At 37.1% G+C, this 125,781-nt stretch overlaps 2 protein-coding genes and 4 pseudogenes across 2 annotated transcripts; all 6 read left to right on the top strand.

Annotated features, from left to right (window-relative positions):
- The first annotated feature begins 742 nt into the window (after nt 1-742).
- LOC114275443 (glycosyltransferase BC10-like) lies at nt 743-2,782 on the top strand. Its single transcript, XM_028217488.2, has 2 exons — nt 743-1,183; nt 1,932-2,782. The coding sequence occupies exons 1-2, from the start codon at nt 743-745 to the stop codon at nt 2,586-2,588; spliced, it is 1,098 nt and encodes a 365-aa protein (XP_028073289.2). The 3' UTR covers nt 2,589-2,782.
- Nucleotides 2,783-10,499: 7,717 nt separating this feature from the next.
- On the top strand, nt 10,500-13,545 carry LOC114308180 (glycosyltransferase BC10-like; annotated as a pseudogene).
- A 4,658-nt stretch (nt 13,546-18,203) lies between these two features.
- Nucleotides 18,204-60,835, top strand: LOC114275445 (glycosyltransferase BC10-like; annotated as a pseudogene).
- A 2,215-nt stretch (nt 60,836-63,050) lies between these two features.
- Nucleotides 63,051-64,152, top strand: LOC145801750 (uncharacterized; annotated as a pseudogene).
- A 6,921-nt stretch (nt 64,153-71,073) lies between these two features.
- LOC114275446 (glycosyltransferase BC10-like) lies at nt 71,074-75,885 on the top strand (annotated as a pseudogene).
- Nucleotides 75,886-110,766: 34,881 nt separating this feature from the next.
- On the top strand, nt 110,767-117,447 carry LOC114275428 (glycosyltransferase BC10). The gene is made up of 2 exons (XM_028217467.2): nt 110,767-111,954; nt 116,370-117,447. The coding sequence occupies exons 1-2, from the start codon at nt 111,376-111,378 to the stop codon at nt 117,012-117,014; spliced, it is 1,224 nt and encodes a 407-aa protein (XP_028073268.2). The 5' UTR covers nt 110,767-111,375; the 3' UTR covers nt 117,015-117,447.
- Nucleotides 117,448-125,781: the final 8,334 nt, after the last annotated feature.

The following is a 125,781-nucleotide window of genomic DNA, read 5'->3' as shown; positions in this document are numbered from 1 at the left end:
GGTACGGATCGGTTCCAAATCGGAACCGCAAAGTGTAGTCTGAAACACGGTTCCTCAAATTTTCAATTTAGAACTGAATCACATATTTAAAAAATTAGTCTATTCCTACCAGATTGGATTGGACTGGACTGAATCGGTTTGCGAATTTACGAGTTCCTTACTCAGCCGTAGTCTATAACTATATATATGTGATTAAAAATATTTTGAAACACAAAATTGTGATTTTCTTTACACTAATGTAATAGACTCAATTTTTATTTACAATTTACTCAAAAAAATTAATGTGTGATTTATTTTGTACGTAAACTCTACAAAACTATCATTAAATCTCAATCACACTTTACAAAGAATTTTTAACCCTTCCTATGAAACTCCTCTCTCTGAAAAGTTGTGATCACTCTCATGTTGTAATCACACTTCTGATCCTTGAGCTCCCATGTTCTCTCGCTTTCTTCATGCTTAAGATCACTAGTCACAACGTTTTCAGACCTTCCCATTCACACCCAAATCGTCCTCTTCGTTTGTATCAACTACTAAGCAAGTCCTCATCATGATATCATATCACATTGCTTCATAAACACAGCCACAAAATTGACCATTCTATAATAGAGAGACAGAGTGAGAGAGAGATATGAAGCAATATAATTTCATTGCGTCAATAAAAGAACTCCCAACCCACATCAAAAGAGAGATCAGAGAAAGCAATTTCCGAATCGCAGCCACCATAATCCTCTGCATATCCATGTCAATCTTCATCTTCATCCTCAGTGTGTTCGTTAACCATCGTGTTCGAAAATTCTTAGTCTCTGACGAGCTCTACTTCCCTCCTATCACCCCTACACTCTCTCATTCTTCTTCATGCAACTGCTCTTCATCATCTTCAACAAAGAATGGTGGGTTGAGAGAGTGGATAGCTCCTTCAGAGATGTGGCATTCCATGACCGATAAAGAGCTGTTGTGGCGGGCTTCAATGGTGCCAAGCATTGCAGAGTTTCCTTACAAACGCAATCCGAAAGTGGCATTCATGTTCTTGACGAGGGGGAGATTGCCATTGGCCCCATTTTGGGAGATGTTTTTTAAAGATCATGAAGGGTTCTTCTCTATATATCTCCATACTTCGCCTGAGTTCACTGAGGAGGCACCGGAGTCTTCAGTCTTTTACAAGCGAAGAATACCCAGTAAGGTAAGATTAAGGAGTTGGCCTGGTGGCTGAGGCGACTATGCGTGATGTCTAGCTTCAAGATATATAGTTACGAGAAAAATAAAAAAATTAATAAAGATTGCAAAGGTTAGAATTAAGTGCAAATAACAGAACAATGATGTCTAGAAGAAATATAAATAATTAAAATCATAAATTTTTTGATGAATTTATAATAAATTTTAAAAATTATAATTTCCCGTAGAATTAACGGTAAAATAGAAATTAGCATTGTAGCCCCAAAATCTATATAGTTTTACTTTTGCCTCTCTAAAATTTAAATAATTTTATCTTAGGCTGTCTCTGGAAAACTTATGAGTCTGTTACTAAATACCCTCGACTACTATCCGAAACTCCCTGTTCATATTTGTTTGAATCAGACTAACTAATTTGATATATATTTTAAAAGTTACTCGCACATAATTGACATAAAAAAGAGTAATATTAGACATCATGAAAGAAATATTATGAAAAGTTTCATAAAAATTCTTCATCTTTAGATTACATACACTATAAAACACTGCACACTAATCAAAGGAAGGAAAATTTTCATGAAAATTTTCATGATATTTCTTTTATAATACCTAACATTATTCAAAAAGATGCTATGAAAACCATAAAATTGTAGGCTCCACAACATTCTCTCTATTTTGTGCATATTTTTTGTGTTTTAATTCTGTATAAGTAGGAAAAACTCATTTATATTTTGTGTGTTTTGGGCTTGTGTTTGCAGCCAGTGCAATGGGGAAGGGCAACCATGATCGATGCAGAGCGACGCTTACTAGCCAATGCCCTTCTTGACTTTTCCAATGAGAGATTTATATTACTTTCACAAACCTGCATTCCCTTGTTCAACTTCACCACCACCTACACCTACCTCTTCAACTCCAACCACAGCTATTTGAGCTCCTTTGATGATCCACGACGCATGGGTCGAGGCAGATACAACAAGAGAATGTGGCCAGCCATTTCACTCTCCGATTGGCGCAAAGGTTCACAATGGTTTGAAGTTCATCGAAAGCTTGCAATCCAAGTAATCTCTGATGTAACATACTACCCAATATTCAAAGATCATTGCAAACCACCGTGTTACATGGACGAGCACTACTTGCCAACTCTAGTCACCAAGGTCTGCCCTGGACTCACCTCGAATAGAACCATCACTTGGGTTGATTGGTCGGGAGGTGGCTCGCACCCTACAAGGTTTGTAAGAAAGGATGTGACAGAAGGCTTCTTGAATCAAGTTAGATATGGGTTTAATTGTAGTTATAATGGTGGTGATATGAGCTCCATTTGTTTTCTTTTTGCGAGGAAATTTCATCCAAATACCCTACAATCTTTGTTACAAATGGCCCCAAGGCTACTTGGATTTAATTCTTCTAGTGCATGAGACTCCTACTAAAATACAATCTGGAGAAAGCAAGATGTAATGCCTGTATTTATTTACTAATTAGCCAAAGAGGTTTTGGAAGGCCAAGAGATTCACAAAGTGTGGAGGACAATATAAGGTATAGAAACAGGGGCAAAACGGACAATTGACATTGTGTCCATGAGGGAACATTTTCCTATAAAAATTTACATGGCACTGGGAAGATTGATAATAGGTACAACTAAAAACATACCTTTTACCAAAGCAGGAAGCCATGAATTGGGTTGTAATGCAAATACTGCCTCTTATTATCTAGGCAAATTATATGATTTTTCTTTCATTTTGTTCCTTATGGTATTTTAGTTTTTATAATTTTAATTAGTTTATTTTGACTCTTAATTTAAAATTTGTATTAATTTGGTTTAATTAATAACGCTAATAAAGATTGTTGAAAAAAAAAAAGTTATTGAATTGATTGAGGTTAACTCATTAAGTTAAATAAATTTATAATTTTATCTATAAAAGCATAACGTATGCTGCTTATGGGCTCATGCTCTATATGAAAAGAAAAAAAAAAAAACAATCATAATCAATTGAATCAAATTGATACAAAATCATTAATTTATAGTCAAAATTGAATAAGTTAAAATTACAAAAACCAAAATGATACAAGAATTAAAAACTAAGAATTGCGAGTATCATTTACCTATTAATCTATGGGAAATTTATTAGGAAATCTTTATCAAGTACTTTTATCCTAATTAGTTTATAACATATTCTTGTATTTTAATAAGTGGTATACATTTGATCCAAAAAATTTTAATTCTCATATTTAAGATATTTTATAGATAATTTTACCCTTAAAAATATTTTTTGAACTCTTAACAACTTGGTGATGTGAACATTACTATTTTACAGTGTGAATATTTATATTATCGTGTGAATGTTCACATCACAAAATATTTATATTGTTGACGTGAATATTATTATTAAATATATTTTGATAATTATGTTATTCATTTATAAAAAATAATTTAAATTAAATGAAATATAAATAGATGAACATGAGTTTATGAATACATGCCCCTTATCTATATATCCATTCACCTATAAAATAAAACCTACACCACTTACATATAAAATAAGGTTTATATTAAACAAACCTATGAATCCCACCATTTTTTCCCCGCCCTTCTACATGAAAATATTCTATAGGAGTGTGTACTTAGCCGTATAGCCTGCCTCACTATTTTTTTGATTCATTAAAAGAAAAAAAAAAAATAGTGAGGAAAGCTATGATTTTTTCGGGAAAGCTATTATAAAAATTGTAATTTTATTATAAAATTTTATAACATTAATTATAAAATATGTAATTTTATCATAAATTAATATAATAAAATATCTAAAATTTTGCTGTTGATGTCGCAAAAGTTTGTAATTTAATTACAATATTTTTTGTTATGTACGTATTTTGTGATTGATGTTATGAAATTTTGTGATTGATGTTTTGTAGTAGAGTGGATATGGTATGCATTTTTAAAAATATTTTTCATTGTTTAGATAGGGTCTTGCTTCCTTCTAATTCAAGATTGAGATTAGATGGTGATTTTCGGATCCATGAGACTTACAATGAGTTTTGTTTTAATAATTTTCATTATTTATTTTATAACTTTTTTTTTATATATATCATTTAGATGGTGATTTCCGGATCCATGAGACTTACAATGAGTTTTGTTTTAATAATTTTCATTATTTATTTTATAACTTTTTTTTATATATATCATTCACATACAAAAATAGATCAGTCCGATAATCATAATTTATTTAATCTATTACATTTGCTCAACAAAAAAAAGGGTCAATTTTTAAATTACTCTTGTGAATTTTTAATCGGTATCTTTTGCCCTTGGTATGGGCTATACTATTACCACTATGGGCCTGGATCAGTTTGATGGGTCAAGGTCAACCCAGGACAGGCCAACAGTAATTGACGGGGTCTGGGTTAGTAGGAGCCAGCAGTACCCTTCCAAATTTCAGTAACAGAATTGTTTCCACCACATTGGACATCAATACAGCCATCAACATTTGACCAAATATTTATATTTATATTTATATTCTGTAACTAAAATGAAATAATTAGGTTAAAATTTTATTGGGATAATTAATATAAAGAAAATTTTAAATTGAAACTACGGACATAAATAAATATATGGAGAATAAAATTCAGACATAGATGAGGAGATTCGACCTTGTGATTTAATGAGGTGAACAATTTTAACCAACAAACTAGCCTAGTTGATTAGGCATAGATATTTTGATGATTGACATTTTTATTTTTTTTGATAATAACTTTTTAACTCTTGATCTGGCACGACATTTTTGTGTCAAAATATAAATTAAAGAGTTAATTACTTAAAAGTTTTATTTACAAATGTTATGGTAATTTAGGTCTTATTTAAGATTTTTTGAACTAATAAATCTTATTTAATAAAATTGAGAATATTATCAATTTTTTTTTAATTTTTAAAACTAAAAACATTATCAATTTTGCATAGTAATGTTCCAGATAATTGTTTCACTAACTGAGAAAAAAAATGATATTAAACATTTTTGCCTTTCTACTTATTGGTTTGATTCAACAATCCAATAAAACCGAGAATATTATCAGTTTTTTTTCCAGTTTTAAAACTGAGAACATTATCAATTTTTTCATTTTTTTTTAGTTTTGCACATCAATGTTCTACTGTCATGCTCCTTTTATAGACACAAAATTTTTAGTTTTGCACAAAAAAATAATTCAATTTTTTCAAAAAAACATTAATTTCTTTAAAAAAAAATTTTAATTTGAAAGTTGATATTTTAAAGTATTAAAAATCAAAATAAATGTCAAATTATTATGTTCCTTTATAGATAATTATAAATGATGAACAATCATTATTTGAAGGACTATTCCAACTATTAAAAATTTAATGAAATTTGAAAGTTCAAAAGATCTTAGTTAGGATTTAATGGAGTATAAGTTTATAAATTAAAATTTGTGTGTAAATACCCCTAAATTAATTTACTTTTTATATATTTTTAACTGAAAGATCTGGAGATCAATTATTGCCAAAGGTATATTAAGGCCTTTAGATATTCTATAGTAGGGCTGAGCAACGGATATGCCGATCCGCCAAAACCGACCGAACCGAACCGATCTGTCGCATTTTGGACGGATGCGTGATGACGAGCGGACAGTTGCGGATTGATTTTCTCCAATCCGCCAATTTGGCGGACGGATGGCGGATTTGAGATTTCTTTGGCCGCAACCGAACCGCCAAACTGCCAAATCGCAAGCACCTCTAATAATTTATAAGACTTTGTATTTTCAATTTGTTTAAATATTATGTTTGTGTTTTCAATTGAAAAAGAGTTTAAATATTCTGTTGAAAAAAAGTTTTCAACTTGAATATATTTTATGAATTGAAAAAAATAAACGTATTATTTATCTATATTTTTTGGTTTTTAAATCTAGCTCTAAAAATAATAAATAGAAAATATGATATATGCTGGTTAGTTTTTGTTTTCAAAAACATATGTAGATATAACAATACAGAGACATACAATCTCTACTACTGCTCTGTTTATGGTTTTGGTGGTTTGAATTGTTATTATATTTTAAAAATCACAGATTGTAATACTTTATGTGGATGAATTATGCTCTGTGATTGTAATATGCGGATGAGGCATGCAGTGATCGTGATATTCTAAAGTTTCAAACTTTCTTTCTTTGGATAAGGTATACAGTGATTGTAATACTTTTTTAAGTCATTGACTGTAATACTTTATTTTTTTTTTCTTTTTTTTTTTGAGGAAGTGCACAAGTTGAATTATGTTGAAAATTTATAAAATTTAAACCGCCAAACCGATTCGCATCCATCTGCCAAACCGCCAATCCGCTCAATCCACATCCACCGGATTGGCGGACGGATGCAGATTAATTTTTTTCAATCCGTCAATCTGGCGGACGGATGGCGGATTGAAGGTTCCGTGGCCGCAACCGATCCGCGCCCACCCCTATTCTATAGTATTTATTGTTAGACTTTCTTATATAATTTTCTTTCATATTTATAAACAATATCAAGAAAGTTGCATATATCAAGATATAGATTATATTTCATAGACTTATGTTTGGTGTCTTGACAAGTGATAAATAATTTGGAAAATTATAAAAGGCACTAAGAAACAGAGGTTAATAATCAAACTTGTATACAGAAAGGTGAGATTTGATAACTGAAATCTTTTTCTATGTTTTTTATTAAAATTCCAGCAGGAACATATTAACTATAGCAAGTGACATTACATTGCAATTGCCTCCATGATGTTTACAAATAGAAACCAGGGCAACTTACATTGGTTACCATGACATTTAGAAAATAATAATAATAATAATAATAATAATTTCCATAAGTTTACATATTATATTAATTATTTTTTAATAAGATTAAGATGATTGAAATTGAAGCGGATAGATAAAGACACGAGAATAAATAAGATAAAATATATATATTTTGGTATAAAAATATGATAATATTATTATTTTTATTTATATGACTAATAAATTATTAATTGTTAGCCCCAAGGTTATTTATATTTAAATTTAAATTTAAATTCTTATTGATTTTGAATATTGACAAATATTTTGAACTCATTTTGTTATTCAAAGTTTTCAAAATAATATTATACAAATTGTGCTTCAATGGTTCTAAAAGATATACGCTTCTAAAGCTGCAAATGAACCAAGCTGTTCATGAACAAACTCGAGCTCGGCTCGTTAAGGCTCGTTCGAACTCGGTTCACTTACTAAATAAACGAGCTCGAGTTTAAATTTTAAGCTCGTATAATAAACGAGCCGAGCCCGAGCTTAATAATGCTCGAATCGATTAGGCTCGCGAGCTTAAATAAATAAATATATATATTTTAATTATATTATATATAATATAATATATATTATACATGTTATAAAACTTTGAACTTTTTATTTTTTGTTTACATAATACCTCATGTTTTATATGTTCACACATATATATATATATATATATATGTATATTATATTGCATTGCATGTTCCTAGGCTTGACTTGGGCTGCCAATGCTGTTGCCAGCAGCTTCATTTTATAAGTAGTAAACCTTTAGCATGCTCCTTCCTTTGAGCGATGTGGGACTTTTGGTGCAAAGGATAAAACGACGCCGTTTGATAGTAATGTTTCAAACAACTTGGAGTCCGACATCGTTTACCTCATGCATTTCAAAGACAGACAGATCTCTATTTAAGTGGAGTGGCTGCTAGCTTTTGGTGGTTTCACTTGGCTAACGAGCCATAACGAGCCGAGCTCGAGTTATGTAAATTTTAGGCGAGCCGAGCTCGAGCTCACATATTTAGGCTCGTTTCGAACTCGAGCCGAGCTCGAACACTTTCATAATAGGACGAACCGAGCTCGAACATAGTGAAACTCGGCTCGGCTCGATTACAGCTCTACACAGTGTTGTTTTTCAATGATTTTTGCCCTCTCAAAACATGAAACTAGCACATGCATGCAAAACACTATTTATGCTTAAAACATGTCCAATGGTTGACACTAAAATAGCAATGGCCGACACCAGAGTGAAGCTCAAAATGCTTAAGTGTTCCAGCTGCAAGGGTCGACACCAAGACAGAAAGGGTTGACACTAAATTTTAGAATGCAATGTAGTAGCAAGAGTCGACACCAAGAACAACAAAGGTCGACACTATATTTCAGAATGAAGCAATATAATTTCATTGCATCAATAAAAGAACTCCCAAGCCACATCAAAAAAGAGATCAGAGAAAGTAATTTCCGAATCGCAACCACCATAATCCTCTACATATCCACGTCAATCTTCATCTTCATCCTCAGTGTGCTCATTAACCATCATGTTCGAAAATTCTTAGTCTCTAACGAGCTCTACTTTTCTCCTATCACCACTACACTCTCTCATGCAACTGCTCTTCATCATCTTGAACAAAGAATGGTAGGTTAAGAGAGCGGATAGCTCCTTCATAGATGTGGCTGTGAGAATATATATTGTATATATGGTATATTAGGAATTAGGCAATTTTAGGCAATTCCCTTTTCTTTGTATTTCCTTTTTCTGTCATAGATTAGGGCTATATAACTGATGCACTCTTTGTAAATATACGCAATTGAATATACAGAAAAGCTTTCAGGAATCTTACATGGTATCAGAGCCTTCTCTAAGCCAAAACCTTAGAAATTGACTATGCCATCTTTTTCATCAGAATCTCACTGAGTCGTAATCATAGGTGTTCTTCTTCATCACAATCATCTCTCAGAAATCAGCCCTCTGGTTTTATCCCTCTGAGTCGCAGGTCGTAGAGTACCAAAATCGAGAGTGGTCTTCACGAAGTTCTCTCTCTGTGTGGTCGTGTTCACCAAGTTCGAAGCTTTTTGATCGAAGTTCTCTGATTGACCAATTCTCATATACGACTTCAACTTTTGGGCTGGAATCACAAGCCATCTTGAGGTTCTCTTGGCATCTCTCTCTCTCTCTTCTGTGGTTTGGTTCTCTCAGATTTAGTTCTCCATCAGACTGCTTCCTTTGGCTTCAGGAACACTGGTTATTATATTTTAAGCTTAGACCCAAACTATTTGGGTCTATTACATTGTGATTTTGGATTTATTTTGTTTTGTCCCATCAGATTTTTGTGTATTACCCTTCGACCCCTAGTTTGGTTATTTTAGGATTTATTACACTTGAACCCCTCAACTTTCAGATTATTATGATGTATCTGGCTTCAAATGAGTGTGTTTTTTGTCATCAGAAGGGCCATTGGAAGTATCACTGTCCCAAAAAGGGACGTCTGCCTGCCACGTCTTCTCAGCAATCTCAAACCCAGTCCCGAGCTCCTCCTCTGAGTACTTTTCGTCCCTCTGTCAGTACCATTGCATCTGCTCCAATTCCTGATCCTGACTTTGCTTCCTTGAGGGCTCAGATTAGTCAACTTCAGTATATGCTATCTACCTCCCAACCCTTCCCGTCTGCTTTAGTTGTTTCCTCTCTTCATTCAGGTTTTCTTGGTTCTTCTTTTGGTATCTCTTCGTCTGGTTGGCTTTTTGACTCTAGTGTCTCTCATCATATGACTCCTCATCTCTCTTTACTTTAGAATTATACTCCTCATCCCTTTCCTATTACTATTAATGCTGTTAATAGGTCTGGTATGTCAGTTATATCTGTTGGGTCTGTCTTACCGTCTGCTATGTCTGCAGTCTCTATTCCATCTGTCTTGTATGTTCCTCAGTTATCTATCAGTTTATTATCTATTAGTCAACTTAATGCCTCTAATTTTGATGTTATCTTTTCTTCTTCTATCTGTTCTGTGCAGGATCGGATGTCCAAGCAGCAGATTGGGACTGGCCGTAGAGTTTAAGACCTCTATGTGGTGGAGAGCCTATAATTGCCTACGACTACCTCTCCAACTGCCTAATTCCTAATATACCATATATAAAAAATATATACAATATATAGACAACATCTGTAGCCTGGCTTTATCTCACTTCCTTTTGTCTTCTCGGCTTTGCAACTTGTGGACTTCTTCACCAAGACTTACACTACCGCTCGGTTTCAGTTTCTTCTTAGCAAACTCTCAGTGTTTTCTGCTAAAACACTTTGAGTAGAAAACACTTTGAGTTTGAGCGGGGGTCTGAGAATATATATTGCATATATATTGTATATATGGTATATTAGGAATTAGGCAATTCCCTTTTCTTTGTATTTCCTTTTTCTGTCATAGATTAGGGCTATATAACTGATGCACTCTTTGTAAATATACACAATTAAATATATAGAAAAGCTTTCAGGAATCTTACAGTGGCATTCTATGACCGATGAAGAGCTGTTGTAGTGGGCTTCAATGGTGCCAAGCATTGCAAAGTTTCCTTACAACCGTACTCCAAAAGTGGCATTCATGTTCTTGACGAGGGGGAGATTGCCATTGGCACCACTTTGGGAGATGTTTTTCAAAGATCATGAAGGGTTCTTCTCTATATACCTCCATACTTCGCCTGAGTTCACTGAGGAGGCACCGGAGTCTTCAGTCTTTTACAAGCAAAGAATACCAGTAAGGTAAGATCAAGGAGTTGGCCTGGTAGCTGAGGCGACTATACGAGAAAAATAAAAAATTAAAAAAGAATGCCAAGGTTAGAATTAAGGGTAAATAACAGGTCAGTGGTGCCTAGAAGAAATAATTACAGACAAGTAATAAATATTATAAATATGAATAATTAAAATCATAAATTTTTTGATGAATTTATAATAAATTTTAAAAATTATAATTTCCCATAGAATTAACGGTAAAACAAAAATTGGCATTGTAGCCCCAAAATCTATATAGTTTTAATTTTGCCTCTCTAAAATTTAAATAATTTAATCTTGCCTCTCTAAAATTTAAATAATTTAATCTTAGGTTCTCGTTGGAAAACTTCTAAGTCCGTTACTAAATACTCTCAACTACTATCCCAAACTCCCAGTTCATATTTGTTTGAATCTGCAACATCTTGTATTTTGAGGTATTAATATTTAGTGAGTGGTATTGGTGGTTTATTATAATTATTTAGTGGTGAGATTTTTAGATAAGAATTTAATTTTAAATTATTTATTTGTATTTATCTCATCTCTTTTATATCTATCATATTGTTATTTATTCTCATTTAATAATAAATCAATTTTTCTTACTATTCCCCATCACGTTAAAAAAAAAAAAAAAAAAAACTACAATAACAACAAACTGTGGGCAACACCCACAGTATCCCAAATCCACCATTCTATCATTTCATCTTTTCATTTATTTTAATGTTTTAATCTTCTTTCTCTCTTTTATGTCTTCTATAAACGAACTGAGTGAAGAGAGCTCCTCAATTCCCTTCTTCTTCTTCATTCATTCTCTGCATCTACTCTCCCCTTCTCATAGATTGTGTAGAGTAGAAATATTAAGTTTAGATATGAGAGTGTTTAGAGAGAAAATGAGTATTTTATAAATAAATAAAAAAATTGTTAGTTGTAGATTTTATTAAATCATACATACTTTATGCCTTAAAAGTTTAATCAGAATTACTTTTAGAGATCCATGGAGCAATTTTAGATTTATGGTGACAGAGTTAATTATTTTGAGGTAAATTCGGGTTGTATACAATATGCTCTATTTAAATCTCGTTGTAAAGAGTTCTCTATTTTTAATTATCCTCAATTTGTAATTCACTTGATTATTGTGGTTATTAATAGATTTTGTAAAATCATTTGTTGTCGAATCGTTGATATTTTGATCATTCGGTAAAATTGTCTATAAATATTTATGTGTTAAAATGGTGATACTCCGTACATGGATCGAGTGAATTTTGTTAATTTGTTTACACCAATATGCCCGGATAAGCGAGGAGCTTGGGTGAGGTGGGTGAATAAATGAATTTGTTTACTGGTCATGTACTGAGTAGGATCGGGTATTTGGTCCTAGATAAATTATGGTTGATTTGTTGTGCAATTTGGTAAATTGCTTGATTATCGTATCGTTGATTTAATATCATAAATTGTTGGATTCCTGGTAATTTATTTTGTATCTGAGCCTTGTATTCTTGCCGTATTGTATACTTCCCAAATTAATTTATTTTTCAAGTGCGGAGCAGATTTTAGCGGAGATTGAAATTGAGATTAGAAAGATTTATTAATATAGAGATATGGGACCCACCACTGTAATTATTAAATTTGGAGATAGTTGTAATATTGTTTATTTCGGAGATAAATGTACTATAGAATATTTTGGAGAATACGGTACAATTTGGAGACAATTTTGTAGTTATTATTTTTGGGAGAAAAACTTGTATATTTTTTTTGGCTATTTTAGTATATTTAACAACCTGGAAGTGGGGCGTTATAGAATCAAACTAACTAATTTGATATATGTTTTAAAAGTTACTCGCATGTAATCGACATAATTATATATAGAATAAAAAAGAGTAACGTTAGACATCATGAAAGAAATATCATAAAAAGTTTCATAAAAACTATCCATCTTTGAATTACACACACAATAAAACACTGCACACTACTCAAAGGAAGGAAAATTTTTATGCAACATTTCATTATATTTCTTTCATAATAACTAGCATTATTCAAAAAAACGCTATGAAAATCATAAAATTGAAGGTTCCACAACATTCTCTATTTTGTGCACATTTTTTTGTGTTTTAATTCCTTATAAGTAGCAAAAACTCATTTATATTTTGTATGTTTTGGGCTTGTGTTTGCAGCCAGTGCAATGGGAAAGGGCAACCATGATCGATGCAGAGCGAAGCTTACTAGCCAATGCCCTCATTGATTTTGCCAATGAGAGATTTATATTGCTCTCAGAAACCTGCATTCCCTTGTTCAACTTCACCACCACCTACACCTACCTCCTCAACTCCAACCACAACTTTTTGCGCTCCTTTGATGATCCACGACGCATGGGTCGAGGCAGATACAATAAGAGAATATGGCCAGCCATTTCACTCTCTGATTGGCGCAAAGGTTCACAATGGTTTGAAGGTCATTGAAAGCTTGCAATCCAAGTAATATCTAATGTAAAATACTAACCAGTATTCAAAGATCATTGCAAACCACCTTGTTACATGGACGAGCACTACTTGCCAACTCTAGTCACCATGGTTTGCCCTGAACTCACATCGAATAGAACCAATACTTGGGCTGATTGGTCTGGAGGTGGCTCGCACCCTACAAGGTTTGTAAGAAAGGATGTGACAGCAGGCTTCTTGAATCGGGTTAGACATGGGTTTAATTGTAATTATAATGGTAGTGATATGAGCTCCATTTGTTTTCTTTTTGCGAGGAAATTTCATCCAAACACCCTACAATCTTTGTTACAGATGGCCCCGACACTACTTGGATTTAATTCTTCTAGTGTATGAAACTCCTACTAGAATAGAATCTCGAGAGAGTAAGACCTAATGCCTGTATTTATTTACTAATTAGCCAAGGGAGTTTTGGAAGGCCAAGAGATTCACAAAGTGTAGAGGACGATATAAGGTATAGGAAATAGGGGCAAAACGGACAATTGACATTCTGTCCATGAGGGAACATTTTCCTATACAAATTTACATGGCACTGGGAAGACAGATAATAGGTACAATTGAAAACATACCTTTTACCAAAGCTGGAAGTCAAGGATTGGGTTGTAATGCAAATACTGCATCTTATTATCAAGGCAAATTATATGATTTTTCTTTTATTTTATTCCTTATGTTATTTTGATTTTTATAATTTTAATTAGTTTATTTTGATTTTTAATTTAAAATTTGTATTAATTTGGTTTAATTGATAACGCTGATTAAGATTGTTGAAGAAAAATAGTTATTGAATTGATCGAGATTAACTCATTAACTTAAATAAATTTATAATTTTATCTATAAAAGCATAACATATGCTGCTTATGTGCTCAGACTCTATATTAAAAAAAAAACTAACAATTATAATCAATTGGATCAAATTGACATAAAATCATTAATTTATAGTCAAAATTGAATAAGTTAAAATTACAAAAACTAAAATGATACAAGAATTAAAAAATAAGGAATGCGAGTATCATTTACTTATTAATCTATGAGAAATTTATTAGGAAATCCTTATCAAGTACTTTTATCCTAATTAGTCTATAATATATTCTTGTATTTTAATAAGTAGTATACATTTGATCCACAAAATTTTAATTCTCATAATTAACGTATTTTATAGATAATTTTACCCTTATAAATATTTTTTGAACTGCTAACAACTTGGTGATGTAAACATTAATATTTTACAGTGTGAATATTTATATTACGGTGTGAATGTTCACATCACTAAGCATTCACTGTCAATATAAATATTATTATTAGACGTATTTTGATAATTATATCATTCATTATAAAAAATAATTTAAATTAAATAAAATATAAATCGATGAACATGAGTTTATGAATAAATGCCCATTATCTATATGTAGCAACCCTCACCTTACTCTTGTCATACTTGCATGATCTTGTCTTGTTATGTTGTTTTGTGAGTTTTTCCTTGCCTTGTTTTGATAAAGTGCTGCTTGCATGATTTTGTTCCTTGCTCGGCGTGTAGCCGAGGTCATCTTGAGCTTAGTTCACCTCTGAACCTTTGTACTTAGAGCAGTTTTGGAATCACTTGATCGACCCCCATCTTCACCTCGGGCATGGTTGCCGGGATGTTTTGCACTTAGTGATCCTTGTCCTTGGGCAGGTATGGCCTAGACCGAGGTGTGGCACACCCCGGCCAAGGTGTGGCATAGCTTAGTCAAAAGTCGTCCTCCCTAGCCGATGTCTTTGTTACCCTGTTGCCGAAGCTTTGACTTTGGCCGATGTCATTACTTGCCGATGTGTCTTGCCTTAGCTTGATGCATACGCTTTGTCATAGACTTGTCTTATCAATCAATCACCTTTTGAGTTGAACCAACCCGATAGCGCCACGTGTCCGAGTTGATTGTTAAGACAGCCGGCAGACCTAGAAACAAATCATTTTGTCTCAAATCTTTGCCTTTAGAGAGAGAAGCTCTAGAGAAAGGAGGAGAAGTTCTCGAGTGAGAATAGATCTTCCAAGCTTGATCTTCGAGGTTTGAACCGTTGGATTCGAGTTTTGAGGTTAGAATCTTGATCTACTTTGGTTGTTGTTATTGATCATCTAGCTGCATTGCATGATCGAATTTGTTTTGCATGTCATGCATTGATTTGAAGTTGGTTTTGGAAGAGAAAAAGAGTATTCATGTGTTCTTGAAGAAAAGTCTCGTTTTGATCCGAAAGTTTGGAACCAGAACCATGTTTTTGTGTTTGCTCTTGCATGACCTTCTTGTACGGGTACCCAGGTCCATGTTTTGAACTCATGGCATGAAATCTCAGATTTTTGTAACAAGTTGTGACCTTTGTATTCATCTTCTTCATGATCATGTTTGTCATATTCTTCATGTTCTTCAAAGGGAAACCCAGGTTTTCCCGACTTTGCTTTTGAATGAGGCCATCGGGACCACACCTCGGCAAGGAGGTGTAGGACCTCGGCAAAGACCTGGTTGGTACCCAGTGTGTTTTCATGAGGCGGGAGCAGTGTTACACTCCTAGCATGTTTTGCTTTGTCATTGACTTGGATCTGGTGAGAATGCCGGGACTATCTGCATGCATATAAAGCTTGTTTTGAGAATGTGATTGCCATGTGATTGTAGGTCCTTGATCTTTGCTTTGAGCCTACACCCGAGGAGATCTATGTGAGTGGTATTTTTAATAAAGCTATGTTATGCTGTTTTGATAAATCTTGCTTTGCTTTGTTTTGACGAAAGTATTTGTTAAGCATGAATGAATAGCTCTGTTTTGATGTATCAAGTATAAGCTTGTTTTGATGTCATCCTTGAAAAGTCCCTTGTGCTGGAGGACTCTAAACTTTCGCAGCACTAAGTATAAAAGGATACGGTCCTTTCTTGGAAAGACTATCATGTTAAAGCGGGCTACGGACCTAAGTAACACAAGACCATTGCGTTAAAAGGAGCTACGGGCTTAAGTAACACAAGTCCCTTGTGCTGGAGGACTATAATCTTTCGTAGTACCTTTGACAAATCGATTACGGATCGTGTAGTCTTTGTTTTGCCACTGACGGTTTACCGCGTGGACTTGTTTGTTTGGAAAGCTTGATTTGTGTTTTGCCGATGCCAGTAAGCATCCCTTGAGACTTGTAAGACTTGATAGATGAATACGGTTCATCCCTTGTTTTGATAAAGTTTTGATGTGATTTGCCGATGTCAGTAAACATCCCTTGAGACTTGTAAGACTTGATAGATGAATACGGTTCATCCCTTGTCTTGATAAAGCTTTGATGTGTTTTGCCGATGTCAGTAAGCATCCCTTGAGACTTGTAAGACTTGATAGGTGAATACGGTTCGTCTCTTGTTTTGATAAGGTTTTGACGTGTTTTGTTCTGTAAGGATCTCGGCTAATATTCGTACGATCTTGGCATGTTTCGTTTGGAAAAGACTTCGACTATATTCATGCAAAACCTTTATTACTAGTACCATTCACTGAGTATCCAAGCTCACTCTCTCTATATATATGTAGGTGATGAGCAGGACGTCGGCGACACCTAGAATGTGTTTTCGAAAGCTTGTTTTGGATCCATGGTTTTTGTCGGCTTTGTTTTGTGTTCACGTCGGCGACGTCGTTTCTTTTATGTCGGCGAATCTTGAAAATCATGCTTCTTGGCTTGTATTCACTGTATTTTGTATATGTCGGCTCGAGAAGCCTTTTGATCAAGATGTAATACGTATTTTACTTTGTTGTATTCAAGTTATAAAGATGTATGCCATCACATTGGATCTATGCACTGCTCTTATGGACCACTCGTATGTTGATTTATTACTTCCGCATTTGTGAGCCCCGTTTATTATACTCTGATTGTGTTAAACTTTTTGAAAGTTGGCCTTCGGTAATCTCGGATTACTGGCCATCACGGCACCAAACTACTAGGGGCGGTTTGGGGTCGTGACAGAATGGTATCAGAGCACAAGTTCCTCAGTATACGTTATTCACACACTTTGAGTCCTAAAAGAGCATAGGATATCCCTTAGAAAGATGTTAGGATTGCATCATGGTGCTTGCTATTTGAATGAGGTGTGCATTGTCTTGATATACCTATTTGTTACTTGCCTACGCGGTTATTTGCTTATTTGTTTTAAAGTCACACTTTGCATACTCATAGCATCATGAGGAGAGGTAGACCTCCAATTGGCCGGGATCAGCCCGAAGACAGATTGGACAGACTGGAAAGATTAGTTGAAGGTTTGGCCCGCGAGTTGAGGCAGACGAGACAACAGTACGCTAGTGCTACATCGACTCAGGCCGAGCAGACCAACGGCCGAAATATAGTTCCGCCTCCACCTCCTCCAGTGCCACAAGTCCCTCCACAGCCAGCCTTATATGGGGATGGCACGATAGCTTTGATCAGGGAGTTCAAGAAAATAAAACCACCAAGATTCTCTGGGGGTATAGAGCCAATGAAGGCTGAGGCGTGGGTTCTAGAAATGGAAAAGTTGTTCGAGATTTTTCCTAGCACCGACGCTCAGAAAGTGACGTTGACAGCATTCACGTTAGATGATGACGCCCGCAGATGGTGGATGATGGTTCGAGAAAGCAATCCAGATCTGACCTGGACCTGATTCTTAGAGTTTTTCTACAACAAACACTTTCCCCTAAGTGTTCGAAACCGCAAAGCTACTGAATTTCAGACTTTGACGCAAGGCAACCGAACAGTGGCGGAATACGACCGCGCTTTTACTGAATTGGCGAGGTTTGCACCTCACATGGCCAACGATGAATACATGAAGGCCAGGAAGTTCGAGAGTGGGCTTCGCGGACCGATTCAAGACCGGGTTAACTTGCACAATATGCCGACTTACGCCGAAGTGTTGGACAAAGCCATTCAGGCCGAAGCTAATCTAAATCGATACCAGAGCTCGGGGGAGAACCAGCGAAAGAGACAGAACTATGACAACCGCCGAGCACAACCGGGCACCAAGAAGAAGACGAACATGGGCAATGCTGGTAACCAAAGGCAGGAAGGTAATGCTAAACCGACGTGTTCGGATTGTGGGAAGCAACATTTCGGGATCTGTCGTCGGACGTCTGGAGCTTGTTATGAATGTGGCGAAATTGGTCATTATGTGAGAGATTGCCCTAGGACAAAGGCTGATAACAACAAGAAAGGTGAGAATACCTCGGGTTCCGTCCAGAAGGGTAATGTTGGAAAAGGACAGATGAGACAGGGCAGAGTATTTGCGCTAGTACCAGGGGACACTTAGAATGCTGAGGCAGTGGTGTCAGGTATACTTCTAATTTGCTCCCAAGATGCCTATGTGTTGATTGATTCGGGTTCTACGCATTCGTTTATATCTACTAAGTTTGCCGAGAAAATTAATAGAGAACTAGAGCCCTTTGATTATGTATTATCTGTGTCCACTCCATCTGGGAGATCTATGATTGTTGTATCCATTTATAGAGCATGTGTTGTTGTGATTGAGAATGTTGAACTGTTAGTAGATTTAATGCCTCTGGACATGACTCATTTCGATGTTATACTAGGAATGGATTGGTTAGTCGCAAATCATGCATCTATTAATTGTGTTTTGAAAAGTGTCACATTGAGACCCCCAAACCTAGTCGAGGTTATTTTTTAGGGTAAAGGGATAGTGCCCCCACCTTACTTGATTTCGTCCATTAAAGCCTATAAGTTAATTCAAAAAGGGTGTCGAGGCTACTTGTGTAGTATACTGGGTGATCAGAATGGAAATGTTAATTTAGCCGACATCCCAATTGTTAATGAATTCCCCGACGTCTTCCCGAACGAATTGCCTGGCCACTTAGCCGATAGAGAGATAGAGTTTACTGTTGATATCATGCCGGGAACCCAGCCGATCTCCAAAACACCCTACAGGATGGCCCCAGCTGAACTTAGGGAATTGAAATTGCAATTACAAGAACTGTTAGATAAGGGATTTATTAGGCCAAGCACTTCACCATGGGGAGCACCTGTTTTATTTGTTAAGAAAAAGGATGGCACACTCCGTCTATGTATCGATTATAGAGAATTTAATAAGGTCACCATTAAGAACAAGTACCCATTACCTAGGATTGACGATTTGCTTGACCAATTACAAGGAGCACAAGTCCTTTCTAAGATTGACCTCAGGTCTGGTTACCACCAGCTTAAAGTTAAAGCTGAAGATGTTGAGAGGACTGCTTTCGGACACGATATGGCCACTACGAGTTTTTAGTAATGCCTTTTGGAGTGATCAATGCCCCTGCTGCATTTATGGATTTAATGAACAGAGTCTTCAAGCCATACTTAGATGAGTTTGTAGTTGTCTTCATTGATGATATATTGATCTATTCCAAGAGTAAAGCTGAACATGAAAATCATTTGAGACTTGCCTTACAGATTTTGAGAGACCGGAAATTGTATGCTAAGTTTAGCAAGTGTGAATTTTGGCTTCCTACTATCTTATTCTTGGGTCATGTGATTAATGAAGAGGGTATCTCGATTGATCCTAGCAAAATTGAAGCCGTAGTAAATTGGCCAAGGCCGACTAATGTGTCCGAGATTCGTAGTTTTCTGGGTTTGGCAGGTTATTACAGGAAGTTTGTGAAGGATTTCTCAAGGATTGCAATTCCATTGACGCAGTTGACTAAGAAGGGAACACTGTATGAATGGACAAAAGATCGGGAGTCAGCTTTCCAGGAACTGAAGACGAGGTTAGTTACAGCACCAGTACTCGTACTTCCATCAGGTAATGAAGAGTTTCATATCTATAGTGATGCATCGCGTAAGGGTTTGGGTTGTGTATTGATGCAAAAGGGTAAAGTTATAGCATATGCATCTCGTCAGTTAAAGCCACATGAGAAGAACTATCCTACCCATGATTTGGAGCTAGCAGCCGTCGTATTTGCTTTAAAGATTTGGCGTCACTACTTGTATGGAGTTTCTTGTCAGGTTTTTACAGATCATAAGAGTTTAAAGTACCTATTCACTCAGAAGGAATTGAATTTGAGACAGAGAAGGTGGCTTGAGTTGTTGAAAGACTATGATATGCAAATTCAATATCACCCAGGTAAAGCTAACAGCGTGGCCGACGCCTTGAGCAGGAAGTCAGATGGAAATTTGGCGTGCTTGACTATGATAGCAGTGGAGCCGACTATTGTTGATGAAGTAAAGACAAGACAGATGGAGGATAAATTCTTCAAGAAAGTAGCCGAGGAGATTGTCACAAAGCCGAGATCAGGATACACCATCGAAAATCAAGTGCTTAAGTTCGAAGGAAGGTTATGTGTGGCCAACATCCCAGAGTTAAAAAGGAAGATTTTGCAAGAAGCCCACAACTCCAAATTTGCCGTTCATCCAGGAAGCACCAAGATGTATCAAGATGTGAAGCGGACCTTCTGGTGGCCAAATATGAAAAGAGAGATAGCTGAGTTCGTATTCCAGTGTCTGTGTTGTCAGCAAGTGAAGGCAGAACACCAGAGACCGGCAGGACTTCTACAACCATTGCCAATTCCTGAGTGGAAATGGGAACACATCTCCATGGATTTTGTGGTGGGTTTGCCGAGGACGCAAAGAGGCATGGATTCAATTTGGGTTATCGTTGACAGGTTAACTAAGTCAGCACACTTCTTGCCAGTTAAAACTACGTTCGATGCTGACCGACTTGCCGAACTGTACATGAATGAGATTATTAGACTTCACGGTGTGCCGGTGTCCATTGTATCAGACCGAGATTCGAAATTCGTTTCTAGATTTTGGCAGAGCCTGCAAGGAGCCTTGGGAACTGAGTTGAAGTTTAGCATAGCTTTTCACCCCCAGACTGATGGGCAAACGGAAAGAACCATTCAGACACTTGAGGATATGCTCAGAATGTGTGTATTGGATTTCAAGAGAAGTTGGGAATCGCATCTGCCATTAGTAGAATTCGCATACAACAACAGTTATCAAGCCAGCATCAGAATGGCGCCGTATGAAGCTTTGTATGGAAGGGAGTGCAGGTCGCCGATATGTTGGACCGAGATGGGAGATACAACTATAATTGGCCCCGAATTAGTTCAAGGTACATCCGAAAAGATTAAGCTCATTCAGCAGAGGATTAAAACCGCGCAGAGTCGACAGAAGAGTTATGCCGACCAGAGGAGAAGGGAGCTAGAATTCGAGGTTGGGGATCATGTATTTTTGAGGATCTCGCCGATGACAAGAGTTTCAAGATTTGGAAAGAAAGGTAAGTTAGCACCCCGATATATTGGACCGTTTGAAATTCTTGAGAGAATTAACCCCGTTGCCTACAGACTTGCTCTGCCGCCATATTTAAGCCAAGTCCACAATGTGTTTCATGTTTCGATGTTGAGGAAGTACATCCGAGATCCACTACATATAATTGATCATTCTGGGATTACGATTAATGAGGATTTGGGCTACGAGGAGAAGCCAATGAGGATTGTTGATAGACAAGTGAGGCAGTTGAGAAACAAATCGATACCAATGGTAAAGGTCGAATGGAAGGAGCATTATGGCACATAAGCCACGTGGGAAAAGGAAGAGGATGTGAGAATCCGTTATCCGGAGTTGTTTATAGAGCAAGGTAATTTAAGTTTGGAGACCAAACTTCTTTAAGGGGGGTAGACTGTAGCAACCCTCACTTACTCTTGTCATACTTGCATACATTTATGCATGATCTTGTCTTGTTATGTTGTTTTGTGAGTTTTGCCTTGCCTTGTTTTGATTAAGTGCTGCTTGCATGATTTTAGTTCACCTCTGAACCTTTGTACTTAGAGCAGTTTTGGAACCACTTGATCGACCCCCATCTTCACCTCGGGCATGGTTGCCGGGATGTTTTGCACTTAGTGATCCTTGTCCTTGGGCAGGTATGGCCTAGACCGAGGTGTGGCACACCCCGGCCAAGGTGTGGCACAACTTAGTCAAAAGTCGTCCTCCCTAGCCGATGTCTTTGTTACCCTGCTGCCGAAGCTTTGACTTTGGCCGATGTCATTACTTGCCGATGTGTCTTGCCTTAGCTTGATGCATACGCTTTGTCATAGACTTGTCTTATCAATCAATCACCTTTTGAGTTGAACCAACCCGGTAGCGCCACGTGTTCGAGCTGATTGTTAAGACAGCCGGCAGACCTAGAAACAAATCATTTTGTCTCAAATCTTTGCCTTTAGAGAGAGAAGCTCTAGAGAAAGGAGGAGAAGGTCTTGAATGAGAATAGATCTTCCAAGCTTGATCTTCGAGGTTTGAACCGTTGGATTCGAGTTTTGAGGTTAGAATCTTGATCTACTTTGGTTGTTGTTATTGATCATCTAGCTACATTGCATGATCGAATTTGTTTTGCATGTCATGCATCGATTTGAAGTTGGTTTTGGAAGAGAAAAAGAGTATTCATGTGTTCTTGAAGAAAAGTCTCGTTTTGATCCGAAAGTTTGGAACCAGAACCATGTTTTTGTGTTTGCTCTTGCATGACCTTCTTGTACGGGTACCCAGGTCCATGTTTTGAACTCATGGCATGAAATCTCAGATTTTTGTAACAAGTTGTGACCTTTGTATTCATCTTCTTCATGATCATGTTTGTCATATTCTTCATGTTCTTCAAAGGGAAACCCAGGTTTTCCCGACTTTGCTTTTGAATGAGGCCATCGGGACCACACCTCGGCAAGGAGGTGTAGGACCTCGGCAAAGACCTGGTTGGTACCCAGTGTGTTTTCATGAGGCGGGAGTAGTGTTAAACTCCCAGCATGTTTTGCTTTGTCATTGACTTGGATCTGGTGAGAATGCCGGGATTATCTGCATGCATATAAAGCTTGTTTTGAGAATGTGATTGCCATGTGATTGTAGGTCCTTGATCTTTGCTTTGAGCCTACACCCGAGGAGATCTATGTGAGTGGTATTTTTAATAAAGCTATGTTATGCTGTTTTGATAAATCTTGCTTTGCTTTGTTTTGACGAAAGTATTTGTTAAGCATGAATGAATAACTCTGTTTTGATGTATCAAGTATAGGCTTGTTTTGATGTCATCCTTGAAAAGTCCCTTGTGCTGGAGGACTCTAAACTTTCGCAGCACTAAGTATAAAAGGATACGGTCCTTTCTTGGAAAGACTATCATGTTAAAGCGGGCTACGGGCCTAAGTAACACAAGACCATCGTGTTAAAAGGAGCTACGGGCTTAAGTAACACAAGTCCCTTGTGCTGGAGGACTATAATCTTTCGTAGTACCTTTGACAAATCGATTACGGATGGTGCAGTCTTTGTTTTGCCACTGACGGTTTACCGCATGGACTTGTTTGTTCGGAAAGCTTGATTTGTGTTTTGCCGATGCCAGTAAGCATCCATTGAGACTTGTAAGACTTGATAGATGAATACGGTTCATCCCTTGTTTTGATAAAGTTTTGATGTGTTTTGCCGATGTCAGTAAGCATCCCTTGAGACTTGTAGGACTTGATAGATGAATACGGTTCATCCCTTGTCTTGATAAAGCTTTGATGTGTTTTGCCGATGTCAGTAAGCATCCCTTGAGACTTGTAAGACTTGATAGGTGAATACGGTTCGTCTCTTGTTTTGATAAGGTTTTGACGTGTTTTGTTCTGTAAGGATCTCGGCTAATATTCGTACGATCTTGGCATGTTTCGTTTGGAAAAGACTTCAACTATATTCATGCAAAACCTTTATTACTAGTACCATTCACTGAGTATCCAAGCTCACCCTCTCTATATATATGTAGGTGATGAGCAGGACGTCGGCGACGCCTAGAATGTGTTTTCGAAAGCTTGTTTTGGATCCATGGTTTTTGTCGGCTTTGTTTTGTGTTCACGTCGGCGACGTCGTTTCTTTTATGTCGGCGAATCTTGAAAATCATGCTTCTTGGCTTGTATTCACTATATTTTGTATATGTCGGCTCGAGAAGCCTTTTGATCAAGATGTAATACGTATTTTACTTTGTTGTATTCAAGTTGTAAAGATGTATGCCATTACATTGGATTTATGCACTGCTCTTATGGACCACTCGTATGTTGATTTATTGCTTCTGCATTTGTGAGCCCCGTTTATTATAGGAGACATGCAGTTGCCAGCCGGACTTCGAGGTAGCCGATGGAGGGTTGACATGGGCCACGAGGTCGTATCGACCCACGTAGTCGTCGTGTATGGAGACCAGCTTGACCGGATGATAGAGGGCGAGGTATAAAATTTAAATACCTAAATTTTAATTGTCATATGGAGTGTATATGTTCATGAGCGATTTTTAATAGACTTGTCGTTATTGTAGTTTATCTGGTAGCCTTATGCTGGGGTCCTCAGTATGCTCCCAGACTGTTGCCGACTAGGTGAGGAGATATGGATGGCGAGAGTGCCACTTATTTGTTTTGACGTGGTTGAGTGGCATCTCTCTGATCGTGTCCTCCGACAGTTTGGTCAGGCCCAGTCTGTGCCGGATCGGTGCGACACCAAGCGGCGGTTGCATGCGACTGATAGACGTGGCCGAGCCGGCACTGACTGGAGTCTTTTCATATGCGATATATACAGCTGTGGGATGCCCGTCGCGACAGTATTGTACAGGCTGACTAGAGCGATGAGGTTCTCCCCTCTTTTGACCCTTACATGTTGTGGTATCGGCGACATATATACATACTAGTTGGTAATCCAAGCCACCTGTCTGAGTCCGGATATTAGGGACTTGGGCCTTCTCTCGAGACATTGGTGAGTATCATAGTATGTGTCAGATAATTGTTAAGATCATAATTGATTTACTTTCAGTCAACTATAGCCTAATATGTTTGAATTTTTGTTCAAGTGGTTCGAGCTGGGAGGTCATATCACTTGGCTGAGGACGCTCTTTTCAGACGTGATGGACAGCATGCGATGCAGGCCCTTGCAGAGATCTGAGAGTTATTACACGAGGGGATCCAGCTGCCCATCGGGTAGATCGTCTACATTTTGGCCACACGGTGTACACAGTGCAACAGTTGCTCTAGACACATTAGTCCCGTCCATGTCAGTGCCTTCCACTTCAGCGCCAGCCACAGTAGGTCCTTGAACTTCAGTCACCCCACCGCATGGTACCCCATACATTTCTCCAGATTCCCCACACGTATATCCTACCCAGCATGCTGACCCTGATTGGACACCGCCCCGATACATGCATGACGTCGTTACCTCACCCACCCAGTTACCACCTGCTTTTTTGGGGACTAGTTCGACCGCGACCATGAGTACACATGATGCAGTTCTCACTAACATCTCCCACGATGAGGATGAGGCCCATATTGAGCCCCCCTAGAACGCGAGGGAGAGGCCGCGGTTATGGTCGTGGCGGACGTCGCGGCCGAGGTCAGGGTGCAGGTAGAGGCAGAGGTCGAGGTCCAGCTGCAGATCGTGATACAGTTGCACCAGATGAAGGAGTTTCACAACTCACAGCAGTATCCGATCTTCAGCCAGAGACAGGATTAGGGGCAACACATGCAGGAGAAGGGGGGTCACACTCACAGGCTCCATAGGCAGTCAGTGGCGGGCCACATACAGGGGAGGGAGTGCCAGATATTCAGAGAGTCTACCGCAGGAGACCGATGAGGGAGGTCCACGGTCGGGGTTGTGGGACTAGGGCAGGTTAGGGCATTAGCGGGTGTGATATGGAGTGTATAGTTTTTTTTATTTGTACTAATTGTTATAGTTTTTGTAAATCAAACTTGTACAGATGATGTAAATGTGTCATACTTATTTATTCGAAAATATAATTTCACAATTTTTTATTCTTACTTATTTTGATGAATCATACAAATCTGTTTCACATCTCTATCTGTCTCTCATTCTCCGTAGTCTCTGCATTATTTATAGTAATTTACGTTTTTTTCTCAAATTTATAAATTGAGACAACCATTTATAAACCAAAAAAATTATCAAACAAGTTTTCATGATAGTTTTTAAAATTTGGTAAAAATGTCTTCAAATTAACAAATAATTAAATAAGTTACCAACGTAAAAAATGACTTATTAAAAGATTTTTAGGCTGTGTATAGTTTGATTTTTAGAATTTTTTTCAAAAAATAAAAAATTAATTTGGTTAAGTAATAAAAAATAAAAAATCATTATAATTTAAGGGTAAAAAATAATTATTATTTTAACTTTTGGGTAGGTTATATATATACGTATGGTTGTTTCAATTTAATTTGTAAAAAATTATTTCTAACCACTCGAAAAAAAAAATTATATAGTTAATTATTATTTGCTATTATAAATTATTATTATATATATTTAATATTGATCCCAAATTTATAAAATAAAATTTATATGTATTAAAAAAATGTGAGTGTGGTGGGTGTGTGTATGCGTGTGTGTGCGTGAGAGAGAGAGAGAGAGAGAGAGAGAGAGAGAGAGAGAGAGAGTGTGAGTGTCAGTGTGAGAATGAAAATGAAGAGTGAGTGCAATAGTGAAAACGTGTTTTCAAAACACGTTTTTATGATTTCATTAAAAGCGCGGTTCCTAATCACATTTTCTGGAAAAAAAATTTTTATAAATTTTTTTTTAGGGTTTAGGATTTATTTTTTTTATAAAATTGAAGTTAAAACAAATTTTAAGAATCAAACTATAACCCTAAAATAAAAATAAATAAATTTTAAGAATTAAACCCTAAACCCTAAAATAAAAAAAATAAATTTTATCCCTAAATACTAAGGTAGTGTTTGGTAACGTTTACGTTTTTGGTTTATGTTTACAAAAATTTTATAAATCGGTTTTTGTTTATTTTTAGAAAAACATAAATTACAAACGCGTTTGGTTTGAACAAAATGTTTAAAAATTTTTAAAAACATAAAATAAAAAATATGTTTGTTCAGTCCTAAAATATTTATATTTATTTTTATTATTTATAGCAATGGGATCACACATATTATAATTGAAAAAAAAATAATGGAAAAACCATTACCATTGAAAAAAATTTAATTGAAATAAAAGATTAATTGAAAAAAAATTTATTTGAAAATATTGCTCTTAATTTCATATAATTGATTATTATTTGCTGTTATAAATTTTGTTATATATATATATATATATATATTTAATATTGGTCTTAATTTAATAAAATAAAATTTATATATATTAAAAATTATATTGGTTTGGTGTGTGTGTGTGGGGTTTGGTGTATGTGTGTGGGATGAGTGTTTGTGTGTCAGAGAGAGAGAGATATATAGAGAGATAGAAGAGAAGAGTGAGTGTGTAGAGTGAGTGGTATTGAAAGCGTTTTTCAAAATAACAATAACGGAGAGAAAGCAAAGGTATTTGTTATTTGTAGAATTACAAGAACTTTTCAAAAACAATTGAAATATCTCCCTTTATTGATAAGTCGTGGATAAGCATTAAAAATCCATTACAAGATAAATGGTTGGGTCATTCATCCAAACAATTTCATTCATTATATTATCATCATCATCTGACATATCAATATCAGATTCATACATAACATCCATGCTCCAGGCGAAGTACTGGTGTGCATCATCCATTAACTCATCTTCGGCATGCTCATTTGCGGTCTTCATTAGTGAGGACCTTTGCAAACGTTGGGTCATGCGATTAACTTCGTCGCGGATACGATGCAATGCCCTTTGCAACAACTGTGGAGTGTCAGTTGGCATAAGCATGGCTAATCGGCGAGGAAATTTAATATTAACTTCACGACATAACTCAACGAGAACGTTTACTCGAGTTATGCGAAATTCCCATTCAGCTCTCATGGTATTGACGGTGGCATCTAAGTAACGCAAATTTGGATTTAATGGGTGTTGAAATTCATCTCCATCTGTAACCCAATAGCGACCCATTGCTGAATATAGATCAACCACCGTATATCTCATGATGATATTGCTTGAAATAGCTATAAAACTTTTGTTGTGGTATGATGCGATATTTATACCATATATACACATGGTAACTGTATGTATGAAATTATAGTAAACAACTATGCATCAGAGTTTTCACGTCAACTTTTATGATCTGAACAACTATGCATCAACTTGATAGGAGTTGTCACTTCGACTTTTATTTACTACTCAGTGCATATCTGAAGGTTTTAAGCAAAGTTCAAATCCGCTTGGAAATTTAATTTAATTTTTCCGCTTACAAATATAATTCAATTTATTTTGCCTTGACAACATATTTAATTTCATTTTTTACCTTACATATTTCATTTAATTTAATTGAAGAAATTTGACCAATTTAATACTTTGTTAATTATGTGTTGATTTAAGTCGGTGTTGTTCTTGTCTGCATACTAGGCTAGGTTTTATCTGTAACATTTTCAAGTTACGAAATGACGAAAAACTCATTCATTCTAACTCTACTACAAATTAATCTTCAATACATTCTAACTGTATAATATTTTATCTTCAACGTTTATGAATCTATTTGGGGCTGCATAGGGTGGCTTTTTAAACAAAAAGGGTTTAATTGTTTTGTTATTTTGTTCTGACACCTCCTCAAAAATTTTATGAATTGCATAATTCACATGGGCACAGTAGGTATGGTACGATAATAAATTGTAGCTCGGCGCAGTGATACGTCCAACATTTCTCAGTGATGCTCGCCAGTGACTTGAATAGACGTAATAATTTGTATGCTTTGTTTTTTTCCTCAGATGCTATGTCACTTTGTGCAGCGATGCAGTGATGCATGTGATGCATGTGACTTTGTGCAGTGATACAGTGATGCATGTGACTTTGTGCAGTGATGCAGTGATGCATGTCACTTTATGCAGTGATGCAGTGATGCATGTGACTTTTTGACTTTGGCATGCTTGTATACTTTGTGAATTTTTTGCATGCATATATGTGATGCATGTGACTTTGTGCAGCGTAACTTAGATGCTCTGTTTTTTCCTCACATTTCTGAATTCATGTAAGTCACATTAATACGACCACATGGCAATAATGTTGATAAACAATTATGTAAAGGACTAAAGGAGTTAAGTGTAATTTACCGAATATAAAAAGAAGCAGAAAATGCAAAGAGGAGAAAAGGGAATGACTGTGAAGTTCATTAAGTGAAAATAAGATAAAATATAGGCTGCAGTGCCAATCTTGTTACTTTTTATCAGGTGACCATTTTATTATTTTGCTGAAAAAATCAACGATAGTTTTGTAGGTCGAAGTGAGTTGGACAGTTGTGTATTTACTTGCACTCTGTTTCATAGTTGTTTATGAACAATATTACTTTAAAACAAAGAAAATTAAAGCCATTGTTTCATTTTATGATTTCATTTATAAATTTTTGAAAACCCTAATTTGTACTGAAATCGTTATTATGTTGTGACTACTTACTGTATTAAAAAATGTAAGCACGAAAAAATAGTTTCATGTGGCGATGTGACAACTCACTGCATTACTGATTAATTTGACAACTCACTGCTCGAATATGAAGGGATTGCATTGTGAAAAGGACGGCCTACAACTATGGTTTTATCTGACAACTACGTCTGTGACCACATTAATTCAGGTACACAAAGTCACGGGTACTCAGGATTGCATGAAAGGAACAAGATCAAATAATATCACGGGTATCACTTCTTCCATAGTGCCCTAACTCAATTATCGTCACCAGATCATCTGTAATTAAACCCCAGTATGATGTCTATAAATAGCGCTACCCCCAGTATGATATTTGTTCAAGTCAAAACAATAGTAATATATCTACAATTACTATTATTATTAATTTTTTTATTTTATGAACAATGTCTTCAAGAGGTGCAGGAAGTTCACGCCGACAAAGAAATCCGAAAGTGTGGCTGCTACCTCCATTTACTTATGACTACAAGAGCGAAAAGTACTCGAGTTCGAAGAATTATTATGCTGGTATCCGAGCAGAATAAGCGTTCAGGGTAATGGAGCAAGAAGGATTGTTTAATGATCTACGTAACTTTAGGGCACCGGTACCTGTAGCAGCGCCCGCGAAGGCCCTCGCTATAGTTCGGACTCGATTTGTGTCACGGTTCTAAATCTGAACCAAAGAGTCCAAATCTGGAAAATCGTTTTGAGAAACAGATTTTTGAAAAAGTAGTGCCAAACATGGACTGCTTTGCCAGATACAGAGTCGCCACCTAAATATTTTAAAATGGGAGAATTTAGGAAACCCTGACTCGGTGCCGAAGGCCACATGTCCGTCATCACCGGAGTTGTCTCGGCTCGGGAGCTTGGGTACGATCGGGGAAGGTCAGCTATGAGCACCCCCTTTCGCCCGGTCCGAAGACCGGCCTCTACTAACCGTGATATCCGTTTTTGAAAACTTTATGTGTTCTTAAACCAATTGTTAGCCTAGAATTACTATGTTATGCGCGCAGCAAACAAGTATAGACCAAATCGCCCAAATTGGAACAAAACATTTCATGTTTGTTTTGAAAATGGTTTGCTACTCGCAAGTAGGCTAAAATGCAGATTTTGCCACCCTCAAGTGGGCTTTTAGAAAAGATGATTTTGCCACTATCTAGTGGGCTTAAAACTCACAGTTTTAATACATTATTCCAATTTAGATAATTCAACCTCCATCCACAGGCATTCAAGCAGTTATATCACATAAGCAGCTAGCCTCATGGTAATCATGCTATCATGGCAACATTCACACGCATGCGATATGCTAAAGCATAAAAGCTTACCTAGTACTCCGTGCCAAAATAGTAAACTAGTTAGCAAAATGTGCGTGTCCTAGTTCATGTTAAATTGCCTAATGCAACACATACAAGATGCAATTTAGATAGGCTCGGTTAACCTAAGCATGTCATATGTAATGCGATCAATTATCACATATTCGATTTGTAAATTGAAGTACAAATGCAGTTAGCGTGATGTACCGAGCCCAATACATGTAGTACAAATGCATGAATGCACGCATGCATAGCATAAGGTATGCTGAATTTAAACATGCCCTAATCTACCATCGTAAGTAGGTAAATAAAAGGGAAGAAAGAAATGGGGATTGGAAGACATACACACACTCACCCACACTTATTACATCATTGCCCTTACCCGGAGGGTCCAAATAAATATTACAGTCCCAAATAAAAAACAAATAAAATTATTACAGAATTCTTAATTAATTAAAAGGAAGGATGCAAAAGAAAGAAGAGGGTGGCCACAGCCTCTGCCTCGGGATGCGCAGATGATGCATGCTCGGAACTCGGCTCGCCCGAAAAACCCGTACCGTACCCCTGCCACTTCTGTTTGTACTGCCTTATCTCTCTGAAAATTTCCCAAGTCCTGGAGCAGGTTCCTCACACACTGCAGAGCACCACCGGCCAGACAGAATTCCTACCGGCACTCCAGAATTTTCGTCGGCTGTTGAATTGATAATCGGCACTTAAAATGTTGCCGGCCGGCACTGAATTCTGCCGGTCGGCAGAAACTTCCTGCAGAGACAGTTTTGACAGCAAACAGAGAATAGACAGTGCATGGCATGGGGTTTTCAGGTACATGTAAGCATGGTTATACTTCCTATCATGTTTTGAACTCAAGGAAGCCTGTCCTTCGATCTTCGAACCATCAATGGTGCATGGTGGCTCAAAGAATCAAATTTGCCATTTGATATAAAGATGAATGCAACAAACAAAATGAAAACCGAAGCCTTATCAAGTTGGAGTCAAAGGCCCCGGTGACCGGGAATCGAGGCACATTACATCACTTGAAGTATGAATGTTCCTTAATTCCCACACTTGGTTTGACACCCCAAACCAAGTAAATGCAATGTATGTTATGGAAACATGGCTCAAAATGCAACATGATACCAAGATGTAAAGCACAACAAGCATTATGCAACCAACATGACAAATGTGTAATGCCAAGCATACAAGGTGCAAATATGATGCAAATATGGACCAATTTGGGAATGGGATTAACATGCTACGAGGCTTAACGAAGTAACCATGCAACAAATATGAAACAAGCATGCAATGGGGCCTAGAACCATAAAGGGGCAGACCTTAAACCATCCCAAAACAGCGGCCAAAAGATGTCTAAAAGGTGGACCAATACTCATGCTAACAAGCAAACTAATGGTCCCAAGGTTAAGGCACAAAAAGGAGACAACTCACCCCCACCAACATGACCTCTCATGGCATGATTAAAACAAGTAAAAACAGAATTTTACAGACCAAGATAGGACTCCAAACTCTCCTAAAATGGCAGCTAAGGTGACTCCCAAGAGGCATATGCACCAAGGCTCAAATGTAAGCATAAAGGGGCACACCCTCAAGACATAAAAGGGATCATAAATGCGAGCATGCAAACACGATTTAGGGACTGAAATAGCATGGCAAACAACTTCGACTCATTAAAGTGGACCAACTAAGGCGTGCTTGTGACTCATATACTTGAGGGCTCACAAGCCGAAATGCATAGCAACCATGTCAAACATGTCAAACATGACCAAATGGATAACCAACAGACTTTAAGCATGGAAAAATAGTGCTAATATCTTCATGGAACTAAGCCAACACATGCAAAAATCATGGTCTAAACACAAGGGACATTTCTAGGCCAAATGGAGCAATACAAAGCAAGTGCTACAAGCATACAAGGAGGCACAAATCCGGCCAAAAACAGAGATCCTACATGACCTAAAAACACCCAAAAAGTTCTGAAATGAAGCAAAAGCCAAGCAAGCATGCATGCCACCCTTTTGGGCCACGACTCAAGGAAACAAGACAATAAAGGGAGAGGGGTGTCCCTCCCCTATGCAAGACTTCAAACCGACCTCTTCAACCCTAAAAATACACTGATTTTCAGTGGTGAAGAGATCAAAATACAAAGATGACCAAAGCTTAACCAAAGAGGCAACAAAAGTGGCCAAACAAGGCCTAATAGAGTGAGTTTGCACTCAAAACACCAAACAACCTTAATGAAAGTTCTAAAGCATGAAAATATAAGCCTTTTTTATGTTATACACAAGAGCTAAAACAACAAGCAAGATAGGTAGAAAACTATTGCAAGTTTGGGGAATATAAAGCAAGATGCTTACCCTTGAAGAACCCTTGAAGAACAAATGGTCTAGCCCTCTTCTTTTGATCAAAACCAGTCCAAAAACTCAAGAATCAACCCCCCAAGTTCCTCAATCTCGGAGTAAGGTGTAATAGTGTGTGTAATGGTGCAAAAGTAAGGTAAAAACCACCTTTAGGCCAAGGAAACACACACAAAGGAGGGGAGAGAGGGAGATATAGGGATAGAGTGTATCTATATCTCAAAGCTCTGGTTTTTGGTTCCAAAATTCTAACCTAGAATAAAGAGGAAGACCCTCCCTCTTATAAGACTCCCTCTTGCAAAGCTTATACAACAAGCTTGCTTAGAGGGAGATCCCTCCATACACGTGTATGGAGGGAGGCAGAGTTGGTGCCAGCTATCACAGTTGGCACAAAATATCTCCATAAAGTGGATGAACAGTGGTCGGCTGCCCAAAAAAGTTGTTTCGACAAAAAAAAGTGCCGACCGGCAACAAACTATGCCGACCGGCAATAAAATGTGCCGACCGGCAACAAAATGTGCCGATGGAAGCAAAAGACCAGCCGGTGGCCTCTAGGCACTGCCGGTGGTGTGTGGGGATGCCTTACAAGGCCTTCCTTGCCCTTCCAAGGCAAAACATAAGTGTTCGGTGTGAAAGCAGACACTAAACGGTCAAGTTCGGAGATCCTGAGGCAGGACGCGCGAGCTGAAACCTCCGGGAACTCTAAACGAACACATACATGAATAATCACCGAGTGTTCCAAGCGGTGACGTCCAAGTCTCAAGGACGGTCAAAAATGGGGTGTCTACAGTTGCCCCTCTTTGACAGAACTCGAAAGTTATAACAATGACGGGAGTGAATGTCAAAGCCCAGAGACGACCCATTTTTGACAAAGCCGAAGACTTAGACAAACATGCAAGACAAACAAGATATGCGCCCGAGGGCAGGGGCAAAATGCAAGACAATGCAGAGAGCCGGACATAACTTATGATCATGCAAAGAAAGCTGTAACGAAGCATACATGCGACAGTTTTAAGCTAGCACACATCAAACTACACTATAATGCAGAAAGGATGTAAGAGAATTATGCCATTCTTAATACGTCTCACTCGGGAGATACAATACCTGTGCGGCTCGTCTGGTTGCACCAACCTCAAATGAACCGTACATACAATATCGTGCCTGTAAAGAAAACAAACTTAACAGGTACAAAATTGTTAACAACATGCATAGATAGCGTACTTGAAATGCGTGACAGCGCAAAGCAAGTGGGGAGCATAACAATGTTGTGAAAATACAAACATGTAGGTGGAGCATGCGGTCTATGCAGGCAACGAATTGACCATAAGCATGCGGTCTACGCAAGTAATGAGATTAACGAGAATGCGGTCTACGCAATCAACACATGCGGTCTACGCAGGTGATGAAATTAAAATAATCATGCGGTCTACGCAATCAAAACATGCGGTCTACGCAGGTAATGAAATTGAGGTGCGGTCTACGCAATCAAAGCATGCGGTCTACGCAGGTAATTTAATCAATATGCGGTCTACGCAATTAAAACATGCGGTCTACGCAGGTAATGAAATTAATCGATATACGGTCTACGCAATCAAAACATGCGGTCTACGCAGGTAATAAAAGATGCGGTCTACGCAATCAAAGCATGCGGTCTACGCAGGTAATAAAAGATGCGGTCTACGCAATCAAAGCATGCGGTCTACGCAGGTAATAAAAGATGCGGTCTACGCAATCAAAGCATGCGGTCTACGCAGGTAATAAAAGATACGGTCTACGCAATCAAAGCATGCGGTCTACGCAGGTAATAAAGGTATTGTTACGCAACATGATTGAAACAATTTGAGGAATTCACAAGGCACAAAAAGGATACAGGGCGGGACATTCTTCGCACGCATCGAGCATTGTTCGCAGAAGTTGTGGCCTGAGGTCAACTCGAAGGTTCACATTTCAAAAGCGCGCGTCCTCACATGGTTTAAAGTAACGAAGGTGCGCAAACGCGTCGTTGACCCGAACAAAGGTACGGAAGGTGCGTTGACCGCAAGGGGAGTTTTACTGGCATCAATTCTGATACTTTGCTTCCTTGTCACTCTATGCTTTACTTTCCTTTTACTAGTAATTTAAGCACATTGCACTGCCTCGGGCAGGTTTTATTCTTTTTCAAAGTTACACTTTTTGCAAAACACGTGATGGGAATGAAACAATCCATTTTGTTCAAAACATGTTGCATTTGTAAACTTCTTATGCATCGCATCGCAAGGTATCACACCACAATGTGAACGAAATTGAACTCATTTTGGAAATTTGCATCGTAATAATCAGGTAGTGAACCGACTTACAACTCGATAAGCAAAACAAAGACATAATACAACCAAACAAGCGTGAGTACAACTCGATAAACAAATCAAAAGCTCAAAGAGGGTGAAAATACAACTCGATAAGCAAATGCACAACAAGTTGTCAATCGGACCGGCGTGCCCCCGCAAGGATCGATCACCGGGGAGGGGTTGGAGGTGGTGAAATTCCCCGATGCCTAGCATAAACAGCTTAGGAAACCAGAAGGAAGCTCATCGGCTTGGGGGAGAGACCATCGGCTACAAAGAATGGCTACCGGCCATAAAATTGCCTTGTCGGCAAACTATTATGGCCGGTCGGCAAACAGTTTGGCCGGCCGGCACTAAATGAGGGGATCAGCAGAATGTTGACACCTGTCCCCCACTCAACCTTATCTCCTACAAAAGATCCCAACTTCGTAGTTTTTCTCATTTTCACACTGATTTGCTCCAATGGAAGAGTTTCTTGCTCAAAACCTCACAGCTTGGATTGCTAGCTTGGATGGCTCGGAAAAAGTGAATTTCCGGGGTTTTGGCATAAATGCACTATTCACTCTGGGTCGCACCCCCTTGCACTTCCCGTTTCTTCATGCCGCGGCAAGGTTTTGAAATCCGGTGACACATGTCTTTAGCTTCGCCGGGCAAGAGATATGTCCTACCTTTGAAGACTTCCGAGCTTTAATGGAGTCCGAGCGCGACGAGGAGCTCCTGCCCCAACTTAATTTTGGTCATGCCCATTCCTTAGGGCGCATGTGTGGACTCAGCATGCGTGACGCTCGGTCCCTGATTTGTGACGGGATGCTGGACATTCCGAGTTTGCCCAATCGATTTTCTGATGCTAGTGATCGCAACAACCATCACTGGCAAGGCTTCCGGCAGCACGCCCTCTGTTTGTGCATGCTATCCCATTTTCTATTTGTCTTAGGCTCTGGAGGGGCTAGTGTCCGGCTGATTGAGGTTGCCCAAGGCTTGAGGGAGGGCAAGAGCTGTATTGCCATGACTCTGGCCGAGACGTTAATGGGCTTAGACGCCTTTTATCGCCATGAGATGACCAGATTAGCAGGAAGTCCACTACTACTACAGGTAATGTTTCCCATCCAATCTCGCATTCATGTATTGCTCACATCACTCGGCCCTCAAGCTCGGTCTTTTCTCACAAAACCCCATTCTCACTCTTCTCTCCTCGTACATCTTTCTATTCTTTACTCTCTCACTTTTCAATCCCTCCCCAGGTATGGCTGATGGACAAGCTACAAGTTGTGGACTCTTGCCCAGCATATTAAGCTCGCGGCTACTTCTTCCGGCACCGTCTAGTCAATGCCTTAGATGAGGGATGGTGGTTCGCTTGGATGTGCCGTTTGTCCGCAGACCGTATTGCTTGGCGGTGCCCTTGGCTGGACCTTCCGGCAATGAGTTACAACATGCCCCGGCAGATTGGGATTCAATTGGTTGGTCTCACTCACTGCGTATTCTACTTCCCATTTCGGATTCGACGCCAATTTGGCCATGATCAGACCTGCCCGCCAGAGGGGATAGAGTATCCTGCTGCATTCCCGGCCCGAGGCGTACAGCTTGCTTAGCAGGCCACCGCATGGAGGATGAGAGAACTCCTAGCCCCCGCTCTTACTTTCAGTTGCACTTTGTCTGACGAGTGCGTGGATTGGCTTAACGAAGAAGCACAGATTGGGCCCAGCTTGGCATCAGAGGCTTCGACCAGCTCTGGGAGGGGGCGCAGGAACACCTGACTTGACTATGCCCCAGATTTATTGCTTTATTAGTACTTTCAAGTTTTCTTTATGAATGTAATAAAAAAGCAACTTCAATTGTATGCAAGAGCAGGAGAACTCTATTTTGAAATCAATGAAATTGAAAGTTGTGGCACTGAAAATTTTCCGTCTTGGTCCAAAGATGGTCAAAGTTGTAAAAAGATTATTTGAACAAAGTCAGCTTTTATTAAAACTTCTCAAAAACATTTTTGATGTGGATCAGAACTGGACACGCCTGCGATTTGTCACTGAGACGCACAACCCTAGATCCCTGCAACTGGAAAGTTGCCCCTAGTCTGAAGAGCGCCGCAGCACTGCACAGTAACAGAAAGTTGCCCCTAGTCTGAGTAGCACTGTATTGGGGATTCCAACGAATGCTGATAGACAGAGATGACCGAGATGATCAAATGGACAAAGTTGATCGGGGAAGTGTTATGGCTGAACTTCAGGATGAAGCTGCCTACATATCCCAAGGATGGGAATCAAGCCTTACGTAGTTCCGGCTTAGGTTCGCTCGAGTATTTTCACTCTCCTTTTGCGCTCTAACTTTTGCCAAGGCTGCCCTTTGCGGGTTTTCAGCCTTGCGAGCTCAGTTTTTATATTTTCTAATTTTTTGTGCTCTGACTTTTGCCTAGGTCGCCCTTTCGGGTTTTCGGCCTAGCGAGCCTCTCAAGGGTAGTATTTCTTCAACTTGTCCATGTTGATCGGTTGGGAGAATTCCAAGCCATCTAGGTCCATTAGAACCACAGCTCCACTTGACCAGATAGCTTTGATGATGTAGGGACCAGTCCAATTGGGTTTGAACTTGCCCCTCGGGTCGTGGATGGGAGCTCGGTTGTCTTTGAGCACCAAATCCCCTTCCTTTAGATTTCTGGACTTAACCTTCTTGTTAAAAGCCCGCGCAATTCTGCGTTGATAACTCTGGACGTGGTACAGTGCTTTCAGCCTTCTCTCGTCAAAGAGCATGAGTTCCTCAAACCTGCCCTGTTGCCAATCTGCCTCAGCTATCTGACACTCAGCCAATACCCGTAAAGACGGAACTTCAATTTCAATAGGTAGAACAACCTCCATTCCATAAACTAACGAATACGGAGTTGCCCCGATAGAAGTTCTAATTGAAGTCCTGTAGCCCCACAGAGCAAACGGCAACTTATCTGGCCAATCTCGATAGGTCTCCACCATTTTCCGCAGTATATGCTTGATGTTCTTGTTGGCGGCCTCAACTGCACCGTTGGTTTGCGGCCGGTACGTAGATGACTTATGAAAAGCCACGTTATACTTTTCCAACAAGTCGACCACTTCTTTCTTAAAGTGGGACCCATTATCCGAAATGATCTCGTTTGGCACCCCGTAGCGACAAATGATGTTGTTTCTGATGAACTTGGCGACGTGCGACGCCTTCAACACCGCGTATGATTGGGCCTCGACCCACTTTGTGAAATAATCTATCGCTACCAGGATATACTCATGTCCGTTCGACCCCTTCGGGGTAACAGCTCCGATCACGTCAATTCCCCAAACGGAAAATGGCCACGGGGACGTCATGTTGTATAGCTTGGACGGTGGGATGTTCATACGGTTTGCATGGATCTGGCATTTGTGGCATCGCCGAACAAAGCCGATACAATCTTCCTCCATGGTTGACCAGTAGTAGCCCTGTCTGAGGATCTTTCTGGCCAGCATTACTCCATTCATGTGTGCACCGCACTCCCCTCCATGGATGGCCTCCATTAGGCGCTTCGACTCTTCAGCTTCTACACAGAGCTTATGCATTCCCAGATGACCCCTTTTGTACAGCTTACCCCCGCAGATGATGAACTGAATAGCCATTCTTCTAATGGCCCTCTTATCCTTGGCGCTTGCCCCTGGTGGATACGTCTCCTTTTCTAAGAAGTTCCAAATGTCGTAATACCAGGGGTTGTCGTCTTGAGCCTTATCTATGGCGGAAATCGACTCGTATGCCAGTGCAAACTTCTGATCAATGATGACTGGACGCATCCGGACTCCGGACGGGATGTCTATCATGGAAGATAGAGTTGCTAATGAATCGGTGAACCTGTTGTTCTCTCTCACTAGGTGGGTGAAATTTAGCTTCTCAAACCGAGGAATTAACAAATCCAAGGTTTGGTGGTAAATTATCATCCTTTCCTCTTTGACTTTCCAGTCTCTTTTTGCTTGAGACACAACAAGGTTCGAGTCCCCAATGACGTCCAACCGTCTTGCCCCTAGTTCTAGGGCTGCTTCCAGACCAGCAATACATGCCTCATACTCTGCCTCATTGTTCGAGACTTTGAACTGGAGCTTGAATGCTAAAGGGATACGGGAATCGTCGGGTGCTATCAGCAACACCCCTATCCCATACCCATACTGGTTTGACGCTCCGTCAAAGTACATCGTCCAAGTTTCATCCTCGATGTACAGAATGGCTTCATCTGGGAATAGGTACTCAACCGCTTCATCCCCCTCAACCGGGTGGTCGGCAAGGAACTCCACTACCGCTCTTCCTTTCACTGACTTGCGTGTTACATACTTCAAGTCAAATTCAGAAAGCAATAGCAGCCAACGGGCTAGCCTACCCGTAAGTGCTGGCTTCTCAAAAAGATATTTGATGGGGTCCAATCGTGAAACCAACATTACAGAGTGAGCTAACAGGTAGTGCCGCAGCTTCCTGGTAGCCCATACCAAGGCCAAACAAGCCTTCTCCAGTGGTGTGTAGCGGGTCTCGTAATCCAGCATCTTCTTGCTCAGATAGTAGATGGCCCTTTCTACTCTGTCCTCTGACTCTTGCGCGAGCATGCAGCCCATGGTGGTCTCAGTTACCGAAAGATACAATATCAACGGTCTCCCCGGTTCTGGCGGTGACAACACGGGCGGGTTCTGTAGATACTCTTTGATCTGTTCAAAAGTTGCTTGACATCGGCCGTCCCATTGGAATTTCTTTCCTTTCTTCAGGAGACCAAAAAGTGGTTCACAAGTCGAGGTTAATTTAGAGATAAACCGTCTTATGAATTGCACTTTACCTAGAAAGCCTCGCACCTCCTTTTCAGTCCTCGGTGGTGGCATTTCTAAGATGGCCTTGATTTTGGAAGGGTCGACCTCGATGCCCCTTTGTGTAATCAGAAACCCTAGCATCTTCCCTGCTGTAACACCAAAAGTACACTTCTGGGGATTCAGCCGCAGCCGAAACTCTCTGATCCTTTGGAAGAATTTTTGTAAGGCGGTGTAGTGGCCTTCTCTTTCTTTGGACTTGACAATCATGTCGTCCACATACACCTCGACCTCTTTATGAATCATATCATGCAATATCGTGGTTGCTGCCCGTTGATAAGTAGCTCCAGCGTTTTTCAGCCCAAATGGCATCACTCTATAACAATATGTACCCCACGGGGTAGTGAATGCAGTCTTCTCCCGGTCTTCGGGTGCCATTACTATCTGATTATAGCCTGAGAAGCCATCCATAAACGAAAGCAAGGCGTGTCCTGTCGTGAAATCTACCAATTCATCAATGTGCGACAAGGGAAAGTCGTCCTTCGGACTGGCCCTGTTCAAATCTCTGAAGTCTACACAGACCCGAATTCTGCCGTCCTTCTTCGGCACCGGAACAATGTTGGCCAACCAAGTCGGGTACTCAGACACCAGCAGGAAGCCTGCATCAATTTACTTGGTGACCTCTTCCTTGATCTTAAGGGCCCAATAAGGGCGGATCCTTCTGAGCTTCTGTTTGACAGGTCGGGCCTCGGGATCAAGAGGGATCCGGTGCTGTACAATCTCAGGATCGATTCCAGGCATGTCTTCGTAGGACCACGCGAAAACATCTTTGAAATCTTTTAACAAAGCGACTAAGCGCTCGCGTTCCTCAGAAGACAACGTGGACCCGATCTGGACCAGCCGCGGGTCCTTCTCAGTACCAACATTCACAGTAGTGATTTCATCCATTAAAGGTTTAACAAATCTGTCCTGCTCTTGATCAATTAACCGTTGCAAAACCGGAGGAATTTCTTCCTCGTCGTTTTCATCAAAATTTTGAAAATCCTGATTTAAGCAATAAATCAAAGGCATAGAAAAATACTCAGAAACCACATCCACGTCGTTCTCATTAAACACTTCCGAGCTATCGGATTCCTCTGTTACAACAGACTCAAAAGAAAATGAAAACGACGACCTAGACAGGACCGTGGCATCCGGGTTATCACCCCCAGGAATACCGGACTCAGACTCAGTTGAGCTGGAACCTGATTCCGACGCACAAGATTCGGTGGAATCAGATTCCGGCTCACTACCTGACCCGGTGCTGCTAGATTAAAAGCCTTCTTCATATTGCCAGATGAGAGAAGGTGCGATGGACGCATCCAAAATAGCTGATGGTAGGCCCGCAGCCGCTTCATTCCCAATCACACATACCGAGGAGCTATCCCCCAAGCACTTCTGTTCGATCGGAGGATCTGAAAGCAGACACGCCAGCGCTGCCCCCATTTCATTTTCAGTGTCCTCAGACTGCACTTCCTTACTTTGCTCAGCCTCAGCCGATAGATCTGCCTGCCCTTCGGCGATGTCATCCTTAGATAACTGCAAATCAAAGAAGATCTCAAACCCCGGCACGCGCTTCTTCTCCGCGTTGAGCCACGGCTCTGGGAAGCCACAGAACGGAAAGTCCTCCCCCTCCCGGACGAAGCGTCCGTTTAGGGTTCCCCGAATGGGCTGGTGCATCAAGTCAAAGGGCTTCCCCATCTGTTTCGCCCTGGCCCTGCCGGCCATTTCCTTTCCTTTCCTTATCCAATCCTCTTTGGTGGGTAGGTAGCCCAAACCAAAGGTATGGGGGTTATGTGGCACTTCGGCCGATGCTGCGACACCTTTCCTGCCGCTCTTGCCCAATCCCATCCCGGGGATGTGCTGGAGTTTGTTCATGAGATAGACTGCTTGGGCACTGACATATACCCCTTCATTAGTTGTCATGATGTTCTGTACGACCCGAGCCTCAGCCAAGGTAAAACCTGATATGAACACATCTTCCATACCGTGCTCGATTTCTAGAACAGGCGTAGATACCTCCGGCGGTGGATGAATTGATGAGTTTCCAAAAACAATGGCTACTCCCTTCCCATAGGGGTATTTCACCACTTGATGTAGGGTAGAGGAGACCGCCTTTACCTGATGCAGCCACGGCCGCCCCAAAAGTAGGTTGAACGTTGCAGGAACCTCCAAGACGTGGAAGTCTATCTCGTGCTGTCCCGGCCCAACCTTTGTTTGAATGTTAACTGTCCCCATCACTTCCCGGCTTGTGTTGTCATACGCCCGAATTACCTGGGCCGTTGGTACGAAATCCGCGACTTTCAAACCAATCGCATAAGCTGTCCTTGCCGGGCAGACGTTGATGGCGGACCCCGTGTCGACAAGCACCACAGGTATCCATTTATCCCTGCACTCCACAGAGATGTAGAGTGGCTTGTTATGGTTCACACCCTCGGGTGGTAGTTCTTTATCAGAAAAACTCAATGCTGGGGAACTTCCTCCCGAAAAGACTAAGCCCACCAGCTGTTCGGGCGTGGTGTCTATGGAAAGCTTGGCTTTGTCCATGGCTGTAAGGACGGCTTGTCTATGCACTCGAGAAGCCATAAGCAGTCCCCAGATGGAGATGTCTGCTTGTATCTTTTTCAATTGCCTCAATACGGCCTCATCTTCAAGTTGCCTTTCCTTTTGCTTCTCTGCCTCCTTATCTTTTCCCGACGCTTCCGGTTGATCTAGGTGTGGAGGTTTGAAGTACCGTCCACTCCTGGTCATGTGATCGACTTCGCCGATATACCAGGTATCATCTGGTTGGTTATCTTCCCAATCTTCGTCCGTGTGGGCAAGACATAGATCGTCGTCTTCCCACCACATACCATCTGCAGCCGACAGACATCTGTCTGGTTCTGGCATAACTGTTCCGATACTTGCAGTACCTTTTATCCCTATGCTTGAAGCATTTTCCATTTCTGTACTTGTGGCAGTCTCAACCCCCACATGGCCTTTTGCCTTCTTGATCCTCTCAGAATCTTCGAATCTTCCCTGTTCTGACTGTGTCAACGCAGTAGATTGCTCAATGATCCCTGTACTCAAAATGCTCCATTCTCGAGCGAAACTCTCGACACCGGCGCTCTCCGGCGATGTATTCTGTTCTTCGACCTTCCCGGCTGTTATTGACGCTTCTACCCCTGCCGGGCCTTGTTCTGACTGAAACTCCCCTACCACATCTGGTTGATCGTCCAACCATCCCGTGGCCTCAGCTGATTCCTCATAATCGAACCAGTTGACGGTTGGGTCTTATGGATCTTGATTACCGTAAAACTGGAACTTGGCAAGATCCTCTTTCACAGCTGTCAAATCATCCATTCCCTGTCCTGGACCGTCCCCTTGGATTACACACAGCTCTCCCTCGGCTGGGAATTCGACATTTGGTCTATTCTGGCCCATTGGTGAAATGTAGTCACTCAGACTATAGGCGTTCCCAACATCACTCCCAGATTCCGCAGACTCTGGTTTGACAACCTCTTTCCTGTTCTTGATGGTCACCACCACTGGCTTGGGTTGGGTTATAGAGACGTCCATCATGCACAAATCGGTGCAATCAGGGAGGAAAACTTTCGGCTTAGGCAGGTAGGAGGGTGTGATATAGATACTAGGATCGTAGGATGCGACCCCAGTGTGGATGAAATTGATTCTTTTGGGTGGTGGAACTTGGTTATGTGTGGGGAGAGGATTTGTAGTAACATTGGGTTTCTCAGGGGGTAAAATCACCCCATTATCAATGAGATCTTGAATCTCATGACGCAATCGAAAGCACAGGTCGGTGTCGTGACCGTGCTGCTGGTGGAACGCACAATACTTGGCTGGATTGTGGGTGGCGGGCAATCTTTCAGGTAAGGGCCGCGGCTCTAGGGGCTTCAGATGCCCTTTTCTGATCAAAACCCCCAAAGCTTTGGATAGGGGCATATAAAGTGGAGCGAAAGTTCTGGTATTTCTGGGAGGGTATTTGGTTGTTTGAGGGTTGCTTCCAGATGCACCGGAGAATGGTGTGGCTGCTGTAGCTCTTAGGGAAGGGTTGGTGGTGACCATACTCACTTCGGAGGTCCTGGTAGTTGTAGCGCCACTCGGGCCTGTAGTAGTATTTCGATTGAAAGCCCTGCGGGGTTGCTCTCGGTCATTATCAATCAAGCCTTGTTTTAAGGCATCCTCGATCTGCACCCCCATTTCGTGCAAATCAGCAAAGGTAGGGAAGGGGACTACAATCATCTTCTGCATTAGCTTCGGCTGAAGATTGCGCACAATCATCCGAATCTGGTCCTTGTCCGTGGGTCTTAAGGTCATCATCGAAGCCTTAGCCCGCCATCTGGTTACAAATTCTGAGAAACTCTCCTTGGTTTCTTGTCTCGTTGTCTCAAGTTCCCGGGTCGTGATCTCGATTTGTGTGTTATACGAGTACTGCAAGATGAAGGCCTCGGCCATCTCGTCCCAACTTCTTTTGATGTCATCTTTCAACTTGGCATACCATGCGGCCGCCACACCTGACAGGGTCCGACCAAACAAAGACAACTTCTGCAATCTGGTGAGGCCCATTGGCCTTAGGACATCCGAAAATAGTCGCAGGTGCACCATGGGATCCTCAGATCCGTCAAAACGATCAATTTGTGGCATCTTAAACCGATCTGGCAGCATCACGGCTGTGTCGATGTATCCGTCTCCAATGTCCGGAATGGACTTCACACCTTGAGATTTCTTGAACAGCTTCTCAAGCTTGTGCATTTTCAATGTCACGGGGTCCACCTCGGACTCGAAGGGGGAATCCGATAGATTGACAGGAGTGGACGCCTTGGATTGTTGAGGCGGAATCGGGGGTGGAGCTGGCCCCGTTGGGATGTCCGTATCTTCTTGGACATTCCGGGCGTTTGGCGTCTCTTCGGGTATCGGAACCCTTAGTGGGGGAGGGACTTGTTGTGAAGCTGACGCCTCAGTTTGCTGCCGCAATCTCACAATTAACTCCGCTTGTTCACCCATAACTGTGGCTTGTTGTTTGGCGAATTCTGCCTGTCGGACAGCGTCCTGCTGCATCATTTTCATGCTTTCCTGAAGTTGGCGCACCATCTCCTCTAAGCTAGCCATACTATTCTGCTCTGGTTGAATTACCGGTATATGTTCTCTTTCTGTAGGTGCGACAGGACTCTGATCCCTACTGAACTCAGGCGGGGTAGATAAGGCCCTCTGAACTGACTGTTGAACCGATGTCCTCTGCCTATTTGCCTTCCGTTTAGTAACTGGGGGAAGAGAGTGGTACACCGGTTGTCCTGCTATCAGATCCTCAGATCGATGGAGTCGGCGACCTCTGATCCAGAGTGCTTGGGGAATGTCTACCGGGTTGGAAGCAATGATGCTAAACTACCTAGCAAAAAAGGTAAATAAAGCAATAAATAAACCAACAACCGGACAGCACAACGGCATAAAATAAACATATAGTACACAGTTGAGAATCCATAATACATAGTCAGTAAGCCGAACACACTGTCCCTTAATACTGATCACTGTTCCCCAAAATCTCTGTTCCTAAAACTGAACCTGATACTCGCAGATAACTGATTCATAAACTGATACTGATGCCCTCAGGCCTACTACTCAGTCCTGCAAACTGACATGCGCGTTCCTGTAGAACCACACTCTAAAAAGCACATAGCAAGCAAAGAGAGCCAAAACACCCCTATGTTGGGGTAGGGTTTCCCTGTCTTATTTTGTCAGGAGCTAGGGTTTCGCTATGCATGCAGCGGTTTTCAGACAACCTAATATCGGGTAAGCAACCTGTCCTAACTTGGAATGGTCACTATGGATTCCGAATATGCACTAGGTCGAATGGTCAAAAGGGTGCCCCGGTAAACCGGGGTTTTTGTCAGGAGCTAGGGTTTCGCTATGCATGCAGCGGTTTTCAGACAACCTAATATCGGGTAAGCAACCTGTCCTAACTTGGAATGGTCACTATGGATTCCGAATATGCACTAGGTCGAATGGTCAAAAGGGTGCCCCGGTAAACCGGGGTTTGTGTTCCCATGCTGTCAGAGCCCATAGCCGGTCAGCCTTACGGACATGTCTTGACAAGACAAGCCTCCGGCAAACCGTTCAGGAATGGCAGATGGCAAACACTGTGTTCCTAGGCGCACCAATGCACATGCAATGCAAAGAAACACATAAGTGAAATCAAAACAGGATATCAAGAGTTCGAGTCAAGCTCTCTAAATCTCCCTAGCGGAGTCGCCAGAAACTGTAGCAGCGCCCTCGAAGGCCCTCGCTACAGTTCGGACTCGATTTGTGTCACGGTTCTAAATCTGAACCAAAGAGTCCAAATCTGGAAAATCGTTTTGAGAAACAGATTTTTGAAAAAGTAGTGCCAAACATGGACTGCTTTGCCAGATACAGAGTCGCCACCTAAATATTTTAAAATGGGAGAATTTAGGAAACCCTGACTCGGTGCCGAAGGCCACATGTCCGTCATCACCGGAGTTGTCTCGGCTCGGGAGCTTGGGTACGATCGGGGAAGGTCAGCTATGAGCACCCCCTTTCGCCCGGTCCGAAGACCGGCCTCTACTAACCGTGATATCCGTTTTTGAAAACTTTATGTGTTCTTAAACCAATTGTTAGCCTAGAATTACTATGTTATGCGCGCAGCAAACAAGTATAGACCAAATCGCCCAAATTGGAACAAAACATTTCATGTTTGTTTTGAAAATGGTTTGCTACTCGCAAGTAGGCTAAAATGCAGATTTTGCCACCCTCAAGTGGGCTTTTAGAAAAGATGATTTTGCCACTATCTAGTGGGCTTAAAACTCACAATTTTAATACATTATTCCAATTTAGATAATTCAACCTCCATCCACAGGCATTCAAGCAGTTATATCACATAAGCAGCTAGCCTCATGATAATCATGCTATCATGGCAACATTCACACGCATGCGATTTGCTAAAGCAAAAAAGCTTACCTAGTACTCCGTGCCAAAATAGTAAACTAGTTAGCAAAATGTGCGTGTCCTAGTTCATGTTAAATTGCCTAATGCAACACATACAAGATGCAATTTAGATAGGCTCGGTTAACCTAAGCATGTCATATGTAATGCGATCAATTATCACATATTCGATTTGTAAATTGAAGTACAAATGCAGTTAGCGTGATGTACCGAGCCCAATACATGCAGTACAAATGCATGAATGCACGCATGCATAGCATAAGGTATGCTGAATTTAAACATGCCCTAATCTACCATCGTAAGCAGGTAAATAAAAGGGAAGAAAGAAATGGGGATTGGAAGACATACACACACTCACCCACACTTATTACATCATTGCCCTTACCCGGAGGGTCCAAATAAATATTACAGTCCCAAATAAAAAACAAATAAAATTATTACAGAATTCTTAATTAATTAAAAGGAAGGATGCAAAAGAAAGAAGAGGGTGGCCACAGCCTCTGCCTCGGGATGCGCAGATGATGCATGCTCGGAACTCGGCTCGCCCGAAAAACCCGTACCGTACCCCTGCCACTTCTGTTTGTACTGCCTTATCTCTCTGAAAATTTCCCAAGTCCTGGAGCAGGTTCCTCACACACTGCAGAGCACCACCGGCCAGACAGAATTCCTACCGGCACTCCAGAATTTCCGTCGGCTGTTGAATTGATAATCGGCACTTAAAATGTTGCCGGCCGGCACTGAATTCTGCCGGTCGGCAGAAACTTCCTGCAGAGACAGTTTTGACAGCAAACAGAGAATAGACAGTGCATGGCATGGGGTTTTCAGGTACATGTAAGCATGGTTATACTTCCTATCATGTTTTGAACTCAAGGAAGCCTGTCCTTCGATCTTCGAACCATCAATGGTGCATGGTGGCTCAAAGAATCAAATTTGCCATTTGATATAAAGATGAATGCAACAAACAAAATGAAAATCGAAGCCTTATCAAGTTGGAGTCAAAGGCCCCGGTGATCGGGAATCGAGGCACATTACATCACTTGAAGTATGAATGTTCCTTAATTCCCACACTTGGTTTGACACCCCAAACCAAGTAAATGCAATGTATGTTATGGAAACATGGCTCAAAATGCAACATGATACCAAGATGTAAAGCACAACAAGCATTATGCAACCAACATGACAAATGTGTAATGCCAAGCATACAAGGTGCAAATATGATGCAAATATGGACCAATTTGGGAATGGGATTAACATGCTACGAGGCTTAACGAAGTAACCATGCAACAAATATGAAACAAGCATGCAATGGGGCCTAGAACCATAAAGGGGCAGACCTTAAACCATCCCAAAACAGCGGCCAAAAGATGTCTAAAAGGTGGACCAATACTCATGCTAACAAGCAAACTAATGGTCCCAAGGTTAAGGCACAAAAAGGAGACAACTCACCCCCACCAACATGACCTCTCATGGCATGATTAAAACAAGTAAAAACAGAATTTTACAGACCAAGATAGGACTCCAAACTCTCCTAAAATGGCAGCTAAGGTGACTCCCAAGAGGCATATGCACCAAGGCTCAAATGTAAGCATAAAGGGGCACACCCTCAAGACATAAAAGGGATCATAAATGCGAGCATGCAAACACGATTTAGGGACTGAAATAGCATGGAAAACAACTTCGACTCATTAAAGTGGACCAACTAAGGCGTGCTTGTGACTCATATACTTGAGGGCTCACAAGCCGAAATGCATAGCAACCATGTCAAACATGTCAAACATGACCAAATGGATAACCAACAGACTTTAAGCATGGAAAAATAGTGCTAATATCTTCATGGAACTAAGCCAACACATGCAAAAATCATGGTCTAAACATAAGGGACATTTCTAGGCCAAATGGAGCAATACAAAGCAAGTGCTACAAGCATACAAGGAGGCACAAATCCGGCCAAAAACAGAGATCCTACATGACCTAAAAACACCCAAAAAGTTCTGAAATGAAGCAAAAGCCAAGCAAGCATGCATGCCACCCTTTTGGGCCACGACTCAAGGAAACAAGACAATAAAGGGAGAGGGGTGTCCCTCCCCTATGCAAGACTTCAAACCGACCTCTTCAACCCTAAAAATACACTGATTTTCAGTGGTGAAGAGATCAAAATACAAAGATGACCAAAGCTTAACCAAAGAGGCAACAAAAGTGGCCAAACAAGGCCTAATAGAGTGAGTTTGCACTCAAAACACCAAACAACCTTAATGAAAGTTCTAAAGCATGAAAATATAAGCCTTTTTTATGTTATACATAAGAGCTAAAACAACAAGCAAGATAGGTAGAAAACTATTGCAAGTTTGGGGAATATAAAGCAAGATGCTTACCCTTGAAGAACCCTTGAAGAACAAATGGTCTAGCCCTCTTCTTTTGATCAAAACCAGTCCAAAAACTCAAGAATCAACCCCCCAAGTTCCTCAATCTCAGAGTAAGGTGTAATAGTGTGTGTAATGGTGCAAAAGTAAGGTAAAAACCACCTTTAGGCCAAGGAAACACACACAAAGGAGGGGAGAGAGGGAGATATAGGGATAGAGTGTATCTATATCTCAAAGCTCTGGTTTTTGGTTCCAAAATTCTAACCTAGAATAAAGAGGAAGACCCTCCCTCTTATAAGACTCCCTCTTGCAAAGCTTATACAACAAGCTTGCTTAGAGGGAGATCCCTCCATACACGTGTATGGAGGGAGACAGAGTTGGTGCCAGCTATCACAGCTGGCACAAAATATCTCCATAAAGTGGATGAACAGTGGTCGCCAAAAAAGTTGTTTCGACAAAAAAAAGTGCCGACCGGCAACAAACTATGCCGACCGGCAACAAAATGTGCCGATGGAAGCAAAAGACCAGCCGGTGGCCTCTAGGCACTGCCGGTGGTGTGTGGGGATGCCTTACAAGGCCTTCCTTGCCCTTCCAAGGCAAAACATAAGTGTTCGGTGTGAAACCAGACACTAAACGGTCAAGTTCGAAGATCCTGAGGCAGGGCGTGCGAGCCGAAACCTCCGGGAACTCTAAACGAACACATACATGAATAATCACCGAGTGTTCCAAGCGGTGACGTCCAAGTCTCAAGGACGGTCAAAAATGGGGTGTCTACAGTACCTCATCGTCGTTCATTGACCATGGCTAGACGAAATGTAAGTGACTATGAAAAAGCAGTTAGCAGAATTAAGAAGGAGAACAACAGGATGTTGGTGCAGAGATGTCGACATTTCATGCTTCAGCTAGCTATCGAAATGGCAGAAGCAAGCAACAGAGATTTGACAGTGATTGAGCGAAATAATGTCTTAAACAATGAAAAATATCTCTCTGACTACTGCATGCCAAATGAGGAATGAGAAATCAAACACCTTTATCTTTCATATATGTTTGTATGTTGTGTTGTATTTTCGTTACTAGAGTGTAACACAATGTTGTTGTTCATCTAACTTACGGATGTATTTCAAGTATTTGTTATATGAACCTGAGGTATATGAAATAACTAGATTTATAAGTATTTTCTTTATTAGTTCATGACTTTCTTTATTGAATTGCAATGAGTTAATGAATGTTATGGATTAATGAATGGATTAATGTATGTTGAATTACGTGAATACTTAAGGTTATTTTTTTTAAATTTTTTTTCAAACATGATATACAACTCCATTTTTTGTACCCACTTATAGATTCAGTGATGTGTGAAGAAGATGATTGGTTGATAATCAGATAATATTTCATTATCAACCAATCATCTTCTTGACATATTTATAAAATTTTGAAGTATTTCAAACAAATATTTACATGTTAGATGTTTATGAAGACATTTAAAAAAACTTAAACTTATTTTAAAAATTTGTGGTAATAATTTTTTTTATGATTTTTTTGAGAGTATTTTATGAAACCCAACCCGGGAGAGAGAGAGACAGAATTTGTTAGCTGGAGAAACAATCTCAAAGCCAAGTGGTTGGTCTAATTAGGGGACTAATAAAGTTACGACAGACGAACTGCCACATTCAACAGTACAGAAAATAGAACAGGTAGCTCAGTAAAAAGCTTCCCTTAACTGCGGCCCGTCAAATAGTGATCCTCTAGGTAAAGAATTTTAATCTCTATCAGGAAAGAAGAAAGAGTCACCTTCCAATTGTTGGAAGTTCAGTCAAAATGATGACTCTGGTAAGGAATGAGGGGTTGACAGAAAACTAAACTTGGGGGCTGGACAAACAAGCTCAAAGCCAAGTAGTTGGTCCGGTTGGGGGACTAATAAAGTTCAGACAAACGAACTACCGCCTTCAACAACACATAAAATAGAATGGGAGTAGCTCGGTGAAAAGCTTCTCGTAACTGGAGCTCGTCAAATAGTGATCCTCTAGATAAAGAATTTCAATCTCCATCAGGAAAGAAGAAAGAGTCGCCTTCCAATTGTTGGAAGTCCAGTCAAAATGATGACTCTGGTAAGGAATGGGGGGTTGACAGAAAACTAAACTTGGGGGCTGGACAAACAAGCTCAAAGCCAAGTGGTTGGTCCAGTTGGGGGACTAATAAAGTTCAGACAAACGAACTACCGCCTTCAACAACACATAAAACAAAATGAGAGTAGCTCGGTGAAAAGCTTCCCTTAATTGGGGCTCACTAAATAGTGATCCTCTAGGTAAAGAATTTCAATCTCCATCAGGAAAGAAGAAAGAGTCGCCTTTCAATTCCTGGAAGTCCAGTCAACATGATGACCCTGGTAAGGAATGCGGGGTTGACAGAAAACTAAACTTGGGGGTTGGACAAACAAGCTCAAAACCAAGTGGTTGGTCCAATTAGGGGACTAAGTTTAAAACTTAATTGGTTTTACTTGATTTGCTTGTCAAAATGTCTATTTACAATTAATTATACCGAAACAGATTGTGTTATGCACCTCTTTAAGAAATTGACGATTCTCTTAGTATAGAATAGCAATCAACGCAAGGCAAAAAATGTGAGAAACTAGACTTCTAAGCAGTTCTAATGACGTTGATTTGAGATTTTTCGGATTTATACCCAAAGAGAACAACACTTCCGAAATTACTGTTTAACACCAATTTTCTAGACATATTTGAATGCACCAGTTAATATAGATTTTGACTACCAAAAATTATGAGAAAATTGTGATATGCAATTGAATATGTAATTAATCAACTGTAAAAATTCTTTACCTAGAGGATCACTATTTTACTTGGTGCACAGGTTTTGTTTTTCTTGATTTTTTTATTACAGTGACAACTCATCTCTTATTGATATATGTGGGATTGTCAATTCAGAAAGTCACATGGCAACAATGAATTCATCGATTTAACTTACAGTGAGCATGCCTTTATGTTGTCGGTATGTGCAATGGATTGTCAAGTCATGTGACTTGGTGCACAGGCATTGCTTTTCTATGTTTTTTGATTACAGTGACAACTCATCTCTTATTGATATATGTGGGATTGTCAATTTAGAAAGTCACATGGCAACAGTGAATTCACTGATTTACCTTACAGTGAGCATGCCCTTATTTTGTCGGTATATGCAGATGGATTGTCAAGTCACGTGACTTGGTACACAGTATTTGCTTTTATCTGTTTTGTCATTCTAGTGACAACTTATACCTTGTTCGTATATGTGGGATTGTGATGCAGAGGCATCTTTCTAAAGCCGTTCATAACCAACTATTTAAACGACTAAAGGTGAAGACACAACCTTACAACGCATTTCGCCCTACGAAATTATCATTCATTTGTTTAAAAAAATTAGCATGGCTACACGATTCGTGGGAGGGAGTGGGAATCGCAGAGGTGGTAGGAACTTGCAAAGGGGTGACAGTTCACGACGAGGAGGGGGAAGGGGACGTGGCGATGCTGAAGACGAAACAACAATACTTGTTTTAGATTATGGTTGTGGTTATTGTGATAGGTTTGGGAAGCAACATTTTTTGATGCCCAAGTATTATCGAGTTCAAGGAGGTTCATGTATAGACCCATCTGACAATCAAACATGATATGATTTATCTGACGCTGCTCGCCTCAAGTGGCCCGCACTATTTATAGAGCGGGTACAGCTGGAAACCTTAAGTCGGGAAAATCAACTTAAGGTGCCAAAAGCACGTTCTGTTGAGATCCAAAAGGAAGATCCTGATAATGTTGATTGACTATGTGAAAGACTACAACGTGAGATTTCTCAAATGCGCCGTAGGTTAGCCCGCGATATGCAACTATACATAGTTAAGAAGGATGCCTAGAAAAACAGAACAAAACCAAATGTTGCGGCTATCAAGGGTATCATGGAGGATCCTGAACTTGTCTCTGCCGCTGAGCTTTCGGATTATTCAGACTCTGAGTTTGCCGATTTAAGCACGAATTAGGTGTTAATGTCTACACTTCGGCAATATTAGGTCATGCATTAATATGTAATGTCTGTGTTAGACTAAGTGTTTCCGTAATGAGTTTGTCAGATTGTCTGCCTAATAGTTGTCTGTCTAACTGTTATGTTTATGTATTGTGTGTTCAGTTCATGGTGTCCAGAATGTATATATGTGGGAGACTTATGTCTGTACTACCTATGTAACTAGAAACTGTTACATTTGCAACTTCAGTTATTTTGTTTTCATGCCTGTATGAGTATTTAGTAAATTAGTGACTTCGTATATTATGTATTAAGTTTTATTACAAAAATGTTGACAAAATTTATTTTAGGAGAAATACACATTCTCTTAACTTGTTCATCTTCTCAATCGTGACAACCCAAAAATGTAATCATTATTCATTGAATATAACAAATAACATTCTCATTCTTAAAAAAAATACACTACCAATTAAATAAAACAAATAATCTTTCCATTCATTCATTCATTGCACAACATCAGTCTTATGAAATAAGCAAAACCAATTGAATCACAATAACATCAACTCCAACCCAATATTTACATTACATAAGTTCCTGTTCGTAATCGGAATTCAAATTACATACAAGTTACATTACATAGCAAAAAATGAAAAAAGTACCATTCGTATGTAAAAAATACATCACCAAAATTTGAGGCCTTTCTCTTCTTCCTTCTTGCTGCAGCTCTCGCGGTGGCCTTCGTCTTCTTGGTCTACTCCGAGGTGTTCTTCGCGTCTCACCCTTCGTCGTTGTTCGTCGAACTGCACAGTGTCTGGGTGTGCTTCGAACTGTAGACCATTTATATCACATTCTAACCCAAAACAAAGAGGAAAGAATTTTTTTTTTTTTTAATGAAAACGGCTAGAAAACGGTTTTACTAAACCGGTTTTCTGAATTTCATTATCACCTTCTAACCCAAAACAAAGACAAAAGAAAAAAAATATATTTAAATGAAAACGACTTTAGTAAAGCCAAAATAAATTTCTGAATAACACTTTCTAACCCAAAACAAAGACAAAAGAAAAAAAAGAAAATTTTGCATGAAAACGGCTTTAGTAAAGCCAAAAAAAAATTTCTGAATTACATTATCACCTTCTAACGCAAAACAAAGACAAAAGAAAAAAAAATTTACATGAAAACGGCTTTAGTAAAGCCAAAAAAAATTCCTGAATTACACATTCTAACCCAAAACAAAGACAAAAGAAAAAAAAAATTTTAACATGAGAACGGCTTTAGAAAAGCCAAAAAAAAATTTATAAATTACATTATCACCAAAATAATGACAATAGAAAAAAAAAATTTTAAAAAATTAATAAAGTAAAATAAAATAAAAATTTAAATGAATAGTAAAAGCGTGGTTTCAATCCACGCTTAGTGTAGTGAACAGTGAAAGCGTGGTTACAATCCACGCTTATTGTAGCGAACAGTGAAAGCGCGATTCACAATCACGTTTTCTTCAAAAAACAAACTTATATTGTATGCACAGTGAAATCGTGGTTTGGAACCATGTTTTCTTCAGAAAACAAATTTATGTTAAAAGCGTGGTTTGTAACCACGCTTTCTTAATTAAAAGCATGGTTTGTAATAGCACTTTCACTATTCATCAAATTTTCTGCTCCACACAGTGAAAGCATGATTTGTAATAGCGCTTTAGCCTAGTTTGGGAAATCCGTCCAAACTAGGCCTAGTTTGGGAATTAAGATAGTAAATTGGCTTAATATGGGAAAAGCCTCAAATTTTTGCCCTCTCAAAACATGAAATTAGCACATGCATGCAAAACCCTATTTATGCTTAAAACATGTCCAATGGTTGACACTAAAATAGTAAGGGTCGACACCAGAGTGAAGCTCAAAATGCTTAAGTGTTCCAGCTGCAAGGGTCGACACCAAGACAGAAAGGGTTGACACTAAATTTTGGAATGCAATCTATTAGCAAGGGTCGACACCAAGAACAGAAAGGGTCAACACTAAATTTTAGAATGAAGCAATATAATTTCATTGCGTCAATAAAAGAACTCCCAAGCCACGTCAAAAAAGAGATCAGAGAAAGTAATTTCCGAATCGCAACCACCATAATCCTCTGCATATCCATGTCAATCTTCATCTTCATCTTCATCCTTAGTGTGCTCATTAACCATCGTGTTCGAAAATTCTTAGTCTCTAACGATCTCTACTTTTCTCCTATCACCACTACACTCTCTCATGCAACTGCTCTTCATCATCTTTAACAAAGAATGGTGGGTTGAGAAAGTGGATAGCTCCTTCATAGATGTGGCTGTGAGAATATATATTGTATAAATGGTACATTAGGAATTAGGCAATTTTAGGCAATTCCCTTTTCTTTGTATTTCCTTTTTCTGTTATAGATTAGAGCTATATAACTGATGTCCTCTTTGTAAACATACACAATTGAATATACAAAAAAGCTCTAGGGAATCTTACATGGTATCAGAGCCTTCTCTGAGCCGAAACCCTAGAAATTGATTGTGTCATCTTTTTCATTAGAATCTCACTGAGTCGTAATCATAGGTGTTCTTCTTCATCACAATCGTCTCTTAGAAATCAGCCCTTTGGTTTTATCCCTCTGAGTCGCAGGTCGTAGAGTACCAAAATCGCGAGTGGTATTCACGAAGTTCTCTCTCTGTGTGGTCGTGTTCACCAAGTTCGAAGCTTTTTGATCAAAGTTCTTTGATTGACCAAAGTTCTCATATACGGCTTCGACTTTTGGGCTGGAATCACGAGCCATCTTCAGGTTCTCTTGGCATCAATCTCTCTCTCTCTCTTCTTTGGTTTGGTTCTCTCAGATTTAGTTCTCCATCAGACTGCTTCCTTCGGCTTCAAGAACACTGGTTATTATATTTTACGCTTAGACCAAAACTATTTGGGTCTATTACACTGTGATTTTGGATTTATTTTGTTTTGTCCCATCAGATGTTTGTGTATTACCCTTCGACCCCTAGTTTGGTTATTTTAGGATTTATTACACTTGAACCCCTCAACTTTTAGATTATTATGATATATCTGGCTTCAGATGAGTGTGCTTTTTGTCTTCAGAAGGGCCATTGGAAGTATCACTGTCCTAAAAAGGCACGTCTGCCTACCACGTCTTCTCAGTAGTCTCAAACCTAGTCCCGAGCTCCTCCTCTGAGTACTTTTCGTCCCTCTATCAGTACCATTGCATCTGCTCCAATTCCTAATCCTGACTTAGCTTCCTTGAGGGCTCAGATTAGTCAACTTCAATATATGCTGTCTACCTCCTAACCCTCTCTGTCTACTTTAGTTGTTTCATCTCTTCATTCAGCTTTTCTTGGTTCTTCTTCTGGTATCTCTTCGTTTGTCTGGCTTTTTGACTCTAGTGTCTCTCATCATATGACTCCTCATCTCTCTTTACTTCAGAATTGTACTCTCTATCTCTTTCTTATTACTATTAATGCTGTTAACAGGTCTGGTATTTCAGTTATATCTGTTGGGTCTGTCTTACCGTCTGCTATGTCTGCAGTCTCTATTCCATCTGTCTTATATGTTCCTCAGTTATCTACCAGTTTATTATCTATTAGTCAACTTAATGCCTTTAGTTTTGATGTTATATTTTCTTTTTCCATCTGTTCTGTGTAGGATCGGATGTCCAAGCAGCAGATTGGGACTGGCCATAGAGTTGGAGCCCTCTAAGTGATGGAGAGCTTGCATTTGCCTACGACTACCTCTCCGACTGCCTATTTCCTAATATAGCAAATATAAAATATATATACAATATATATACAACATTTGTAGCCTGGCTTTATCTCGCTTCCTTTTGTCTTCTCGGCTTTGCAACTTCCGGACTTCTTCACCAAGACTTACATTTCCGCTCGGTTTCAGTTTATTCTTAGCAGACTCTCAATGTTTTCTGCTAAAACACTTTGAGTAGCAAACACTTTGAGTTTGAGCGGGGGTGTGAGAAAGTATATTGTATATATGGTATATTACGAATTAGGCAATTCCCTTTTCTTTGGATTTCTTTTTTCTGTCATAGATTAGGACTATATAACTGATGCACTCTTTGTAAATATACACAATTGAATATACAGAAAAGCTTTCAGGAATCTTACAGTGGCATTCCATGACCGATGAAGAGCTGTTGTAGTGGGCTTCAATGGTGCCAAGCATTGCAAAGTTTCCTTACAACTGTACTCCAAAGGTGGCATTCATGTTCTTGACAAGGGGGAGATTGCCATTGGCACCACTTTGGGAGATGCTTTTCAAAGATCATTAAGGGTTCTTCTCTATATACCTCCATACTTCGCCTGAGTTCACTAAGGAGGCACCGGAGTCTTCAGTCTTTTACAAGCAAAGAATACCCAGTAAGGTAAGATCAAAGAGTTGGCCTAGTGGCTGAGGTGACTATACGTGATGTCTAGGTTCAAGATATGTAGTTACGAGAAAAATAAAAAATTAAAAAAGAATGCCAAGGTTAGAATTAAGGGTAAATAACAGATCAGTGGTGCCTAGAAGAAATAATTACAGATAAGTAATAATTATTGTAAATATGAATAATTAAAATCATAAATTTTTTGATGAATTTATAATAAATTTTAAAAATTATAATTTCCCGTAGAATTAACGGTAAAATAGAAATTGGCATTGTAGCCCCAAAATCTATATAGTTTTAATTTTGCCTCTCTAAAATTTAAATAATTTTATCTTAGGCTCTCGTTGGAAAACTTCTGTGTTCGTTACTAAATACCCTCAACTACTTTCCCAAACTCCCAGTTCATATTTGTTTGAACACCCTGTATTTTGAGATATTAATATTTAGTGAATGGTATTGGTGGTTTATTATAATAATTTAGTGGTGAGATTTTTAGATAAGAATTTAATTTTAAATTATTTATTTGTATTTATCTCATCTCTTTTATATCTATCATATTGTTATTTATTCTCATTTAATAATAAATCAATTTTTCTTACCATTCCCCATCACGTGAAAAAAAAAAAACTACAATAACAACAAACCGTGGGCAACACCCATAGTATCCCCAAACCCACCATTCTATCATTTCATCTTTTCATTTATTTTAATTTTTTAATCTTCTTTCTCTCCTTTATTTCTTCTATAAATGAACTGAGTGAAGAGAGCTCCTCATATTCCCTTCTTCTTCTTCATTCATTCTCTGCATCTGCTCTCCCCTTCTCATAGATTATGTAGAGTAGAAATATTAAGTTTAGATATGGGAGTGTTTAGAGAGAAAATGAGTATTTTATAAATAAATAAAAAAATTGAGAGTTGTAGATTTTATTAAATCATACATACTTTATGTCTTAAAAGTTTAATCAGAATTACTTTTAGAGATCCATGGAGTAATTTTAGATTTATGGTGACAGAGTTAATTATTTTGAGGTAAATTCGGATTGTATACAATATGCTCTATTTAAATCTCTTTGTAAAGAGTTCTCCATTTTTAATTATCCTCAATTTGTAATCCACTTGATTATTGTGGTTATTAATAGATTTTGTAAAATCATTTGTTGTCGAATCGTTGATATTTTGATCATTTGGTAAAATTCTCTATAAATATTTCTGTGTTAAAATGGTGATACTCCGTACATGGATTGAGTGAATTTTGTTAATTTGTTTACTCCAACATGCCCAAATAAGCGTGGAGCTCGGGTGAGGTGGGTGAATAAATGAATTTGTTCGCTGGTCATGTATTGAGTAGGATCGGGTATTTGGTCCTAGATAAATGATGGTTGATTTGTTGTGCAATTTGGTAAATTGCTTGATTATCGTATCATTGATTTAATGTCATAAATTGTTGGATTCCTGATAAATTATTTTGTATCCGAGCCTTGTATTCTTGTCATATTGTATACTTCCTGAATTAATTTATTTTTCAGGTGCGGAGCAGATTTTAGCAGAGATTGAAATTGAGATTAGAAAGATTTATTAATATAAAGATATGGGACCCACCACTGTAATTATTAAATTTGGAGATATTTGTAATATTGTTTATTTCGGAGATAAATGTACTCTAGAATATTTTGGAGAATACGGTACAATTTGGAGACAATTTTGTAGTTATTATTTTTTGGAGCAAAACTTGTATTTTTTTATAGCTATTTTAGTGTATTTAACAACCTGGAAGTTGGGTGTTACAGAATCAAACTAACTAATTTGATATATATTTTAAACGTTACTTGTATGTAATCGACATAATTATATATAGAATAAAAAAGAGTAATGTTAGACATCATAAAATATAATAAAAAGTTTCATAAAAATTCTCCATCTTTGAATTACACACACTATAAAACACTGCACACTACTTAAAGGAAGGAAAATTTTTATGAAACATTTCATTATCTTTCTTTCATAATACCTAGCATATTCAAAAAAATGCTATGAAAACCATAAAATTGAAGGTTCCACAACATTCTCTATTTTGTGCACATTTTTTGTGTTTTAATTCCTTATAAGTAGCAAAAACTCATTTATATTTTGTGTGTTTTGGACTTGTGTTTGCAGCCAGTGCAATAGGGAAGGGCAACCATGATCGATGCAGAGCGAAGCTTACTAGCCAATGCCCTCCCTGATTTTTCCAATGAGAGATTTATATTGCTCTCAGAAACCTGCATTCCCTTGTTCAACTTCACCACCACCTACACGTGCCTCCTCAACTCCAACCACAACTTTTTGCGCTTCTTTGATGATCCATGACGCATGGATCGAGGCAGATACAATAAGAGAATGTGGCCAGCCATTTCACTCTCCGATTGGCGCAAAGGTTCACAATGGTTTGAAGTTCATTGAAAGCTTGCAATCCAAGTAATATCTAATGTAAAATACTAACCAGTATTCAAAGATCATTGCAAACCACCTTGTTACATGGACGAACACTACTTGCCAACTCTAGTCACCATGGTTTGCCTTGAACTCACATCGAATAGAACCAATACTTGGGCTGATTGGTCTGGAGGTGGCTCGCACCCTACAAAGTTTGTAAGAAAGGATGTGACAGAAGGCTTCTTGAATCGGGTTAGACATGGGTTTAATTGTAATTATAATGGTGGTGATATGAGCTCCATTTGTTTTCTTTTTGTGAGGAAATTTCATCCAAACACCCTACAATCTTTGTTACAGATGGCCCTGACGCTACTTGGATTTAATTCTTCTAGTGTATGAAACTCCTACTAAAATAGAATCTCGAGAGAGCAAGACGTAATGCCTGTATTTATTTACTAATTAGCCAACGGGGTTTTGGAAGGCCAAGAGATTCACAAAGTGAAGAGGACGATATAAGGTATAGGAAATAGGGGCAAAACGGACAATTGACATTCTGTTCATGAGGGAACATTATCCTATACAAATTTACATGGCACTGGGAAGATAGATAATAGGTACAATTTTTTTTATTTATTTATTTATTTTTGATCTGGAAAAAAGGATGTTCTGAGGTGTCATCACTACATCCGTAGGCCCAAGCCCCGGGGTAACTGGTTGCCAGCCTGATTTAACCCAACTCATAGGAAAGGACCCACCACCGATGCACCAGTGGAGCTCATCAACTGCCCCAGCCATGGACAAGTTTCGATCGGAGTATAGCGCGAGGTCTCCGAAGAGAGCCCCTGGAAAATCCAGGATTTTCGCGCCTCCCAAGAGTTAAACTTGACTCATGGCTGTGGGAAGACAATACCTTCACCACTGGGCCACCACCCTCGGTGGTGATAATAGGTACAATTGAAAACATACCTTTTACCAAAGCTAGAAGTCAAGGATTGGGTTGTAATGCAAATACTACATCTTATTATCAAGGCAAATTATATGATTTTTCTTTTATTTTGTTCCTTATGTTATTTTAGTTTTTATAATTTTAATTAGTGTATTTTGAATTTTAATTTAAAATTTGTATTAATTTGGTTTAATTGATAACGCTAATTAAGATTGTTAAAGAAAAATAGTTATTGAATTGATCGAGATTAACTGATTAAGTTAAATAAATTTATAATTTTATTTATAAAAGCATAACGTATGCTGCTTATGCGCTGAGGCTCTATATTAAAAAAAAAAAACAATTATAATCAATTGGATCAAATTGACATAAAATCATTAATTTATAGTCAAAATTGAATAAGTTAAAATTACAAAAACCAAAATGATACAAGAATTAAAAAATAAGGAATGCGAGTATCATTTACTTATTTATCTATGAGAAATTTATTAGGAAATCCTTATCAAGTACTTTTATCCTAATTAGTCCGTAACATATTCTTATATTCTAATAAGTAGTATACATTTGATCTACAAAATTTTAATTCTCATAATTAACATATTTTATAGACAATTTTACCCTTATAAATATTTTTTGAACTGTTAACAACTTGGTTGTGTGAACATAATATTTTACAGTGTGAATATTTATATTACAGTGTGAATGTTCACATAACTAAATATTCATACTGTCAATATAAATATTATTATTAGACGTATTTTGATAATTATATCATTCATTTATAAACAATAATGGGCAAATTACAAACACCCCCCTCGAGATTTGGTGAAAATACAGATTTCCTCCTGAGGTTTGAGAAATTACAAATTATCCTCTGAGAGTCAAATTTGCATAACAAATTAGGGGGAATCTGTATGAAAATATAAATCTCAGGGTACAATTTGTTATGAAAATATAAATTTCAGGGGACGGGATGTAATTTCTCAAACCTCAGAGGAGAATCTGTATTTTCACCAAACCTCGAAGGGGGTGTTTATAATTTGTCCAAAAATAATTTAAATTAAATGAAATATAAATTGATCAACATGAGTTTATGAATAAATACCCATTATCTATATGTCCATTGACCTATAAAATAAAACCTACACCACTTACAGATAAAATAAGGCATATATTAAACAAACCTATGAATCTTACCATTTTTTCCCGAATCCGGATCCTCCGTCGCCCTTTCCTGCGGCGCGTCCTGTCGCCCTCCAAAATGACGTCGTTTTGGAGGGTTTTTTTTTTTTTTTTTTCTTGTTCTTCTCACTGATAACTCTCTCTCTCTCTCTCTCTCTCTCTCTCTCCATACCACTACTTAGCTCTCTCAGTAGCTGGTTTTCGTCCCACAGATTCATCTATTCTCACTCCTAAAGCAATAACAAGTTTACCCAGATTCATTTTGCTTTCAAATTTTCCTTCCTGCTGATCCACCACATAGAAGGTCCATCCATGTTGCCTTTCGTTTTCTGAAAGTGTTTTTTATATTTTCTTTTTGTTAGATTGTGCGTTTCTTAAAAAAAAAGAAAAAGTTGATGATGATAATTATTCTGGACATTGATTTCAACTAGGTATTGAAATTATTCTGGGTTTGATGATGATGATTATTCTGGGTTTGATGATGATGATGATGATCGCAGGATGATGAAATTAGTTCTTGGGTTTGTGGGTAAAAAAAAGATGAAGATTCACCAATCGTGTTCAATTGATTTTCCTTCTAAGCTCTTTGAATCGATACTCAACTCTTACAGAGTCTATGATTCTTCGCCTCGTGTTTTCGACTCTCTATTCAAAACCTATGCGCATATGAAGAAGTTCAGGAATGCCACCGATGCTTATTGTCGTATGAAGGATTATGGGTTTGTCCCAAATGTTGAATCTTGCAATGCGTATTTGAGTTCTTTGATGAATTTGAATCCGGCAGATATCGCATTAGCATTTTATAAAGAAATGCAGAGATCAAGAATTTCGCCGAATGTTTATACTTTTGAACATTTTTATTAGTGCTCTGTGTAAATTGGGGAAACTGGAAAAGGCTGTTGAGGTGTTTGGAGAGATGGAAAACATGGGTTGTGTTCTTACAGTTGTTTCTTGTAATACATTAATTGTTGGACACTGTAACCATGGCCTTCTGAGCACTACTTTGAAGCTCAAGAATTTGATGGAGAAGAATGGGTTATGCCCAAATGATGTTACTTTCAACACACTTATTCATGGGTTCTGCAAGGAAGGGAAATTATACGAAGCGAACAAACTTTTTAGTGAGATGAAAGGGATTGATGTGTCTCCTAATACTGTAACTTACAATACATTGATAAATGGGTATAGCCAAGCAGGTAATGTTGAGATGGGTAGAAGGCTTTACGAGGAGATGTCGAGGAATGGGATTAAGAAGGATATCTTGACTTACAATGCACTGATTTTGGGACTATGCAAGGAAGGGAAGACAAAGAAAGCTGCTTATATGGTTAAAGAACTCGATAGCAAGAAGTTAATCCCTAAGTCATTTTTGGGTTTGTTCGATGATGGTGGCTGAGAAGGAGAGGGAGGGCAGTGTTGGGTTTGTTCCGGCGTCGGAGGTGGTGGAGGAAGAAGAGATGAGGAAGTTGAAGGAGATGCAGGCTTTGAAGAGAATGGAGGCTAAGAAAAGGATGGTGGAGAAGTTGATTAAGCAGAGGGGAGCTGGGGGTTCTGATGAACAGAAGAAAACAGGGCAAAAGGAAAAGAAAGAAGACGAAGAAAGCAAAAGAAAGGAAAAAAAAAAAAAAAAGCCTCCAAAACGACGTCGTTTTGGAGGGCTACAGCAAGCGCGACAGGAAAGGGGCACTGAGGATCCGGATTCTTTTTTCCCCGCCCTTCTACATGAAAATATTCTATAGGAATGTGTACTTAGCCGTATAGCCTGCCTCACTATGATTGTTTTGGGAAAGCTATTATAAAAATTGTAATTTTATTATAAAATTTTGTAACATTAATTATAAAATATGTAATTTTGTCATAAATTAATATAATAAAATATCTAAAATTTTGCTATTGATGTTGCAAAAATTTGTAATTTGATTACGACATTTTTTTGTTATGTACGTATTTTGTGATTGATGTTATGAAATTTTGTGATTGATATTATATATTGTGCAGCAGAGTGGATATGGTATGCATTTATTAAAATATTTTTCAGTGTATAGGTAGGGTCTTGCTTCCTTCTAACTCAAGATTGAGATTAGATGGTGATTTACAGATTCATGAGATTTACAATGAGTTTTGTTTTAATAATCTTAATTATTTATCTTATAACTTTTTTTTATATATATCATTCACACACAAAAAATATAATCATAATTTATTTAATTTATTACATTTGTTCAAAAAAAAAAGGGTCAATTTTCAAATTACTCTTGTGAATTTTTAATCGGTATCTTTTGCCCTTGGTATGGGCTATATTATAACTACTATGGGCCTGGATCTGTTTGATGGGTCAAGGTCAACCCAGGACAGGCCAAGAGTAATTGACGGGGTCTGGGTTAGTAGGAGCCAGCAGTACCCTTCCAAATTTCAGTACCAGAATTGGTTTGATTAAACGTTTTTGTCCTTCTATTTATTGGTTTAATTTAATAATTTAATAAAATTGAGAATATTATTATTTTTTTTCAGTTTTACAACTGAGAATATTATCAATTTTTTTATTTTTTATTTTTAATTTTGCACATCAATGTTCTACTATCGTGCTCCTTTTATCGACACAAAATTTTTACTTTTGCACAAAAAAAAAAAAACTCAGTTTTTTCAAAAAAACATTAATTTTTTAAAAAAGTTTTTTCAATTTGAAAGTTGATATTTTAAAGTATTAAAAATCAAAATAAATATCAAATCATCATGTTCCTTTACAGATAATCATAAATGATGAACAATCATTATTTGAAGGATAATTACTATTAAAAATTTAATGAAATTTGAAAGTTCAAAAGATCTTAGTTAGGACTTAATGAAATATAAGTTTATAAATTAAAATTTATGTGTAAATACCCCTAAATTAATTTACTTTTTATATATTTTTAACTGAGAGATCCGGAGATCAATTATTGCCAAAAGTATATTAAGGCCTTTAGATATTCTATAGTATTTATTGTTAGACTTTCTTATATAATTTTCTTTCATATTTATAAACAATATCAAGAAAGTTGCATATATCAAGATATATTAGATTATATTTCATAGACGTTTGGTGTCTTGACAAGTGATAAATAATTTGGAAAATTATAAAAGGCACTAAGAAACAGAGGTTAATAATCAAACTTGTATACAGAAAGGTGAGATTTGATAACTGAAATCTTTTTATATGTTTTTTATTAAAATTCCAGCAGGAACATATTAACTATAGCAAGTGACATTACATTGCAATTGCCTACACGATGTTTACAACTAGAAACAAGGGCAACTTACATGGGCTACCATGACATTTAGAAAAAATAATAATAACAATAATAATTTCCATAAGTTTACATATTATATTAATTATTTTTTAATAAGATTAAAATGATTGAAATTGAAGCGGATAGATAAAGGCACAAGAATAAATAAGATAAAATATATATTTTGGTATAAAAATATGATAATATTATTTTTTTTATTTATATGACTAATAAATTATTAATTGTTAGCCCCAAGGTTATTTATATTTTAATTTAAATTCTTATTGATTCTAAATATTGACAAATATTTTTAACTCATTTTGTTATTCAAAGTTTTCAAAATAATATTATACAAATTATGCTTCAATGGTTCTAAAAAGTGTTGTTTTTCAATGATTTTTGGCCTCTTAAAACATGAAATTAGCATATGCATGCAAAACACTATTTATGCTTAAAACATGTCCAATGGTCGACACCAAAATAGCAAGGGTCAACATCAGAGTGAATCTCAAAATGCCTAAGTGTTCCAGCTGCAACGGTCGACACCAAGACAGAAAGGGTTGACACTAAATTTTAGAATGCAATCTAGTAGCAACGGCACCCAATTTGATGGTCGCCTATTCAGAGGATTTTGCGAAGATTTGAAGATAGAATTCTACAACTCCACCCCGGCTTACCCGCAGTCCAATGGTCAAGCCGAGGCATCAAACAAGACTATACTGGATGGGTTGAAGAAACGGCTGGAGAAGGCAAAGGGAAAATGGGCCGAGGAATTACCCAGCGTCCTTTGGGCTTACCGAACAACCCCGCGACGATCTACCGGGGAAACTCCATATGCTTTGGCTTATGGCATGGAGGCAGTCATACCCCTGGAAGTTGGCATGCCCACCCTAAGAAGCGAGAGTTTCGAGCCCGAACTGAATGCCGAGGCTATTGCCTTGGAGTTGGACCTCATGGAAGAGCGTCGGGAGAAGGCCCTCATCCATGTGGCCGCCTACCAACAAGAGCTCTCCAAGAAATACAACAAGACGGTGCACCCAGACCATTCAAGGTTGGTGATTGGGTTTTGAGGAAGGTTATGGGCAACACCCTGGTGCCAGGAGAAGGCAAACTAGGGGCAAATTGGGAAGGACCCTACAAGATCACCGGTCTGGCGGGCAAGGGGGACTTGGAGGATCTAGAGGGAAGAGCAATACCTCGGCCATGGAATGCGGCCAACTTGAAACTGTATTATTTTTAAAGCTTTTGCTTTCTTTTCTTGTGCAAATAAATTTTTTGGCTTGCACTAACAACATGTAATTCTTTTTGTCAATTTATAAAAGTAATTTTTCTTAAGCACTTGGTCTGATGTTTTAATGTAAAGGACCGAGATAGTTTTACCCCGGTTGGCGGAGTTGGTGTTTTGTCCAACTTCGGATTCCCAACCGAGATGGTTTTACTCCGGTTGGAAGAGTTGGTGTTTTGTCCAACTTCAGATTCCCAACCGAGATGGTTTACTCCGGTTGGAAGAGTTGGTGTTTTGTCCAACTTCGGATTCCCAACCGAGATGGTTTTACTCCGGTTGGAAGAGTTGGTATTTTGTCCAACTTCGGATTCCCAACCGAGATGGTTTACTCCGGTTGGAAGAGTTGATGGTCTGTTCAACTTTGTTATTACCAACCGAGATGGTTACGAGGTGTTTTGTTTAAACAATGATTTATACCGAGATGTTTTGCTGAAAATGGAATTGATGGCAACCGTGCAAACACTTGGCAAAATATGAAATTTTCATTGATAAGAAAATCAATACAAAAGATGGGGACAGAGCCCGGTTACATCAGAAGCGTAGAAAGTAAAAATACAAAACAGAAAAGAAAACTAAACCAAGGGGGAGAGATTGGTAAACTCGTCCTCGGCAGCGTCGAGGTTGATGGTTGGACTTGTGTCCTGGGCACCGAGCTCGTCACGGCCGGGCTGCTCCTGCACCTCGGCATCCTCTTCTTCCTCTGTCTCAGCATCTCCCTCTTCAAGCCCTTCCTCGGCCTCCGCTTGCAAAGTGCTGAATACGTCGTTTGCGTAAGGCACGAGGTAGACCGGTAGCGAAACAGGAGGAGGATTGACGAATACGTCGGTGTCGGAGCCCTGGCCGAGATGCTCGCAAGCGGACTTCCAGCCGGCTTTGAAGTAAATATCTTGTGTGGCAAAGACTTGTTTTTTGTAGCTTTGCTCGGCTTCGTTGAAGCCGGCGTTGTTAGCAGCCCGGCAGTCTTTCTTCTGTGACTTTTTGAGCTTGCTTAGCTCGGTCTGGAGCTCGTCACGTTTTTTCTCGGCCGCATCAAGCTGACCGAGCAGTTTGTTGTTGTCGGCGTTAGCCATCTCAAGTGAAGACTTTGCCCGGCCGAGCTCGGCTTGGAGGCTCTCGACTTGGCTGGCGATATCGCTCGCCTTCTGCCGGAGTCTGTGGATGCGCTCCATGACCTGGTGCTGCTTTTGGATGGCCTGCAAAATTAGAATTTGATCAGAGAAGAAACCGTGCAAACACTTGCGAAAATTGAAATAGAGGATTAAACTTCTTACCCTGGTCATGGACTTCACGGCGGATTTGACCAGCCGGGTGTCAGGAACGTGGTCGCTTCCGACCACATCGCTGGGAAGCAGCAAAGCCTTGGAGAGGTCGAAGGCAAGCAAGTGCTCCTTGTCACCTTTGATCGAAGCATTTGCCGGGATCTCTTTTCCCCAGTGCTTCAGCTGCGGCCGCCATGCTGGGATGGAGCTGACCCTGTCGACAGGTTTCTCGGTTGCCAGTTCGGTGATGAGCTCGGTAGAGGGATCGGCCCGTGGTCTTTTGCCAGCCCGGCGTATTTCTTGGCCAGACTGCCCGGCGGCTGGAGAAGCTAAAGCAACCACGGCGGCACTCGATTGACCGACAGCCGGGGAGCGGGCGACGACACTCGGTATCTCGGCCGAGGTTGCGGTTAGAAGGTTTTTGATTCGACTTCTTTTGGCCATTTCTTGCTCGTCTGTTAACTGGATTAAGGGGACGTCAGGAAGGGTAGGGTCTGGAGGTGGCGAAGGAGCGCGGAGGAAGTCAGTTACTCTACTCCGGCGTGGAGCAGAATACCTGTAGGTCGGGGTGTAGCCGAGTAAATCGTTGCAATCTTGGTGGGAATACCGAAGCACGGTCCGAATTGCTTCAACGTTGGGAAATTGATAGTTGGCTTGCAAGGCTTGGATTGCTGCAAAAGAAACAGGAAAACCGGTTAGTTACAGAGTAAAAAGTTAGGCTAACCGAGCAAGTTTGAGCGGCTTACATGAAGAACCGAAGTCCTTGTTTATAAACCAGCCCGGCACCTCGGCTGTTTCGTAATTGCCCGATACCCAGAAAAAATCGTCGTCGTGCAGATCTTTATCTGGGGTGCCGGTTACAATTTTTTCCTTGCCCGGTCTTATCTTTAAGTAATAAGCTAGGCCGTCACCGGTGTGGCCCATTGTGTATTGCCTCAATATCTCGGCTAGACCTAAGTTGGTACCTGGCTGATTGTTCAATTCATGAACGTCGTTGATAATTCTATAAGTATTGGTGGACACTTGTGTGGGTGCCAGCCCGGTGCGGCGGAGGAACTCGGTGATAAGTGGGTTGAGCGGGAAACGGAGGCCCCCTTCGACAATTGAGAGCACGGTGAAGGGGCATTGGTCTAGTCTGCCCCAAGGTGTTGTCTCCTCCTCAGCCAGTTCGAGATGGACGTCGGCCGGGATGCCGTACTCCTCTCTGAATGCAGCTAGCGCGGCCGGAGTATCCACTAGGAAGCGGAATTTCCCCATTTGTGGCCGGACTGAGGTAGCTTGGCTGAGGTGTTTGGCACAATGGCAATTGTTAATTGCTCGGTCTTGAGAACCTCAGGAATGGACAGTGGTCCCCTTGGACTCTGCAGGAAAAGGAGGGCAAGTGTAAGTGTGAGCGCGGTCGCGCGGAAGGAGCTAGTCTTTAGCTCGGTCGTTAAGGGTGCCAAACCACCTCGGTTTCCTAAGCTAACTAAAGAGCTCGGTTGCCCAGGCAGGCTAGATATTAGCCCGACTGAGCGGCCATTTCCTTTTGTTATCTCGGTTTTTGCTAGGGTTGAGACAAACATGTTATTTGCTCGGCTAGATTGGTTTTTTGGATCAAAAGAAGACCAGGAGCCCGGTTCGCCCCAGTTCTTCAGTGTTCTTCAGGAAGACGAAGAACACCAAGAACAGTAGGAGGTTTGGGACGGTTTCTATGGCCTATGCCCTAAGAGCTACGTTTTTGTGCCCTAATGTGTGTAATATGAAAGAAAATAGCAACAAAATAGGGGTAGAAGGACTCACCAGTGAAGGGCAGGATCTATTCCCTCGAACACGAAGAATGGCAGACGAGGCCAAGGCAAGGATGCTAGAGCTCTGAAGTCGTATCAACAGAATGGCAGAAGGAAGAGATGAAGTTTGGGAGGCCCTGTATGTATAGACAAGAGAGAGGCCGCCCAAATTCAAAATTCTGGCAAAAACGGCGGCTTGGCTGCTCGATGACCAATGGCAGCCCGCCACGTGTCCCCATTTATGGCGACGTCAGGACTGAAGCGACGGGTTGAAGGGTCGAAGAGCCAACCGAGCTACTTTCAAAGGAAAAGATGTCAGCCGAGGAGTATAACCGGGCAAGTTTGCAGACAGTTATGTTAACTAGTCCGGTCGACCTTTGGCATCTTGAAGACCGGAGAAATGTTATCTCGGTCGAAGTGAGTAATCCCTGTCACGCTTTCGTGGACGGAATTAAGGGGCAATTGAGAGGGTGATTTATGATCTGGAATTGGGCTGAGGTAACGGCCGAGCAGGTTGAGAGCCCAACCGTGCATGGGGCCGAGATGATCGACTATCCACCCGGAGATGGGCTGCCAGAACTTGGGCCGGGCAGAAATTAGGCCAAGTGTGTGCCGCCCCAGACCGTAAAGAAGCTGCTCGGCAAGGCAGTGCTCGGTTGGGCCGAGCTGCTTGATCAGGGATGGCTGAAGCCAGACAAGCTGAGTGACCGGCGCCCAGAAAGGCGTGGTCAACCGAGGAAACCGTTTGGTCGGCAGGAAGGCCGACCACAGGATGTGCCCGGGCTAGGCTCTGCCGAGATGCCGCCTAGCCCGATCCTCCTTGGGTTTAGCCAGTGAGGTGCTTGGGTATGAAGCACAGCACGGCCGTGGATAGAGCAGCTCGGCTGCCGAGCTCCAGCTGAGAAGGCAGGCAGTTGGGATTAAGTGATGATCGACAAGGTTTATGCTGACAGATGGGATAGCGGAGCCACGTGTTAGGAGATGACTGGGAGTGGATATGGGGCGCAGAGGGTGTATAAGCATGTCTGCGCCCCCCATACGCAGACGGATGAACAATTTGTAAGGAATTTCTTACACTAAAACACCTCTCTCTCTCTCTATCCTAAGGTGTGTGCTAACTTGATCATCAGAGGGTTTTTCCGGCCACACACCGCCGGGTAGCTCACCATTCTTTGCGCGCAGGTGATCGGATATAAACGGAGCTCGGAAGAAAGGAGTACGGGCTTGCCAGAATATTTGCTCCCCGTACAGCCTACATGATGTTTACAAATAGAAACAAGGGCAACTTACATTGGCTACCATGACATTTAGAAAAAATAATAATAACAATAATAATTTCCATAAGTTTACATATTATATTAATTATTTTTTAATAAGATTAAGATGATTGAAATTGAAGTGGATAGATAAAGACACAAGAATAATAAGATAAAATATATATTTTGGTATAAAAATATGATAATATTATTTTTTTTATTTATATGACTAATAAATTATTAATTGTTAGCCCCAAGGTTATTTATATTTAAATTTAAATTCTTATTGATTTTGAATATTTTTAACTCATTTTGTTATTCAAAGTTTTCAAAATAATATTATACAAATTATGCTTCAATGGTTCTAAAAAGTGTTGTTTTTCAATGATTTTTGGCCTCTTAAAACATGAAATTAGCATATGCATGCAAAACACTATTTATGCTTAAAACATGTCCAATGGTCGACACCAAAATAGCAAGGGTCAACATCAGAGTGAAGCTCAAAATGCCTAAGTGTTCCAGCAGCAACGGTCGACACCAAGACAGAAAGGGTTGACACTAAATTTTAGAATGCAATCTAGTAGCAAGGGTCGACACCAAGAACAGCAAGGGTCAACACTAAATTTCAGAATGAAACAATATAATTTCATTGCGTCAATAATAGAACTCCCAACCCACATCAAAAAAGAGATCAGAGAAAATAATTTCCGAATCGCAACCACCATATCCTATACATATCTATGTCAATCTTTATCTTCATCCTCAATGTGTTCATTAACCATTGTGTTCGAAAATTCTTAGTCTCTGACGAGCTCTACTTTTCTCCTATCACCACTACACTCTCTCATTCTTCTTCATGCAACTGCTCTTCATCATCTTCAGCAAAGAATGATGGGTTGAGAGAGTGGATAGCTCCTTCAGAGATGTGGCTGTGAGAATATATATTGTACATATATTGTGTATATATGGTATATTAGGAATTAGGCAATTTTAGGCAATTTTAGGCAATTCTATTTTCTTTGTATTTCCTTTTTCTGTCATAGATTAGGGCTATATAACTGATGCACTCTTTGTAAATATACACAATTGAATATACAGAAAAGTTTTCAGGAATTATACATGGTATCAGAGTCGTCTCTGAGCCGAAACCCTAGAAATTGACTGTGTCATCTTTTTCATCAGAATCTCACTAAGTTGTAATCATAGGTGTTCTTCTTCATCACAATTGTCTTTCAGAAATCAGGCCTTTGGTTTTATCCCTCTGAGTCGTAAGTCGTAGAGTACCAGAATCATGAGTGGTATTCGCGAAGTTCTCTCTCTCTCTCTCTCTCTCTCTCTATGGTGGTGTTCACCAAGTTCGAAGCTTTCTGATCGAAGTTCTCTGATTGACCAAAGTTCTCAGACACGACTTCAGCTTCTGGACTGAAATCGCGAGCCATCTTTAGGTTCTCTTGGCATTAGTCTCTCTCTCTCTCTCTTCTTTGGTTTGGTTCTCTCAGATTTAGTTCTCTATCAGACTTCTTCTTTCAGCTTCAGGAACACTGGTTATTATATTTTACGCTTAGACCAAAACTATTTGGGTCTATTACACTGTGATTTTGGATTTATTTTGTTTTGTCCCATCAGATTTTTGTGTATTACCCTTCGACCCCTAGTTTGGTTATTTTAGGATTTATTACACTTGAACCCCTTAACTTTCAGATTATTATGATGTATCTGGCTTCAGATGAGCGTGCTTTTTGTCATCAGAAGGGCCATTGAAAGTATCCCTATCCCAAGAAGGGACGTCTGCCTACCACGTCTTCTTAGCAGTCTCAAATCCAATCCTGAGCTCCTCCTCTAAGCACTTTTCGTTCCTCCATCAGTACCATTGCATCTGCTCCGATTCCTGATCCTGACTTGGCTTCCTTGAGGGCTCAGATTAGTCAACTTCAGTATATGCTGTCTACCTCCTAACCCTCTCCGTTTGCTTCAGTTGTTTCCTCTCTTCATTTAGGTTTTCTTGGGTCTTCTTCAGATATCTCTTCGTCTGTCTGGCTTTTTGACTCTGGTGTCTCTCATTATATGACTTCTCATCTCTTTTTACTTTAGAATTGTACTATCATTCCCTTTTCTATTACTGTTAATACTGTTAATGGGTTTGGTATATCAGCTATATCTGTTGGGTCTGTCCTACCGTTTGCTATGTCTGCAGGCTCTATTCTATCTGTCTTATATGTTCCTCAGTTATCTGTCAGTTTATTATCTATTAGCCAACTTGATGCCTCTGACTTTGATGTTATCTTTTCTTCTTCTATCTGTTCTGTGTAGGATCAGATGTCCAAGCAGCAGATTGAGACTGACTGTAGAGTTGGAGACCTTTATGTGGTGAAGAGCTTGCATCTGCCTATGACTACCTCTCTGATTGCCTAATTCCTAATATACCATATATAAAACATATATACAATATATATACAGCATCTGCAGCCTGGCTCTATCTCCCTTCCTTTTGTCTCTTCAACTTTGCAACTTGCAGACTTCTTCACCAAGACTCACACTACCGCTCGGTTTCAGTTTCTTCTTAGCAAACTCTCAGTGGTTTCTGCTAAAACACTTTGAGTTTGAGCGGGGGTGTGAGAATATATATTGTATATATGGTATATTAGGAATTAGGCAATTTTAGGCAATTTTCTTTTCTTTCTATTTCCTTTTTTTTGTCATAGATTAGGGCTATATAACTGATGCACTCTTTGTAAATATACACAATTGAATATACAGAAAAGCTTTCAGGAATCTTATAGTGGCATTCCATGACCAATGAAGAAAGGTTGTAGTGGGCTTCAATGGTGCCAAGCATTGCAGAGTTTCCTTACAACCGTACTCCAAAAGTGGCATTCATGTTCTTGACGAGGGAGACATTGCCATTGGCACCACTTTGGGAGATGTTTTTTTAAAGATCATGATGGGTTCTTCTCTATATACCTCCATACTTCGCCTGAGTTCACTGAGGAGGCACCGGAGTCTTCAATCTTTTACAAGCAAAGAATACCCAGTAAGGTAAGATCAAGGAGTTGGCCTGGTGGCTGAGGCGACTATGCGTGATGTTTTGGTTCAAGATATGCAGTTACGAGAAAAATAAAAAATTAAAAAAGAATGACAAGGTTAGAATTAAGGGTAAATAACAGATCAGTGGTGCCTAGAAGAAATAATTATAGATAAGTAATAAATATTATAAATATAAATAATTAAAATCATAAATTTTTTGATGAATTTATAATAGATTTTAAAGATTATAATTTCCCATAGAATTAACGGTAAAACGGAAATTGGCATTGTAGCCCCAAAATCTATATAGTTTCAATTTTGCCTGTCTAAAATTTAAATAATTTTATCTTAGGCTCTCGTTGGAAAACTTCTGAGTCCGTTACTAAATACCCTCAACTACTATCCCAAACTCCCAGTTCATATTTGTTTGAATCAATCTAACTAATTTGATATATATTTTAAAAGTTACACGTATGTAATCGACATAATTATATATAGAATAAAAAAAGTAATGTTAGACATCATGAAAGAAATATCATGAAAAGTTTCATGAAGATTCTCTATCTTTGAATTACACACACTATAAAACACTGCACACTAATCAAAGGAAGGAAAATTTTCATGAAACATTTCATTATATTTCTTTCATAATACCTAGCATTATTCAAAAAAAGGCTATGAAAACCATAAAATTGAAGGCTCCACAACATTCTCTATTTTGTGCACATTTTTTTGTGTTTTAATTCCTTATAAGTAGCAAAAACTCATTTATATTTTGTGTGTTTTGGACTTGTGTTTGCAGCCAGTGCAATGGGGAAGGGCAACCATGATCGATGCAGAGCGAAGTTTACTAGCCAATACCCTTCTTGATTTTTCCAATGAGAGATTTATATTGCTCTCAGAAACCTGCATTCCCTCGTTCAACTTCACCACCCCCTACACCTACCTCCTCAACTCCAACCACAACTTTTTGAGCTCCTTTGATAATCCATGATGCATGGGTCGAGACAGATACAATAAGAGAATGTGGCCAGCCATTTCACTCTTCGATTGGCGTAAAGGTTCACAATGGTTTGAAGTTCATCGAAAGCTTGCAATCCAAGTAATATCTGATGTAACATACTACCCAGTATTCAAAGATCATTGCAAACCACCTTGTCACATAGACGAGCACTACTTGCCAACTCTAGTCACCAAGGTCTGCCCTGAACTCACCTCGAATAGAACCATTACTTGGGCTGATTGGTCTGGAGGTGGCTCACACCCTACAAGGTTTGTAAGAAAGGATGTGACAGAAGGCTTCTTGAATCGGGTTAGACATGGGTTTAATTGTAGTTATAATGGTGGCGATATGAGCTCCATTTGTTTTCTTTTTGTGAGGAAATTTCATCCAAACACCCTACAATCTTTGTTACAGATGGCCCCGACGCTACTTGGATTTAATTCCTCTAGCGCATGAAACTCCAACTAAAATAGAATCTCAAGAGAGCAAGATGTAATGCCTGTATTTATTTACTAATTAGCCAAAAAGGTTTTGGAAGGCCAAGAGATTCACAAACTGTGGAGGACAACATAAGATATAGGAAACAGGGGCAGAACGGACAATTGACATTGTGTCCATGAGGGAACATTTTCCTATACAAATTTGGGTGATTCTACTTACACCACTCTTTTACTTCCTTACACCCTCCATCTCATTACACCGCTTAAAAAAAAATTGAATTCTCATTACACCTAATATAGTACTAAAACAAACCCTATGATAAAAAACTCTTCAAAACCCATCTCTTTACATCCATACTTTTGGAGAGAAAAGAGAACGACGCAGAGATAACGACATAGGGAAAAAGAGTAGACAACACCGGTGTGGAGGCGTTCGGACGACGTGGATGATTGAACTCACTCTTCTCATTTGCCAAAGGTAAGTGGGAAAACTCTTCTTTCTCTCTCTATATTGATAGACATAGATATGTGTATTTATCTATATATCTATATCATCTATGTCATCATTTTTTGCGAATAGACAAAGAATAGTACATTTCCAACATAGCTTTGGTGGTTTTGATCTTGGAATTTAATTAGGTTTGTGATTTTTGGTGCTAGTTTTGAATGTTGAAGTTCAGATTTTGGTTCTATGTTTTATCAGATTTTTGGTCCTCTGTTTTGTCCACTGTCTCTTTCTTTCTTTTTCTTTCTTTTGAGAGTGATAGTTAAATGGAAAGGGTTAGGGTTCTGTGGGTAAAGAGCTGCCATAGAAGGTTATCAATAGTTGTGGAAAAAAATTGAATTTCTGGGTTAGTTTTGAAAATTCCAGCAGAGTTTTTAAAAATATTTATTAAAAACAAAAAAAAAAACTCAATTTTTTAAAAAAAAAGTGAAACAAAACACACTGATTCTGAGGTATTCTAGTTCATTATTGCTTGGGATTAGGTCAATTTGATTTTGTTTTGCATAGTTTTTAAGTTGCATATGCTGTCAAGTTACAAGTACAACTGTAGTTTCAAGAGTAACAATTCTCTTTTGCTTGTTAATTGTTTGGTTGCTGAGAAAATCTAGCGAAAGGAAACATAATTAGTCCATACACACATTTTGCAGTAGAAGGGTACCACGCTCTATGGCCGTACCATACCTTACGGGATTTTGTTTTAGCCTAATGATAGTTTCGTGAAAAATTTCAAAATGTTATTCAAATTTGCTAGAATTGTGCCGAGTGGCATTTTGTTTTTCTTTTCATAGGCTACATATACTCACAAAACTTCATGTCAAATAGAGTCAGAGTTATGTGTAGGATTTATGTAATAGAATAGTGAGGTTTTGTTTTGGTTTTCATAAGCTCACAAACTCACTGTAATGGAGCCTTTAATTGAATCAGTTGGTTCAAGGGCTGTAGTTTTTGTATTTTGTAGTCACAATATAATGGGGAATCAAATAGCCATATATTAATTAGAACCTTTTTTATTTTTTATTTTACATAAATTTCCTTTAAAGAGAGTCCATATTTGCCAGAAAAATGTCAGCCCCTAGAGATAGCATCTCTACTTGGGCAACCATAAGAAGCTACTCCAGGAGCATAACACACATGACTCAAACATTAGAAGTGTCGGAGCGGAGGGGACATTGTCTCATCAACCAACATGGAAATCACCTCAAGCGTAGTCATTCACATTGGATCAGAATCTTGTATGAGAATAATGGTGCATTAACTTCTTCAAAATTGTTTTTTTTTGTTTAATTCTCCATTCTAAGAGACCAAAATGAAAGGCACGAGGTTTTCCGTGAGGAATATACCACAACCTAATAAAAGCTGGTGATTTCATGATAGCTCATGTATATTTTTTTACTCTATGGAGTTGCAAGGACCTTTGTAAAAACAAAAGAATCATTGTTGATTAGCTAGTATATGCGAAGGCACCATCACGACATACTATTTATCTAGTTATTGATGTTTTCATTTCAGTAAGCAACATATAAAAACATGTATTGTCAATAGTTGAACAAAACTGTCATACATAATATGATTGGGGTTCCTCGTTCAAAGCATACGTTCCATGAAGTGGCTAGTGTGCTTCCTCTCCTTGCTCAAACCTTGCTTTACGTCACACTAGCGACTCGTGAAAGCAACCCACACTGGCTTCTGCTTGGCCTAACCTATTATGTGTGTCTAGTGGGATGGTGCATGTATCACCCAATCAGACATAGTACAGTTGGGGTTCAGAAAAACATAATGTTAAATGTTTGCAAGACAGAAATACATGGAACTAGATTGAAACCCCTTAGCTAAAAAAGCTAAAAAAAAAATTGTCTCTCAGTAAAAAATATGAACCAGTGACCAAGAAGAGACCTGGCGTGTCATTTTTTAACCAAAATTAAGTAGAACGTCTAATAAATGTGGTCGAATTTAAAAATTCTCATGTGCACAATGACATTATTGCATTGAAAGAAAGCACATGTATAGTGTCTGGACACATTATAGAATTAGAATATGATGAACTTAATGATAAATGTATCTCCAGTTGCATGCCAATAAAAATGAAATGAAAAGAGATAGTTGGAACTGAACTACCTCAAACATTATTTGCTTATGGCAACTTGAAAGCCAAAGTCAAGTATGCAACGAGCAGGACCAAAATTATGCATGTGGTGCCACTGTATTGTGTAAGCAATAAGCATAACACCCATACATGAATTGAGATATTGGATGTAGCAGTATGATAGTTTTTCTTTAGTAGTGCTCAAACAACACCTGGGACGCCTGTGATGAAAAAATTCTATAAGTAACAAGAAAAATTCATCACAAAATAACTACAATCAAAACAATTAGCATAACTAGCCTCACATCTATCCAGTGATTATTTCTTTTGTTGTAATCTACTCATTTTTATTTTAGTATGTTTTAATTTTAAGAATGCACATGGTTTTATTATTATTTTCTCAACCTAGTTCAAGTAGTGGCAGCCATGCTAGTGACCTAAGTAGCATAGACAAGGACATGCAGACATAATGATTTTTAAAAAATATGCAGGACTTGATATGCCTGAGACATTTAAAAAAAAATTGAATAGTTTATTCAAAATAAAAAAAAGCAACATGATACGAATTAAAATTAAAAAGCCATATATTTGATACATTAAATATCAATATAACATTCACGTAACAATTGCATTCTAAAGAATGTGAAACAATTATAAAAATTGAAATATACATGATGTATTCATCTTATAAATGTTTCAAAACATATTTTCTGTGCACAAATTGTATTTTGAAGAATGCATAACATGTTATTATGAAGAGATTCATCACATATGATGTTCAGAATGTTCAAGAAGTGTCGTTGAAGTATTTCCCCCTCTAAAACTCTGCAAATTGAATTCTTACAATTTGCTTAATAGAAGTATGGTACTGCTATATTGTTATTTGCCCACATTGCCCAAGTTCCTTACTATTATTTGCCCATAAGCTCATTTATGGGCATTTTGGCAACTAATATCCTACCAGGGGACTAAAAACATTTCCAGAAATTTAGTTAACAAGAAGTCATAATGGCTCATTTTTTCTCTCTTCCAACTAGGAAACCATGGATTCCAAAGTCACAATGCCCCACAATTTAAGGAACTTGAGATACTATTTTGAATCCTAACACTTGCTTGTTTCTCAGTTTGAATGCTCTTTTCAAATTATTTGAATATTATTACACAAGGATGTCAATTTTCTTATGAGCTGTAACATCCAAAGGCAAGGTATCCCAAGAAGATTAGATTGTGAGCTTTAAGATACAATACAATGTTAACATATAAAAATTAAAAATAAACAAGAAAAACTAGAAACTTGAAATAGAACAATGTAGGCACATTAAAATTATCAAATGCATACTTACATTATAATTTAAATTTTTTCCCTTTTCTATACATTTGCACATTCAAATTTTTTTCTTTAAATTGAATGTTATCTATGAAATTATGGTTTCTTTGCTGATATTGTTTACATTAGTCATTTAATATATTCTAGTTTTTGCTGATATTGGGTTTAATTTTTTTTTACACAGAAATGGTTATTGGTGTCTCATGTAAGAGACCAACGGCATCCAACAGAAGACGCGCTAGGCAAACAGAACCTGAACCACTGGAAGTGAATGTCCCTGTGGAGGAGGATGACCATGTTGATGTGAATAATGATTATGTTGATGACGATATTGGTATGGAGGATGACGATGTCGATAATGATATTGGTGTAGAGGCTGACCTCATGGAGGACGATGTTGGTGTGGATGATGACAACACAGAACCAGTTCCAGGTGCTCCAGAGGATCCTTCATTGCTAATTAGCTTCCGTAACCATGTTGCTGTCGCTGTTTGGAAGAAAAATGTATCTTGAAAATTTCTCAACAATAAACTAATCATATGTACTATATGTTTCAAATTATTTACATGTTTTATGTAAAATGTAGGAACAGGGACCTCTTAAATGTTTGAATCGTTCTCGAAAGCTCGCCGAGTGGCCATGGATGTCACCAACAGTCCAAAATGTTAGGTGGAGACATTTGGTTGAGCAGTCTGGTCTTAGTGTCCTTATTGATCACACATATCGGCATGGCAATAGAGTGGCAATATTTGCCTTCGTTGAAATGTGGCATCCAGAGACAAATACATTTTACATGCCAGATGGTGAGATGACTGTCACATTGGATGATATGCGGACCATACTTGGCATTCCAGTCACAGGCATGGCTTTGTCATGTCCTAAGTTAACAAGATACGAGGCTGCTGAACTGGTGAATGCAACTTTGAGAGTGCCAGTGCATGATGTATTTGAAGAATTAGTTCAATCTCGTGGGCAATTTGTGAAGCTAGAGTGGTTGCAATTTAGATTTCATGAAGTTAACGATACAGATGATGCAAATTTCATAGAATACGCAACGAGAGCTTACTTGCTATACTTATTAGGTTGTACCTTTTTCGCTAACAAGAGTGGGACTCGAGTACCTGTTGCTTACCTGCACATGTTGACTGACATTGATGCTGTTAGCTCATATGCATGGGGTGTTGCAGCTGTGGCATTCCTGTATAGACAATTAGGACTTGCTAGTAGGGTTGGTGTTAAGCAGATTGCTGGTTACTTGAAGCTATTGGAAGCATGGATTTATGAGCATTTTTGTTTAGGAAGGCCTCATCCAAATTTGTCCTATTCTGATGAACAACCTTGTGTATGTCATTGGAGTTTGCGGAGAGATGAAGGTTTTACAGAAGACCACTTGCAGACATTATGAGAGCAACTTGACATGTTATGTGCTAATGAGGTTAGACATTTTATAATAGTGTGATATTGTAAAAAAAAAAAAAAAGATTTCCTAACTAACATTATGCATTCCTTATTTGTAGATCGAGTGGGATCCATACCGTTTATGTAAGACACACCATCTACTTAATGAGGTTGCATATTATACTGGATGTTTAAAATGCTTTGATATTTTTGAACCCTATCACCCCAATAGGGTTTTGCGACAGTTTGGTAGGGTCCAAACCATCCCACCCGAACCATTATCTCCTGTTCGAGCTACACGGGGCAGTAAACCAGGATAGTACAGAATCATGTATCAATACCATGTTATGATATGGGCACAATGGGAGAATCATGTGTTGTCCATTAATGCTCGTAGTGTGCTTGTACAACAGCGGCCATCTGAATGTGTACAGGGATACCGTGAGTGGTATGCTCGTGTTTCGCATCGGGTTGCTCAAAATCCTACACATCACTCTCATTTTGATCCACGTGTTTAACGTCCTGAGAATGATGTTACTATGGATCCTGAGTGGGTAAGCAAATTGTGAATTACCTTTTTTCACTTTTAAGTGGTTCACCATAAATCAAACACCGAGTACGATTTTTATCAATTTTTTTGTAGTGTAATGATGCTGCTTTCAATGTTGGTACTGCAGTCCATAGGCTCGGTCGTGATGATTGTGTCTTGCACCCTGACATGCTATATGAAACCATTGGTTGCATGCTGCAAGTTCTTGATGGACAGAGTTTGGGATCTACTTCGACACGTACAGAGCATCAAGTCTACTATCGTAAACGTTGTAGGATGGACCGTACATGAGGATTGAGATCTACTTTTTGTTTGATGACATAATTTTACATAATGTCTAGCCCGTATACATTTTGGGATATAGTTTTGTGTTAACCGTATATGATATTTGGGATGTAGATTTTTTTTTTGATGGCATAGTTTTTGTGAAAGCGTAGCCCGTACAGAATTTGGGATCTAGTTTTTTTTTTTTATGACATAGTTTTTTAGAATGCCTAGGCCGTATAGAATTTCGGATATACTTTTCCCTTATGGCATAGTTTTTGTGGATGCCTTGGATCTTTTGTAAACTGGATGCTTGGTTGGACAAGTAATGAATTGTCATACTTTTGTAAGAATTTTAAACAGTTTCACATCTATTTTGTATTCAATATTTCTGTTAATGGAAATTTATTTTAGCGAACATGTGGATTTGTTATTGTTTGTAATGCATTGTAATGGTATTAAAGTGTTTTGGAGGGATATAGTACCATTTGCTGGAAGTAACATTGTTTTTTTCAGTGCCATGGGCCAGTTCAGCTTCATACTGCTAAACAATTTGAATTATTCCAGTGTTCGGTTGCCGAAAACAATAGATCCCTCCAGCGTTTAGTTGCTATATATTTCCAGAGCCACTTTATCCTAAACAATGTTTTTTTTTTTTTTTTTAATTTTTTTATGTTGAGCTCGTTTGGTAATACAATGCTAAACAATTTGAACTACTCTAGTTCCATGTTACCAGATAAAATTTTTCTTCCCAGCATTATGTTACCATTCAATTAGATAATTTTTGTTCGCTTCCCAACAAAGCCAGTAGAGTCCACATTGAAGTGTCTGTTCGGTCACACAATGCGAAACAATTTACAAAAATTCAGTGTTATAACGCCGGAATAAATGGTTTTGTCCAGCCTTTTGTGGCTATACAATTACAAAGCCACTTCCTCCCAAATGATGTGGTAATAATTTGTGCTGGGGCTGTTCGGTAATAAAATGGTAGTGAATTTTAAGTAATCCAGTGTTGTGTTACTAGACAAACTAGTTTTTCCCAGCATTATGTTATCATACAATTGGAGAATTTCAATTTTCTTCATAACAAAGTCAGTGAAGCCCACTGTGAAGTGTTTGTTCAGTCACACAATAGTAGACAAATTACATTTGTCCGGTGTTATGTTGCTGGAAAAAATATATTTGTTTAGCGTTCTGTTGCTATACATTTACATAGCCACTTTGTTATAAATAATAATTTGAGGCTGTTTGATAATAAAATATTAATGAATTTGAATTAATCTAGTTCGATAAAAAAAACATCCATAAATCAAACATGCATCTATAAAATCAAACATAAAAAGTTTTCATAAAATATTTCATAACAAAATCAAGTGTACGAATATCCGTAAAAGCATCCATAAAATCTATCATTGTTTGCATCCATCAATCAAACATGTTATCACAATTCTTCTATATCGATTGCTTCGGTAGTTATTACGTCAGGGCTGATAAGAGTACAGAATTGCGGAATACGGATAGTATATGCTTTCTCTCATCCAATAGCACACAGGTGATGAAAACGAATCCAATTATTTTCTATCAGAGGTACTGGATAACCAGGTTGCAGATAAACCTATAACAAAGAAATCAATAAATATAATTACAAAATAAGACATGGTAATGATGTAAGTAGGCTCGGTAGTCACCTGCACGAAATGGTTTCTGCTTACAAATCCTATACAAATATCTTTTCGATCAGGTGTTACAATCGGTACTAATCTAAGTGGGTAAAACGTCAAGCATTGTTACATGGATAAAATGGTAAAGAACGACTCGATAGTATGATGCTATCAAATGGCCCATGTCGGGCATAGTTATCCAATGATTAAATCCAGGGCTGGGTTTGAAGTAGGATAAGATAGAGTTAAGTTCATCAACCTTTTCTTGTGAACCAAATAGTTGTACATAGTGCACTACATTCGAATGCAACTCAGTCAACAAGTTGCGCTTAACTTGTTGCCAATCATCTTCACCTAAACCAATCAATCCAACTATTGCCCTGAAGTCACAATTGCCATATGTTTGTACATCTTTTATGTGATGGATATATGGTCTCAACTTCTCTGAAAATCATTCGAAGCAAGAGATACGATTTGTTGATTGCGTCATACAAACCTACATCACAAATATACAACAATGGATATATGAAATAATTAAAATGAGGTTGGAAAACTATTAAAATATATTTTGTATATAGTTACAAGTTTTATGTAATTACGTACATTATCTTTTTTTGCCTTTTTCCGTTGCACTTGCTTACAAACTGGTGCAGTTGAGATGGTAACACCCTGTGAATAACTATCTTCCCCAAATAGTACAAACTCAAACGCAAATGGCTCACGTTTAGTAGACGTATCGATTTTGAATTGACCACGACCGCGACCTCGGCTCCTCCCTCACGTGTCAGTCTTGAGTTCAGGTTCCATAAAAAATGTACTGTCTGGACTAATTAACTCCCTTAACTTCTTTAGAATGATCACTTGTTGCATCTCGTCAATCATTTGGAATTTCTCAATAAAAAAATCAGTCTATGTTTTGCAATCTAACTTCACAAAAGCACTTTCTGAAACTGGAAGCATATCTAACTTCCTCCAATGAGGATTTGCGCACGAGACGGGAATCGGTCGACCTTGTTGAAAATACTCAGCTATTTCATGTGCACATGGCAACCCATGTGTACGTCGCAAAATGTAGCCACATGCAGCAACATCTATTCCCACACTATTCGATCTCTTTGACTCTACTAATATTTTGTCCAAACTGCAAATTGAAATAAAACCACGTAACTCAGTGAACTCAGTAGGTGTGTAGTTGTGTTGGACTACAATCAAACTCTGCTGAAATGAGGCTGTAATGTTTGCATGCTGCAACTCTAACAAATTGTGTATTTTGGTCCAAGATGTCTCAAAACTGCCTTGACTTGATCCAAGTTGCCTCTTCAATTTAGCATGAGAACTCTCCGCCCCATAAGTTTGTATAGTTTGGTATTTAATATAAAGATCAAAGAATTATAGCAATTCATAAATGCAATGACCATAATTTACCTGTTTGTAGTAGTATTTCCGAAATGCAAACTACTATCTGTCCAAGCTGCAACAAATTTTTCCTTGTATGACTCTAACCAATTGGTAGTAACATACTCAATAGCTTTAGGATACGTACTAAATTCAGTCTTCATAGTAGAAAATTGTTCATTGAATTATGTTTCTGTTCTAAGCAATACCAAAACACTCCAACTATGCATGAACTTATCCCATTTATCTTTCGTCTCAAAAAACTTCTTGTATTTCATCAGAACATTATTTCTAATATGCCATCTACATAAAAGATTAGTGGCCATAGGTAGAACTTTTGTTATGCCTTTCATCAAAGCCAACTCCCTATCTATAATAATGACTTTTGAAAAAGCAATATTTTCCGTAACAGTACGCAATATGCCTAAAGTCCATGTATAGTTGTCCTCTCGTTCATGACCAAGATAAGCAAAAGCAACTGAAAAAGTCAAGTCCGTGATGTTACCCCAACAATCTCTAAGAGAGGGAGTCGATACCTATTAGTCTTGTATGTGCAATCCATAATCAACACATGTGGAAATGCACGTAACAATTCCAAACTAATTAGGTGTGCCCAGAACAAGTCAGTCACCATCTCTCTATCATCACATCGATACCACTCAACATAATTTTGAATCGACAATTGCCCCAATAGTTGTTGCATCTGTGATCTTCCCGCCCTCTGTACTACTCGATGTCGATGACGTGCGTTGTAAATTGTCTTGATTGTTGTCGCATTAAAGGCATCCCTTTGGTTCAATGTAACCAATGTCTCTTTTGGTCGCACCATACTCTTCGACATGTCAACTAATAAGGATGTTTCCTCCTTAGATAATCTGCCAGCAAATGAGTGCCCTTCAAGATGTTCAGCAGACAGATGATTGTGCACTTCACATAAGACATGCGACATCTACTCATCATTTGTAGGTAATTTTTCCCCCCTTAATAGAAATGGACATCCACACTTTTTAGAACCTGTCAACCTCAATCATTTCCCATTGATTTTCCTGTTGTCTCTATAATAACCACTTCTTTCACAAGCAAGGGTAAGTCTTAGTTTTTTGCCATTACCTCCTGCATCTGATGTCTTTATAACAATGACAAATCCAGTTTTTTTCTAACGTCAGAAGCCCATTTAATTAATGCTTGACGACTACTAAAAATCTAAACATAATAAATACATTTGTATGTCAAATTATTAATAAAACTCAATACAAATTAGAAATAAGAAAAAATTGTATTCATAAAAAAACTTAACAAATCTCATCTGTAATGAATTCATGATTGGATTCCACTAATAATGCGGTACTTGCATTGTTGCAATGAGTATAAGTATAATCCTTCCAAGAAAAAAAAAATACTAAAAATACGTGGCAATGAGTAGCTTAACAAATTTTAAAAATTCGGCTTTATATTACCGGAAATTTATATTTTATTCGGCAATTTGAAACTAGACTTATATTTTTTTTTTGGTACTGTGACGCTGGATTATGTTATTTTATTTAATTTCGAAACACCGAACAAAAGTCGCACACCAATCCAGAAAATCGAAACAAAAACCTACCAAACTAAAAAATAAAACTCACAATTTCACTTTTTTGATGGTTTTTCACCACCGTTTTTTCATCCATTGCTTTTTTTGATGATCAAAACACTATGATTATCAGTTTTTCAAAAGAGACGTATAAGAGAAAAGAAAAGTTAAGAAAGGAAAAAGAGAAGTAGGAGTTGAAAGGTCAGGGGGTGTAAGGAAATAATCAAATACATTTAGGCCAAGTTTGGCTACAAAGAAAAAAGTGCACTTATTTCATCTTTTTATCTTTTTTTAGTTACATCAATTAACATCTCCTCTCTACTTTTTCTACACATAATACAAAAAAAGTCAAAAAGTGCACTTATTTAGTCTTCCCAAACTAGGCCTTAATTTTAGTGTTTTGTCCCTTTAAGTAATTTCACATACGGATAAAATTGGAAGAAAAAAACAATCTTATATGAAGGGTGTAAGGAGGTAAAAGAGTGGTGTAAGTAGAATGAGAAGATAGATATTAGGTGCAATTGAAAAAATACCTTTCACCAAAGTAGGAAGTCAAGGATTGGGTTTTGCTGCAAATACTGCATCTTATTACCTAGGCAAATTATATGATATTTCTTTTATTTTGTGCTGTGTTATTTTAATTTTTATAATTTTAATTAGTTTTATTTTGATTTTTAATTTTAAAATTTATATTAATTTCGTCTAATTGATAATGTTAATTAAGATTGTTGAAGAAAAATAATTATTGAATTGATTGAGGTTAACTCATTAAGTTAAATAAATTTATAATTTTATCTATAAAAGCATAACGTATGCTGTGTGCTCAAGCTCTGTATTAAAATAAAAAAAAAAAAACTAACAATTATAATCAATTGGATCAAATTGATATAAAATCATTAATTTATGGTCAAAATTGAATTAGTAAAAAATTACAGAAACTAAAATGATACAAGAATTAAAAAATAAGGAATACTAGTATCATGTACCTATATATGGGAAATTTATTAATAAATCTTTTTTGAAGTGCTTTTATCCTAATTAGTCCATAACATATTCTTGTATTTCAATAACTAGTATACATTTGATCCAACAAATCCTAATTCTCATATTTAAGGTATTTTATGAATAATTTTACCCTTATAAATATTTTTTGAACCCTTAACAACTTGGTGATATGAACATTCATATTTTACAGTGTAAATATTTACATTGCTGTGTGAATATTCACATCAAGAAATATTTATATGGTCAATATGAATATTATTATTAAGCGTATTTTAATAATTATATCATTTATGACTTATTAAAATATAAAAAATAATTTAAATTAAATAAAATATAAATAGACGAACATGAATTTATGAATAAATGCGGATTATCTATATATCCATTGACCTATAAAATAAAACCTACACCACTTATATGTAAAATGAGGTTTATATTAAATTACACTATCAATCTCACCATTTTTCCCCCGCCCTTCAACATGAAAATATTCTATAGGCATGTGTACTTAGCCGTATAGCCTGCCTCACTATTATTTTTTTTGGAAAAACTATTATAAAAATTGTAATTTTATTATAAAATTAATATAATAAAATGTCTAAAATTTTGTTGTTGATGTTGTAAAAGTTTGTGATTTGACTACCACATTTTTTGTTATGTACGTATTTTGTAATTGATATTATGAAATTTTGTAATAAAATTATACATTTTGTAGTAGAGTGCATATGGTATGTATTTTTTAAAAATATTTTTCATTGTTTAGGTAGGGTCTTGCTTCCTTCTAATTCAAGATTGAGATTAGATGGTGATTTCCGGATTCATGAGACTTACAATGAGTTTTGTTTTAATAATTTTCATTATTTATTTTATAACTTTTTTTTATATATATCATTCACATACAAAAAATAGATCAGTCCAATAATCATATTTTATTTAATCTATTACATTTGCTCAACAAAAAAAAGGTTCAATTTTTAAATTACTCTTGTGAATTTTTAATCGGTATCTTTTGCCCTTGGTATGGGCTATATTATTACTACTATGGGCCTGGATCTGTTTGATGGGTCAAGGTCAACCCAGGACAGGCCAACAGTACTTGACTGGGTCTGGGTTAGTAGGAGCCAGCCGTACTCTTCCAAATTTCACTAACAGAACACCTTTTTTTCCCCCACATTGGACATCAACTTACAGCCATCAACATTTGACCAAATATTTATATTTATATTTATATTCTGTAACCAAAATGAAATAATTAGGTTAAAATTTTATTGCGATAATTAATATATAGAAAATTTTAAGTTGAAAATACAAACATAAATAAATACATGGGAATAAGGTTCAGAGATAGGTGAAGAGATTCGACCTTGTGATTTAATGAGGTGAACAAATTTTAAACAACAAACTAATCTGATTGATTAGGCATTGATATTTGATGATTGACGTTACTTCTTCTTCTTCTTCTTTTTTTTTTTTTTTTTTTTTAACAACTTTTTAGTTCTTGATCTTGTACGACATTTATATGTCAAAATATAAATTAATTTACTTTTTATATATTTTTAACTAAAAGGTCCGGAGATCAATTATTGTCAATGGTATATTAGGGCCTTTAGGCTGGTAGCTTGTGGTATAAGGGTTTCAGGTTCAACTCCGATAAAAGAGGAATTTTAATATTCTATAGTATTTATTGTTAGACTTTCTTATATAAATTTCTTTCATATATGTAAGCAATGTCAAGAAAGTTGTATATATCAAGATATATTAGATTATATTTCATAGAGAAAATTAGTCTAAGATTTCTCTCCTATTTTTAGTAATGGAAGAGATCCACAGTATTATTTTTTGATGTCTAAGGTTCCTACAGAGAAATTTGATATTCCTCACACCTTCAAACCATCACCCTCCTCTCTTTCGCTCTCTCTCTCTCTCTCTTTCTCTCTCTCATCGCTGCTCTTTTCTCTTTCTCTCTCTTTCGTCGATCCAGTTCGCCGACCACTCTCACTTCGTCATAGTGAAGCAAATCCTAGCAAAGGCGATTCAATTAGCAGACCAATTCATCAAAACCACCGACGAAGCCGGTTCCTTCAAGTCTAAATGCTCCAAACTCAAGTCCAAAATCGAAAAACTCGTCACTCTCCTCCGCCAAGCAGCTCGAGCTAGCAACGACCTCTACGAACGACCCACCCGCCTCATCATCGACGACACCGACGACACCGACCAAGTCCTTGAAAAGGCCTTAGCCCTCGTCCACAAGTGCCGCGCCCACGGTCTCGTCAAGCGAGTCTTCACCATCATCCCTGCCGCCTTAAAGAAGGTGCGATACCAGGTCTTTTACGATTAACCGTGGAGGGTACACTTGAATCTCAGGAGAGAGCTCGGATGCTTTTGGACTTGCTTAGGGACTCGCATCTAGAAAACAGATTGACTTCCTCTGTTTTGGAAAGAATTGTTTACGACATTGCTACCCGGGTTGATGGATTAGATAAAGCTGCTGAAACTGCCAAGCGGTTATTGCAAGACATGGTTCACCGAAGTATGGAGCTTAGCTTGAGTCGGATCCAGCAGAGGGCTCAATCTTGTACACCATCTGATATTTTCTTTTTATGCTTAAAGAACTATTCAACTCTGGTTAAATCGTAATTTCTTTTTATGACAGTGTTGAGTGTTAAATTTCTCTGGATTTGGGCACTTTTCTTTGGATTACTCTTGAATTTTCTCTGAATTTGGCAATTTTCTCTGGATTGAATTGTATCTAAATTTGACAATTTTCTCTGGATTACCCTTGATTTTTCTCTAGATTATTTTGGCAATTTTCTCTGGATTACCTTTGAATTTTCTCTGAATTTGATAATTTTCTCTGGATTACCCTTAAATTTTCTCTGGTTTCAATTTTCTTTGGTTTGAATTTTCTCTGATAAAGGATTTTGAATTTTCTTTGGTAAAGGATTTGAATTTCTCTGGTAAGGACATAGAGTATTTCAAGCTTCCTCTCAAAGTAAACTCTCCAAATCGATGGCAATATGAAGAAGCATTAGCGATTTTTTCAACAAAATTGAAATTTCTCTGGAAAGAAACAGAGAATTTCTCTGGGTTGGAGAAAATTTATTTGGACAGAATTTCTCTAGATCAAATTGAAGGACCTTAGACATTATGAACATATTAGATATTCTTTATACTATAAAGTCATAATACCAGGGACCCTAAAAAAAAAACCCTATTTCATAGACTTATGTTTGGTGTCTTGACAAGTGATAAATAATTTGGAAAATTATAGAAGACACTAAGAAACAGAGGTTAATAATCAAACTTGTATACAGAAAGGTGAGATTTGATAACTGAAATTTTTTTCTATGTTTTTTATTAAAATTCCAGCAGGAACATATTAACTATAGCAAGTGACATTACATTGCAATTGCCTCCATGATGTTTACAAATAGAAACAAGGGCAACTTACATTGACTACCATGACATTTAGAAAATATATATATAATAATAATTTCCATAAGTTTATATATTATATTAATTATTTTTTAATAAAATTAAAATGATTGAAATTAAAGCGGATAGATAAAGACACAAGAATAAATAAGATAAAATAGACATTTTAGTATAAAAATATGATAATATTATTATTTTTTTATTTATATGACTAATAAATTATTAATAAAATAAAAATGTCTAAGAAGTATAGGATAAAAACTTTAAGGAAATTTAATGTAATTATATCAAATTTATTTTAAATTTCAATTAAAGTTAGTGTAATACAAATAACAAGAAAACTTTACTAATTTAGTCAAATAAAATATGTTTGACCATGCTTAGAAATTTCAAATTAAAATTTTGTCTAATCAATCTTTACTTACCTAACAAAAGCAATGTGAAACCAACTAGTTACTTTTTATTTATTTATTTTTTATTTTTTCCAGATTGATCAACTAGTTACTTCGCTACACTTTAATCAGTTGGTTAGGAGATCAATCATGAACAAAGTGATTACTTTTTTGTGTTGATTGTTGATATTAGTTATTGAGGTTATACGTACGTGTGTTGGTGAACTACAATCGTTTAGATAAAGTAAGGAATGCCACACTTGATTTCTATCGTGGGAAATTTTATTCGCATATTACCAAAAAAAAAAAAAAAAAAAAATGTGTACATGTTATTTATGTTATTCCGATGTAAACTTCTAAACAAAAGTGAAATGTTATAGTGGTTTTGTTTTTCTATATTTCACAATGTTAGTTTTTATATTTGGGAATTCTAATCACCTTGTTTGGGTTTACTTGTTTTTTTGGAAATTGATTTTTTTATTTTTTGTATTTTTTAGTAAATTTTTTACGTATTTTTTTTTAATCTTTTAGATACACCTAATTTAGATTATACTTAAAAATTATAATATTTTAGATTATTTTTAAAAAAAAATCACTAAGTACAAAAAAATATAAAAAAATACTAAAATTTAGTATATTTTCATATTTTGTTGTATCTAATGATTTTTTTCAAAAGATTTTTATACAAATTTTATAATTTTTACATATATCAAGATTTAGGTGAAAATAGATTAACATATTTTACAAAATTACTAAAAATATAAAAATACAAATTAAAAACTTAGAAAACTATTTTTGAAAACTCCAAACCCGACAGAGTAATAGGTTTTTTTTGAATGGATATGCAATTAATGCATTTAAATTCAAAATTAAAAAATTATCCTCTCGTTTTCTGTTTTAATATATTTATAGGCATTGATAAAGAACAGATTTATAAAAAGAAAAATTGCTTGTCATAGGGTAATGCTAGAGAACCATACATTTATACCCACAAATTCACCTCATTTGGCAACTTTTAATTTTCACTATGTTGGTTTTTTTGGCTTTTGAATGTTATTTTTGTAATTGTGAACGTGCCAGTAAGGATCAATCAGTCCTTACAGAATATTAATTGCCAACCAATTATCAGACGATTGTGTTTTATTTCTTCAGTCTCAATGAAGAGGACTTTTACTGGTGGCTTTACTTAGGAGAATTAACTGACAATGATTAAATAAAGAACAATTGCAGCATTTCATTAAGTAAAAATGAAAGACTTACAATGATCCAATTTAGTCTCGTAGAGGTTTACAGCAACAATCTACTTGAAACTACACCTATGAACGAAGTGCAGTGCATGAATTTTAAAGTACAGCATTGTAAAGAACATGAAATGTAAAACTGAAAAAGAAATAAAGTTGATAAAACTGGTTTTATGGATCTGAGTCTGGGGGTTTTTCTGGGGCCTTCTCTGCTATTTATACTTCTCAAGGATAACCATCGAACTGCACTTCTAACCGTCAAATGGCTCCTCCATGATCGCTAATCATGTTGCCTTATAATTAGCTCCACTATGCCATTACCTGTAGTTAGGTTTCCCTCCTGATTTTAAATTTGAATGTGAGTAACCGTTGAAACCACATCACCTTCCATCTCTTTACTGATCCAGTGCTACACAGATCTAGCAAGAACCAATACTAACTGCCACGTGTACGATCACGATCGAAGACTTGAATAGTCTTCCCGTATTGCCCTTATTCTGCCACGCGTTGAATTGTAATTGGCTTATACAAAATATGAAGCCAACATTACCCCCCGCACTAATATACCCAATACTTGGTGATATTAGTGGATCAAGGTCATTTATCTACGTCTTAGAACGTGCATGGGCTTTGTATTTTTCCAGAAATGCAATCGTCATTCATTATTTGCATTAAATTCTCTTTTAATCTTTTGAACATCCCCACCACCTTAGTATTCGAACAGACTGATATATCTTTTATGGCCAAACCAATTCTCTCTTCTATTGATCGAGTATACGAAGAGTTATTTGATGATGCTGTTCTTCCTTGAAAGAACCTTCATGCATTGATTAGCCACCTTTACCCACCTCCATATATTCAAGTCATGGAAGCTTGTGCAAACTATCAACCTTTGGATTACGCACCCGCTACTCATAATTCTCTTACCCAAAATTTTTCAAAAATAGACATTGGAAGCTCTTCTTCTAATTCACAATCTTCTGCATGGGATGAGGCTGTGGCTTCTTCTTCCTCTGGGGCTTCTGGTTGGAGAAGCTGGTCAGAACTTGAGGCATGGGAGTTAAGGGAGCGAGTTAATCATTACTTTTTTGAGTTCACTGATCCTCTAAAATTCCCTTTTGATACTCGGAGTTCGGTGGTTTATCCTTATGTGCCCATCGACCGCTGACACAGTTTAGAGGACAATCTGCTCGTAGCATGGTACACATCCTCCATGCCTACAAAGATAGTACAAGTTACCCGACGCCCAGAAGAGGCACAAGGGTATAACCCATCGTTCTTAGCCCAGAAGGCGAGGCTTTGCTCTTCTGACTGGCTTGATTGTGTTAATGCCACTCAGTTTCCTCCTTCTTTCGAAATGGAAGCTTCTATACCTCCTTCTCCGCAAAATCCCCGCTGGATAGAGAGACTGAGGCTTACCCTTTCTGCGGACACGGTTTTCCCCCCCTATAAGCCTCCACCTCCCCCTACTCCAGCTCAGCGAAAGCAAGCCCAACTTCTGCTTGCGGCTTTTTCTCACTTGCCTTTCAATGTTCTTGAAGACGATGTTCCTCTCAAGAACTTTCGATGGGCTTGTGATGTTATGACTCGGGGTCACATCCTCAACCCCATTGCCCAAGCAGAACTCCAAATGTTTTTGGACCAACTCCCGTTGCTTCTTCATTGGCACCAGACTTCTGTGGTCACCACCCAATCTTTGAACCAACTTTCATCCCTTTGAGTTCATACCCAGTACGAAGTAGAGAACCTCATCAAAGAATATGATGACTTCAAGAATAAAGACTCTGCGTACTGGGACATGGATATGGATGAGTTGGAACAAGGGTTAAAAGAAACAGCGTTTGAAATAAAGGCTGAAAAACTTTTTTATCAAGTAAGAGCCTATCAACTTCAGCAGCCAAGCTTGGAGAAAATAGAAGATAGAATAAAAAAAGAACAGAAATTTATTGACCATAGCTGGACCAAATTCCATGATCTTGTTATTTATTCTATTCCTTACTTTTATGAACTTGAATTTGTACCCAAAGAGGGCCTTTTGATGTAATTGCTTTTTTTTCAATACAGCTAAGACTTTTCTCTTTGTTTGGCATGGTTTGACTTTATCTCCGTTTGTCTTTACAAGCAAATTTAGGGCTTCGAACTCAACAATCTCATCATTCGAATCTAGATTCAATCATCTCAAATGAAACACTGAAAAACCAACATGAACTTTTCCAATTCATGGAATACAGTTGACAACTTTTGCTGGTTTCTATTTAGAATTAGTGCTTCGAATTTAACAACCTTGCCCCTTAAAGCTTGTTTTAATCACATCCAACATATGGTCATGGCTAGTACGATCAATCAGTTTTAAATTGACCATTTTTGCTTCGAACAACAGTCCATACTTTCAAAAATATGGAAGTCCCCCTTGAGGGCTGCACTGTTTTAATTCGAAAAAACAATCTTTTCTGTACATTATCAAACCAACTATTGGTTTTGATACTTCGAACAACAATTCCCATCCTTAAGGGATCTCAAGTTTTGCTTCGAAGGTTTTACTCTCACTAAGAAACCCTAAAACAGGCTTTCAATCCTGTTGAGGTAAACAAATACTTGAACATCCTTGCATCCTTAGGCGTAGAATGTGCTTCGAAGCCAGCTTCCCAGTTTCGAAGCCATTGTTATTTGACTTTGGCGGCAAAATCTGGTTTCGAAGCCAAATATTTTATTTCGAAGCTGACATTAGCATCTTGAGATGTGTTTCCCTCCAAAAGTATCAATATTGAAGGAAACTTCTCGTATCTGTACTTTTAGTACTTCTTTATGAATTACACGATATATTTTCCAGACACCAAGGTTTTTAAAACCCTTTTTACTCTGTGCTCTAAACTCATTCGTTTGTTCAATACACAAACCCTTCCCTTCTACTAAATCTCTCTTCCTTGCTACTCGTCACCAATGGATTCTTCTTCACTAAAAGTACCAACTGGCGAACGTATAAGCCCAACCATGGCTTTGAAAAGATATATTGAGGAAGAGATCGCCAAATTTACAGCTGATGGGTCAAGTGCCATAGATGAATGCCTTTTTGTTCCTCGCCATAGCAACAAACAAGAATATGTCCTAGGTCCCATCTTTCGAGAAGCTCCCGCTCAACTTCTAGCTTTATATCCTTATTTGGAGGATCACTTTCTTCTCTATGAAAGGGGGCTCGATTGGGGAAATTGGAGAATGAACCGACCTCACCATTGCTGGCTGACATTGAGGGTTAAGTGGAAGGAATGGTATGACAGAGTTGTGCCTGCAAGAGAATGTGACCTGCAAGAGCTCTGTATTCTCGACGCCCTTCGTCTTTCCAGGTTTATCATTCTTGAAGACCCTTTTTTGATTCCTGCTGCTCTTTGCTTTTGGAACATGGCTTTTAATTTTTTCCAGTTTCGGTGTGGCATGATGGCCCCCACCGTTCTTGATATCTGCTATCTCTTAGGGCTTTCACCACTCGGTACTCCTTTTACACTCAGCTATCTAGACCTTTCTATTAAGTTTTCCCTTCCACCCTTAAATTCCTCCTACAGTGATTTTGTAAAGGATGAAAATAAAAGGGAAGGCCGTGTGAGAGATTGAGAACTCTTTTATTTTATTTTATACTGGTTGTTCTCAGCGAATCATGCATGAGTTCGCCCTACTTGCGAAGGCCCTTGTTTTGAAGAAACGAATAGTCTTGGACCCTTATCTTTTAGGCCATGTCTATAGAGTCTGTTCCCAATTTTGTGAAAGACCTCTCGACATCAATCAGGGAGGCCCCCTTTGAGTACTTCAACTCTGGCTCTTTGCATACTTTACTGACCTACATCCTAAGTGCTTGAAGTTTTTAGTTCAAGACCCTAGCACTTACGGAGAAAAGTATGCTAGAGTTGCTCTTTATCCTGCTTCCTTTGCCTACTACCTCACATTTTTTCATCAACTTCCTATTTCCCCAGCTGCCACCTTCTTTTGCCCCTTTGATGCCAAAAAAGGACCAACTTGGCTGCAAACATTCTTGGTTGATAAAGAGTGTTCCATCCCATCACACAAAGATATGTGGGCTTCCATTTTGTTGTCGAGGGAACTGTTCATTGGTACTTTAAACCCTCGAGCCTACAAGTGCATATCTGAGGTATATTGCCCTTCTCAGTTTGCCAGACAATTTGGGCTTACTCAAGGAATTCCCATTCCACTCTGCAGTCTCTCGAATGTCCATCTCACAGCCAGAGATCTAAGAGTACCCAAAATCAAACTAGAGCAGGCAACTTTTAAGCTGTTGAAAGACTTGAGTGAGTTCAAATTTACACCCTTCATCCCCTCTGGTTTAGCTTTAAAGAGATTTCAAAATTGGTGGACAGCCAATATGGAAGTGCATCTAGCCATACATCCTCATGATTTACTGATAGGACTAGGTGTGCCTTCTAAGGCTAAACCAACAGCAGTCGAGGACATTCCCTCTCTTTCCACAGCTGCCAAGATTGTTCCTGCAGCCTTACCCCCTCCTGCTAGAGTTACCAGGGCTGCTTTGAAAAAAGGTATGCATTTTTAGGTTTCTTTTCTTTTAGACTTTTATGTCTGTTTCCTTTACATTCATACCTCTTGGTGTAGGGTCTCCACAAGAAGAATCTCCTAAGAGAGCTGAAGCTCTAGCTACTCTCAAAGAAAAACATCAGCAGAAAAAGAAAAGGAAGCTAGTACTCACTCCTGAAGAATCTGAATCTCAAATTGAAAAGAGAGAGATTGAGAAAGAGTAGGAAATACCATTACAGAGAAAAAAAAGAAAGAAGATGACTGTCTCTCATTCTGATTTGGTCGAAGATCCCACTCATGAGGCAGCTGCCAAAGCAGTAGAAGAGGAGCTCACTCCTAAAGAATCTGAATCCCAAATTGAAGAGAGAGAGATTGAGAAAGAGCAGGAAATACCATCATAGAGAAAAAAAAAGAAAGAAGATGACTATCTCTCCTTCTGATTTGGTCGAAGACCCTCATCATGCCCAAGCAGTAGAGGAGGAACATTCCAAAGAAATAATTATTTTTCAAAGAGCTGAGAAAAGGCGACAGCAACAATTACTAAGGGATGAAGCAGCTGCCACTGATGCAACCCAAAGGGAAATAATGAGAAGGCAACACACTACCGAGTATTATTCCCTCCGTAATTCTCTCGTCATTGTCACCACCTCTGAAACCAGTAATTTTCTTTCATGTCTCCACTTTCTTTTCCCAAATTGTTGATATTGAGACTTAACATTGTTTTGTACCTCTTCCTTTGCAGTGACAACTACTGAGCCTATTCTCCCAATAAGGACTCCCTCAGTTTCGGTTGAAATTGATCAATCGCAAAATGTGAAGTCTATTCAGATAATACTCCCCACTTTCTAGGCCTATATTCTCCGTACCCTCCTTGCGAACAAGTATCCCTGTTCCTCTTTCTTTTGATTTAACTCCATACCTCCCTCAGTTGTCATTTGATTTTACTCAATTTGATTCTCTTTCGAGCTTTACTTCTCCTCCTCCTCATAAGGAAATTCCAGCTACTACTTCATCTTTGATGGTAGCTGATCCCTATAGAGAAGGTACTGGTAGCTCTCCAATCCATCATCCATTATCGTTGCCTAGCTCCAGTCCTTTTTCTCTTGACCAACTGGTAGCCAAAACTATAGAGACTGCTAAGGATACTCCACCTTCTTCTCCTATTCTTATGCAGTTATTTCTTCTTTCTACCAGGGCTTTTTCTGCACCTTCCATGTGACTAGCAATGAGACTGAGCCATTAGTTCTAGCTGATTCTCTACTAGAAATTTTGAGAGCTCTTCCTCCAGTGGTAAGACTTCCTTGCCTTCGACAGACTTGGACAGTTGTCTGGAACTGTTGGCATCTTTTTCAAGGATTCATTTCGAAGCCTTACAGAGGCCTATAATAAAAAATGGCTTCCTCCAATGTTGCAAGATTGCTAAGCAATCCGGCATAGCTGTCTCCAGTTATTTGTCTCAAGCAGCAGCCACTATTGATTTCTACATCAACATTTGTCATGCTGCTAAGGCTGCAGAGGAGAAGTTGCTGAGAGATCAGAGTTTTGTTTCTAAAGTTCATGCTGAAGTGTCAGAATTGAAAGAACAACATTCCTCTGTCTCCCAATTTCAAGCTCAACTGTTGGAAAAGAAGGCTCAACTTGAGGAAGAATTATCAGCAGTTAACCAAGCTTTGAATGGGACTACTACCAAGCTGCAAATCACTAATCAAGAGTTGGCTGATTGAAAGCAAGAAATGACTACAGCCATTCAATTGTTTCCATTCCTCAAGAATAGAGCATTTATTGTAAAAGAACAATTTAAACACTGTACTGACTTTTGGGCCAATCTATGGCTACATGTATTTGACTCTTTATGAAATAAATTCTTATTTATCATTGAAGTGTTCTCATGTTCTTTTATTTAGCACTTATTCTATTCCTTGTGTTTTCCACACGGTTGGATAATAAGATTTCAAATATCTGCCATTAATCTTTTTGGGATGTACATATCCATTCAAATTTCTCAAATGGTATGCTCCAAAAGGCAGGACTCTATGAACTTGATATGGTCCTTCCCAGTTAGGTGACCATTTTCCAAACTTATGGCTTTTAATCCCTATTGAGAGTATTGTCTTCCATACCAAATCGCCTTCATCATAGCCAATGTGTTTGACTTTCTGATTATAGTTTTTGGCTGCTTTTTTTCTTTTGGAAAAGAATGCTATTTAATACTAGAATTCTAGCTTCATCTATACTTTCTAACTCCAAGCACATACTCTGATGGTATTGCCCAAGATCTAACTGGTCTTGGCATCTCACCCTCAAGGACTTAACATTAATTTCCACAGGTAGTACTGCATCATGCCCATATACTAAGGCATAAGGAGTGATTCCCATGCTTGACCTTGGAGAAGTTCTATAAGCCCACAATACATCCAACAATAAGTTATGCCAATCCCTAGGATTGTCTTCCACAACTTTCTGTATCCCTTTTTTCAAAGACTTATTGGATGATTCAGCTTGACCATTGGCTTGTGCATAATAGGGAGTGGAATTAACAAGGCTAATTCCGAACTCTGCCACAAAAGACTTTACCATTTTCCCATCAAATATAGTTCCATTATTAACAGTTATAGTCTGTGGGATACCAAATCTATGGATTAATTCCTTAATGAATCAAATGACTTCAGTCTGGTCTACAACCTTGTATGGCTTAGCTTCGACCCACTTAGTGAAATAATCAGTGGCCACTAAGATGAAACAATGATGTTTCGAAGATGGTGGGTGTATTTTTCCCATCATATCCATGGCCTATCCTCTAAATGGCCAAGGCTTCACAACTACATACAAGTCAGTTATGGGCACGTGCCTTATTGTGCCATGCTTTTGGCATGCTTGGCAACCTCTTGCATATTCTATGCAGTCTTTAAGGATAGTTGGCCAATAGTAGGAATGTCTTCGAAGCAGCCATCTCATCTTCACACCAGGTTGACGAGCACCACAGATGCCATCATAAACCTCAGCCATAGTTGTCAATGCTTCCTTTGGGCCTAAACATTCCAACAATAACCCATCTCCTCCTTTTTTATAGAGAGCATTACCATACATTATGTATTGCATAGACTGCAATTTAATTTTTCTACTGGCTTTCAAAGATGGGCCAGCCAGATACTGCGTTATTGGATGTCTCCAATCTTGTTCTTGTAAGTCATTATGATTGACTTCCAAGACCACACTCATTTTATTCAAGGGTGGTATTACTTTCTGATATATTGTTTGGCTTATATCCCTTCGAGTATTATCCATTCTCTTGAAATTCAAAGCTTTCTGAGCCACATTATTAGCTTTATTATTCAAGAATCTTGGAACATGAGTTACATTTGTTATCTGAAATTGAGAAAGCAGATGTAATGCAACAACATAGTATGGCAATATGCTTATACTTTAACATTTGAAAATTCCTTTCACCTGGTTAACTACCAATTGAGAATCCCCAAATATGTCAACTGCATGAGTTTGTAATTCAATAAGTATTTCCAGTCCAATTGTTAAGGCTTCATATTCAGCTTGATTATTGGAACAAGTAATTTCATCCACTCTGAAACCATGTGTGGTTTCTACTCCTTGTGGTGACTTAAATTACTATACCAATTCCAGTTAAACCATTGGCTTTTGATCCATCGAACCACATTTGCCATGGTTCAATACTAGCCATACCAAGTTTCATTATCTCTTGGCTTTCTGTTTGACATGGATGGTCTGCCAAAAAATTAGCTAATACTTGTCTTTTTACTGCCTTTTGGGGGACATATTCTAGATGAAATTATGATAAAACTATTATCCATTTGTCAATTCTTTCCCTCAACATGGGTCTAGATAGCATATATTTAACCAAATCTGTGGTTACAATTACCAAAACAGTTATAGGCAAAAGATAGTACCTTAATTTCATTGCAGCAACATACAATGCAAGGCACAACTTTTCTACAGTTGAGTATTTAGTTTCACAAGAATTTAGAAACCTACTAAGGTAATAAAAAGTTTGCTCTTTGCCTTCTTCATTGTCTTGGGCTAAGAAAGCTCCCAATGAATCATTTGCTTCAACTATGTACAACTTCAAGGGCTTATCACCCTTTGGTGGCATCAGCACTGGAAGGTTGGCCAAATAGGCTTTGATTCCTTTGAAAGCAGTTTGATGCTCTGCTGTCCACAGAAACTCCTCTTCATCTTTTAGCCTTAACAAGGAAGAAAATACTTTAGTTTTCCCTACAGTATTAGAAATGAATCTTCGAAGAAAATTAACCTGTCCAAGGAACTTTTGTAATTCTTTCTTACTTGATGGAGGTCTGGCTTCAATGATGGCTGTGGCTTTATTCTGGTCAATCTATATTCCTTTCTTGTGTACTACATAGCCCAAGAAGTTTCCAGATGATACGCCAAAAGCACACTTAAGAGGATTGAGTTTCAACTTAAACTTTCTCATTCTTTCAAAAGCTGCTTCTAAGTGAAACAAATGTTCCTCCATGGATTGAGATTTCACTACAATGTCATCAATAAAACACTCTAAATACCCTCCAATGAGGTCATGAAAGATAGTGTTCATAGCCTTCTGATATGTAGCCCCAACATTCTTCAGGCCAAATGGCATTTTAACCCATTCGAATGTGCAAATATTCCCAGGATATCCGAATGCTGTCTTGTGGATATCCTCCTCTACAATACAGATTTGGTTATAACCAGAATGCCCATCCATCATTAATAAAACTTGATGCCCTGCTGAACTGTCTACCAACAAATCCACTATAGGCATAGGATACTCATGTTTTGGGGTTGCTAAATTCAAGTTTCTGAAATCGATGCATACCATCATCTTACCATTCTTCTTAATTACAAGCACAATATTGAATAGCCATTCAACGTACCTGGATGTCCTAATAAAGCCTACCTTGAGGAGTCTAAGAATTTCCTCCTTAACTTTCTGAATTACTTCTGGACTCATTCTTCTTGGTTTTTGCTTGTATGACTTGAAATTAGGTCTCATAGGGAGCCTATGTTCTACTAATGATCTATCCAATCCTGGTAGTTCATTATAAGACTATGCAAAACAATCTTTATATTTCTTCAAAACAACTAACAACTCGCCCCTGTCAAGACCATTCAACCAAGCACTTATATAGGTGGGCTGTTGTATAGAACCCTCCCCTAAATTTACTTCTTCCAAGGGGTCTTGTATCTGAGAACTTACTGATGCTCCTTCTTTGATTCCTTCTGACTTCGAAGCAATCTCCTTGCTTTGTTCTGCTCCCAGCTTATTTGATTCAACATCTTTACCCTCCTCCTTATAGACAAAGTCTATCCACAAGGCTTCTTCCTCTTGTATCTCCTGAACTTTTGTTTCAATGTTCAAAGCACAGTATTTATCCAAGGCCAAACATCTGACCTATTGCTGCTCCTGCTTCCAACCAATTATTATGGCTTCTTTCTTTTGTTCTTGCACTTTTTGGACTATTCACTGTATGTCCAATGCTGAAAACTTAATTAAAGTCAGAGATTTGGCCTCCTGGGTTCCATCTCCTTGCCTACAACTAGGCATCATTGTCATCTTTAACGACAAACTTTTCATCCGCACTTTCTTGGACTAAGTGCTTCAGGTGTGCTAATTCCTCATCAGCCGTCACTTCGGCTGACCCATCAGGCTTTCTTAGTATACTGAGTGGTGCTACTCATTCAGTATAAAATTTGACCTCTGCAAAATCTGCACAAGTTATGAAGGGTTGAGGATCTGCATTAATCTCCTTCGTCTCTTCATTACACAAGGCCATTATAATTTTCTGATGTAAAGAGGAAGGCACACATTTGTTGGTGTAAACCCAATCTCTTCCAAGTAAAGCATTATACTTAGCATTACTGTCGATAACGAAGAATGCTGTCGTGCAGTCCTTGGTTCTCACACTCAGGTTGATAGGCAAAATACCTTGGGCCATCTGTTTGTCTCCAGCGAAACCAGTAATGACTGTACTGGTTGGGATTAGTTTGGGATTCTTCTTTCCTAGTTTCTTCAACGAAGATTTTGGAAGCAGGTTTACTGCTGCCTCGTTATCCACCAGCACCCGATTCATCTGTATTCCATCGAAGAAGGCCTTGATATACAAAGGTTTGACATGCTGTGTCATGGACGTCGTGGGATACTCAAAAGGGTATGAAAGGTTAATACTTACATCTTCCTCACTCTCGTCTTCAGTTTCCATTGGTGTGGCTACTTCGGATTCGTCTTGCACCATACTTACTTGTGAGTCTTCACTGGAGACTGGAATTGGGTCAATTTCCTGACCTTGGTTTTCATCTTCAGCTTGAAACTCCTGTGGTAATATGAGCACCATATTCACTGACACCGGAGGAAACGAGCCAAATTGGACGACTGGCTGTACCTGCTTTCCCTCTTGGTCAACTTGTTCAATTACTTCAGAAGCGTCCTCCATGCTGCATTTTGGCACTTCTGTATTAGTAACTTCCTTTGAGTGGTCTGTTTCTATTAGTTTTTCGACCAAAAATGTCTGTTCAGCCATGAAGGCTTCAAACATTTCTTCCTCAACCATCCCCTTCCTTTGGCCTGGGATGACTTTATTTTCTATCTCACTATCACTTTCCATCAAAGCTTTTTCCAATCCTGCCAAGCTGGATCTTTCCTTGGCCTTTAAGTCGGAATGAACTTTGGCCAACTGCTCTCTGCTACAACTCCTTTTGTTTGGAAGAGTCGATTTTAGATCATGGTTTGACTTTGAATCTTCTTCTCCTTCTGTCTGACTCTTTAGCTGAACCAATGAAGAGCTTTCTCCACATTCTTTCAAATCATTCTGGTACTGAGTGTACCTTCGTTGGATCTTCATTCTCTGAGATCTAGAAATCACTGGGACCATATTTGGTTCTTTTGTTTTTGGGTGCTTAAGTAATACCCAATTGTTTGGAGCCACCAAAGGAGGTTTGACCATCCTACCTTGGTTTCCAACAACATTTCTTTGGGTAGACATCTCCCTAGGTTTGTTCTACATGACTAACCAATCTGGAACTCCAGGTACTCACTAACCTACTGACCCAACTGTTGAACTATTTCTTTCTTCCTTCGAAACTATCTTCAAAGCTGGCTGTGAAGGCCACTGCTTGGCCCTAACTCCCTATTTTGGGCCTAACTCAGGCCTTTGATGAAGGTAGCCACTTTCCATCCTGCGTGAAGCTGGTCTAGGAGGCCAATCTTTGGCTTTGATCCCATAAACTGAACCCTTCTCCGGTCTCATTTCAGGATGACTACTCTTTATTCTGTAATAATTAGGTGGTCTGGACTCATATAAAGGCCTCTTGCCTTTAGAATGCGTTCTAGTGGCTGTTGGCTCAGCCATTAATGGCTGCTGCCTAATACTAGTTGGATGGCCTTTTATTATAAGCACTGGTTGGTTTAGGACGCCTCTGCACATCCTTGTAATATTGCTTCCCATCAATTGGAAGCCCTTTCAACCACTTGTAGCTCAGCCTGTATCTAGGACACATTCTTTGCATGACAACTGCTTCTAAAGAATCGTCATCCAGTGCTTCTTCATTAGAGTCTTCCCTCTGGTCTAAGAAACCTTGTCCAATAACTGGTAGATTTCCAGTGTCTTTCTTGACAGTTGTCTGGCTGGCAACATGCATTTGCACATTGACTTCTTCTAATTCTTTCAATGACAAGTTCTGGAAGTCTGGCATAATAACATTGGCTGCCACCTCTCCAATTTCTGGGAATGGATTTGTATCAATCCCCATGGCCTTTTCTACTTTAGTTGAAAATTTTAAACTCCCCTTTTGAATCTGCTCTTGGATCCTGTCTCGAAAAACAATGCAGTTTTTAGTTGAGTGAGACCAAGAATTATGCCATTTACAATACACTTTTCCTTTAAGTTCCTCTGGAGATGGAATTTTGACTCCTTTTGGTAACTTCAGGAAATTTGCAGCAAGCAAACGATCAAAAATGTCATCTGCCTTTGTTAAGTCAAAAGAGTATTTCCTATGAAGGTCTTTCTTTTTAAACTGCTGATCAATTGTTGTATCTTTATGAATCAATACCTCACAGGTCACAGGTTCTTTCCCTACAATCTCTGCTGTATCAATCTCATAATTATGATCTCTATAATTCCTCTTGTACAATGCATTACTTCGATCTTGTTCTTCTTCAAGTAATGCTTCATACCTAGACACCTTATAGGTTAATTCCACTAAGTCTCTAAAGTCAGTTGAGTCAAACTTCTTTCGAAGCCTAAACTCTAAACCATTTTGAGCCAATCTCACAAATTCAGGCTCTGGTAAGATGATCCTACATTTATTTCGTGCTTTTTTAAATCTGGCAATAAATTGAGTAGCCTTCTCATCAGGCTTTTGACTCAATCTTGCTAAGTCTGCCATAGAAACCTCTGGCTCTATTTGGAAGAATTGGGCATGAAATGCCTCTTCCATTTGTTGCCAAGTTTAGATAGAGCCAGGTGTAAGGTTAATATACCATGTAAATGCTCCCCCAGTTAGAGAATTTGGGAATAATCTTAACTTCATATAGTCATTATTGGTAAATTCACTGCACTGAGCCGCGAACCTAGCAATATGCTCAACTGTTGACTGGTTTCCATTCCCATAAAAAAGGGCAAAATCTGGTATCCTGAAACCTCTTGGGTATTCATGTACCCTATCTACCCATTCTGGGTACGGTTTCCTGTACACAGGAGTTTGAACCTCCCGAGCCATTGGCCTACATATTTCTCTAACAATGTCAACAATTTGGTCCCTAGGGACCATATTTTGTGCCTGCTGAACCACTACTGGAGGAACAGACACAGGATTTGGTGGACAACCTTATGCTTGGGGTCCTCTTGGTCCATAGCGTGGTATGTTTGGGACTGGTTGCCCTTGTGGTGCTGATTACTGTTGGGGTATGGATGACCTCTTTGAGCCTGTCCTGCAAAAGGACCTGCGAAAGGTACTGGAATAGATATTGTGTCTCTTCTAGTTGTAGGAAAACCTTCTAACCCCCTAGGTATAAATTCGAACAAAGGATTAGTGAACCCCCTTGTGCCAGGTATGGCTTCGAACATGCAATTTGGAACTATCCTTACACAATTATCTTGTGTTGGACTAGATCCACCAATTTACATGGCTTCACTGTTAAATAATAAGGCATTTTGATTTGCCATAGGCCTCAAAAGAGGCTCATACCAAGACTGAGGTGGTGGTCTTTTATGATTTTGGTTACTAGTTTGACCATTAGTATGCCCATTACTCTGCATAGGCTATTTGTCTTTAGCCAATCTTTGCTGAGGGACATTTGAATTTTCCTCTATATGCCTTACATTAGTTGGTTGATAAGCATTCATTCGATCCAAAAAGGATGTTGCCCATCTCTCCATTGTGTTTATTAACTGCTGTCCCATGGCATCTACTAGGCCACCCCATGGATTCATTGGCTGAGTAGATGGAATAGTAGATGGTCCAATTCCTTGGCCTCGTCCAATATTATGAACATGTGGTACTTGTTCCGAAGTGCTGGTCTGTTCGACCATAGGTTCTGATAAAATGGGTGTTTCCACAGGATGTATTATCACATTATCCTCTGTTTTAGGCATTTTTACCTCTCATTCCACGCCTTCTTCCAAGCGTTCATTTTCTCCTTGTCTCCTACGTCTAGCCATTTCAATTAGTCCCATTGGGCGTGCCAAAAATATATGTTGATTTTTTTGTCTTTCGAAGGTTATTTTTGTAATTGTGAGCGTGCCAGTAAGGATCAATCAGTTCTTACAGAATATTAATTGCCAACCAATTATCAGACGATTGTGTTTTAATTTTTTCAGCCTCAATAAAGAGGACTTTTACTGATGGCTTTACTTAGGAGAATTAACTGGCAATGATTAAATAAAGAACAATTACAACATTTCATTAAGTAAAAATGAAAGACTTACAATGATCCAATTCAGCCTCGTAGAGGTATACAACAACAATTTATTTGAAACTACTCCTATGAACGAAGTGCAGTGCAGAAATTTTAAAGTACAGCAATGTAAAGAGCAGGAAATGTAAAACTGGAAAAGAAATAAAGTTGATAAAACTGGTTTTATGGATCTGAGTCTGGGGGTTTTTCTGTGGCCTTCTCTGCTATTTATACTTCTCAAGGATAACCATCGAACTGCACTTCTAACCGTCGAATCACTCCTTCATGATCGCTGATCATGTTGCCTTATAGTTAGCTCCACTATGCCATTACCTGCAGTTAGGTTTCCCTTCCAATTTTAAATTTGAATGTGAGTAACCGTTGAAGCCACATCACCTTGCATCTCTTTGCTGATCTAGTGCTACGCAGATCTTGCAAGAACCAATATTAACTGTCACGTGTACGATCACGATCGAAGACTTGAATAGTCTTCCCGTATTGCCCTTATTCTGCCACGCGTTGAATTGTAATTGGCTTATACAAAATATGTAACCAACAAGTTAAAAAGTCAAAAAGCTATTATAAGTTATCACATTACTTTATCTATTTTTCTGTATATCTTTTCGTAAAAATTCAAAAAATTACTGGAATAACTTGTACCCAAACAAGGGAAACATTTTCTTTCAATAAATTTCATTAGCTAAATTGCATGTAATTGAATAACTTGTACCCAAATTCACCTCGTTTGGCAACTTTTAATTTTAATTAAAAAGTCAAAAAGTTATTATAAATTGTCACATTACTTTCTCTATTTTTTTGTATTTATTTTTGTAAAAAGTCAAAAAATTACTGGAATAACTTGTACCCAAACAGGGGAAACATTTTCTTTCAATAAATTTCATCAGCTAAATTGCATGTAATTGAATTTTTATTTTTTATTTTTGGTAAGTAGATCCACAATCTGTGTCTTTGGTCTATTGGTTGTATAATAGGACTTTATGATATGAGCTTGCCATTCAAATTCAGTAGATAAATGCAACTAATCTTCAAAAATTAGAGAAAATATATTTGACCTTTATGATTCTTTCCCTCATATTTGTTGCTAATGTGGTATATTATAAAGTGAGAAGTTTTTAAATGAATAATTAAAATAAAGAGTATGATTGAAATACAAATATGAAAAGGTGAATAAGTAAAATAAAATATATATTTTATGATAATCTTTAAATGCATAAAGGGAATCACTTCTCTTCCTATCAGTATCCTCCATACTTCTTTATATACTTTATTTTGTGGCTTCACTTTGGATTTACAACGATGATCTGAACTATTGATATTCTAAATCTCATAGCGAATACCATTTTACAAAACATCAAGCTCATTGCATATCAATAAATAAATGAATAAATTACAATTTATTTTATATAATAGATACTTCAAGTTTGAAGATATAATTATCGTCTTTTTTCTCTTTCTATATATAAAATGTTGTTTTTTGTTTATGTCTCTAGTAATGCTCGACAAAATTAAGTTATTGTACACCTTACTTTTATTATTAAATTTATAAGATAAGTGATTTAAACTATAGTCTGAAATATGAGGATTTATAAAATAAAATATATGAAAGGGAGTCATGTGTCATTTCCATAGTTAAAATGTCTAAGCGGTGTTGGAAATGGTGCAAGTAAGGAATGGAGAGAGGAATCTATTGAACTTGTCCATTCTCATGTTGTCATAATTGACCTTTCTATAATGGAAGCTTCTTACCATGTTCTTTACAATTAGGAGTCATGTGATATTTATTCTTTTTTGCGTCGAAAATGGAGGCCATAACAGCATATCAAAAAAGCATTTTCAATTGTTTTTTCAAAAGAGAAATTTGACAGCTAATTCAGATACATGTTAAACATCACATACCCAATAATGTACTTTTCACATTTAAAAAAATAAATAAACTACAGTTAATTTTTTCATTAAGATTTTATTAGAAATTTATTGCCAAATCATGTATAAAATATATAACACATTTATTAAATTTTTAAAACAATAATATCTTCATCTACTGATCTCGTTTGCACTTTATTATAAACTAAGAGAGACAAAATATAAATAAAATCTCAGATATGAATATTATTGTCATAAAATAATTAATAAAGGATATTATTGTCTTAAAGAATTAATAAATGTGTCATATGATTTACACATGATTTAATTTTTTATAAATTTTTTAAAAAATTCAAAAAAAAAAAAAAAAAACTGTAATAAGATAATACCTTGAAGGGTTAGCAGTTGGCTTTTGAAATTCAAGAAGATAAAATGTAAATGAATCATAATTTAAAGAGATTTATTATAATTTATTTATTTTTTTAATAACAATAAAATAGTAAAAAAGAGAGTAAAAGAACGTGGAATTAGGGACCCGGAGACATTAATGATATAATAGTAATCAATGGCTGATTACACGGTGGTTTTCTATCTTCTCAATCTTCTATTCAGCTCATTCATGGAAGTGACCTGCTATAAAAGACACTTCCATTTTATATAATTTTATTTATTTACCCAATGACAATGACTTTCAGATTTATAAAATCCACATTAAATTTATTCATTAATGTTTAAAAATAAAATTAAAAAATGAGTTCATATATGTTTCGTTTGATTGTGACAAAAAGTCAGTTCTAAAAAACCCCATTAAGAAAGTCCTACCTCATTTGATAAATTTATTTTCTTCAGAAGTCTACTTTTCCATTCAAAAAATGGTTGGAATTTTCTTGTTTCAATAATCTAAATTTATTTCGTAAGATTTTTCGTATATATCATTTATGAAAAAAATTAAGTCAATTAAAGATTTATTTCATAAACACATTTGTCGTCTAATTTTTAAGGAAAAATACTAGAAAATGAAAATGATACAATTATTGGATTGATTTAATTTTTTCAATAGATGATATACGAGCTAGGGGTCACTGCAGTGCGGGTTGCACAACAGTGACTGTTGTGTAACTCATGAGAATTATTTGGACTTTATTTTCATCTTCTGAACCTTTCAATTTTTAAAGAACATTGAGTAGAACATACTTATAAAAAATCAAGTTAATCGGATGTCGATAGACCTTCATCAACTCGAATTTGTATATATATAAAATAAATATGTAAGTATTAAACTGAATACAAATGTGAGTTAATGAAAGGTTTATCGATATCTGATCAACTTGATATTTTACAAGTATGTTCTAATCGATATTTTCTAAAAATTGAACGGTTTGAATGATGAAAATAAAATCCTAAATAATTGGCATGAGCCGCACAACAGTCACTGTTGTGCAAGCTGCATAGCAGTGACTTCAACTCCATGATATACATGGAAAATCTTATAAAATGAACGGTTTATATTATCGAAACATAACCTGTAATAGGTTCCACGGGCCTAGATGACATGGTCAAGTATAAATTTCAATTGAGAGAAGTCCAATCATTTTTAAAAAAAATATTAGAATAAACAAATAAATTAATTATTTTATAAACTTAATTTTAGTGAATAAATTAACTTTATAACTGAGAAAACTACAATACATACATATATATATGCAATTAGAACACGGTGTTTGAATGAATGGTTGAAAGTTCAAAAGCCGTCGTTTACAAAAGCCCACTAGCCAACCCTATTTAGACAGACATGCCACACAGCTCACATTCAATTTGGACCATCCTCTCTTTAACTCTCTCTGTCTCTCTCTAGAACTCTCTCTTTTACAAACTTGTTGATAATCTTTTTTGATAGCTTGTTTGAGGTACATCCTTGATCCATCTTCATGGTCCATCTTTTATTTTCTAGGTTGGTTAATTAATTTATAGGCAATGGTTAGGGTGATAGAATCTTTTGATGCAATTATATGTATTTGGAAATTTGCTCAATTTATTTTAACTTCTTGTTTGCTACCATTTGATTGAAATAAACGTTAACCATTTTGTCCTTTAGTGCATTATTTAGTAATTATAGTAAAATGTGTTTAAAAAATAATTAAAAAGTTTTTGAATTGGTAAAAAAATGTTTTGAAATAAGTAAAAGGTGTTTTATATTATATTATATATATATATATATATATTTTGTTGTACCCAAAATAGAAAAACATTAATTACAGATTTTCTTATAAGTATTTCTATAATCTTTTGAAAAGACTTTGCCCCTCCCTCTCTCTCTCTCTCTCTCTCTCTCTAAACGATGAAGAACCAATACCAAAACTCATTATTCTCATCCACCAAGCTCTTCAATGCTCGACTACACCTAGCCAATCTCATTTCTTACTTTATTTTCTTTGTCTTTGGCCTCACTTTTGGAATCATAATTAGCTTCTACTTAAAAGACATGTCATTAAATCTACAAGTCACCCAGTTCTCTTTTTCAGCTTCAACATCATCAACACCACCACCTCTCTCTCTCTCACTCTCACTACCACCACCGCCACCTCCACCACCAACCACCAAGACTCCCAATAACACGGCTCGGATCGGATTAAAACAATATCTACAGCTTCCAGAAGATCTAATGCACGACATGAACGACAAAGAATTGCTTTGGAGAGCCTCATTGACTCCCAAAATTCATGAATACCCGTTCAACCGGGTTCCCAAGATTGCCTTCATGTTCTTGACTAGAGGTCCAGTTCTATTAGCACCACTGTGGCACAAGTTTTTCAAAGGCCATGAAGGGCTTTACTCGATTTACGTTCACTCCGATCCATCTTTCAATCAATCTGAACCTGCAAACTCTGTGTTCCGTGGCCGGCGAATTCCCAGTAAGGTCAGTGTATTTTTTTATTTTTATAATTTATCTATTCGATTATATAAAGTTTACACTTTTACTAAACTTTACCAAAATTTCCTTATTTCTAAATTATCTCATTTATCATTCAGTAAAAAATCTTGATTTGTGTAATATACCCATATGCCATGGTGTGTACACCTGTAGATATTTTCTTTTGTATGTGTGTATATGTGTAAGTTTAATCTACCAAATAATTAGCTATTAATTAAATGAAGAGTTTTGATTAAATTAATTTTTTTTATTATTTTGTTTTATTGTTTTTGTGTTGAACATTAAACTAGATTGTCTTGACTAAAAACACGTAAACTTATTTATTGACTTCATTATTTAATAATTTATGTTTGTTGGGTGCATTCTTTGAGGTTTCAGTTACATAGACAGACATTAACTAGGTCGATGTTAGCTTAGGGAAGATTTAACTCCATTTTCTCATTGGATTTTCCTTTCTTTTCAGAATTTTCCTTCAAAACAAGAAAAAAAAAAAAAGAAAAAAGAAAAAAAAAGAAAAAGAAAGAAAGACCGACTAGGAAAGCCTATATGAATTAACATACAACTATCATTCCATGCACTTGATGTACACGGCATTGAGGGCATATGAATATGACCTAGTCATGTAGGGATTGTTTGGCGGCATAACTTTTTAGTTAAAAATAAAAAATAAAAAAAAAAGAAAAAAAGTTAGTACAAAATAAAAAAATCCACTAAAAAATAAATTATAAACATTATTTATTTTGGTTTTTCAATACAATTAGAAAAAGTCATCTCACCTTATAAAATAATTAAAAAATTATCAAAAATATCGATTTCCGAACTGGCCTTAGAACGGATAGGGACAAAAATCAAAGGTCCAACTGTAAAGTCTTTCCTCTCAGGGTGATTCGCTATTCAAAAATGTTAAAAATTTTAAAATTTTATCAAAAATTTTATTAATTATCTTAAATAGATATGCGACTTACATAGGATTCACATTGTGCACATCCATATGAGATATTTGATAAAAATTTCAGTAAAATTTTTAAAATCTCTAACATTACTCTTCTATTTATTAACTTTCCCTAATGACACTTGGATAATACATAAACAAGGCAATATGAAAATTCTCAATTTTTAAATGAGTTTAAATTATTAATCTTATTAAATGTAAGAGCATCAATAATGGACTAGCTAAATGTTGTGTTGTAATGGAGCTGCTAACTTATGTGTTAGTGTCAGTTGTTAGTATTGTGTGTTAACCGTGGTTAGCGTTTTAGCTTGTGAGAGAGAGAGGAGGGGGATGTGGGGAAGTATCGTGGGGTCATTTGTTTAGATGTCCAACCGATCGTCCTCCTAGATATCCGGACCCTTCAAGTTAAAAAAAAAAAAGACTTATTTTAGCCGGCCGACTTTTTTTTTACCACCACAATTTTTAGTTAACAAGCAAAGGAGGGGGAGTGAGAGAAAAAAGAGAAGAGAAAGAGAGAGGGGGGCATCGACAGTGCAGTGGGGTGGGGCCTACTATATTTTTTAATTATTATTTATTTTATTTATTATTTACATAAATATATATATATATATATATATTCTTAACACACGTCTTAATACATATCTTAGTAAATTTATTGCACTACCGCTCTCTCTCTAAAATTACCAAACTCTTAACACGCCTTAACACACATTTTTGAGCTTTACTTTTATCACTTTTTGACATATAACACATTTTAATACACTTTTTTAGCTGCCTTATTGTGAATGCTATTTTCTACCGTGTTTGTTTAATGACATGTTTGGCTGTCAATGAAAAGTCGTTCCTTCCACAAGAAGGAATTCTTAGGGAAAAAAAAGGTGTTTGGTGAACTACGAACATGAGTTTAACCAAAATAAATAGTTAAAAACAATCAAAACAATAAAATAAATAATGAAAAAAAAAAATACCATACACAATATCCATCTCATCTCATGTTGTAAAACTACATATAAACATTGTTGGGGTTTCAAATTTGTAAGCATTGTTGACGAATACTCTACATTTAGATTTCTAATTATTCTTCCCATGGAAAATTTAGGAAAAATTTAAAACCAAATATAAAAAAATTAAATTCTATTTGCTGCATTTGCATATTCAATTTTTTTTTATTAACAATTAAATTAGGGAAAAGCTTCTCTGTTGGGCCTTCATGGGTCCATCATAGAGCCTGCATCGATGATCCGAACCGTTTATTATGTAGGATTTGTTGAATACTTCATCCCTGCAAAAATTCACATTGATCGGATGTCGATAGGAACTTGATCAGATCACATTTGTATAAATGGTAAGTAATACAAATATGATTTAATCAAATGGCTATATATCGATATTCGATTAATATGTTTTTTATAGTGATGAAATACTCGACAAGCCTTACATATTGTACGGTTCAGATCATCAATGTGAGTTCCGTAATGAGCCTATAAAAGCCTAATAGCACCCTCTAATTGGGTTTCCAACCAGAGAGAATCATCTCCCATTAATAATGAATAATGTTATATGTACTCATTAGTATACTAACAAATAATGTAGCATAATTTTAAAAATTTTGAGTATTTATAATTTATATAATAAATAAAATCAATAATAATAACATAATATTAATTGATACACTCATATATATACATTAATAAATAACTAGCACTCCCGTTAAATAATATCCGAGTATAGTGTGTTACCATCCGCAATGAATGCAAAGCGCTGCATTCTTATTCCTGAGTAGAGGCTCCAACAATAATGAATGCAATACCGTCAGTGTCGTATCTTTTTTTAAATCTTTTATAAAAAAAATAAATAAATTGTATTTTGTACTTACTAAAGTTGGTGCGATTTGTGAGTTTGTATATTGAAAAATAATTTATAAACAAAAATTTTATATGTGACACTTACATTTTTGAAATAGTAAACCATATAATGAAACTTTTGATTTGCATGATTTAAATTTTTTTTTTTCATTAGTGTTATTATATAATATACGGTTAAATTGGGTGGACTGTGAGCCCAAAAATTAATTACAACTCTAGGGAAGCATGCAAAATGGTTACCCTACCCTAAACTTTTTGGGGGCAAAACCTAATTTTTGTAACCCGAAGAAAGGCATACCTATCTTTAATATTATTACAATTTTTCTTATATCACTTAATTTACATACATTTAAAAACTAAAATATTTATGATTTTTTTTTATAAAAAAAATCACTAAATAAAAATATATAAAAACCCAATACATTTTAATATTTTTTATGTATTTATTAAATTCTTTGAATATATTTTCACAAATATTTTATTTTTTAAGTGCATTTAAGTTAGGCAAATTCAAAAAGTAGAATTTTAAAAGAATATTAACATCAAAACTTAAAAACATGAAAAATAAAAAATTCAAAAATTATTTTTAAAAACTCGAAATCAAATTGAAAAAAAATTAAGAAAGCAAATATTGATGATCACAATCGGACACAACTCTCTGATATGATGTGGGTCTGTCTTTTTATAAATGTCTCACCTATATAAGAATTCTATCCGATTCTATTATTAATTTTTATACAAGTAAAAGAATTGGAGTAGGGCGCAATGCAAGGTCTCAAGAGATACTTGGGAACAACTCTGATGTAGGGGGTACAGGGAAGCACACAGTATTGGGCTTGTTCTAGGTGATCCACAATTTTGTCAGTTCTACTGTGCCACCATTTTCATCATAATACATTCAAGCTAACAATGAAATAGGAATTCAAAATTGGGTATTTTCTTACCTTATGAACTTTCATAATATGAAAAATATGCAAATGATTGGTTGTTTGTTATTGGATTTAATACACAGTCCAAATGATGAATCCACAATTGAAATAGCAACAGACAAAGAAAAGACAACATGAAAGATAATTTGCCTTCACATATAACTAGTCTACACCAAGTCTTTGTAAAAAACCAAGTTTCTTCACAAAAGAGAGACATTTTGTGGGTTGTTTCTATGTGATATAATGAGTAATGATTAAAATATTGTAAGTGTCATTTAGAATATATTTAATTTACACATTTTATTTATTTGGATATTTTTAGTGTTTTGTTACTGTATTTATGTATAATATTGGTATATGAGATTGATTTCTCTCCAGTTTAAGCCAAATTTAGACCATCTAGTCTATGCAAGGAGTTCATGGCACATCATTATTCTATCCAATCAAACATCTCAGGGCGTGCCACATGTGCAAGCTTAAAACGTCAAATGAACATGATTTAAGCTTTATGAGTTAGTTTCGCACATAAGTGAAATGAGATAAATAGTTGACGTAACCCAACCTCCTTGCATGACTGGACGGTCCAGCTTTTACTTAGATTAGAAAGAAGTCGTTAATGAACTTGATTTTATTTAATATCCGTGTCTAATGTAGGAAGTTGAATGGGGAAACGTCAACATGATCGAAGCAGAACGCCGCCTACTAGCCAATGCTCTTCTCGATTTCTCTAACCAGCGTTTCGTCCTCCTTTCAGAAGCATGTATCCCTCTCTTCAACTTCTCCACCATCTACTCTTACCTAATGAACTCCACCCAAAACTTTGTAGAGGCCTATGACCTACCTGGCCCGGTTGGCCAAGGCCGGTATAACCGTCATATGGGTCCTACCATCACAATCCAAGATTGGAGAAAGGGGTCCCAATGGTTTGAGATGGATCGAGATCTTGCCCTCGAGGTCGTTTCGGATGAAAAATATTTTTCTGTTTTTCAAAAGTATTGCAAGGGTTCATGCTATGCCGATGAGCATTACTTGCCAACATTTGTAAGCATGAGGTTTTCGGAGATGAATTCAAATAGGACTTTGACATGGGTAGACTGGTCTAAGGGAGGTCCACACCCATCTAAGTTCATTAGGACAGATGTGACTGTGGAGCTTTTGAAGAAGTTGAGAAGCGAAAGCAATTGTGAATACAATGGGAATAGCACCAATGTTTGCTACTTGTTTGCAAGGAAGTTCACCCCCCATGCCTTGGATAGGTTGTTGAGGTTTGCACCAAGGATTATGCAATTCAATCGATAAGGTTTGGAAAACAAGCAATGCTACGTGTTTAGAAAAAAAACTATACAGAAAAGTATTCATAATTTGAAATGTGTGAATCAGATTCATTCTGATTAAATCTTCACCATACATTCAAATTTTGGATATTTTTTTCTAGATACATAGCATTTATGTTTGGAAAATACACTAAATCATCATTTAATTGTTATAATTCTAGGGTATAGGGAAAAAATGTCCTCAAATTATTTCATTATTTTGTTTTTGTTTTTCTTTTTTCCTCTCTTAATGTGATGGATGAAATGATCGAGTACATAGAAATGGTAAAGTTTAGTTGGGGAAAAAGAAGTTTATTTGGCAACTTCTTGTGTTGATCCAATTTCTATGTTGAGTGTGACATTTTGTATATATATATTTTTGGATTAGGAGGAGGAATCCTCAATCCCATATTATGACATTGTAATAGCCTCTTTGATGTCATCACGTAAGTTTTGTTACAAACACAAAAAATTAAAATAAAAAATGCAAAGAGAGACACGATGAGGTGTGAACTCTTTTGATGTTCACACAAGGGTCATGGTCCATGCAATGATGAAAATATTTTCTTTTTTAAAAATTGATTGGAACTGATTAGCAGTATCATAACCCTTAATTTAGAATTTGTACAAACCTGGAATGCATATGATACAAGTCCGGTTATGAAAGTTATTCCGGAACAAAGTTGTCTCATCACAAGGCAACACATAGGGGCAACATGGGCTGAGCCCATGAGCCTAGACTATATTATAGTGTCCACAAATCAAGCCCTTTTGTATTATGGGCCTCCGAGTCTAGTCCTCAAAATGGATTTTTGAGGCCCAAATTAATGGAACAAATGGAGCCACAACCAGATCTCATTTTCAACACTTTTTTCGTCTAATTATCGTCTAGCGCTGGATCAAACTCACAATTCAATAGTTAGTTATTATCATATATTTTGTGACTTTTAGATCAAGTGTTGGATGATGACTGGACGAAAAAAGTACTGGAGAGGATCTTCATCCGAGAAAATGTGAAATTAAGTAGCTACTGACAATTTATTTTAAGTAAGTCATTACCTTACTTGTACAATTTTTTTCATAATTATTAACTGAGAGCAATGTAAATAATGTCAAATGAAATTTCAAGAGTAGTTAAAACAATTACTCTATCAATATTGGTTCCAAGAATAGGGAAAATTGGCCTCTCATCGTAACTCTCGCTTTCACTCTCTCCACCACATGAAAGGGAATTTGTTTGAAAACTCCATTTTACTTCAATCTCTAGCCCGTTATCTTAGATACTTTGAATTATTTATTTGTTCATACAGATTGAAACGTGCCAGGTGATTACAAAAATTTCAAAAATTTGTTAGGTATGTGTCTAAGTGATTATCTATCTGCTTTCATGCACTTCTTTTCTAAGTTGTATCTTATTTGAATTTGCTTAATTTATAGTAGAGTTAATTATATAAAAATTCTATTAACAAATGTCATGGTAGCTTAAATCCTATTTAAGATTTTTTGAACCTTTAAGTCCTATTTAGTAAAGTTAAAAATATTTTTTTTTTCAATTTTTAAAACTAAGAACATTATCAACTTTGCATAGTAATATTTTAAATAATTATTTCACTAACTGATGACAAAAAACAGAGCATGAGATTAAACGTTTTTGCTCTTCTACTTATTTGTTTGATTCAACTATCAAATAAAATCAAGAATATTAACATTTTTTTTTTCAATTTTAAAACTGAGAATATTATCAATTTTTCATTTTTAAATTTTTTTTTTTTAGTTTTGCACATCAATGTTCTATCATCATACTTTTTTACAGACACAAAATTTTCAATTTTGTACAAAAAATAATTCAGTTTTTTCAATATTTTCAAAAAAATAAACATTAAGTGTGTTTAGTTTCAATTTTCTAAAAATTGAATTTTTTTATTTTTTCATATATTTTTTTTAATTTTTAGTAAATATTTTTTAAATTTTAAATAATTTTTTATTTTTATTTTTTTTGAATGTACCTTACTTAGATGTATCTAAAAAATAAAATATTTTAAAAAATAATAAATACACAAGAATACAAAAAAAATGTACTAAATGCTTGTTATATATAAATATTTGATATCTAAAAATTAAAAAAAAAAATTCTTAGAATATTAAAAAAATTCAGTAAAAACAAAAAAAATACGAAAAATAATAAATTTTAATCTTTCTTAAGAGTGAATCCCGAAATAGGAACTAAACAAGCTGATTAGATTTTTTTTTTATTTGGACATTTTTTTTAAAAAAAAATTAATTTGAAAACTGATGTTTTAAAATTTCGAAAATCAAAATAAATATCAAATTATCATATTCGTTAAATGATAAACAATCATTATTTAAGAAGGCTATTAAATACCCTTACTTTTCTTTTGGGTAAATTATACTGACACCCCTTGAGGTTTATGTTTATTACAGTTCCCCCCTCATATTTGAAAAAGTACATGACCCCCCTGTTAATTTAATTTTATGTATGATGATCATTATGGTGAGGGGGGAACTATTATGAAACTTTAAACCTTAGGGGGCAATCTATAATGAAACTTTAAACCTCAGGGAGGGAGATGTAATTTTCAAAAGGTAAGAGAGAAAACTGTAATAAACATAAATCTCAAGAGGTGTCAATGTAATTTACCCTTTTTTCTTTTTAAGACCCCCCCTTCTTTGAAACCCCCAACAAAAATGCTACATTCATCATTTTCCTTTACAGTTTTACTACAGAGCTTTGACAAGCTGAAACCCCCATCCCTCACTGGCAATCAACCATCACCACCCCGGCAGTCAACCACGGTGGCGCAATGACGACGTGACGTTCCTTGCTTGTGCTCTCGCTTAGGATTTGGGTTTGCATTCTTAGCGCTGATTACAAGTTGGTCTGTCGGTGGGAGGGTGGTCGTCCGTGGGGTTGGTCCGCCGGCTTCGACGCGTTGGAGGAGGTTACCGTGCGCATAGAGCGTAGGTTAACCTGAGATAGAGGAACTGACTGAAGACCGATCCGTGGATAAGACAACAACAATGATGTATCGCCGGCTAAGAAGCTCCAAAACACACCTAGTGACACCACCATTTTTGTACCCTTCTTCACTAATATTTCTCTTTCTCTCTAGAAAACAATGTGAATCAATGCTTAGAACGAGAAGATAAGAGCTTTGAAAGGGTTTTTTGTTTCCCTGTTGAATTGAACCTTGCCTTCGGTGGGAGGCAGGTCGTCGGTCACAGTGGTAAGAGGTGGTATGAGGGTGGTCGCCGGTGAGGTGGAGATGGAGATGGGGTTGGGGTTGGGGTTGGGATTTGAGTTGGAAGAATAGAGATGGGCATTTAAGAGCATCTCCAACCATACTCTCTAAAATGCTTCTTCAAGGTACACAGAAAACTACTTTCTTTATTTTGCCTAACTAGTTTAGCTAGTGTATACTCCAACCATACTCTTTATTTAGCTAACAAATCAAACTAACTTAACTAATTTTTTAAAAAAAAAAATTATTATAAACATTAATAAATAAATAAATAAATAAATAAATAAATAATCTTTTTATGACATGTTGCATATATTGAGGTGGCATTTGCAAATATTTATTTATTTAAAATATATATTTAAATTATTTATAAAAAAATATTTTCAAACAATCATATTATCTCAACGGTCATATTTTGAAACGGTAATATTCTCTCAACGGTCATATTTTCAAATGGTATTATTCTCTAACGGTAATATTCTGTAACGGACATATTCCTAATGGTCATATATTTTTGTTTATAAAAAGGATTTGCTCTTTCATTTTTACCAATTTGAACTATATTTCTCAAACTCATTCATTTTTTAATTACCATGGCTCGCAATACCATGAAAATGATTCTTAATGACAGTGATGACGAATTGCAGCTAATAACAATAGCTGCAATGGAAGAAGAGCGACTCAATAGAGAAAGATGTTCGAGAAGACGCAGTGGTTCCATTGAAGGCCATGCAATTATTTATCGCGATCGAGTTCAAGGCCATGAGAGACTTTATCGAGACTATTTCTTAGAAACAGCCATATATCCTACCCATTTATTCAGGATGAGATTCAGAATAAATCGATCTCTCTTTCTTCATATTCTATCTACTGTGGAAGCATACGATCCATATTTTGTCCAGAAAACAGATGCTGTTGGAATCATTGGTTTGTCTTCCCTTCAAAAAAATGACAGTTGCTATGAGGATGCTCGCTTATGGAGTAATAGCAGATTCAGTGGATGATTATGTGAGAATTGGTGAAAGCACCGCCATAGAGAGTCTAAAACACTTTGTTAAGGTGGTGGTTGCAATGTTTTTTGAGAGGTAGTTGGTTCTTATTGATTTATGTACTAGTTTATATGCCTTAGTGAGGTCTCGTTTTGGAAAATGGTTTTGGCTATTTTAGTCACAAAAGACAAAATAGGTTATTTTAGCCACAACAAATAAAACATCACATCCAACTCATAATCATTACACTCTTCTCTCACAAAAAAAAAAAAAAAAAAAAAAACCAAAAAAGCCAAAAAATCAAAAAGCCCTTCCAAACCAAGCTTTTTTGCCCAGGCTAAAATAGCCAAAAAAGTCAAAAAAGTCAACCCACTTCCCAAACGACACCTGAGTGTGTTTTCAAAAATATTTGTACTACTTTATGTGCTTTCAATAGTATATCACTAGTGATTTGTTTTTAATCTATGATCTTTAGTGATATTTAGAATAAATTTTTTTTGTCAATAAATCCATAACTTATTTTTGGAAAAAAAAAATTATAATCATTGATATAAAAAAAATTTTGCTCATTGACAGCAAGTCATACTGAGAAGCAAACATGTTTAAATGCAGTACATTTCTAGAAATCAATAGATTTCCAAGTGAACAATAAATAAATAAATAAATAAATAAAAAATAAACCAAACAGAACCCTCAAAAATGAAACCCACTTCAACACACAATCAATATCAAGCCAAACACAGTTCAATATAATTAAATTTGACCCAAACAGAACCCTCAAAAGTGAAACCCAAACAGAGACTCCAAAAGCTGCACTTGTTTCCCTAGTCGGCCCCGAACTACGAGCAATCGGTTGATTACACCATCGAGAACCGAAGGTTCCTTAATTTTGTAGAATTTCACACACAAAATTCAATCCCAAGATTGAGCAAGAAGGAAATAATAAAGTAAGGGGGGTCGGTGATGTTCTTGGCCCTGTTCTGAGGTTGCATATTAGAGAGAAAGAGAGCCATATTGTGATCAATGGGCTGGAACAGATGGCGGGAAGAGTGCTTTGCCTAGCAATGGACACTGGTTACTTGTGGAGAGCCAAAATGAGAATGGGGCAAAATGTCTCACCATTTGCCTCATGCGTTGGAGCCCTAGAAATGCAACTTCAATAGGAAAAATGCCTAATTTTCTCCATTTGCCTCCTGCGTTGAAGATGCTCTAAGCAGCCCTCTAAAATTCTAACTATTAAAAATTTGATAAGATTTGAAAATCCAAATTTTTTTAATCAAAACCTAATGACATATCTATCTCTCTCTCTCTCTCTCTCTCTCTCTATATATATATATATATATAGAGAGAGAGAGAAAATGGCCTTTTTAAGAATAATGATTGTGGAAGTTTCAAACTTCCAAACTAATTTTGTTAATTTTTAAAGAAATAAAAAAAAATTGTTAGTTAGTTCCTTAAGCCAAAAATTCAAAAAAAAAAAAAATCTAATTATCTACAATTTTGAATAATATAAATCTAAAATTTTAAAAACTCAATCAAATTAAAAGTTCAATATAATTTTCTTTTTAAAATACTCAATATTTGATCTTTTTTTCTGCTTGGCCAACTCTTTCCCAAATGTAATGATGCAATGGTTATTCTCTCTCTTTGTCAATAGTCCAAACTTATTTCAAGTTTGTTTGTTTGTGATTATTTATTTATTTGTAAATTTATATTTTTGTGTGTGTATTTTTTCCCCCCCTCTATATGTCTTTTTTTTCCAATGTATTTTTTCTCAACTAAATTAATAATAAATATATATCTGTTAACTATCTTTGTTTTGGGAGTGATTTGATTTTTTTTTTTTTGGTGGATGTTTGTGTATTTTTTATATTGTTGTTATTATTTCTTTTGAAATATGTGAATTGATAATATAGTTATGAGTTTTATTTATTTATTTATTTTGGAATAAAACGTCTTATATTGTTCTTTATGATTTGGTCATTTTTTAAATTTCTTAAACAACATTTTAAAATTTTTTATTTGTAAAAAATTAAAAACATTTAATTGACTTGCCCATCAATAAATAAAATTTTAAATAATGAACACTATTCCATAATTTATGAATTAAAAAAACTAAACAAAATCAACACCCATATATGAAATAAGAAAACCTAAAATCACGTATTTTTTTTTTTTCATTTTTAACTTTTAAAACTCTAACGGTACCTTTTATTTCCACAACATTGTCTTTTTATATTTACAAAGATAAAAAACTAGACCGGAGTTGTATAATGGTTAGTAAAAGTAGTGAGGATGGTAACAACAAGGATGATGATGAGCTCGGCCAAAGCATTGTTTGGATGGATTTTGAAAAGGCGAATATTAAAATAATAGCAGATAGTTTGGGTGATGAATTGATTTAGAAAATTAATGTGTGGTTGAGATTAAGTGTGAATTTTACAATATAAAAATTGAATATGGATCATATATTATTTTTTATATATAATTTTAGTTATTTTTGTATAACTATAAAAAATTATTGTGATCACATGTTACTTATCATTTGATATATTATTGTTGTATTATCATAATAAATTTTATTATTAATGTCTATTATCAATACAGTGGCGAGATGTGACATGATAAATAAAAATATGTTTTGTTATTATTATTATTGATAATATATTTCTTTATTTACCTTTTTACAATGTTTAAAAAATTAATTTAGGTTTATTGGTAGTTTTTGTAGATGAGAAGTGAAAAAAATTTAACCAAATTCAAGTTATAACTAATTTGAAATTGCAAAAGGAAATTTCAAAAAATATATATAATTATATATAATTTGAAAATATTTTTAAAAAAACACAAGAAAAAATTGGAACTATAAATTAAAATTATCAAACAACCTAAATCTATGAAAACATTTAAATGAAAAATTAATCAAATTTGAATTTATAATTATTAAATATTTTTAATAAGTCATTAATTTTTTATTCAGGTTCTAACCTGATATGGTCTTAAATAGTTTTTCAAATATAAATATATCTTAATATTGATACAATCAATATTAGACATATTTTAAGAAGGGTAAATTATATCGATAGTCCTTGCATTTTGTCTCTTGTGCCAATTTAGTTTATGTAATTTCAATTAGTTTGATATTTACCCGTAATTTTAGATTTTGTATTAATTTGGTCTAATTGATAATACCGGTTAAATTTTTTGAAATAAAATAGTTATTGAATTTGTTGAGATTAACTTATTGAGTTGAATAAGTTTATAATTTTATCTATAAAAGTATAACAGATGTTACTCATGTGTGTATTTTCAATATAAAAAAAACACTAGCAACTATAACAATTAGACCAGATTGAGGCAAAATTATAAATTTAGAGTCAAAATTAAGCAAATTAAAATTGCAAGGACAAAAATAACACAAGAGTTAAATTATAGGGATTATCAATGTAATTTATCCTTTTAAGAATAAGTACATAATTTCTTAATTAATTTTGAAATTGTTAATAAATATACCAAACAAATATGTACATATTTCATATTTTTTTATAATTTTAAAAAATATATATTTACTAATTAAAAATTAAATAAATAGGCAGGTCTGCTAACTCATGGATTGGATATGAACTAAATGATTCTCTAAGGACTAGACTTAAATCAAGAATTATTGGCAAAAAAAAATTGACTTGAACTAAATTTTCTTCGCTACTTCTTAGTGTTTAATCCAACATTAGAACTCCCAAATTAGCTCATATCAGTCACGAATTGATAAACTATGATATAATTTAAATATAAAATTTAAATTTATTAGGACTAAAATATAACCTATAATTTAGGATGGCTTTATCTTAAATAGTAATTTTTTTATACATAAATATATGGGGAATTGACCAGTAAATCCTATATTCCCATTTTATAGACCATATGATCCTAATTGTTTTATTTGTAACCGTTTAGTCCCATTGAGTGTATGTGGACCATTTTGCCATTGACGCCTTAAATGTAGGGATGGGTTCGTGGGACGCGCGTGGGTTTGTGGAATGGGGGTGTGATTGTGTGTTTCGTAACAATTAGAAAATGTGGTAATCCTTTTTTTTAGTTGGTGCCAGTGATGTGGGTCAGTTCTGAGCTCACGTGACACTGTGTAACCCGACCCACGAAACCGTTCTAAATCCTTTGTTCTATGTAATTGGGGGTTTCTAAGATTTATTATTTGGGTTTCGACGTGAAACGCAGAATCTGAAACGATCATCCCCTTGTGTCATTTGAAATTCAAATTTCGTTGATTGCGGAACCAACGACCCTGATTTTGGAAATATTTGATCGTTTATGCATAATAGAATCTTTAGGGTTCGAAATCCTTTATTCGTGTTGGCCAAGAACCCTAATACATTCCGTGGAACTGGTGGTCGCTCTGCGAACATTGCAGATTAGTCTGAGGTTTGTTTGGCTGGGGGTACGGAAAAGTATTTGAAATGCCTGACACTGGTAAGTTGGTAATGGATTG

Source organism: Camellia sinensis, chromosome 10, assembly GCF_055761805.1.
Source record: "Camellia sinensis isolate YWXY chromosome 10, ASM5576180v1, whole genome shotgun sequence".
Lineage (NCBI taxonomy): Eukaryota > Viridiplantae > Streptophyta > Magnoliopsida > Ericales > Theaceae > Camellia > Camellia sinensis.
This window is presented reverse-complemented; position numbering and strand designations above follow the sequence as displayed.

Excerpts from the sequence above, each read along its gene's own strand:
- LOC114275443 (XM_028217488.2), top strand. The coding sequence starts at position 743 with ATGTCAATCTTCATCTTCATCCTCAGTGTGTTCGTTAACCATCGTGTT. Across the intron at positions 1,184-1,931 it reads AGCGAAGAATACCCAGTAAG|CCAGTGCAATGGGGAAGGGC; the intron begins GTAAGATTAAGG and ends TTGTGTTTGCAG.
- LOC114275428 (XM_028217467.2), top strand. The coding sequence starts at position 111,376 with ATGAAGAACCAATACCAAAACTCATTATTCTCATCCACCAAGCTCTTC. Across the intron at positions 111,955-116,369 it reads GCCGGCGAATTCCCAGTAAG|GAAGTTGAATGGGGAAACGT; the intron begins GTCAGTGTATTT and ends TGTCTAATGTAG.